Here is a 135,949-nt window from a genome sequence, read left to right as displayed (position 1 = left end):
CCGGCGTGTCTGGCACGTGCTTCCGGCACGTCTGAGAGGTGGTTCCGTCATGCGCGGCAGGTGATTCCGGAGTGTCCTCCAGGTGGTTCTGGCGTACCCAGCAGGTGATTTTGGCGTGTCCGGCAGGTGTTTCTGGCGAGTCGAGCAGGTGGCTCCGGCATGCTCGGCAGGTGCTTCCGGCGTCTCCGGCACTTGGTTCTGGTGTGTCTGAGAGCTCGTTCCGGCATGTCCGGCAGATGATTTCGGAGTGTCCGCCAAGTGGTTCTGGCATACCCAGCAGGTGATTTTGGCGTGTCAGGGAGGTGGTACCGGTGAGTCGAGCAGGTGGTTCCGGCGTGCTCAGCAGGTGGTTCAGGCGGTTCTGGCAGGTGGTATCCGTCTGTTCGGGGTGTGGTTCCAGCATCTCATGAACACGTTTCTGGCAAGTCTGAGATTTGGTTCCAGCCGGCCCGACAGGTGTTTCCGCAGTGTCCGCCAAGCGGTTCTGGCGTAGTTGGCAGGTGATTTTGGCATGACTGGCAGGTGGTTCCAGCAAGCCTGGCAGGTGATTCCAAAGTGTTCACCAACTGGTTGTGGCGTAGCCGGCAGGTGATTTTTGCGTGATCGGCAGGTGGTTCTGGCGAGTCGAGCAGGTGGTTCCGGCGTGCTCGGCTGGTGCTTCCGGGGTCATTGGCACGGGGTTCTGGCATGTCTGAGAGGTGGTTCCTGCATGCCCGGCAAGTGATTCCGGAGTGTTCGCCAAGTGGTTCTGGCATAGTCGGCAGGTGATTTTGGCATGTCCGGCAGGTGGTTCAGGCGAGGTCAGCAGGTGGTTCCAACATGCCCGGCAGGTCATTTCGGAGAGTCGTCCAAGTGGTTCTGGCGTAGCCCGCAGGTGATTTTGGCGTGTCCGGCAGGTGGTTCCGCCGTGCTCGGCAGGTGGTTCAGGCATGGCCGTCACGTGGTTCCAGTCTGTCCAGGACGTGTTTCCAGCTTCTCCGGCAGGTGGTTCTGGTACGTCTGAGAGGTGGTTCCGCCATGGCTGGCAGGTGATCCCGGACTGTCCCCCAGGTGGTTCTGGCATAGCCAGCAGTTGATATTGGCCTGTCCGGCAGGTGGTTCCAGCGAGTCGAACAGGTGGCTCCGGCGTTCTTGGCAGGTGGTTCCGGTCTGTCCGGTAGGTGTTTCCGGCGTGTCTGGCACGTGCTTCCGGCACGTCTGAGAGGTGGTTCCGTCATGCGCGGCAGGTGATTCCGGAGTGTCCGCCAGGTGGTTCTGGCGTACCCAGCAGGTGATTTTGGCGTGTCCGGCAGGTGTTTCTGGCGAGTCGAGCAGGTGGCTCCGGCATGCTCGGCAGGTGCTTCCGGCGTCTCCGGCACTTGGTTCTGGTGTGTCTGAGAGCTGGTTCCGGCATGTCCGGCAGATGATTCCGGAGTGTCCGCCAAGTGGTTCTGGCATACCCAGCAGGTGATTTTGGCGTGTCAGGGAGGTGGTACCGGTGAGTCGAGCAGGTGGTTCCGGCGTGCTCAGCAGGTGGTTCAGGCGGTTCTGGCAGGTGGTATCCGTCTGTTCGGGGTGTGGTTCCAGCATCTCATGAACACGTTTCTGGCAAGTCTGAGATGTGGTTCCAGCCGGCCCGACAGGTGTTTCCGCAGTGTCCGCCAAGCGGTTCTGGCGTAGTTGGCAGGTGATTTTGGCATGACTGGCAGGTGGTTCCAGCAAGCCTGGCAGGTGATTCCAAAGTGTTCACCAACTGGTTGTGGCGTAGCCGGCAGGTGATTTTTGCGTGATCGGCAGGTGGTTCTGGCGAGTCGAGCAGGTGGTTCCGGCGTGCTCGGCTGGTGCTTCCGGGGTCATTGGCACGGGGTTCTGGCATGTCTGAGAGGTGGTTCCTGCATGCCCGGCAAGTGATTCCGGAGTGTTCGCCAAGTGGTTCTGGCATAGTCGGCAGGTGATTTTGGCATGTCCGGCAGGTGGTTCAGGCGAGTTGAGCAGGTGGTTCCAACGTGCTTGGCAGGTGCTTCCGGCGTCTCCGGCACGTGTTTCTGGCACATCTGACAGGTGGTTCCGACATGCCCGAAAGGTGATTCCGGTCTGTCCGGTAGGTGGTTCCAGCCAGCACGGCATGTGGTTCTGGTACGTCTCAGAGGTGGTTGCGCATGCCCAACAGGTGATTCCAGACTGTCCGCCACATGGTTCTGGCACGTCTGAGAGGTGGTTCCGGCATGCCCGGCAGGTCATCCCAGAGAGTCCTCCAAGTGGTTCTGGCATAACACGCAGGTGATTTTGGCGTGTCAGGCAGGTTGTTCCGTTGTGCTTGGAAGGTGGTTCAGGCTTGGCCGGCAGGTGGTTCCAGACTGTCCAGGACGTGTTTCCAGCTTCTCCGGCAGGTGGTTCTGGTACGTCTGAGAGGTGGTTCCGCCATGGCTGGCAGGTGATTGCGGACCGTCCCCCAGGTGGTTCTGGCATAGCCAGCAGTTGATATTGGCCTGTCCGGCAGGTGGTTCCAGCGAGTCGAACAGGTGGCTCCGGCGTACTCGGCAGGTGGTTGCGGTGTGTCCGGTAGGTCATTCCGGCGTGTCCGGCACGTGCTTCCTGCACGTCTGAGAGGTGGTTCCGGCATGCGCGACAGGTGGTTTCGGAGTGTCCGCCAGGTGGTTCTGGCGTACCCGGCAGGTGATTTTGGCGTGTCCGGCAGGTGTTTCTGGCGAGTCGAGCAGGTGGCTCCGGCATGCTCGGCAGGTGCTTCCGGCGTCTCCGGCACATGGTTCTGGTGTGTCTGAGAGCTGGTTCCGGCAAGTCCGGCAGATGATTCCGGAGTTTTCCGCCAAGTGGTTCTGGCATACCCGGCTGGTGATTTGGGCATGTCAGGTAGGTGGCTCCGGCGTGCTCGGCAGGTTGTTCAGACGGGTCTGGCAGGTGCTTTCCGTCTGTTCGGGGTGTGGTTCCAGCATCTCATGCACATGGTTCTGGCACGTCTGAGATGTGGTTCCGGCCGGCCCGACAGGTGTTTCCACAGTGTCCGCCAAGTGGTACTGGCGTAGTTGGCAGGTGATTTTGGCATGACCGGCAGGTGGTTCCAGCAAGCCCGGCAGGTGATTCCGAAGTGTTCCCCAACTGGTTGTGGCGTAGCCGGCAGGTGATTTTTGCGTGTCCGGCAGGTGGTTCTGGCGAGTCGAGCAGGTGGTTCCGGCGTGCTCGGCAGGTGCTTCCGGGGTCATTGGCACGTGGTTCTGGCATATCTGAGAGGTGGTTCCGGCATGCCCGGCAGGTGATTCCGGAGTGTTCGCCAAGTGTTTCCGGCGTAGCCGGCAGGTGATTTTGCATGTCCAGCGGTCGTTCCGGCGGGTCGAGCCGGTGGTTCCGGCGTGTCCGGCAGGTGGTTCCGGTCTGTCCGGCAGGTGGTTCTGTGGTGTCCGGCACGAGGTTCAGTCTGAGAGGCTGTGCCGGCATGCCCCTCACGTGATTCCGGCTTGTCCCCGAAGTGGTGCTGGTGTAGCGGGCAGGTGATTTTGGCGTGTCCGGCAGGTGGTTCAGGCGAGTTGAGCAGGTGGTTGCGACGTGCTCGGCAGGTGCTTCCGGCGTCTCCGGCACATGTTTCTGGCACATCTGACTGGTGGTTCCGGCATGCCCAAAAGTTGATTCCGGTCTGTCCGGTAGGTGGTTCCGGCGTGCACGGCACGTGGTTCTGGTACGTGTCAGAGGTGGTTGCGTATGCCCAACAGGTGATTCCGGACTGTCCGCCACGTGCTTCTGGCACGTCTGAGAGGTGGTTCCAACATGCCCGGCAGGTCATTTCGGAGAGTCGTCCAAGTGGTTCTGGCGTAGCCCGCAGGTGATTTTGGCGTGTCCGGCAGGTGGTTCCGGCACGTCTGAGAGGTGGTTCCGGCATGCGCGACAGGTGGTTTCGGAGTGTCCGCCAGGTGGTTCTGGCGTACCCGGCTGGTGATTTTGGCGTGTCCGGCAGTTGTTTCTGGCGAGTCGAGCAGGTGGATCCGGCATGCTCGGCAGGTGCTTCCGGCGTCTCCGGCACGTGGTTCTGGTGTGTCTGAGAGCTGGTTCTGGCATGTCCGGCAGATGATTCCGGAGTGTCCGCCAAGTGGTTCTGGCATACCCGGTTGGTGATTTGGGCCTGTCAGGTAGGTGGCTCCGGCGAGTAGAGCAGGTGGCTCCGGCGTGCTCGGCAGGTTGTTCAGACGGGTCTGGCAGGTGTTTTCCGTCTGTTCGGGGTGTGGTTCCAGCATCTCATGCACATGGTTCTGGCACGTCTGAGATGTGGTTCTGGCCGGCCCGACAGGTGTTTCCACAGTGTCCGCCAAGTGGTACTGGCGTAGTTGGCAGGTGATTTTTGCATGACTGGCTGGTGGTTCCAGCAAGCCCGGCAGGTGATTCCGAAGTGTTCCCCAACTGGTTGTGGCGTAGCCGGCAGGTGATTTTTCCGTGATCGGCAGGTGGTTCTGGCGAGTCGAGCAGGTGGTTCCGGCGTGCTCGGCAGGTGCTTCCGGGGTCATTGGCACGTGGTTCTGGCATATCTGAGAGGTGGTTCCGGCATGCCCGGCAGGTGATTCCGGAGTGTTCGCCAAGTGTTTCCGGCGTAGCCGGCAGGTGATTTTGCATGTCCAGCGGTCGTTCCGGCGGGTCGAGCCGGTGGTTCCGGCGTGTCCGGCAGGTGGTTCCGGTCTGTCCGGCAGGTGGTTCTGTGGTGTCCGGCACGAGGTTCAGTCTGAGAGGCTGTGCCGGCATGCCCCTCACGTGATTCCGGCTTGTCCCCGAAGTGGTGCTGGTGTAGCGGGCAGGTGATTTTGGCGTGTCCGGCAGGTGGTTCAGGCGAGTTGAGCAGGTGGTTGCGACGTGCTCGGCAGGTGCTTCCGGCGTCTCCGGCACGTGTTTCTGGCACATCTGACTGGTGGTTCCAGCATGCCCAAAAGTTGATTGCGGTCTGTCAGGTAGGTGGTTCCGGCGTGCACGGCACGTGGTTCTGGTACGTGTCAGAGGTGGTTGCGTATGCCCAACAGGTGATTCCGGACTGTCCGCCACGTGCTTCTGGCACGTCTGAGAGGTGGTTCCAACATGCCCGGCAGGACATTTCGGAGAGTCATCCAAGTGGTTATGGCGTAGCCCGCAGGTGATTTTGGCATGTCCGGCAGGTGCTTCAGGCGAGTTGAGCAGGTGGTTCCAACGTGCTTGGCAGGTGCTTCCGGCGTCTCCGGCACGTGTTTCTGGCACATCTGACAGGTGGTTCCGGCATGCCCGAAAGGTGATTCCGGTCTGTCCGGTAGGTGGTTCCAGCCGGGACGGCATGTGGTTCTGGTACGTCTCAGAGGTGGTTGCGCATGCCCAACAGGTGATTCCGGACTGTCCGCCACATGGTTCTGGCACGTCTGAGAGGTGGTTCCAGCATGCCCGGCAGGTCATCCCAGAGAGTCCTCCAAGTGGTTCTGGCATATCACGCAGGTGATTTTGGCGTGTCAGGTAGGTTGTTCCGTTGTGCTTGGCAGGTGGTTCAGGCTTGGCCGGCAGGTGGTTCCAGACTGTCCAGGACGTGTTTCCAGCTTCTCCGGCAGGTGGTTCTGGTGCGTCTGAGAGGTGGTTCCGCCATGGCTGGCAGGTGATTCCGGACCGTCCCCCAGGTGGTTCTGGCATAGCCAGCAGTTGATATTGGCCTGTCCGGCAGGTGGTTCCAGCGAGCCGAACAGGTGGCTCCGTCGTGCTCGGCAGGTGGTTCCGGTCTGTCCGGTAGGTGTTTCCGGCGTGTCTGGCACGTGCTTCCGGCACGTGTGAGAGGTGGTTCCGTCATGCGCGGCAGGTGATTCCGGAGTGTCCGCCAGGTGGTTCTGGCGTACCCAGCAGGTGATTTTGGGGTGTCCGGCAGGTGTTTCTGGCGAGTCGAGCAGGTGGCTCCGGCATGCTCGGCAGGTGCTTCCGGCGTCTCCGGCACTTGGTTCTGGTGTGTCTGAGAGCTGGTTCCGGCATGTCCGGCAGATGATTCCGGAGTGTCCGCCAAGTGGTTCTGGCATACCCAGCAGGTGATTTTGGCGTGTCAGGGAGGTGGTACCGGTGAGTCGAGCAGGTGGTTCCGGCGTGCTCAGCAGGTGGTTCAGGCGGTTCTGGCAGGTGGTATCCGTCTGTTCGGGGTGTGGTTCCAGCATCTCATGAACACGTTTCTGGCAAGTCTGAGATTTGGTTCCAGCCGGCCCGACAGGTGTTTCCGCAGTGTCCGCCAAGCGGTTCTGGCGTAGTTGGCAGGTGATTTTGGCATGACTGGCAGGTGGTTCCAGCAAGCCTGGCAGGTGATTCCAAAGTGTTCACCAACTGGTTGTGGCGTAGCCGGCACGTGATTTTTGCGTGATCGGCAGGTGGCTCTGGCGAGTCGAGCAGGTGGTTCCGGCGTGCTCGGCTGGTGCTTCCGGGGTCATTGGCACGGGGTTCTGGCATGTCTGAGAGGTGGTTCCTGCATGCCCGGCAAGTGATTCCGGAGTGTTCGCCAAGTGGTTCTGGCATAGTCGGCAGGTGATTTTGGCATGTCCGGCAGGTGGTTCAGGCGAGTTGAGCAGGTGGTTCCAACGTGCTTGGCAGGTGCTTCCGGCGTCTCCGGCACGTGTTTCTGGCACATCTGACAGGTGGTTCCGGCATGCCCGAAAGGTGATTCCGGTCTGTCCGGTAGGTGGTTCCAGCCGGCACGGCATGTGGTTCTGGTACGTCTCAGAGGTGGTTGCGCATGCCCAACAGGTGATTCCGGACTGTCCGCCACATGGTTCTGGCACGTCTGAGAGGTGGTTCCGGCATGCCCGGCAGGTCATCCCAGAGACTCCTCCAAGTGGTTCTGGCATAACACGCAGGTGATTTTGGCGTGTCAGGCAGGTTGTTCCGTTGTGCTTGGCAGGTGGTTCAGGCATGGCCGGCAGGTGGTTCCAGACTGTCCAGGACGTGTTTCCAGCTTCTCCGGCAGGTGGTTCTGGTACGTCTGAGAGGTGGTTCCGCCATGGCTGGCAGGTGATTCCGGACCGTCCCCCAGGTGGTTCTGGCATAGCCAGGAGTTGATATTGGCCTGTCCGGCAGGTGGTTCCAGCGAGTCGAACAGGTGGCTCCGGCGTACTCGGCAGGTGGTTCCGGTCTGTCCGGTAGGTCATTCCGGCGTGTCCGGCACGTGCTTCCTGCACGTCTGAGAGGTGGTTCCGGCATGCGCGACAGGTGGTTTCGGAGTGTCCGCCAGGTGGTTCTGGCGTACCCGGCAGGTGATTTTGGCGTGTCCGGAAGGTGTTTCTGGCGAGTCGAGCAGGTGGCTCCGGCATGCTCGGCAGGTGCTTCCGGCGTCTCCGGCACGTGGTTCTGGTGTGTCTGAGAGCTGGTTCTGGCATGTCCGGCAGATGATTCCGGAGTGTCCGCCAAGTGGTTCTGGCATACCCGGCTGGTGATTTGGGCATGTCAGGTAGGTGGCTCCGGCGTGCTCGGCAGGTTGTTCAGACGGGTCTGGCAGGTGTTTTCCGTCTGTTCTGTGTGTGGTTCCAGCATCTCATGCACATGGTTCTGGCACGTCTGAGATGTGGTTCTGGCCGGCCCGACAGGTGTTTCCACAGTGTCCCCCAAGTGGTACTGGCGTAGTTGGCAGGTGATTTTGGCGTGACCGGCAGGTGGTTCCAGCAAGCCCGGCAGGTGATTCCGAAGTGTTCCCCAACTGGTTGTGGTGTAGCCGGCAGGTGATTTCTGCGTGTCCGGAAGGTGGTCTGGCGAGTCGAGCAGGTGGTTCCGGCGTGCTCGGCAGGTGCTTCCGGGGTCATTGGCACGTGGTTCTGGCATATCTGAGAGGTGGTTCCGGCATGCCCGGCATGTGATTCCGGAGTGTTCGCCAAGTGTTTCCGGCGTAGCCGGCAGGTGATTTTGCATGTCCAGCGGTCGTTCCGGCGGGTCGAGCCGGTGGTTCCGGCGTGTCCGGCAGGTGGTTCCGGTCTGTCCGGCAGGTGGTTCTGTGGTGTCCGGCACGAGGTTCAGTCTGAGAGGCTGTGCCGGCCTGCCCCTCACGTGATTCCGGCTTGACCCAAACTGGTGCTGGTTTAGCGGGCAGGTGATTTTGGCGTGTCCGGCAGGTGGTTCAGGCGAGTTGAGCAGGTGGTTGCGACGTGCTCGGCAGGTGCTTCCGGCGTCTCCGGCACGTGTTTCTGGCACATCTGACTGGTGGTTCCGGCATGCCCAAAAGTTGATTCCGGTCTGTCCGGTAGGTGGTTCCGGCGTGCACGGCACGTGGTTCTGGTACGTGTCAGAGGTGGTTGCGTATGCCCAGCAGGTGATTCCGGACTGTCCGCCACGTGCTTCTGGCACGTCTGAGAGGTGGTTCCAACATGCCCGGCAGGTCATTTCGTAGAGTCGTCCAAGTGGTTCTGGCGTGTCCGGCAGGTGGTTCCGCCGTGCTCGGCAGGTGGTTCAGGCATGGCCGTCACGAGGTTCCAGTCTGTCCAGGACGTGTTTCCAGCTTCTCCGGCAGGTGGCTCTGGTACGTCTGAGAGGTGGTTCCGCCATGGCTGGCAGGTGATCCCGGACTGTCCCCCAGGTGGTTCTGGCATAGCCAGCAGTTGATATTGGCCTGTCCAGCAGGTGGTTCCAGCGAGTCGAACAGGTGGCTCCGGCGTGCTCAGCAGGTGGTTCCGGACTGTCCGGTAGGTGTTTCCGGCATGTCTGGCACGTGCTTCCGGCACGTCTGAGAGGTTGTCCCGGCATGCGCGGCAGGTGATTCTGTAGTGTCCGCCAGGTGGTTCTGGCGTACCCAGCAGGTGATTTTGGCGTGTCCGGCAGGTGTCTCTGGCGAGTCGAGCAGGTGGCTCCGGCATGCTCGGCAGGTGCTTCCGGCGTCTCCGGCACTTGGTTCTGGTGTGTCTGAGAGCTGGTTCCGGCATGTCCGGCAGATGATTCCGGAGTGTCCGCCTAGTGGTTCTGGCATACCCAGCAGGTGATTTTGGCGTGTCAGGGAGGTGGTATCGGTGAGTCGAGCAGGTGGTTCCGGCGTGCTCAGCAGGTGGTTCAGGCGGTTCTGGCAGGTGGTATCCGTCTGTTCGGGGTGTGGTTCCAGCATCTCATGAACACGTTTCTGGCAAGTCTGAGATGTGGTTCCAGCCGGCCCGACAGGTGTTTCCGCAGTGTCCGCCAAGCGGTTCTGGCGTAGTTGGCAGGTGATTTTGGCGTGACTGGCAGGTGGTTCCAGCAAGCCTGGCAGGTGATTCCAAACTGTTCACCAACTGGTTGTGGCGTAGCCGGCAGGTGATTTTTGCGTGATCGGCAGGTGGTTCTGGCGAGTCGAGCAGGTGGTTCCGGCGTGCTCGGCTGGTGCTTCCGGGGTCATTGGCACGGGGTTCTGGCATGTCTGAGAGGTGGTTCCTGCATGCCCGGCACGTGATTCCGGAGTGTTCGCCAAGTGGCTCTGGGATAGTCGGCAGGTGATTTCGGCATGTCTGGCAGGTGGTTCAGGCGAGTTGAGCAGGTGGTTCCAACGTGCTTGGCAGGTGCTTCCGGCGTCTCCGGCACGTGTTTCTGGCACATCTGACAGGTGGTTCCGGCATGCCCGAAAGGTGATTCCGGTCTGTCCGGTAGGTGGTTCCAGCCGGCACGGCATGTGGTTCTGGTACGTCTCAGAGGTGGTTGCGCATGCCCAACAGGTGATTCCGGACTGTCCGCCACATGGTTCTGGCACGTCTGAGAGGTGGTTCCGGCATGCCCGGCAGGTCATCCCAGAGAGTCCTCCAAGTGGTTCTGGCATAACACGCAGGTGATTTTGGCGTGTCAGGCAGGTTGTTCCGTTGTGCTTGGCAGGTGGTTCAGGCTTGGCCGGCAGGTGGTTCCAGACTGTCCAGGACGTGTTTCCAGCTTCTCCGGCAGGTGGTTCTGGTACGTCTGAGAGGTGGTTCCGCCATGGCTGGCAGGCGATTCCGGACCGTCCCCCAGGTGGTTCTGGCATAGCCAGCAGTTGATATTGGCCTGTCCGGCAGGTGGTTCCAGCGAGTCGAACAGGTGGCTCCGGCGTGCTCGGCAGGTGGTTCCGGTCTGTCCGGTAGGTGATTCCGGCGTGTCCGGCACGTGCTTCCGGCAAGTCTGAGAGGTGGTTCCGGCATGCGCGACAGGTGATTTCGGAGTGTCCGCCAGGTGGTTCTGGCGTACCTGGCAGGTGATATTGGCGTGTCCGGCAGGTGTTTATGGCGAGTCGAGCAGGTGGCTCCGGCATGCTCGGCAGGTGCTTCCGGCGTCTCCGGCACGTGGTTCTGGTGTGTCTGAGAGCTGGTTCCGGCATGTCCGGCAGATGATTCCGGAGTGTCCGCCAAGTGGTTCTGGCATACCCGGCTGGTGATTTGGGCCTGTCAGGTAGGTGGTTCCGGCGAGTCGAGCAGGTGGCTCCGGCGTGCTCGGCAGGTTGTTCAGACGGGTATGGCAGGTGTTTTCCGTCTGTTCATGGTGTGGTTCCAGCATCTCATGCACATGGTTCTGGCACGTCTGAGATGTGGTTCCGGCCGGCCCGACAGGTGTTTCCACAGTGTCCGCCAAGTGGTACTGGCGTAGTTGGCAGGTGATTTTGGCATGACTGGCAGGTGGTTCCGAAGTGTTCACCAACTTGTTGTAGCGTAGCCGGCAGGTGATTATTGCGTGATCGGCAGGTGGTTCTGGCGAGTCGACCAGGTGGTTCCGGCGTGCTTGGCAGGTGGTTCCGGTCTGTCCGGTAGGTGTTTCCGGCGTGTCTGGCACGTGCTTCCGGCACATCTGAGAGGTGGTTCCGGCATGCGCGGCAGGTGATTCCGGAGTGTCCGCCAGGTGGTTCTGGCGTAGCCGGCAGGTGAGTTTTGCATTTCCGGCAGGTGTTTCTGGCGAGTCGAGCAGGTGGCTCCCGCATGCTCGGCAGGTGCTTCCGGCGTCTCTGGCACTTGGTTCTGGTGTGTCTGAGAGCTGGTTCCGGCATGTCCGGCAGATGATTCCGGAGTGTCCGCCAAGTGGTTCTGGCATACCCAGCAGGTGATTTTGGCGTGTCAGGGAGGTGGTACCGGTGAGTCGAGCAGGTGGTTCCGGCGTGCTCAGCAGGTGGTTCAGGCGGTTCTGGCAGGTGGTATCCGTCTGTTCGGGGTGTGGTTCCAGCATCTCATGAACACGTTTCTGGCAAGTCTGAGATTTGGTTCCAGCCGGCCCGACAGGTGTTTCCGCAGTGTCCGCCAAGCGGTTCTGGCGTAGTTGGCAGGTGATTTTGGCATGACTGGCAGGTGGTTCCAGCAAGCCTGGCAGGTGATTCCAAAGTGTTCACCAACTGGTTGTGGCGTAGCCGGCACGTGATTTTTGCGTGATCGGCAGGTGGCTCTGGCGAGTCGAGCAGGTGGTTCCGGCGTGCTCGGCTGGTGCTTCCGGGGTCATTGGCACGGGGTTCTGGCATGTCTGAGAGGTGGTTCCTGCATGCCCGGCAAGTGATTCCGGAGTGTTCGCCAAGTGGTTCTGGCATAGTCGGCAGGTGATTTTGGCATGTCCGGCAGGTGGTTCAGGCGAGTTGAGCAGGTGGTTCCAACGTGCTTGGCAGGTGCTTCCGGCGTCTCCGGCACGTGTTTCTGGCACATCTGACAGGTGGTTCCGGCATGCCCGAAAGGTGATTCCGGTCTGTCCGGTAGGTGGTTCCAGCCGGCACGGCATGTGGTTCTGGTACGTCTCAGAGGTGGTTGCGCATGCCCAACAGGTGATTCCGGACTGTCCGCCACATGGTTCTGGCACGTCTGAGAGGTGGTTCCGGCATGCCCGGCAGGTCATCCCAGAGACTCCTCCAAGTGGTTCTGGCATAACACGCAGGTGATTTTGGCGTGTCAGGCAGGTTGTTCCGTTGTGCTTGGCAGGTGGTTCAGGCATGGCCGGCAGGTGGTTCCAGACTGTCCAGGACGTGTTTCCAGCTTCTCCGGCAGGTGGTTCTGGTACGTCTGTGAGGTGGTTCCGCCATGGCTGGCAGGTGATTCCGGACCGTCCCCCAGGTGGTTCTGGCATAGCCAGGAGTTGATATTGGCCTGTCCGGCAGGTGGTTCCAGCGAGTCGAACAGGTGGCTCCGGCGTGCTCGGCAGGTGGTTCCGGTCTGTCCGGTAGGTCATTCCGGCGTGTCCGGCACGTGCTTCCTTCACGTCTGAGAGGTGGTTCCGGCATGCGCGACAGGTGGTTTCGGAGTGTCCGCCAGGTGGTTCTGGCGTACCCGGCAGGTGATTTTGGCGTGTCCGGCAGGTGTTTCTGGCGAGTCGAGCAGGTGGCTCCGGCATGCTCGGCAGGTGCTTCCGGCGTCTCCGGCACGTGGTTCTGGTGTGTCTGAGAGCTGGTTCCGGCATGTCCGGCAGATGATTCCGGAGTGTCCGCCAAGTGGTTCTGGCATACCCGGCTGGTGATTTGGGCATGTCAGGTAGGTGGCTCCGGCGTGCTCGGCAGGTTGTTCAGACGGGTCTGGCAGGTGTTTTCCGTCTGTTCTGGGTGTGGTTCCAGCATCTCATGCACATGGTTCTGGCACGTCTGAGATGTGGTTCCGGCCGGCCCGACAGGTGTTTCCACAGTGTCCGCCAAGTGGTACTGGCGTAGTTGGCAGGTGATTTTGGCATGACCGGCAGGTGGTTCCAGCAAGCCCGGCAGGTGATTCCGAAGTGTTCCCCAACTGGTTGTGGCGTAGCCGGCAGGTGATTTTTGCGTGTCCGGCAGGTGGTTCTGGCGAGTCGAGCAGGTGGTTCCGGCGTGCTCGGCAGGTGCTTCCGGGGTCATTGGCACGTGGTTCTGGCATATCTGAGAGGTGGTTCCGGCATGCCCGGCAGGTGATTCCGGAGTGTTCGCCAAGTGTTTCCGGCGTAGCCGGCAGGTGATTTTGCATGTCCAGCGGTCGTTCCGGCGGGTCGAGCCGGTGGTTCCGGCGTGTCCGGCAGGTGGTTCCGGTCTGTCCGGCAGGTGGTTCTGTGGTGTCCGGCACGAGGTTCAGTCTGAGAGGCTGTGCCGGCCTGCCCCTCACGTGATTCCGGCTTGTCCCCGAAGTGGTGCTGGTGTAGCGGGCAGGTGATTTTCGCGTGTCCGGCAGGTGGTTCAGGCGAGTTGAGCAGGTGGTTGCGACGTGCTCGGCAGGTGCTTCCGGCGTCTCCGGCACGTGTTTCTGGCACATCTGACTGGTGGTTCCGGCATGCCCAAAAGTTGATTCCGGTCTGTCCGGTAGGTGGTTCCGGCGTGCACGGCACGTGGTTCTGGTACGTGTCAGAGGTGGTTGCGTATGCCCAACAGGTGATTCCGGACTGTCCGCCACGTGCTTCTGGCACGTCTGAGAGGTGGTTCCAACATTCCCGGCAGGTCATTTCGGAGAGTCGTCCAAGTGTTTCTGGCGTAGCCCGCAGGTGATTTTGGCGTGTCCGGCAGGTGGTTCCGCCGTGCTCGGCAGGTGGTTCAGGCATGGCCGTCACGTGGTTCCAGTCTGTCCAGGACGTATTTCCAGCTTCTCCGGCAGGTGGTTCTGGTACGTCTGAGAGGTGGTTCCGCCATGGCTGGCAGGTGATGCCGGACTGTCCCCCAGGTGGTTCTGGCATAGCCAGCAGTTGATATTGGCCTGTCCGGCAGGTGGTTCCAGCGAGTCGAACAGGTGGCTCCGGCGTTCTTGGCAGGTGGTTCCGGTCTGTCCGGTAGGTGTTTCCGACGTGTCTGGCACGTGCTTCCGGCACGTCTGAGAGGTGGTTCCGTCATGCGCGGCAGGTGATTCCGGAGTGTCCGCCAGGTGGTTCTGGCGTACCCAGCAGGTGATTTTGGCGTGTCCGGCAGGTGTTTCTGGCGAGTCGAGCAGGTGGCTCCGGCATGCTCGGCAGGTGCTTCCGGCGTCTCCGGCACTTGGTTCTGGTGTGTCTGAGAGCTGGTTCCGGCATGTCCGGCAGATGATTCCGGAGTGTCCGCCAAGTGGTTCTGGCATACCCAGCAGGTGATTTTGGCGTGTCAGGGAGGTGGTACCGGTGAGTCGAGCAGGTGGTTCCGGCGTGCTCAGCAGGTGGTTCAGGCGGTTTTCGCAGGTCGTATCCGTCTGTTCGGGGTGTGGTTCCAGCATCTCATGAACACGTTTCTGGCAAGTCTGAGATGTGGTTCCAGCCGGCCCGACAGGTGTTTCCGCAGTGTCCGCCAAGCGGTTCTGGCGTAGTTGGCAGGTGATTTTGGCATGACTGGCAGGTGGTTCCAGCAAGCCTGGCAGGTAATTCCAAAGTGTTCCCCAACTGGTTGTGGCGTAGCCGGCAGGTGATTTTTGCGTGATCGGCAGGTGGTTCTGGCGAGTCGAGCAGGTGGTTCCGGCGTGCTCGGCTGGTGCTTCCGGGGTCATTGGCACGGGGTTCTGGCATGTCTGAGAGGTGGTTCCTGCATGCCCGGCAAGTGATTCCGGAGTGTTCGCCAAGTGGTTCTGGGATAGTCGGCAGGTGATTTTGGCATGTCTGGCAGGTGGTTCAGGCGAGTTGAGCAGGTGGTTCCAACGTGCTTGGCAGGTGCTTCCGGCGTCTCCGGCACGTGTTTCTGGCACATCTGACAGGTGGTTTCGGCATGCCCGAAAGGTGATTCCGGTCTGTCCGGTAGGTGGTTCCAGCCTGCACGGCATGTGGTTCTGGTACGTCTCAGAGGTGGTTGCGCATGCCCAACAGGTGATTCCGGACTGTCCGCCACATGGTTCTGGCACGTCTGAGAGGTGGTTCCGGCATGCCCGGCAGGTCCTCCCAGAGAGTCCTCCAAGTGGTTCTGGCATAACACGCAGGTGATTTTGGCGTGTCAGGCAGGTTGTTCCGTTGTGCTTGGCAGGTGGTTCAGGCTTGGCCGGCAGGTGGTTCCAGACTGTCCAGGACGTGATTCCAGCTTCTCCGGCAGGTGGTTCTGGTACGTCTGAGAGGTGGTTCCGCCATGGCTGGCAGGTGATTCCGGACCGTCCCCCAGGTGGTTCTGACATAGCCAGCAGTTGATATTGGCCTGTCCGGCAGGTGGTTCCAGCGAGTCGGACAGGTGGCTCCGGCGTGCTCGGCAGGTGGTTCCGGTCTGTCCGGTAGGTGATTCCGGCGTGTCCGGCACGTGCTTCCGGCACGTCTTAGAGGTGTGTCCGGCATGCGCGACAGGTGATTTCAGAATGTCCGCCAGGTGGTTCTGGCGTACCCGGAAGGTGATATTGGCGTGTCCGGCAGGTGTTTCTGGCGAGTCGAGCAGGTGGCTCCGGCATGCTCGGCAGGTGCTTCCGGCGTCTCCGGCACGTGGTTCTGGTGTGTCTGAGAGCTGGTTCCGGCATGTCCGGCAGATGATTCCGGAGTGTCCGCCAAGTGGTTCTGGCATACCCAGCAGGTGATTTTGGCGTGTCAGGGAGGTGGTACCGGTGAGTCGAGCAGGTGGTTCCGGCGTGCTCAGCAGGTGGTTCAGGCGGTTCTGGCAGGTGATATCCGTCTGTTCTGGGTGTGGTTCCAGCATCTCATGAACACGTTTCTGGCACGTCTGAGATGTGGTTCCAGCCGGCCCGACAGGTGTTTCCGCAGTGTCCGCCAAGCGGTTCTGGCGTAGTTGGCAGGTGATTTTGGCATGACTGGCAGGTGGTTCCAGCAAGCCTGGCAGGTGATTCCAAAGTGTTCACCAACTGGTTGTGGCGTAGCCGGCAGGTGATTTTTGCGTGATCGGCAGGTGGTTCTGGCGAGTCGAGCAGGTGGTTCCGGCGTGCTCGGCTGGTGCTTCCGGGGTCATTGGCACGGGGTTCTGGCATGTCTGAGAGGTGGTTCCTGCATGCCCGGCAAGTGATTCCGGAGTGTTCGCCAAGTGGTTCTGGCATAGTCGGCAGGTGATTTTGGCATGTCCGGCAGGTGGTTCAGGCGAGTTGAGCAGGTGGTTCCAACGTGCTTGGCAGGTGCTTCCGGCGTCTCCGGCACGTGTTTCTGGCACATCTGACAGGTGGTTCCGGCATGCCCGAAAGGTGATTCCGGTCTGTCCGGTAGGTGGTTCCAGCCGGGACGGCATGTGGTTCTGGTACGTCTCAGAGGTGGTTGCGCATGCCCAACAGGTGATTCCGGACTGTCCGCCACATGGTTCTGGCACGTCTGAGAGGTGGTTCCGGCATGCCCGGCAGGTCATCCCAGAGAGTCCTCCAAGTGGTTCTGGCATAACACGCAGGTGATTTTGGCGTGTCTGGCAGGTTGTTCCGTTGTGCTTGGCAGGTGGTTCAGGCTTGGCCGGCAGGTGGTTCCAGACTGTCCAGGACGTGTTTCCAGGTTCTCCGGCAGGTGGTTCTGGTACGTCTGAGAGGTGGTTCCGCCATGGCTGGCAGGTGATTCCGGACCGTCCCCCAGGTGGTTCTGGCATAGCCAGCAGTTAATATTGGCCTGTCTGGCAGGTGGTTCCAGCGAGTCGAACAGGTGGCTCCGGCGTGCTCGGCAGGTGGTTCCGGTCTGTCCGGTAGGTCATTCCGGCGTGTCCGGCACGTGCTTCCGGCACGTCTGAGAGGTGGTTCCGGCATGTGCAACAGGTGGTTTCGGAGTGTCCGCCAGGTGGTTCTGGCGTACCCGGCAGGTGATTTTGGCGTGTCCGGCAGGTGTTTCTGGCGAGTCGAGCAGGTGGCTCCGGCATGCTCGGCAGGTGCTTCCGGCGTCTCCGGCACGTGGTTCTGGTGTGTCTGAGAGCTGGTTCCGGCATGTCCGGCAGATGATTCCGGAGTGTCCGCCAAGTGGTTCTGGCATACCCGGCTGGTGATTTGGGCATGTCAGGTAGGTGGTTCCAGCAAGTCAAGCAGGTGGCTCCGGCGTGCTCTGCAGGTTGTTCAGACGGGTCTGGCAGGTGTTTTCCGTCTGTTCGGGGTGTGGTTCCAGCATCTCATGCACATGGTTCTGGCACGTCTGAGATGTGGTTCCGGCCGGCCCGACAGGTGTTTCCACAGTGTCCGCCAAGTGGTACTGGCGTAGTTGGCAGGTGATTTTGGCATGACCGGCAGGTGGTTCCAGCAAGCCCGGCAGGTGATTCCGAAGTGTTCCCCAACTGGTTGTGGCGTAGCCGGCAGGTGATTTTTGCGTGTCCGGCAGGTGGTTCTGGCGAGTCGACCAGGTGGTTCCGGCGTGCTCGGCAGGTGCTTCCGGGGTCATTGGCACGTGGTTCTGGCATATCTGAGAGGTGGTTCCGGCATGCCCGGCAGGTGATTCCGGAGTGTTCGCCAAGTGTTTCCGGCGTAGCCGGCCGGTGATTTTGCATGTCCAGCGGTCGTTCCGGCGGGTCGAGCCGGTGGTTCCGGCGTGTCCGGCAGGTGGTTCCGGTCTGTCCGGCAGGTGGTTCTGTGGTGTCCGGCACGAGGTTCAGTCTGAGAGGCTGTGCCGGCATGCCCCTCACGTGATTCCGGCTTGTCCCCGAAGTGGTGCTGGTGTAGCGGGCAGGTGATTTTGGCGTGTCGGGCAGGTGGTTCAGGCGATTTGAGCAGGTGCTTGCGACGTGCTCGGCAGGTGCTTCCGGCGTCTCCGGCACGTGTTTCTGGCACATCTGACTGGTGGTTCCGGCATGCCCAAAAGTTGATTCCGGTCTGTCCGGTAGGTGGTTCCGGCGTGCACGGCACGTGGTTCTGGTACGTGTCAGAGGTGGTTGCGTATGCCCAGCAGGTGATTCCGGACTGTCCGCCATGTGCTTCTGGCACGTCTGAGAGGTGGTTCCAACATGCCCGGCAGGTCATTTCGGAGAGTCGTCCAAGTGGTTCTGGCGTAGCCCGCAGGTGATTTTGGCGTGTCCGGCAGGTGGTTCCGCCGTGCTCGGCAGGTGGTTCAGGCATGGCCGTCACGTGGTTCCAGTCTGTCCAGGACGTGTTTCCAGCTTCTCCGGCAGGTGGTTCTGGTACGTCTGAGACGTGGTTCCGCCATGGCTGGCAGGTGATCCCGGACTGTCCCCCAGGTGGTTCTGGCATAGCCAGCAGTTGATATTGGCCTGTCCGGCAGGTGGTTCCAGCGAGTCGAACAGGTGGCTCCGGCGTTCTTGGCAGGTGGTTCCGGTCTGTCCGGTCGGTGTTTCCGGCGTGTCTGGCACGTGCTTCCGGCACGTCTGAGAGGTGGTTCCGTCATGCGCGGCAGGTGATTCCGGAGTGTCCGCCAGGTGGTTCTGGCGTACCCAGCAGGTGATTTTGGCGTGTCCGGCAGGTGTTTCTGGCGAGTCGAGCAGGTGGCTCCGGCATGCTCGGCAGGTGCTTCCGGCATCTCCGGCACTTGGTTCTGGTGTGTCTGAGAGCTGGTTCCGGCATGTCCGGCAGATGATTCCGGAGTGTCCGCCAAGTGGTTCTGGCATACCCAGCAGGTGATTTTGGCGTGTCAGGGAGGTGGTACCGGTGAGTCGAGCAGGTGGTTCCGGCGTGCTCAGCAGGTGGTTCAGGCGGTTCTGGCAGGTGGTATCCGTCTTTTCGGGGTGTGGTTCCAGCATCTCATGAACACGTTTCTGGCACGTCTGAGATGTGGTTCCAGCCGGCCCGACAGGTGTTTCCGCAGTGTCCGCCAAGCGGTTCTGGCGTAGTTGGCAGGTGATTTTGGCATGACCGGCAGGTGGTTCCAGCAAGCCTGGCAGGTGATTCCAAAGTGTTCACCAACTGGTTGTGGCGTAGCCGGCACGTGATTTTTGCGTGATCGGCAGGTGGTTCTGGCGAGTCGAGCAGGTGGTTCCGGCGTGCTCGGCTGGTGCTTCCGGGGTCATTGGCACGGGGTTCTGGCATGTCTGAGAGGTGGTTCCTGCATGCCCGGCAAGTGATTCCGGAGTGTTCGCCAAGTGGTTCTGGCATAGTCGGCAGGTGATTTTGGCATGTCCGGCAGGTGGTTCAGGCGAGTTGAGCAGGTGGTTCCAACGTGCTTGGCAGGTGCTTCCGGCGTCTCCGGCACGTGTTTCTGGCACATCTGACAGGTGGTTTCGGCATGCCCGAAAGGTGATTCCGGTCTGTCCGGTAGCTGGCTCCAGCCGGCACGGCATGTGGTTCTGGTACGTCTCAGAGGTGGTTGCGCATGCCCAACAGGTGATTCCAGACTGTCAGCCACATGGTTCTGGCACGTCTGAGAGGTGGTTCCGGCATGCCCGGCAGGTCATCCCAGAGAGTCCTCCAAGTGGTTCTGGCATAACACGCAGGTGATTTTGGCGTGTCAGGCACGTTGTTCCGTTGTGCTTGGCAGGTGGTTCAGGCTTGGACGGCAGGTGGTTCCAGACTGTCCAGGACGTGTTTCCAGCTTCTCCGGCAGGTGGTTCTGGTACGTCTGAGAGGTGGTTCCGCCATGGCTGGCAGGCGATTCCGGACCGTCCCCCAGGTGGTTCTGGCATAGCCAGCAGTTGATATTGGCCTGTCCGGCAGGTGGTTCCAGCGAGTCGAACAGGTGACTCCGGCGTGCTCGGCTGGTGGTTCCGGTCTGTCCGGTAGGTCATTCCGGTGTGTCCGGCACGTGCTTCCTGCACGTCTGAGAGGTGGTTCCGGCATGCGCGACCGGTGGTTTCGGAGTGTCCGCCAGGTGGTTCTGGCGTACCCGGCAGGTGATTTTGGCGTGTCCGGAAGGTGTTTCTGGCGAGTCGAGCAGGTGGCTCCGGCATGCTCGGCAGGTGCTTCCGGCGTCTCCGGCACGTGGTTCTGGTGTGTCTGAGAGCTGGTTCCGGCATGTCCGGCAGATGATTCCGGAGTGTCCGCCAAGTGGTTCTGGCATACCCGGCTGGTGATTTGGGCATGTCAGGTAGGTGGCTCCGGCGTGCTCGGCAGGTTGTTCAGACGGGTCTGGCAGGTGGTTTCCGTCTGTTCGGGGTGTGGTTCCAGCATCTCATGCACATGGTTCTGGCACGTCTGAGATGTGGTTCCGGCCGGCCCGACAGGTGTTTCCACAGTGTCCGCCAAGTGGTACTGGCGTAGTTGGCAGGTGATTTTGGCATGACCGGCAGGTGGTTCCAGCAAGCCCGGCAGGTGATTCCGAAGTGTTCCCCAACTGGTTGTGGCGTAGCCGGCAGGTGATTTTTGCGTGTCCGGCAGGTGGTTCTGGCGAGTCGAGCAGGTGGTTCCGGCGTGCTCGGCAGGTGCTTCCGGGGTCATTGGCACGTGGTTCTGGCATATCTGAGAGGTGGTTCCGGCATGCCCGGCAGGTGATTCCGGAGTGTTCGCCAAGTGTTTCCGGCGTAGCCGGCAGGTGATTTTGCATGTCCAGCGGTCGTTCCGGCGGGTCGAGCCGGTGGTTCCGGCGTGTCCGGCAGGTGGTTCCGGTCTGTCCGGCAGGTGGTTCTGTGGTGTCCGGCACGAGGTTCAGTCTGAGAGGCTGTGCCGGCATGCCCCTCACGTGATTCCGGCTTGTCCCCGAAGTGGTGCTGGTGTAGCGGGCAGGTGATTTTGGCGTGTCGGGCAGGTGGTTCAGGCGAGTTGAGCCGGTGGTTGCGACGTGCTCGGCAGGTGCTTCCGGCGTCTCCGGCACGTGTTTCTGGCACATCTGACTGGTGGTTCCGGCATGCCCAAAAGTTGATTCCGGTCTGTCCGGTAGGTGGTTCCGGCGTGCACGGCACGTGGTTCTGGTACGTGTCAGAGGTGGTTGCGTATGCCCAACAGGTGATTCCGGACTGTCCGCCACGTGCTTCTGGCACGTCTGAGAGGTGGTTCCAACATGCCCGGCAGGTCATTTCGGAGAGTCGTCCAAGTGGTTCTGGCGTAGCCCGCAGGTGATTTTGGCGTGTCCGGCAGGTGGTTCCGCCGTGCTCGGCAGGTGGTTCAGGCATGGCCGTCACGTGGTTCCAGTCTGTCCAGGACGTGTTTCCAGCTTCTCCGGCAGGTGGTTCTGGTACGTCTGAGAGGTGGTTCCGCCATGGCTGGCAGGTGATCCCGGACTGTCCCCCAGGTGGTTCTGGCATAGCCAGCAGTTGATATTGGCCTGTCCGGCAGGTGGTTCCAGCGAGTCGAACAGGTGGCTCCGGCGTTCTTGGCAGGTGGTTCCGGTCTGTCCGGTAGGTGTTTCCGGCGTGTCTGGCACGTGCTTCCGGCACGTCTGAGAGGTGGTTCCGCCATGGCTGGCAGGTGATTCCGGACCGTCCCCCAGGTTGTTCTGGCATAGCCAGCAGTTGATATTGGCCTGTCCGGCAGGTGGTTCCAGCGAGTCGAACAGGTGGCTCCGGCGTGCTCGGCAGGTGGTTCCGGTCTGTCCGGTAGGTCATTCCGGCGTGTCCGGCACGTGCTTCCTGCACGTCTGAGAGGTGGTTCCGGCATGCGCGACAGGTGGTTTCGGAGTGTCCGCCAGGTGGTTCTGGCGTACCCGGCAGGTGATTTTGGCGTGTCCGGCAGGTGTTTCTGGCGAGTCGAGCAGGTGGCTCCGGCATGCTCGGCAGGTGCTTCCGGCGTCTCCTTCACGTGGTTCCGGTGTGTCTGAGAGCTGGTTCCGGCATGTCCGGCAGATGATTCCGGAGTGTCCGCCAAGTGGTTCTGGCATACCCGGCTGGTGATTTGGGCATGTCAGGTAGGTGGCTCCGGCGTGCTCTGCAGGTTGTTCAGACGGGTCTGGCAGGTGTTTTCCGTCTGTTCTGGGTGTGGTTCCAGCATCTCATGCACATGGTTCTGGCACGTCTGAGATGTGGTTCCGGCCAGCCCGACAGGTGTTTCCACAGTGTCCGCCAAGTGGTACTGGCGTAGTTGGCAGGTGATTTTGGCATGACCGGCAGGTGGTTCCAGCAAGCCCGGCAGGTGATTCCGAAGTGTTCCCCAACTGGTTGTGGCGTAGCCGGCAGGTGATTTTTGCGTGTCCGGCAGGTGGTTCTGGCGAGTCGAGCAGGTGGTTCCGGCGCGCTCGGCAGGTGCTTCCGGGGTCATTGGCACGTGGTTCTGGCATATCTGAGAGGTGGTTCCGGCATGCCCGGCAGGTGATTCCGGAGTGTTCGCCAAGTGTTTCCGGCGTAGCCGGCAGGTGATTTTGCATGTCCAGCGGTCGTTCCGGCGGGTCGAGCCGGTGGTTCCGGCGTGTCCGGCAGGTGGTTCCGGTCTGTCCGGCAGGTGGTTCTGTGGTGTCCGGCACGAGGTTCAGTCTGAGAGGCTGTGCCGGCATGCCCCTCACGTGATTCCGGCTTGTCCCTGAAGTGGTGCTGGTGTAGCGGGCAGGTGATTTTGGCGTGTCGGGCAGGTGGTTCAGGCGAGTTGAGCCGGTGGTTGCGACGTGCTCGGCAGGTGCTTCCGGCGTCTCCGGCACGTGTTTCTGGCACATCTGACTGGTGGTTCCGGCATGCCCAAAAGTTGATTCCGGTCTGTCCGGTAGGTGGTTCCGGCGTGCACGGCACGTGGTTCTGGTACGTGTCAGAGGTGGTTGCGTATGCCCAACAGGTGATTCCGGACTGTGCGCCACGTGCTTCTGGCACGTCTGAGAGGTGGTTCCAACATGCCCGGCAGGTCATTTCGGAGAGTCGTCCAAGTGGTTCTGGCGTAGCCCGCAGGTGATTTTGGCGTGTCCGGCAGGTGGTTCCGCCGTGCTCGGCAGGTGGTTCAGGCATGGCCGTCACGTGGTTCCAGTCTGTCCAGGACGTGTTTCCAGCTTCTCCGGCAGGTGGTTCTGGTACGTCTGAGAGGTGGTTCCGCCATGGCTGGCAGGTGATCCCGGACTGTCCCCCAGGTGGTTCTGGCATAGCCAGCAGTTGATATTGGCCTGTCCGGCAGGTGGTTCCAGCGAGTCGAACAGGTGGCTCCGGCGTTCTTGGCAGGTGGTTCCGGTCTGTCCGGTAGGTGTTTCCGGCGTGTCTGGCACGTGCTTCCGGCATGTCTGAGAGGTGGTTCCGTCATGCGCGGCAGGTGATTCCGGAGTGTCCGCCAGGTGGTTCTGGCGTACCCAGCAGGTGATTTTGGCGTGTCCGGCAGGTGTCTCTGGCGAGTCGAGCAGGTGGCTCCGGCATGCTCGGCAGGTGCTTCCGGCGTCTCCGGCACTTGGTTCTGGTGTGTCTGAGAGCTGGTTCCGGCATGTCCGGCAGATGATTCCGGAGTGTCCGCCAAGTGGTTCTGGCATACCCAGCAGGTGATTTTGGCGTGTCAGGGAGGTGGTACCGGTGAGTCGAGCAGTTGGTTCCGGTGTGCTCAACAGGTGGTTCAGGCGGTTCTGGCAGGTGGTATCCGTCTGTTCGGGGTGTGGTTCCAGCATCTCATGAACACGTTTCTGGCAAGTCTGAGATGTGGTTCCAGCCGGCCCGACAGGTGTTTCCGCAGTGTCCGCCAAGCGGTTCTGGCGTAGTTGGCAGGTGATTTTGGCATGACTGGCAGGTGGTTCCAGCAAGCCTGGCAGGTGATTCCAAAGTGTTCACCAACTGGTTGTGGCGTAGCCGGCAGGTGATTTTTGCGTGATCGGCAGGTGGTTCTGGCGAGTCGAGCAGGTGGTTCCGGCGTGCTCGGCTGGTGCTTCCGGGGTCATTGGCACGGGGTTCTGGCATGTCTGAGAGGTGGTTCCTGCATGCCCGGCAAGTGATTCCAGAGTGTTCGCCAAGTGGTTCTGGCATAGTCGGCAGGTGATTTTGGCATGTCCGGCAGGTGGCTCAGGCGAGTTGAGCAGGTGGTTCCAACGTGCTTGGCAGGTGCTTCCGGCGTCTCCGGCACGTGTTTCTGGCACATCTGACAGGTGGTTCCGGCATGCCCGAAAGGTGATTCCGGTCTGTCCGGTAGGTGGTTCCAGCCGGCACGGCATGTGGTTCTGGTACGTCTCAGAGGTGGTTGCGCATGCCCAACAGGTGATTCCGGACTGTCCGCCACATGGTTCTGGCACGTCTGAGAGGTGGTTCCGGCATGCCCGGCAGGTCATCCCAGAGAGTCCTCCAAGTGGTTCTGGCATAACACGCAGGTGATTTTGGCGTGTCAGGCAGGTTGTTCCGTTGTGCTTGGCAGGTGGTTCAGGCTTGGCCGGCAGGTGGTTCCAGACTGTCCAGGACGTGATTCCAGCTTCTCCGGCAGGTGGTTCTGGTACGTCTGAGAGGTGGTTCCGCCATGGATGGCAGGTGATTACGGACCGTCCCCCAGGTGGTTCTGGCATAGCCAGCAGTTGATATTGGCCTGTCCGGCAGGTGGTTCCAGCGAGTCGGACAGGTGGCTCCGGCGTGCTCGGCAGGTGGTTCCGGTCTGTCCGGTAGGTGATTCCGGCGTGTCCGGCACGTGCTTCCGGCACGTCTTAGAGGTGGTTCCGGCATGCGCGACAGGTGATTTCAGAATGTCCGCCAGGTGGTTCTGGCGTACCCGGCTGGTGATTTGGGCATGTCAGGTAGGTGGCTCCGGCGTGCTCGGCAGGTTGTTCAGACGGGTCTGGCAGGTGTTTTCCGTCTGTTCTGGGTGTGGTTCCAGCATCTCATGCACATGGTTCTGGCACGTCTGAGATGTGGTTCCGGCCGGCCCGACAGGTGTTTCCACAGTGTCCGCCAAGTGGTACTGGCGTAGTTGGCAGGTGATTTTGGCATGACCGGCAGGTGGTTCCAGCAAGCCCGGCAGGTGATTCCGAAGTGTTCCCCAACTGGTTGTGGCGTAGCCGGCAGGTGATTTTTGCGTGTCCGGCAGGTGGTTCTGGCGAGTCGAGCAGGTGGTTCCGGCGTGCTCGGCACGTGCTTCCGGGGTCATTGGCACGTGGTTCTGGCATATCTGAGAGGTGGTTCCGGCATGCCCGGCAGGTGATTCCGGAGTGTTCGCCAAGTGTTTCCGGCGTAGCCGGCAGGTGATTCTGCATGTCCAGCGGTCGTTCCGGCGGGTCGAGCCGGTGGTTCCGGCGTGTCCGGCAGGTGGTTCCGGTCTGTCCGGCAGGTGGTTCTGTGGTGTCCGGCACGAGGTTCAGTCTGAGAGGCTGTGCCGGCATGCCCCTCACGTGATTCCGGCTTTTCCCCGAAGTGGTGCTGGTGTAGCGGGCAGGTGATTTTGGCGTGTCGGGCAGGTGGTTCAGGCGAGTTGACCAGGTGGTTGCGACGTGCTCGGCAGGTGCTTCCGGCGTCTCCGGCACGTGTTTCTGGCACATCTGACTGGTGGTTCCGGCATGCCCAAAAGTTGATTCCGGTCTGTCCGGTAGGTGGTTCGGGCGTGAACGGCACGTGGTTCTGGTACGTGTCAGAGGTGGTTGCGTATGCCCAACAGGTGATTCCGGACTGTGCGCCACGTGCTTCTGGCACGTCTGATAGGTGGTTCCAACATGCCCGGCAGGTCATTTCGGAGAGTCGTCCAAGTGGTTCTGGCGTAGCCCGCAGGTGGTTGCGCCGTGCTCGGCAGGTGGTTCAGGCATGGCCGTCACGTGGTTCCAGTCTGTCCAGGACGTGTTTCCATCTTCTCCGGCAGGTGGTTCTGGTACGTCTGAGAGGTGGTTCCGCCATGGCTGGCAGGTGATCCCGGACTGTCCCCCAGGTGGTTCTGGCATAGCCAGCAGTTGATATTGGCCTGTCCGGCAGGTGGTTCCAGCGAGTCGAACAGGTGGCTCCGGCGTTCTTGGCAGGTGGTTCCAGTCTGTCTGGTAGGTGTTTCCGGCGTGTCTGGCACGTGCTTCCGGCACGTCTGAGAGGTGGTTCCGTCATGCGCGGCAGGTGATTCCGGAGTGTCCGCCAGGTGGTCCTGGCGTACCCAGCAGGTGATTTTGGCGTGTCCGGCAGGTGTTTCTGGCGAGTCGAGCAGGTGGCTCCGGCATGCTCGGCAGGTGCTTCCGGCGTCTCCGGCACTTGGTTCTGGTGTGTCTGAGAGCTGGTTCCGGCATGTCCGGCAGATGATTCCGGAGTGTCCGCCAAGTGGTTCTGGCATACCCAGCAGGTGATTTTGGCATGTCAGGGAAGTGGTACCGGTGAGTCGAGCAGGTGGTTCCGGCGTGCTCAGCAGGTGGTTCAGGCGGTTCTGGCAGGTGGTATCCGTCTGTTCGGGGTGTGGTTCCAGCATCTCATGAACACGTTTCTGGCAAGTCTGAGATGTGGTTCCAGCCGGCCCGACAGGTGTTTCCGCAGTGTCCGCCAAGCGGTTCTGGCGTAGTTGGCAGGTGATTTTGGCATGACTGGCAGGTGGTTCCAGCAAGCCTGGCAGGTGATTCCAAAGTGTTCCCCAACTGGTTGTGGCGTAGCCGGCAGGTGATTTTTGCGTGATCGGCAGGTGGTTCTGGCGAGTCGAGCAGGTGGTTCCGGCGTGCTCGGCTGGCGCTTCCGGGGTCATTGGCACGGGGTTCTGGCATGTCTGAGAGGTGGTTCCTGCATGCCCGGCAAGTGATTCCGGAGTGTTCACCAAGTGGTTCTGGCATAGTCGGCAGGTGATTTTGGCATGTCCGGCGGGTGGTTCAGGCGAGTTGAGCAGGTGGTTCCAACGTGCTTGGCAGGTGCTTCCGGCGTCTCCGGCACGTGTTTCTGGCACATCTGACAGGTGGTTCCGGCATGCCCGAAAGGTGATTCCGGTCTGTCCGGTAGGTGGTTCCAGCCGGCACGGCATGTGGTTCTGGTACGTCTCAGAGGTGGTTGCGCATGCCCAACAGGTGATTCCGGACTGTCCGCCACATGGTTCTGGCACGTCTGAGAGGTGGTTCCGGCATGCCCGGCAGGTCATCCCAGAGAGTCCTCCAAGTGGTTCTGGCATAACACGCAGGTGATTTTGGCGTGTCAGGCACGTTGTTCCGTTGTGCTTGGCAGGTGGTTCAGGCTTGGCCGGCAGGTGGTTCCAGACTGTCCAGGACGTGTTTCCAGCTTCTCCGGCAGGTGGTTCTGGTACGTCTGAGAGGTGGTTCCGCCATGGCTGGCAGGTGATTCCGGACCGCCCCCCAGGTGGTTCTGGCATAGCCAGCAGTTGATATTGGCCTGTCCGGCAGGTGGTTCCAGAGAGTCGAACAGGTGGCTCCGGCGTGCTCGGCAGGTGGTTCCGGTCTGTCCGGTAGGTCATTCCGGCGTGTCCGGCACGTGCTTCCTGCACGTCTGAGAGGTGGTTCCGGCATGCGCGACAGGTGGTTTCGGAGTGTCCGCCAGGTGGTTCTGGCGTACCCGGCAGGTGATTTTGGCGTGTCCGGCAGGTGTTTCTGGCGAGTCGAGCAGGTGGCTCCGGCATGCTCGGCAGGTGCTTCCGGCGTCTCCGGCACGTGGTTCTGGTGTGTCTGAGAGCTGGTTCCGGCATGTCCGGCAGATGATTCCGGAGTTTTCCGCCAAGTGGTTCTGGCATACCCGGCTGGTGATTTGGGCATGTCAGGTAGGTGGCTCCGGCGTGCTCGGCAGGTTGTTCAGACGGGTCTGGCAGGTGTTTTCCGTCTGTTTTGGGTGTGGTTCCAGCATCTCATGCACATGGTTCTGGCACGTCTGAGATGTGGTTCCGGCCGGCCCGACAGGTGTTTCCACAGTGTCCGCCAAGTGGTACTGGCGTAGTTGGCAGGTGATTTTGGCATGACCGGCAGGTGGTTCCAGCAAGCCCGGCAGGTGATTCCGAAGTGTTCCCCAACTGGTTGTGGCGTAGCCGGCAGGTGATTTTTGGGTGTCCGGCAGGTGGTTCTGGCGAGTCGAGCAGGTGGTTCCGGCGTGCTCGGCACGTGCTTCCGGGGTCATTGGCACGTGGTTCTGGCATATCTGAGAGGTGGTTCCGGCATGCCCGGCAGGTGATTCCGGAGTGTTCGCCAAGTGTTTCCGGCGTAGCCGGCAGGTGATTTTGCATGTCCAGCGGTCGTTCCGGCGGGTCGAGCCGGTGGTTCCGGCGTGTCCGGCAGGTGGTTCCGGTCTGTCCGACAGGTGGTTCTGTGGTGTCCGGCATGAGGTTCAGTCTGAGAGGCTGTGCCGGCATGCCCCTCACGTGATTCCGGCTTGTCCCCGAAGTGGTGCTGGTGTAGCGGGCAGGTGATTTTGGCGTGTCCGGCAGGTGGTTCAGGCGAGTTGAGCAGGTGGTTGCGACGTGCTCGGCAGGTGCTTCCGGCGTCTCCGGCACATGTTTCTGGCACATCTGACTGGTGGTTCCGGCATGCCCAAAAGTTGATTCCGGTCTGTCCGGTAGGTGGTTCCGGCGTGCACGGCACGTGGTTCTGGTACGTGTCAGAGGTGGTTGCGTATGCCCAACAGGTGATTCCGGACTGTGCGCCACGTGCTTCTGGCACGTCTGAGAGGTGGTTCCAACATGCCCGGCAGGTCATTTCGGAGAGTCGTCCAAGTGGTTCTGGCGTAGCCCGCAGGTGATTTTGGCGTGTCCGGCAGGTGGTTCCGCCGTGCTCGGCAGGTGGCTCAGGCGTGGCCGTCACGTGGTTCCAGTCTGTCCAGGACGTGTTTCCAGCTTCTCCGGCAGGTGGTTCTGGTACGTCTGAGACGTGGTTCCGCCATGGCTGGCAGGTGATCCCGGACTGTCCCCCAGGTGGTTCTGGCATAGCCAGCAGTTGATATTGGCCTGTCCGGCAGGTGGTTCCAGCGAGTCGAACAGGTGGCTCCGGCGTTCTTGGCAGGTGGTTCCGGTCTGTCCGGTAGGTGTTTCCGGCGTGTCTGGCACGTGCTACCGGCACGTCTGAGAGGTGGTTCCGTCATGCGCGGCAGGTGGTTCAGGCATGGCCGTCACGTGGTTCCAGTCTGTCCAGGACGTGTTTCCATCTTCTCCGGCAGGTGGTTCTGGTACGTCTGAGAGGTGGTTCCGCCATGGCTGGCAGGTGATCCCGGAGTGTCCGCCAGGTGGTTCTGGCGTACCCAGCATGTGATTTTGGCGTGTCCGGCAGGTGTCTCTGGCGAGTCGAGCAGGTGGCTCCGGCATGCTCGGCAGGTGCTTCCGGCGTCTCCGGCACTTGGTTCTGGTGTGTCTGAGAGCTGGTTCCGGCATGTCCGGCAGATGATTCCGGAGTGTCCGCCAAGTGGTTCTGGCATACCCAGCAGGTGATTTTGGCGTGTCAGAGAGGTGGTACCGGTGAGTGGAGCAGTTGGTTCCGGTGTGCTCAACAGGTGGTTCAGGCGGTTCTGGCAGGTGGTATCCGTCTGTTCGGGGTGTGGTTCCAGCATCTCATGAACACGTTTCTGGCACGTCTGAGATGTGGTTCCAGCCGGCCCGACAGGTGTTTCCGCAGTGTCCGCCAAGCGGTTCTGGCGTAGTTGGCAGGTGATTTTGGCATGACTGGCAGGTGGTTCCAGCAAGCCTGGCAGGTGATTCCAAAGTGTTCACCAACTGGTTGTGGCGTAGCCGGCAGGTGATTTTTGCGTGATCGGCAGGTGGTTCTGGCGAGTCGAGCAGGTGGTTCCGGCGTGCTCGGCTGGTGCTTCCGGGGTCATTGGCACGGGGTTCTGGCATGTCTGAGAGGTGGTTCCTGCATGCCCGGCAAGTGATTCCAGAGTGTTCGCCAAGTGGTTCTGGCATAGTCGGCAGGTGATTTTGGCATGTCCGGCAGGTGGCTCAGCGAGTTGAGCAGGTGGTTCCAACGTGCTTGGCAGGTGCTTCCGGCGTCTCCGGCACGTGTTTCTGGCACATCTGACAGGTGGTTCCGGCATGCCCGAAAGGTGATTCCGGTCTGTCCGGTAGGTGGTTCCAGCCGGCACGGCATGTGGTTCTGGTACGTCTCAGAGGTGGTTGCGCATGCCCAACAGGTGATTCCGGACTGTCCGCCACATGGTTCTGGCACGTCTGAGAGGTGGTTCCGGCATGCCCGGCAGGTCATCCCAGAGAGTCCTCCAAGTGGTTCTGGCATAACACGCAGGTGATTTTGGCGTGTCAGGCAGGTTGTTCCGTTGTGCTTGGCAGGTGGTTCAGGCTTGGCCGGCAGGTGGTTCCAGACTGTCCAGGACGTGTTTCCAGCTTCTCCGGCAGGTGGTTCTGGTACGTCTGAGAGGTGGTTCCGCCATGGCTGGCAGGTGATTCCGGACCGCCCCCCAGGTGGTTCTGGCATAGCCAGCAGTTGATATTGGCCTGTCCGGCAGGTGGTTCCAGCGAGTCGGACAGGTGGCTCCGGCGTGCTCGGCAGGTGGTTCCGGTCTGTCCGGTAGGTGATTCCGGCGTGTCCGGCACGTGCTTCCGGCACGTCTTAGAGGTGGTTCCGGCATGTGCGACAGGTGATTTCAGAATGTCCGCCAGGTGGTTCTGGCGTACCCGGAATGTGATATTGGCGTGTCCGGCAGGTGTTTCTGGCGAGTCGAGCAGGTGGCTCCGGCATGCTCGGCAGGTGCTTCCGGCGTCTCCGGCACGTGGTTCTGGTGTGTCTGAGAGCTGGTTCCGGCATGTCCGGCAGATGATTCCGGAGTGTCCGCCAAGTGGTTCTGGCATACCCAGCAGGTGATTTTGGCGTGTCAGGGAGGTGGTACCGGTGAGTCGAGCAGGTGGTTCCCGCGTGCTCAGCAGGTGGTTCAGGCGGTTCTGGCAGGTGGTATCCGTCTGTTCTGGGTGTGGTTCCAGCATCTCATGAACACGTTTCTGGCACGTCTGAGATGTGGTTCCAGCCGGCCCGACAGGTGTTTCCGCAGTGTCCGCCAAGCGGTTCTGGCGTAGTTGGCAGGTGATTTTGGCATGACCGGCAGGTGGTTCCAGCAAGCCTGGCAGGTGATTCCAAAGTGTTCACCAACTGGTTGTGGCGTAGCCGGCACGTGATTTTTGCGTGATCGGCAGGTGGTTCTGGCGAGTCGAGCAGGTGGTTCCGGCGTGCTCGGCTGGTGCTTCCGGGGTCATTGGCACGGGGTTCTGGCATGTCTGAGAGGTGGTTCCTGCATGCCCGGCAAGTGATTCCGGAGTGTTCGCCAAGTGGTTCTGGCATAGTCGGCAGGTGATTTTGGCATGTCCGGCAGGTGGTTCAGGCGAGTTGAGCAGGTGGTTCCAACGTGCTTGGCAGGTGCTTCCGGCGTCTCCGGCACGTGTTTCTGGCACATGTGACAGGTGGTTTCGGCATGCCCGAAAGGTGATTCCGGTCTGTCCGGTAGCTGGCTCCAGCCGGGACGGCATGTGGTTCTGGTACGTCTCAGAGCTGGTTGCGCATGCCCAACGGGTGATTCCAGACTGTCCGCCACATGGTTCTGGCACGTCTGAGAGGTGGTTCCGGCATGCCCGGCAGGTCATCCCAGAGAGTCCTCCAAGTGGTTCTGGCATAACACGCAGGTGATTTTGGCGTGTCTGGCAGGTTGTTCCGTTGTGCTTGGCAGGTGGTTCAGGCTTGGACGGCAGGTGGTTACAGACTGTCCAGGACGTGTTTCCAGCTTCTCCGGCAGGTGGTTCTGGTACGTCTGAGAGGTGGTTCCGCCATGGCTGGCAGGTGATTCCGGACCGTCCCCCAGGTGGTTCTGGCATAGCCAGCAGTTGATATTGGCCTGTCCGGCAGGTGGTTCCAGCGAGTCGAACAGGTGACTCCGGCGTGCTCGGCTGGTGGTTCCGGTCTGTCCGGTAGGTCATTCCGGTGTGTCCGGCACGTGCTTCCTGCACGTCTGAGAGGTGGTTCCGGCATGCGCGACAGGTGGTTTCGGAGTGTCCGCCAGGTGGTTCTGGCGTACCCGGCAGGTGATTTTGGCGTGTCCGGAAGGTGTTTCTGGCGAGTCGAGCAGGTGGCTCCGGCATGCTCGGCAGGTGCTTCCGGCGTCTCCGGCACGTGGTTCTGGTGTGTCTGAGAGCTGGTTCCGGCATGTCCGGCAGATGATTCCGGAGTGTCCGCCAAGTGGTTCTGGCATACCCGGCTGGTGATTTGGGCATGTCAGGTAGGTGGCTCCGGCGTGCTCGGCAGGTTGTTCAGACGGGTCTGGCAGGTGTTTTCCGTCTGTTCTGGGTGTGGTTCCAGCATCTCATGCACATGGTTCTGGCACGTCTGAGATGTGGTTCCGGCCGGCCCGACAGGTGTTTCCACAGTGTCCGCCAAGTGGTACTGGCGTAGTTGGCAGGTGATTTTGGCATGACCGGCAGGTGGTTCCAGCAAGCCCGGCAGGTGATTCCGAAGTGTTCCCCAACTGGTTGTGGCGTAGCCGGCAGGTGATTTTTGGGTGTCCGGCAGGTGGTTCTGGCGAGTCGAGCAGGTGGTTCCGGCGTGCTCGGCAGGTGCTTCCGGGGTCATTGGCACGTTGTTCTGGCATATCTGAGAGGTGGTTCCGGCATGCCCGGCAGGTGATTCCGGAGTGTTCGCCAAGTGTTTCCGGCGTAGCCGGCAGGTGATTTTGCATGTCCAGCGGTCGTTCCGGCGGGTCGAGCCGGTGGTTCCGGCGTGTCCGGCAGGTGGTTCCGGTCTGTCCGGCAGGTGGTTCTGTGGTGTCCGGCACGAGGTTCAGTCTGAGAGGCTGTGCCGGCATGCCCCTCACGTGATTCCGGCTTGTCCCCGAAGTGGTGCTGGTGTAGCGGGCAGGTGATTTTGGCGTGTCGGGCAGGTGGTTCAGGCGAGTTGAGCCGGTGGTTGCGACGTGCTCGGCAGGTGCTTCCGGCGTCTCCGGCACGTGTTTCTGGCACATCTGACTGGTGGTTCCGGCATGCCCAAAAGTTGATTCCGGTCTGTCCGGTAGGTGGTTCCGGCGTGCACGGCACGTGGTTCTGGTACGTGTCAGAGGTGGTTGCGTATGCCCAACAGGTGATTCCGGACTGTCCGCCATGTGCTTCTGGCACGTCTGAGAGGTGGTTCCAACATGCCCGGCAGGTCATTTCGGAGAGTCGTCCAAGTGGTTCTGGCGTAGCCCGCAGGTGATTTTGGCGTGTCCGGCAGGTGGTTCCGCCGTGCTCGGCAGGTGGTTCAGGCATGGCCGTCACGTGGTTCCAGTCTGTCCAGGACGTGTTTCCAGCTTCTCCGGCAGGTGGTTCTGGTACGTCTGAGAGGTGGTTCCGCCATGGCTGGCAGGTGATTCCGGACCGTCCCCCAGGTGGTTCTGGCATAGCCAGCAGTTGATATTGGCCTGTCCGGCAGGTGGTTCCAGCGAGTCGAACAGGTGGCTCCGGCGTGCTCGGCAGGTGGTTCCGGTCTGTCCGGTAGGTGATTCCGGCGTGTCCGGCACGTGCTTCCTGCACGTCTGAGAGGTGGTTCCGGCATGCGCGACAGGTGGTTTCGGAGTGTCCGCCAGGTGGTTCTGGCGTACCCAGCAGGTGATTTTGGCGTGTCCGGCAGGTGTCTCTGGCGAGTCGAGCAGGTGGCTCCGGCATGCTCGGCAGGTGCTTCCGGCGTCTCCGGCACTTGGTTCTGGTGTGTCTGAGAGCTGGTTCCGGCATGTCCGGCAGATGATTCCGGAGTGTCCGCCAAGTGGTTCTGGCATACCCAGCAGGTGATTTTGGCGTGTCAGGGAGGTGGTACCGGTGAGTCGAGCAGGTGGTTCCGGCGTGCTCAGCAGGTGGTTCAGGCGGTTCTGGCAGGTGGTATCCGTCTGTTCGGGGTGTGGTTCCAGCATCTCATGAACACGTTTCTGGCAAGTCTGAGATTTGGTTCCAGCCGGCCCGACAGGTGTTTCCGCAGTGTCCGCCAAGCGGTTCTGGCGTAGTTGGCAGGTGATTTTGGCATGACTGGCAGGTGGTTCCAGCAAGCCTGGCAGGTGATTCCAAAGTGTTCCCCAACTGGTTGTGGCGTAGCCGGCAGGTGATTTTTGCGTGATCGGCAGGTGGTTCTGGCGAGTCGAGCAGGTGGTTCCGGCGTGCTCGGCTGGTGCTTCCGGGGTCATTGGCACGGGGTTCTGGCATGTCTGAGAGGTGGTTCCTGCATGCCCGGCAAGTGATTCCGGAGTGTTCGCCAAGTGGTTCTGGCATAGTCGGCAGGTGATTTTGGCATGTCCGGCAGGTGGTTCAGGCGAGTTGAGCAGGTGGTTCCAACGTGCTTGGCAGGTGCTTCCGGCGTCTCCGGCACGTGTTTCTGGCACATCTGACAGGTGGTTCCGGCATGCCCGAAAGGTGATTCCGGTCTGTCCGGTAGGTGGTTCCAGCCGGCACGGCATGTGGTTCTGGTACGTCTCAGAGGTGGTTGCGCATGCCCAACAGGTGATTCCGGACTGTCCGCCACATGGTTCTGGCACGTCTGAGAGGTGGTTCTGGCATGCCCGGCAGGTCATCCCAGAGAGTCCTCCAAGTGGTTCTGGCATAACAAGCAGGTGATTTTGGCGTGTCAGGCAGGTTGTTCCGTTGTGCTTGGCAGGTGGTTCAGGCTTGGCCGGCAGGTAGTTCCAGACTGTCCAGGACGTGTTTCCAGCTTCTCCGGCAGGTGGTTCTGGTACGTCTGAGAGGTGGTTCCGCCATGGCTGGCAGGTGATTCCGGACCGTCCCCCAGGTGGTTCTGGCATAGCCAGCAGTTGATATTGGCCTGTCTGGCAGGTGGTTCCAGAGAGACGAACAGGTGGCTCCGGCGTGCTCGGCAGGTGGTTCCGGTCTGTCCGGTAGGTGATTCCGGCGTGTCCGGCACGTGCTTCCTGCACGTCTGAGAGGTGGTTCCGGCATGCGCGACAGGTGGTTTCGGAGTGTCCGCCAGGTGGTTCTGGCGTACCCGGCAGGTGATTTTGGCGTGTCCGGCAGGTGTTTCTGGCGAGTCGAGCAGGTGGCTCCGGCATGCTCGGCAGGTGCTTCCGGCGTCTCCGGCACGTGGTTCTGGTGTGTCTGAGAGCTGGTTCCGGCATGTCCGGCAGATGATTCCGGAGTTTTCCGCCAAGTGGTTCTGGCATACCCGGCTGGTGATTTGGGCATGTCAGGTAGGTGGCTCTGGCGTGCTCGGCAGGTTGTTCAGACGGGTCTGGCAGGTGTTTTCCGTCTGTTCTGGGTGTGGTTCCAGCATCTCATGCACATGGTTCTGGCACGTCTGAGATGTGGTTCCGGCCGGCCCGACAGGTGTTTCCACAGTGTCCGCCAAGTGGTACTGGCGTAGTTGGCAGGTGATTTTGGCATGACCGGCAGGTGGTTCCAGCAAGCCCGGCAGGTGATTCCGAAGTGTTCCCCAACTGGTTGTGGCGTAGCCGGCAGGTGATTTTTGGGTGTCCGGCAGGTGGTTCTGGCGAGTCGAGCAGGTGGTTCCGGCGTGCTCGGCACGTGCTTCCGGGGTCATTGGCACGTGGTTCTGGCATATCTGAGAGGTGGTTCCGGCATGCCCGGCAGGTGATTCCGGAGTGTTCGCCAAGTGTTTCCGGCGTAGCCGGCAGGTGATTTTGCATGTCCAGCGGTCGTTCCGGCGGGTCGAGCCGGTGGTTCCGGCGTGTCCGGCAGGTGGTTCCGGTCTGTCCGACAGGTGGTTCTGTGGTGTCCGGCATGAGGTTCAGTCTGAGAGGCTGTGCCGGCATGCCCCTCACGTGATTCCGGCTTGTCCCCGAAGTGGTGCTGGTGTAGCGGGCAGGTGATTTTGGCGTGTCCGGCAGGTGGTTCAGGCGAGTTGAGCAGGTGGTTGCGACGTGCTCGGCAGGTGCTTCCGGCGTCTCCGGCACATGTTTCTGGCACATCTGACTGGTGGTTCCGGCATGCCCAAAAGTTGATTCCGGTCTGTCCGGTAGGTGGTTCCGGCGTGCACGGCACGTGGTTCTGGTACGTGTCAGAGGTGGTTGCGTATGCCCAACAGGTGATTCCGGACTGTGCGCCACGTGCTTCTGGCACGTCTGAGAGGTGGTTCCAACATGCCCGGCAGGTCATTTCGGAGAGTCGTCCAAGTGGTTCTGGCGTAGCCCGCAGGTGATTTTGGCGTGTCGGGCAGGTGGTTCCGCCGTGCTCGGCAGGTGGTTCAGGCGTGGCCGTCACGTGGTTCCAGTCTGTCCAGGACGTGTTTCCAGCTTCTCCGGCAGGTGGTTCTGATACGTCTGAGACGTGGTTCCGCCATGGCTGGCAGGTGATCCCGGACTGTCCCCCAGGTGGTTCTGGCATAGCCAGCAGTTGATATTGGCCTGTCCGGCAGGTGGTTCCAGCGAGTCGAACAGGTGGCTCCGGCGTTCTTGGCAGGTGGTTCCGGTCTGTCCGGTAGGTGTTTCCGGCGTGTCTGGCACGTGCTTCCGGCACGTCTGAGAGGTGGTTCCGTCATGCGCGGCAGGTGGTTCAGGCATGGCCGTCACGTGGTTCCAGTCTGTCCAGGACGTGTTTCCAGCTTCTCCGGCAGGTGGATCTGGTACGTCTGAGAGGTGGTTCCGCCATGGCTGGCAGGTGATCCCGGAGTGTCCGCCAGGTGGTTCTGGCGTACCCAGCAGGTGATTTTGGCGTGTCCGGCAGGTGTTTGTGGCGAGTCGAGCAGGTGGCTCCGGCATGCTCGGCAGGTGCTTCCGGCGTCTCCGGCACTTGGTTCTGGTGTGTCTGAGAGCTGGTTCCGGCATGTCCGGCAGATGATTCCGGAGTGTCCGCCAAGTGGTTCTGGCATACCCAGCAGGTGATTTTGGCGTGTCAGGCAGGTGGTACCGGTGAGTCGAGCAGGTGGTTCCGGCGTGCTCAGCAGGTGGTTCAGGCGGTTCTGGCAGGTGGTATCCGTCTGTTCGGGGTGTGGTTCCAGCATCTCATGAACACGTTTCTGGCAAGTCTGAGATGTGGTTCCAGCCGGCCCGACAGGTGTTTCCGCAGTGTCCGCCAAGCGGTTCTGGCGTAGTTGGCAGGTGATTTTGGCATGACTGGCAGGTGGTTCCAGCAAGCCTGGCAGGTGATTCCAAAGTGTTCCCCAACTGGTTGTGGCGTAGCCGGCAGGTGATTTTTGCGTGATCGGCAGGTGGTTCTGGCGAGTCGAGCAGGTGGTTCCGGCGTGCTCGGCTGGTGCTTCCGGGGTCATTGGCACGGGGTTCTGGCATGTCTGAGAGGTGGTTCCTGCATGCCCGGCAAGTGATTCCGGAGTGTTCGCCAAGTGGTTCTGGCATAGTCGGCAGGTGATTTTGGCATGTCCGGCAGGTGGTTCAGGCGAGTTGAGCAGGTGGTTCCAACGTGCTTGGCAGGTGCTTCCGGCGTCTCCGGCACGTGTTTCTGGCACATCTGACAGGTGGTTCCGGCATGCCCGAAAGGTGATTCCGGTCTGTCCGGTAGGTGGTTCCAGCCGGCACGGCATGTGGTTCTGGTACGTCTCAGAGGTGGTTGCGCATGCCCAACAGGTGATTCCGGACTGTCCGCCACATGGTTCTGGCACGTCTGAGAGGTGGTTCCGGCATGCCCGGCAGGTCATCCCAGAGAGTCCTCCAAGTGGTTCTGGCATAACACGCAGGTGATTTTGGCGTGTCAGGCAGGTTGTTCCGTTGTGCTTGGCAGGTGGTTCAGGCTTGGCCGGCAGGTGGTTCCAGACTGTCCAGGACGTGTTTCCAGCTTCTCCGGCAGGTGGTTCTGGTACGTCTGAGAGGTGGTTCCGCCATGGCTGGCAGGTGATTCCGGACCGTCCCCCAGGTGGTTCTGGCATAGCCAGCAGTTGATATTGGCCTGTCTGGCAGGTGGTTCCAGAGAGACGAACAGGTGGCTCCGGCGTGCTCGGCAGGTGGTTCCGGTCTGTCCGGTAGGTCATTCCGGCGTGTCCGGCACGTGCTTCCTGCACGTCTGAGAGGTGGTTCCGGCATGCGCGACAGGTGGTTTCGGAGTGTCCGCCAGGTGGTTCTGGCGTACCCGGCAGGTGATTTTGGCGTGTCCGGCAGGTGTTTCTGGCGAGTCGAGCAGGTGGCTCCGGCATGCTCGGCAGGTGCTTCCGGCGTCTCCGGCACGTGGTTCTGGTGTGTCTGAGAGCTGGTTCCGGCATGTCCGGCAGATGATTCCGGAGTTTTCCGCCAAGAGGTTCTGGCATACCCGGCTGGTGATTTGGGCATGTCAGGTAGGTGGCTCCGGCGTGCTCGGCAGGTTGTTCAGACGGGTCTGGCAGGTGTTTTCCGTCTGTTCTGGGTGTGGTTCCAGCATCTCATGCACATGGTTCTGGCACGTCTGAGATGTGGTTCCGGCCGGCCCGACAGGTGTTTCCACAGTGTCCGCCAAGTGGTACTGGCGTAGTTGGCAGGTGATTTTGGCATGACCGGCAGGTGGTTCCAGCAAGCCCGGCAGGTGATTCCGAAGTGTTCCCCAACTGGTTGTGGCGTAGCCGGCAGGTGATTTTTGCGTGTCCGGCAGGTGGTTCTGGCGAGTCGAGCAGGTGGTTCCGGCGTGCTCGGCAGGTGCTTCCGGGGTCATTGGCACGTGGTTCTGGCATATCTGAGAGGTGGCTCCGGCATGCCCGGCAGGTGATTCCGGAGTGTTCGCCAAGTGTTTCCGGCGTAGCCGGCAGGTGATTTTGCATGTCCAGCGGTCGTTGCGGCGGGTCGAGCCGGTGGTTCCAGCGTGTCCGGCAGGTGGTTCCGGTCTGTCCGGCAGGTGGTTCTGTGGTGTCCGGCACGAAGTTCAGTCTGAGAGGCTGTGCCGGCATGCCCCTCACGTGATTCCGGCTTGTTCCCGAAGTGGTGCTGGTGTAGCAGGCAGGTGATTTTGGCGTGTCAGGGAGGTGGTACCGGTGAGTCGAGCAGGTGGTTCCGGCGTGCTCAGCAGGTGGTTCAGGCGGTTCTGGCAGGTGGTATCCGTCTGTTCGGGGTGTGGTTCCAGCATCTCATGAACACGTTTCTGGCAAGTCTGAGATGTGGTTCCAGCCGGCCCGACAGGTGTTTCCGCAGTGTCCGCCAAGCGGTTCTGGCGTAGTTGGCAGGTGATTTTGGCATGACTGGCAGGTGGTTCCAGCAAGCCTGGCAGGTGATTCCAAAGTGTTCACCAACTGGTTGTGGCGTAGCCGGCAGGTGATTTTTGCGTGATCGGCAGGTGGTTCTGGCGAGTCGAGCAGGTGGTTCCGGCGTGCTCGGCTGGCGCTTCCGGGGTCATTGGCACGGGGTTCTGGCATGTCTGAGAGGTGGTTCCTGCATGCCCGGCAAGTGATTCCGGAGTGTTCACCAAGTGGTTCTGGCATAGTCGGCAGGTGATTTTGGCATGTCCGGCAGGTGGTTCAGGCGAGTTGAGCAGGTGGTTCCAACGTGCTTGGCAGGTGCTTCCGGCGTCTCCGGCACGTGTTTCTGGCACATCTGACAGGTGGTTCCGGCATGCCCGAAAGGTGATTCCGGTCTGTCCGGTAGGTGGTTCCAGCCGGCACGGCATGTGGTTCTGGTACGTCTCAGAGGTGGTTGCGCATGCCCAACAGGTGATTCCGGACTGTCCGCCACATGGTTCTGGCACGTCTGAGAGGTGGTTCCGGCATGCCCGGCAGGTCATCCCAGAGAGTCCTCCAAGTGGTTCTGGCATAACACGCAGGTGATTTTGGCGTGTCAGGCAGGTTGTTCCGTTGTGCTTGGCAGGTGGTTCAGGCTTGGCCGGCAGGTGGTTCCAGACTGTCCAGGACGTGTTTCCAGCTTCTCCGGCAGGTGGTTCTGGTACGTCTGAGAGGTGGTTCCGCCATGGATGGCAGGTGATTCCGGACCGTCCCCCAGGTGGTTCTGGCATAGCCAGCAGTTGATATTGGCCTGTCCGGCAGGTGGTTCCAGAGAGTCGAACAGGTGGCTCCGGCGTGCTCGGCAGGTGGTTCCGGTCTGTCCGGTAGGTCATTCCGGCGTGTCCGGCACGTGCTTCCTGCACGTCTGAGAGGTGGTTCCGGCATGCGCGACAGGTGGTTTCGGAGTGTCCGCCAGGTGGTTCTGGCGTACCCGGCAGGTGATTTTGGCGTGTCCGGCAGGTGTTTCTGGCGAGTCGAGCAGGTGGCTCCGGCATGCTCGGCAGGTGCTTCCGGCGTCTCCGGCACGTGGTTCTGGTGTGTCTGAGAGCTGGTTCCGGCATGTCCGGCAGATGATTCTGGAGTTTTCTGCCAAGTGGTTCTGGCATACCCGGCTGGTGATTTGGGCATGTCAGGTAGGTGGCTCCGGCGTGCTCGGCAGGTTGTTCAGACGGGTCTGGCAGGTGTTTTCCGTCTGTTCTGGGTGTGGTTCCAGCATCTCATGCACATGGTTCTGGCACGTCTGAGATGTGGTTCCGGCCGGCCCGACAGGTGTTTCCACAGTGTCCGCCAAGTGGTACTGGCGTAGTTGGCAGGTGATTTTGGCATGACCGGCAGGTGGTTCCAGCAAGCCCGGCAGGTGATTCCGAAGTGTTCCCCAACTGGTTGTGGCGTAGCCGGCAGGTGATTTTTGGGTGTCCGGCAGGTGGTTCTGGCGAGTCGAGCAGGTGGTTCCGGCGTGCTCGGCACGTGCTTCCGGGGTCATTGGCACGTGGTTCTGGCATATCTGAGAGGTGGTTCCGGCATGCCCGGCAGGTGATTCCGGAGTGTTCGCCAAGTGTTTCCGGCGTAGCCGGCAGGTGATTTTGCATGTGCAGCGGTCGTTCCGGCGGGTCGAGCCGGTGGTTCCGGCGTGTCCGGCAGGTGGTTCCGGTCTGTCCGACAGGTGGTTCTGTGGTGTCCGGCATGAGGTTCAGTCTGAGAGGCTGTGCCGGCATGCCCCTCACGTGATTCCGGCTTGTCCCCGAAGTGGTGCTGGTGTAGCGGGCAGGTGATTTTGGCGTGTCCGGCAGGTGGTTCAGGCGATTTGAGCAGGTGGTTGCGACGTGCTCGGCAGGTGCTTCCGGCGTCTCCGGCACATGTTTCTGGCACATCTGACTGGTGGTTCCGGCATGCCCAAAAGTTGATTCCGGTCTGTCCGGTAGGTGGTTCCGGCGTGCACGGCACGTGGTTCTGGTACGTGTCAGAGGTGGTTGCGTATGCCCAACAGGTGATTCCGGACTGTGCGCCACGTGCTTCTGGCACGTCTGAGAGGTGGTTCCAACATGCCCGGCAGGTCATTTCGGAGAGTCGTCCAAGTGGTTCTGGCGTAGCCCGCAGGTGATTTTGGCGTGTCCGGCAGGTGGTTCCGCCGTGCTCGGCAGGTGGTTCAGGCATGGCCGTCACGTGGTTCCAGTCTGTCCAGGACGTGTTTCCAGCTTCTCCGGCAGGTGGTTCTGGTACGTCTGAGACGTGGTTCCGCCATGGCTGGCAGGTGATCCCGGACTGTCCCCCAGGTGGTTCTGGCATAGCCAGCAGTTGATATTGGCCTGTCCGGCAGGTGGTTCCAGCGAGTCGAACAGGTGGCTCCGGCGTTCTTGGCAGGTAGTTCCGGTCTGTCCGGTAGGTGTTTCCGGCGTGTCTGGCACGTGCTTCCGGCACGTCTGAGAGGTGGTTCCGTCATGCGCGGCAGGTGATTCCGGAGTGTCCGCCAGGTGGTTCTGGCGTACCCAGCAGGTGATTTTGGCGTGTGCGGCAGGTGTTTCTGGCGAGTCGAGCAGGTGGCTCCGGCATGCTCGGCAGGTGCTTCCGGCGTCTCCGGCACTTGGTTCTGGTGTGTCTGAGAGCTGGTTCCGGCATGTCCGGCAGATGATTCCGGAGTGTCCGCCAAGTGGTTCTGGCATACCCAGCAGGTGATTTTGGCGTGTCAGGCAGGTGGTACCGGTGAGTCGAGCAGGTGGTTCCGGCGTGCTCAGCAGGTGGTTCAGGCTGTTCTGGCAGGTGGTATCCGTCTGTTCGGGGTGTGGTTCCAGCATCTCATGAACACGTTTCTGGCAAGTCTGAGATGTGGTTCCAGCCGGCCCGACAGGTGTTTCCGCAGTGTCCGCCAAGCGGTTCTGGCGTAGTTGGCAGGTGATTTTGGCATGACTGGCAGGTGGTTCCAGCAAGCCTGGCAGGTGATTCCAAAGTGTTCACCAACTGGTTGTGGCGTAGCCGGCAGGTGATTTTTGCGTGATCGGCAGGTGGTTCTGGCGAGTCGAGCAGGTGGTTCCGGCGTGCTCGGCTGGTGCTTCCGGGGTCATTGGCACGGGGTTCTGGCATGTCTGAGAGGTGGTTCCTGCATGCCCGGCAAGTGATTCCGGAGTGTTCGCCAAGTGGTTCTGGCATAGTCGGCAGGTGATTTTGGCATGTCCGGCAGGTGGTTCAGGCGAGTTGAGCAGGTGGTTCCAACGTGCTTGGCAGGTGCTTCCGGCATCTCCGGCACGTGTTTCTGGCACATCTGACAGGTGGTTCCGGCATGCCCGAAAGGTGATTCCGGTCTGTCCGGTAGGTGGTTCCAGCCGGCACGGCATGTGGTTCTGGTACGTCTCAGAGGTGGTTGCGCATGCCCAACAGGTGATTCCGGACTGTCCGCCACATGGTTCTGGCACGTCTGAGAGGTGGTTCCGGCATGCCCGGCAGGTCATCCCAGAGAGTCCTCCAAGTGGTTCTGGCATAACACGCAGGTGATTCTGGCGTGTCAGGCAGGTTCTTCCGTTGTGCTTGGAAGGTGGTTCAGGCTTGGCCGGCAGGTGGTTCAAGACTGTCCAGGACGTGTTTCCAGCTTCTCCGGCAGGTGGTTCTGGTACGTCTGAGAGGTGGTTCCGCCATGGCTGGCAGGTGATTCCGGACCGCCCCCCAGGTGGTTCTGGCATAGCCAGCAGTTGATATTGGCCTGTCTGGCAGGTGGTTCCAGAGAGTCGAACAGGTGGCTCCGGCGTGCTCGGCAGGTGGTTCCGGTCTGTCCGGTAGGTCATTCTGGCGTGTCCGGCACGTGCTTCCTGCACGTCTGAGAGGTGGTTCCAGCATGCGCGACAGGTGGTTTCGGAGTGTCCGCCAGGTGGTTCTGGCGTACCCGGCAGGTGATTTTGGCGTGTCCGGCAGGTGTTTCTGGCGAGTCGAGCAGGTGGCTCCGGCATGCTCGGCAGGTGCTTCCGGCGTCTCCGGCACGTGGTTCTGGTGTGTCTGAGAGCTGGTTCCGGCATGTCCGGCAGATGATTCCGGAGTTTTCCGCCAAGTGGTTCTGGCATACCCGGCTGGTGATTTGGGCATGTCAGGTAGGTGGCTCCGGCGTGCTCGGCAGGTTGTTCAGACGGGTCTGGCAGGTGTTTTCCGTCTGTTCTGGGTGTGGTTCCAGCATCTCATGCACATGGTTCTGGCAGGTCTGAGATGTGGCTCCGGCCGGCCCGACAGGTGTTTCCACAGTGTCCGCCAAGTGGTACTGGCGTAGTTGGCAGGTGATTTTGGCATGACCGGCAGGTGGTTCCAGCAAGCCCGGCAGGTGATTCCGAAGTGTTCCCCAACTGGTTGTGGCGTAGCCGGCAGGTGATTTTTGGGTGTCCGGCAGGTGGTTCTGGCGAGTCGAGCAGGTGGTTCCGGCGTGCTCGGCAGGTGCTTCCGGGGTCATTGGCACGTGGTTCTGGCATATCTGAGAGGTGGTTCCGGCATGCCCGGCAGGTGATTCCGGAGTGTTCGCCAAGTGTTTCCGGCGTAGCCGGCAGGTGATTTTGCATGTCCAGCGGTCGTTCCGGCGGGTCGAGCCGGTGGTTCCGGCGTGTCCGGCAGGTGGTTCCGGTCTGTCCGGCAGGTGGTTCTGTGGTGTCCGGCACGAGGTTCAGTCTGAGAGGCTGTGCCGGCATGCCCCTCACGTGATTCCGGCTTGTCCCCGAAGTGGTGCTGGTGTAGCGGGCAGGTGATTTTGGCGTGTCCAGCAGGTGGTTCAGGCGAGTTGAGCAGGTGGTTGCGACGTGCTCGGCAGGTGCTTCCGGCGTCTCCGGCACGTGTTTCTGGCACATCTGACTGGTGGTTCCGGCATGCCCAAAAGTTGATTCCGGTCTGTCCGGTAGGTGGTTCCGGCGTGCACGGCACGTGGTTCTGGTACGTGTCAGAGGTGGTTGCGTATGCCCAACAGGTGATTCCGGACTGTCCGCCACGTGCTTCTGGCACGTCTGAGAGGTGGTTCCAACATGCCCGGCAGGTCATTTCGGAGAGTCGTCCAAGTGGTTCTGGCGTAGCCCGCAGGTGATTTTGGCATGTCCGGCAGGTGGTTCCGCCGTGCTCGGCAGGTGGTTCAGGCATGGCCGTCACGTGGTTCCAGTCTGTCCAGGACGTGTTTCCAGCTTCTCCGGCAGGTGGTTCTGGTACGTCTGAGAGGTGGTTCCGCCATGGCTGGCAGGTGATCCCGGACTGTCCCCCAGGTGGTTCTGGCATAGCCAGCAGTTGATATTGGCCTGTCCGGCAGGTGGTTCCAGCGAGTCGAACAGGTGGCTCCGGCGTTCTTGGCAGGTAGTTCCGGTCTGTCCGGTAGGTGTTTCCGGCGTGTCTGGCACGTGCTTCCGGCACGTCTGAGAGGTGGTTCCGTCATGCGCGGCAGGTGATTCCGGAGTGTCCGCCAGGTGGTTCTGGCGTACCCAGCAGGTGATTTTGGCGTGTGCGGCAGGTGTTTCTGGCGAGTCGAGCAGGTGGCTCCGGCATGCTCGGCAGGTGCTTCCGGCGTCTCCGGCACTTGGTTCTGGTGTGTCTGAGAGCTGGTTCCGGCATGTCCGGCAGATGATTCCGGAGTGTCCGCCAAGTGGTTCTGGCATACCCAGCAGGTGATTTTGGCGTGTCAGGCAGGTGGTACCGGTGAGTCGAGCAGGTGGTTCCGGCGTGCTCAGCAGGTGGTTCAGGCTGTTCTGGCAGGTGGTATCCGTCTGTTCGGGGTGTGGTTCCAGCATCTCATGAACACGTTTCTGGCAAGTCTGAGATGTGGTTCCAGCCGGCCCGACAGGTGTTTCCGCAGTGTCCGCCAAGCGGTTCTGGCGTAGTTGGCAGGTGATTTTGGCATGACTGGCAGGTGGTTCCAGCAAGCCTGGCAGGTGATTCCAAAGTGTTCACCAACTGGTTGTGGCGTAGCCGGCAGGTGATTTTTGCGTGATCGGCAGGTGGTTCTGGCGAGTCGAGCAGGTGGTTCCGGCGTGCTCGGCTGGTGCTTCCGGGGTCATTGGCACGGGGTTCTGGCATGTCTGAGAGGTGGTTCCTGCATGCCCGGCAAGTGATTCCGGAGTGTTCGCCAAGTGGTTCTGGCATAGTCGGCAGGTGATTTTGGCATGTCCGGCAGGTGGTTCAGGCGAGTTGAGCAGGTGGTTCCAACGTGCTTGGCAGGTGCTTCCGGCGTCTCCGGCACGTGTTTCTGGCACATCTGACAGGTGGTTCCGGCATGCCCGAAAGGTGATTCCGGTCTGTCCGGTAGGTGGTTCCAGCCGGCACGGCATGTGGTTCTGGTACGTCTCAGAGGTGGTTGCGCATGCCCAACAGGTGATTCCGGACTGTCCGCCACATGGTTCTGGCACGTCTGAGAGGTGGTTCCGGCATGCCCGGCAGGTCATCCCAGAGAGTCCTCCAAGTGGTTCTGGCATAACACGCAGGTGATTCTGGCGTGTCAGGCAGGTTCTTCCGTTGTGCTTGGAAGGTGGTTCAGGCTTGGCCGGCAGGTGGTTCAAGACTGTCCAGGACGTGTTTCCAGCTTCTCCGGCAGGTGGTTCTGGTACGTCTGAGAGGTGGTTCCGCCATGGCTGGCAGGTGATTCCGGACCGCCCCCCAGGTGGTTCTGGCATAGCCAGCAGTTGATATTGGCCTGTCTGGCAGGTGGTTCCAGAGAGTCGAACAGGTGGCTCCGGCGTGCTCGGCAGGTGGTTCCGGTCTGTCCGGTAGGTCATTCTGGCGTGTCCGGCACGTGCTTCCTGCACGTCTGAGAGGTGGTTCCAGCATGCGCGACAGGTGGTTTCGGAGTGTCCGCCAGGTGGTTCTGGCGTACCCGGCAGGTGATTTTGGCGTGTCCGGCAGGTGTTTCTGGCGAGTCGAGCAGGTGGCTCCGGCATGCTCGGCAGGTGCTTCCGGCGTCTCCGGCACGTGGTTCTGGTGTGTCTGAGAGCTGGTTCCGGCATGTCCGGCAGATGATTCCGGAGTTTTCCGCCAAGTGGTTCTGGCATACCCGGCTGGTGATTTGGGCATGTCAGGTAGGTGGCTCCGGCGTGCTCGGCAGGTTGTTCAGACGGGTCTGGCAGGTGTTTTCCGTCTGTTCTGGGTGTGGTTCCAGCATCTCATGCACATGGTTCTGGCAGGTCTGAGATGTGGCTCCGGCCGGCCCGACAGGTGTTTCCACAGTGTCCGCCAAGTGGTACTGGCGTAGTTGGCAGGTGATTTTGGCATGACCGGCAGGTGGTTCCAGCAAGCCCGGCAGGTGATTCCGAAGTGTTCCCCAACTGGTTGTGGCGTAGCCGGCAGGTGATTTTTGGGTGTCCGGCAGGTGGTTCTGGCGAGTCGAGCAGGTGGTTCCGGCGTGCTCGGCAGGTGCTTCCGGGGTCATTGGCACGTGGTTCTGGCATATCTGAGAGGTGGTTCCGGCATGCCCGGCAGGTGATTCCGGAGTGTTCGCCAAGTGTTTCCGGCGTAGCCGGCAGGTGATTTTGCATGTCCAGCGGTCGTTCCGGCGGGTCGAGCCGGTGGTTCCGGCGTGTCCGGCAGGTGGTTCCGGTCTGTCCGGCAGGTGGTTCTGTGGTGTCCGGCACGAGGTTCAGTCTGAGATGCTGTGCCGGCATGCCCCTCACGTGATTCCGGCTTGTCCCCGAAGTGGTGCTGGTGTAGCGGGCAGGTGATTTTGGCGTGTCCAGCAGGTGGTTCAGGCGAGTTGAGCAGGTGGTTGCGACGTGCTCGGCAGGTGCTTCCGGCGTCTCCGGCACGTGTTTCTGGCACATCTGACTGGTGGTTCCGGCATGCCCAAAAGTTGATTCCGGTCTGTCCGGTAGGTGGTTCCGGCGTGCACGGCACGTGGTTCTGGTACGTGTCAGAGGTGGTTGCGTATGCCCAACAGGTGATTCCGGACTGTCCGCCACGTGCTTCTGGCACGTCTGAGAGGTGGTTCCAACATGCCCGGCAGGTCATTTCGGAGAGTCGTCCAAGTGGTTCTGGCGTAGCCCGCAGGTGATTTTGGCATGTCCGGCAGGTGGTTCCGCCGTGCTCGGCAGGTGGTTCAGGCATGGCCGTCACGTGGTTCCAGTCTGTCCAGGACGTGTTTCCATCTTCTCCGGCAGGTGGTTCTGGTACGTCTGAGAGGTGGTTCCGCCATGGCTGGCAGGTGATCCCGGACTGTCCCCCAGGTGGTTCTGGCATAGCCAGCAGTTGATATTGGCCTGTCCGGCAGGTGGTTCCAGCGAGTCGAACAGGTGGCTCCGGCGTTCTTGGCAGGTGGTTCCGGTCTGTCCGGTAGGTGTTTCCGGCGTGTCTGGCACGTGCTTCCGGCACGTCTGAGAGGTGGTTCCGTCATGCGCGGAAGGTGATTCCGGAGTGTCCGCCAGGTGGTTCTGGCGTACCCAGCAGGTGATTTTGGCGTGTCCAGCAGGTGTCTCTGGCGAGTCGAGCAGGTGGCTCCGGCGTGCTCGGCAGGTGCTTCCGGCGTCTCCGGCACTTGGTTCTGGTGTGTCTGAGAGCTGGTTCCGGCATGTCCGGCAGATGATTCCGGAGTGTCCGCCAAGTGGTTCTGGCATACCCAGCAGGTGATTTTGGCGTGTCAGGGAAGTGGTACCGGTGAGTCGAGCAGGTGGTTCCGGCGTGCTCAGCAGGTGGTTCAGGCGGTTCTGGCAGGTGGTATCCGTCTGTTCGGGGTGTGGTTCCAGCATCTCATGAACACGTTTCTGGCAAGTCTGAGATGTGGTTCCAGCCGGCCCGACAGGTGTTTCCGCAGTGTCCGCCAAGCGGTTCTGGCGTAGTTGGCAGGTGATTTTGGCATGACTGGCAGGTGGTTCCAGCAAGCCTGGCAGGTGATTCCAAAGTGTTCACCAACTGGTTGTGGCGTAGCCGGCAGGTGATTTTTGCGTGATTGGCAGGTGGTTCTGGCGAGTCGAGCAGGTGGTTCCGGCGTGCTCGGCTGGCGCTTCCGGGGTCATTGGCACGGGGTTCTGGCATGTCTGAGAGGTGGTTCCTGCATGCCCGGCAAGTGATTCCGGAGTGTTCACCAAGTGGTTCTGGCATAGTCGGCAGGTGATTTTGGCATGTCCGGCAGGTGGTTCAGGCGAGTTGAGCAGGTGGTTCCAACGTGCTTGGCAGGTGCTTCCGGCGTCTCCGGCACGTGTTTCTGGCACATCTGACAGGTGGTTCCGGCATGCCCGAAAGGTGATTCCGGTCTGTCCGGTAGGTGGTTCCAGCCGGCACGGCATGTGGTTCTGGTACGTCTCAGAGGTGGTTGCGCATGCCCAACAGGTGATTCCGGACTGTCCGCCACATGGTTCTGGCACGTCTGAGAGGTGGTTCCGGCATGCCCGGCAGGTCATCCCAGAGAGTCCTCCAAGTGGTTCTGGCATAACACGCAGGTGATTTTGGCGTGTCAGGCAGGTTGTTCCGTTGTGCTTGGCAGGTGGTTCAGGCTTGGCCGGCAGGTGGTTCCAGACTGTCCAGGACGTGTTTCCAGCTTCTCCGGCAGGTGGTTCTGGTACGTCTGAGAGGTGGTTCCGCCATGGCTGGCAGGTGATTCCGGACCGCCCCCCAGGTGGTTCTGGCATAGCCAGCAGTTGATATTGGCCTGTCCGGCAGGTGGTTCCAGAGAGTCGAACAGGTGGCTCCGGCGTGCTCGGCAGGTGGTTCCGGTCTGTCCGGTAGGTCATTCCGGCGTGTCCGGCACGTGCTTCCTGCACGTCTGAGAGGTGGTTCCGGCATGCGCGACAGGTGGTTTCGGAGTGTCCGCCAGGTGGTTCTGGCGTACCCGGCAGGTGATTTTGGCGTGTCCGGCAGGTGTTTCTGGCGAGTCGAGCAGGTGGCTCCGGCATGCTCGGCAGGTGCTTCCGGCGTCTCCGGCACGTGGTTCTGGTGTGTCTGAGAGCTGGTTCCGGCATGTCCGGCAGATGATTCCGGAGTTTTCTGCCAAGTGGTTCTGGCATACCCGGCTGGTGATTTGGGCATGTCAGGTAGGTGGCTCCGGCGTGCTCGGCAGGTTGTTCAGACGGGTCTGGCAGGTGTTTTCCGTCTGTTCTGGGTGTGGTTCCAGCATCTCATGCACATGGTTCTGGCACGTCTGAGATGTGGTTCCGGCCGGCCCGACAGGTGTTTCCACAGTGTCCGCCAAGTGGTACTGGCGTAGTTGGCAGGTGATTTTGGCATGACCGGCAGGTGGTTCCAGCAAGCCCGGCAGGTGATTCCGAAGTGTTCCCCAACTGGTTGTGGCGTAGCCGGCAGGTGATTTTTGGGTGTCCGGCAGGTGGTTCTGGCGAGTCGAGCAGGTGGTTCCGGCGTGCTCGGCACGTGCTTCCGGGGTCATTGGCACGTGGTTCTGGCATATCTGAGAGGTGGTTCCGGCATGCCCGGCAGGTGATTCCGGAGTGTTCGCCAAGTGTTTCCGGCGTAGCCGGCAGGTGATTTTGCATGTCCAGCGGTCGTTGCGGCGGGTCGAGCCGGTGGTTCCAGCGTGTCCGGCAGGTGGTTCCGGTCTGTCCGGCAGGTGGTTCTGTGGTGTCCGGCACGAGGTTCAGTCTGAGAGGCTGTGCCGGCATGCCCCTCACGTGATTCCGGCTTGTTCCCGAAGTGGTGCTGGTGTAGCGGGCAGGTGATTTTGGCGTGTCAGGGAGGTGGTACCGGTGAGTCGAGCAGGTGGTTCCGGCGTGCTCAGCAGGTGGTTCAGGCGGTTCTGGCAGGTGGTATCCGTCTGTTCGGGGTGTGGTTCCAGCATCTCATGAACACGTTTCTGGCAAGTCTGAGATTTGGTTCCAGCCGGCCCGACAGGTGTTTCCGCAGTGTCCGCCAAGCGGTTCTGGCGTAGTTGGCAGGTGATTTTGGCATGACTGGCAGGTGGTTCCAGCAAGCCTGGCAGGTGATTCCAAAGTGTTCCCCAACTGGTTGTGGCGTAGCCGGCAGGTGATTTTTGCGTGATCGGCAGGTGGTTCTGGCGAGTCGAGCAGGTGGTTCCGGCGTGCTCGGCTGGTGCTTCTGGGGTCATTGGCACGGGGTTCTGGCATGTCTGAGAGGTGGTTCCTGCATGCCCGGCAAGTGATTCCGGAGTGTTCGCCAAGTGGTTCTGGCATAGTCGGCAGGTGATTTTGGCATGTCCGGCAGGTGGTTCAGGCGAGTTGAGCAGGTGGTTCCAACGTGCTTGGCAGGTGCTTCCGGCGTCTCCGGCACGTGTTTCTGGCACATCTGACAGGTGGTTCCGGCATGCCCGAAAGGTGATTCCGGTCTGTCCGGTAGGTGGTTCCAGCCGGCACGGCATGTGGTTCTGGTACGTCTCAGAGGTGGTTGCGCATGCCCAACAGGTGATTCCGGACTGTCCGCCACATGGTTCTGGCACGTCTGAGAGGTGGTTCCGGCATGCCCGGCAGGTCATCCCAGAGAGTCCTCCAAGTGGTTCTGGCATAACACGCAGGTGATTTTGGCGTGTCAGGCACGTTGTTCCGTTGTGCTTGGCAGGTGGTTCAGGCTTGGCCGGCAGGTGGTTCCAGACTGTCCAGGACGTGTTTCCAGCTTCTCCGGCAGGTGGTTCTGGTACGTCTGAGAGGTGGTTCCGCCATGGCTGGCAGGTGATTCCGGACCGTCCCCCAGGTGGTTCTGGCATAGCCAGCAGTTGATATTGGCCTGTCTGGCAGGTGGTTCCAGAGAGTCGAACAGGTGGCTCCGGCGTGCTCGGCAGGTGGTTCCGGTCTGTCCGGTAGGTCATTCCGGCGTGTCCGGCACGTGCTTCCTGCACGTCTGAGAGGTGGTTCCGGCATGCGCGACAGGTGGTTTCGGAGTGTCCGCCAGGTGGTTCTGGCGTACCCGGCAGGTGATTTTGGCGTGTCCGGCAGGTGTTTCTGGCGAGTCGAGCAGGTGGCTCCGGCATGCTCGGCAGGTGCTTCCGGCGTCTCCGGCACTTGGTTCTGGTGTGTCTGAGAGCTGGTTCCGGCATGTCCGGCAGATGATTCCGGAGTTTTCCGCCAAGTGGTTCTGGCATACCCAGCTGGTGATTTGGGCATGTCAGGTAGGTGGCTCCGGCGTGCTCGGCAGGTTGTTCAGACGGGTCTGGCAGGTGTTTTCCGTCTGTTCTGGGTGTGGTTCCAGCATCTCATGCACATGGTTCTGGCACGTCTGAGATGTGGTTCCGGCCGGCCCGACAGGTGTTTCCACAGTGTCCGCCAAGTGGTACTGGCGTAGTTGGCAGGTGATTTTGGCATGACCGGCAGGTGGTTCCAGCAAGCCCGGCAGGTGATTCCGAAGTGTTCCCCAACTGGTTGTGGCGTAGCCGGCAGGTGATTTTTGCGTGTCCGGCAGGTGGTTCTGGCGAGTCGAGCAGGTGGTTCCGGCGTGCTCGGCAGGTGCTTCCGGGGTCATTGGCACGTGGTTCTGGCATATCTGAGAGGTGGTTCCGGCATGCCCGGCAGGTGATTCCGGAGTGTTCGCCAAGTGTTTCCGGCGTAGCCGGCAGGTGATTTTGCATGTCCAGCGGTCGTTCCGGCGGGTCGAGCCGGTGGTTCCGGCGTGTCCGGCAGGTGGTTCCGGTCTGTCCGGCAGGTGGTTCTGTGGTGTCCGGCACGAGGTTCAGTCTGAGAGGCTGTGCCGGCATGCCCCTCACGTGATTCCGGCTTGTCCCCGAAGTGGTGCTGGTGTAGCGGGCAGGTGATTTTGGCGTGTCGGGCAGGTGGTTCAGGCGAGTTGAGCAGGTGGTTGCGACGTGCTCGTCAGGTGCTTCCAGCGTCTCCGGCACGTGTTTCTGGCACATCTGACTGGTGGTTCCGGCATGCCCAAAAGTTGATTCCGGTCTGTCCGGTAGGTGGTTCCGGCGTGCACGGCACGTGGTTCTGGTACGTGTCAGAGGTGGTTGCGTATGCCCAACAGGTGATTCCGGACTGTGCGCCACGTGCTTCTGGCACGTCTGAGAGGTGGTTCCAACATGCCCGGCAGGTCATTTCGGAGAGTCGTCCAAGTGGTTCTGGCGTAGCCCGCAGGTGATTTTGGCGTGTCCGGCAGGTGGTTCCGCCGTGCTCGGCAGGTGGTTCAGGCATGGCCGTCACGTGGTTCCAGTCTGTCCAGGACGTGTTTCCAGCTTCTCCGGCAGGTGGTTCTGGTACGTCTGAGAGGTGGTTCCGCCATGGCTGGCAGGTGATCCCGGACTGTCCCCCAGGTGGTTCTGGCATAGCCAGCAGTTGATATTGGCCTGTCCGGCAGGTGGTTCCAGCGAGTCGAACAGGTGGCTCCGGCGTTCTTGGCAGGTGGTTCCGGTCTGTCCGGTAGGTGTTTCCGGCGTGTCTGGCACGTGCTTCCGGCACGTCTGAGAGGTGGTTCCGTCATGCGCGGCAGGTGATTCCGGAGTGTCCGCCAGGTGGTTCTGGCGTACCCAGCAGGTGATTTTGGCGTGTGCGGCAGGTGTTTCTGGCGAGTCGAGCAGGTGGCTCCGGCATGCTCGGCAGGTGCTTCCGGCGTCTCCGGCACTTGGTTCTGGTGTGTCTGAGAGCTGGTTCCGGCATGTCCGGCAGATGATTCCGGAGTGTCCGCCAAGTGGTTCTGGCATACCCAGCAGGTGATTTTGGCGTGTCAGGGAGGTGGTACCGGTGAGTCGAGCAGGTGGTTCCGGCATGCTCAGCAGGTGGTTCAGGCGGTTCTGGCAGGTGGTATCCGTCTGTTCGGGGTGTGGTTCCAGCATCTCATGAACACGTTTCTGGCAAGTCTGAGATGTGGTTCCAGCCGGCCCGACAGGTGTTTCCGCAGTGTCCGCCAAGCGGTTCTGGCGTAGTTGGCAGGTGATTTTGGCATGACTGGCAGGTGGTTCCAGCAAGCCTGGCAGGTGATTCCAAAGTGTTCACCAACTGGTTGTGGCGTAGCCGGCAGGTGATTTTTGCGTGATCGGCAGGTGGTTCTGGCGAGTCGAGCAGGTGGTTCCGGCGTGCTCGGCTGGTGCTTCCGGGGTCATTGGCACGGGGTTCTGGCATGTCTGAGAGGTGGTTCCTGCATGCCCGGCAAGTGATTCCGGAGTGTTCGCCAAGTGGTTCTGGCATAGTCGGCAGGTGATTTTGGCATGTCCGGCAGGTGGTTCAGGCGAGTTGAGCAGGTGGTTCCAACGTGCTTGGCAGGTGCTTCCGGCGTCTCCGGCACGTGTTTCTGGCACATCTGACAGGTGGTTCCGGCATGCCCGAAAGGTGATTCCGGTCTGTCCGGTAGGTGGTTCCAGCCGGCACGGCATGTGGTTCTGGTACGTCTCAGAGGTGGTTGCGCATGCCCAACAGGTGATTCCGGACTGTCCGCCACATGGTTCTGGCACGTCTGAGAGGTGGTTCCGGCATGCCCGGCAGGTCATCCCAGAGAGTCCTCCAAGTGGTTCTGGCATAACACGCAGGTGATTCTGGCGTGTCAGGCAGGTTCTTCCGTTGTGCTTGGAAGGTGGTTCAGGCTTGGCCGGCAGGTGGTTCAAGACTGTCCAGGACGTGTTTCCAGCTTCTCCGGCAGGTGGTTCTGGTACGTCTGAGAGGTGGTTCCGCCATGGCTGGCAGGTGATTCCGGACCGCCCCCCAGGTGGTTCTGGCATAGCCAGCAGTTGATATTGGCCTGTCTGGCAGGTGGTTCCAGAGAGTCGAACAGGTGGCTCCGGCGTGCTCGGCAGGTGGTTCCGGTCTGTCCGGTAGGTCATTCTGGCGTGTCCGGCACGTGCTTCCTGCACGTCTGAGAGGTGGTTCCAGCATGCGCGACAGGTGGTTTCGGAGTGTCCGCCAGGTGGTTCTGGCGTACCCGGCAGGTGATTTTGGCGTGTCCGGCAGGTGTTTCTGGCGAGTCGAGCAGGTGGCTCCGGCATGCTCGGCAGGTGCTTCCGGCGTCTCCGGCACGTGGTTCTGGTGTGTCTGAGAGCTGGTTCCGGCATGTCCGGCAGATGATTCCGGAGTTTTCCGCCAAGTGGTTCTGGCATACCCGGCTGGTGATTTGGGCATGTCAGGTAGGTGGCTCCGGCGTGCTCGGCAGGTTGTTCAGACGGGTCTGGCAGGTGTTTTCCGTCTGTTCTGGGTGTGGTTCCAGCATCTCATGCACATGGTTCTGGCAGGTCTGAGATGTGGCTCCGGCCGGCCCGACAGGTGTTTCCACAGTGTCCGCCAAGTGGTACTGGCGTAGTTGGCAGGTGATTTTGGCATGACCGGCAGGTGGTTCCAGCAAGCCCGGCAGGTGATTCCGAAGTGTTCCCCAACTGGTTGTGGCGTAGCCGGCAGGTGATTTTTGCGTGTCCGGCAGGTGGTTCTGGCGAGTCGAGCAGGTGGTTCCGGCGTGCTCGGCAGGTGCTTCCGGGGTCATTGGCACGTGGTTCTGGCATATCTGAGAGGTGGTTCCGGCATGCCCGGCAGGTGATTCCGGAGTGTTCGCCAAGTGTTTCCGGCGTAGCCGGCAGGTGATTTTGCATGTCCAGCGGTCGTTCCGGCGGGTCGAGCCGGTGGTTCCGGCGTGTCCGGCAGGTGGTTCCGGTCTGTCCGGCAGGTGGTTCTGTGGTGTCCGGCACGAGGTTCAGTCTGAGAGGCTGTGCCGGCATGCCCCTCACGTGATTCCGGCTTGTCCCCGAAGTGGTGCTGGTGTAGCGGGCAGGTGATTTTGGCGTGTCGGGCAGGTGGTTCAGGCGAGTTGAGCAGGTGGTTGCGACGTGCTCGGCAGGTGCTTCCGGCGTCTCCGGCACGTGTTTCTGGCACATCTGACTGGTGGTTCCGGCATGCCCAAAAGTTGATTCCGGTCTGTCCGGTAGGTGGTTCCGGCGTGCACGGCACGTGGTTCTGGTACGTGTCAGAGGTGGTTGCGTATGCCCAACAGGTGATTCCGGACTGTGCGCCACGTGCTTCTGGCACGTCTGAGAGGTGGTTCCAACATGCCCGGCAGGTCATTTCGGAGAGTCGTCCAAGTGGTTCGGGCGTAGCCCGCAGGTGATTTTGGCATGTCCGGCAGGTGGTTCCGCCGTGCTCGGCAGGTGGTTCAGGCATGGCCGTCACGTGGTTCCAGTCTGTCCAGGACGTGTTTCCAGCTTCTCCGGCAGGTGGTTCTGGTACGTCTGAGAGGTGGTTCCGCCATGGCTGGCATGTGATCCCGGAGTGTCCGCCAGGTGGTTCTGGCGTACCCAGCAGGTGATTTTGGCGTGTCCGGCAGGTGTTTCTGGCGAGTCGAGCAGGTGGCTCCGGCATGCTCGGCAGGTGCTTCCGGCGTCTCCGGCACTTGGTTCTGGTGTGTCTGAGAGCTGGTTCCGGCATGTCCGGCAGATGATTCCGGAGTGTCCGCCAAGTGGTTCTGGCATACCCAGCAGGTGATTTTGGCGTGTCAGGGAGGTGGTACCGGTGAGTCGAGCAGGTGGTTCCGGCGTGCTCAGCAGGTGGTTCAGGCGGTTCTGGCAGGTGGTATCCGTCTGTTCGGGGTGTGGTTCCAGCATCTCATGAACACGTTTCTGGCAAGTCTGAGATGTGGTTCCAGCCGGCCCGACAGGTGTTTCCGCAGTGTCCGCCAAGCGGTTCTGGCGTAGTTGGCAGGTGATTTTGGCATGACTGGCAGGTGGTTCCAGCAAGCCTGGCAGGTGATTCCAAAGTGTTCCCCAACTGGTTGTGGCGTAGCCGGCAGGTGATTTTTGCGTGATCGGCAGGTGGTTCTGGCGAGTCGAGCAGGTGGTTCCGGCGTGCTCGGCTGGTGCTTCTGGGGTCATTGGCACGGGGTTCTGGCATGTCTGAGAGGTGGTTCCTGCATGCCCGGCAAGTGATTCCGGAGTGTTCGCCAAGTGGTTCTGGCATAGTCGGCAGGTGATTTTGGCATGTCCGGCAGGTGGTTCAGGCGAGTTGAGCAGGTGGTTCCAACGTGCTTGGCAGGTGCTTCCGGCGTCTCCGGCACGTGTTTCTGGCACATCTGACAGGTGGTTCCGGCATGCCCGAAAGGTGATTCCGGTCTGTCCGGTAGGTGGTTCCAGCCGGCACGGCATGTGGTTCTGGTACGTCTCAGAGGTGGTTGCGCATGCCCAACAGGTGATTCCGGACTGTCCGCCACATGGTTCTGGCACGTCTGAGAGGTGGTTCCGGCATGCCCGGCAGGTCATCCCAGAGAGTCCTCCAAGTGGTTCTGGCATAACACGCAGGTGATTTTGGCGTGTCAGGCAGGTTGTTCCGTTGTGCTTGGCAGGTGGTTCAGGCTTGGCCGGCAGGTGGTTCCAGACTGTCCAGGACGTGTTTCCAGCTTCTCCGGCAGGTGGTTCTGGTACGTCTGAGAGGTGGTTCCGCCATGGCTGGCAGGTGATTCCGGACCGTCCCCCAGGTGGTTCTGGCATAGCCAGCAGTTGATATTGGCCTGTCTGGCAGGTGGTTCCAGAGAGACGAACAGGTGGCTCCGGCGTGCTCGGCAGGTGGTTCCGGTCTGTCCGGTAGGTCATTCCGGCGTGTCCGGCACGTGCTTCCTGCACGTCTGAGAGGTGTTTCCGGCATGCGCGACAGGTGGTTTCGGAGTGTCCGCCAGGTGGTTCTGGCGTACCCGGCAGGTGATTTTGGCGTGTCCGGCAGGTGTTTCTGGCGAGTCGAGCAGGTGGCTCCGGCATGCTCGGCAGGTGCTTCCGGCGTCTCCGGCACGTGGTTCTGGTGTGTCTGAGAGCTGGTTCCGGCATGTCCGGCAGATGATTCCGGAGTTTTCCGCCAAGAGGTTCTGGCATACCCGGCTGGTGATTTGGGCATGTCAGGTAGGTGGCTCCGGCGTGCTCGGCAGGTTGTTCAGACGGGTCTGGCAGGTGTTTTCCGTCTGTTCGGGGTGTGGTTCCAGCATCTCATGCACATGGTTCTGGCACGTCTGAGATGTGGTTCCGGCCGGCCCGACAGGTGTTTCCACAGTGTCCGCCAAGTGGTACTGGCGTAGTTGGCAGGTGATTTTGGCATGACCGGCAGGTGGTTCCAGCAAGCCCGGCAGGTGATTCCGAAGTGTTCCCCAACTGGTTGTGGCGTAGCCGGCAGGTGATTTTTGCGTGTCCGGCAGGTGGTTCTGGCGAGTCGAGCAGGTGGTTCCGGCGTGCTCGGCAGGTGCTTCCGGGGTCATTGGCACGTGGTTCTGGCATATCTGAGAGGTGGTTCCGGCATGCCCGGCAGGTGATTCCGGAGTGTTCGCCAAGTGTTTCCGGCGTAGCCGGCAGGTGATTTTGCATGTCCAGCGGTCGTTGCGGCGGGTCGAGCCGGTGGTTCCAGCGTGTCCGGCAGGTGGTTCCGGTCTGTCCGGCAGGTGGTTCTGTGGTGTCCGGCACGAGGTTCAGTCTGAGAGGCTGTGCCGGAATGCCCCTCACGTGATTCCGGCTTGTTCCCGAAGTGGTGCTGGTGTAGCGGGCAGGTGATTTTGGCGTGTCAGGGAGGTGGTACCGGTGAGTCGAGCAGGTGGTTCCGGCGTGCTCAGCAGGTGGTTCAGGCGGTTCTGGCAGGTGGTATCCGTCTGTTCGGGGTGTGGTTCCAGCATCTCATGAACACGTTTCTGGCAAGTCTGAGATTTGGTTCCAGCCGGCCCGACAGGTGTTTCCGCAGTGTCCGCCAAGCGGTTCTGGCGTAGTTGGCAGGTGATTTTGGCATGACTGGCAGGTGGTTCCAGCAAGCCTGGCAGGTGATTCCAAAGTGTTCCCCAACTGGTTGTGGCGTAGCCGGCAGGTGATTTTTGCGTGATCGGCAGGTGGTTCTGGCGAGTCGAGCAGGTGGTTCCGGCGTGCTCGGCTGGTGCTTCTGGGGTCATTGGCACGGGGTTCTGGCATGTCTGAGAGGTGGTTCCTGCATGCCCGGCAAGTGATTCCGGAGTGTTCGCCAAGTGGTTCTGGCATAGTCGGCAGGTGATTTTGGCATGTCCGGCAGGTGGTTCAGGCGAGTTGAGCAGGTGGTTCCAACGTGCTTGGCAGGTGCTTCCGGCGTCTCCGGCACGTGTTTCTGGCACATCTGACAGGTGGTTCCGGCATGCCCGAAAGGTGATTCCGGTCTGTCCGGTAGGTGGTTCCAGCCGGCACGGCATGTGGTTCTGGTACGTCTCAGAGGTGGTTGCGCATGCCCAACAGGTGATTCCGGACTGTCCGCCACATGGTTCTGGCACGTCTGAGAGGTGGTTCCGGCATGCCCGGCAGGTCATCCCAGAGAGTCCTCCAAGTGGTTCTGGCATAACACGCAGGTGATTTTGGCGTGTCAGGCAGGTTGTTCCGTTGTGCTTGGCAGGTGGTTCAGGCTTGGCCGGCAGGTGGTTCCAGACTGTCCAGGACGTGTTTCCAGCTTCTCCGGCAGGTGGTTCTGGTACGTCTGAGAGGTGGTTCCGCCATGGCTGGCAGGTGATTCCGGACCGTCCCCCAGGTGGTTCTGGCATAGCCAGCAGTTGATATTGGCCTGTCTGGCAGGTGGTTCCAGAGAGACGAACAGGTGGCTCCGGCGTGCTCGGCAGGTGGTTCCGGTCTGTCTGGTAGGTCATTCCGGCGTGTCCGGCACGTGCTTCCTGCACGTCTGAGAGGTGGTTCCGGCATGCGCGACAGGTGGTTTCGGAGTGTCCGCCAGGTGGTTCTGGCGTACCCGGCAGGTGATTTTGGCGTGTCCGGCAGGTGTTTCTGGCGAGTCGAGCAGGTGGCTCCGGCATGCTCGGCAGGTGCTTCCGGCGTCTCCGGCACGTGGTTCTGGTGTGTCTGAGAGCTGGTTCCGGCATGTCCGGCAGATGATTCCGGAGTTTTCCGCCAAGAGGTTCTGGCATACCCGGCTGGTGATTTGGGCATGTCAGGTAGGTGGCTCCGGCGTGCTCGGCAGGTTGTTCAGACGGGTCTGGCAGGTGTTTTCCGTCTGTTCGGGGTGTGGTTCCAGCATCTCATGCACATGGTTCTGGCACGTCTGAGATGTGGTTCCGGCCGGCCCGACAGGTGTTTCCACAGTGTCCGCCAAGTGGTACTGGCGTAGTTGGCAGGTGATTTTGGCATGACCGGCAGGTGGTTCCAGCAAGCCCGGCAGGTGATTCCGAAGTGTTCCCCAACTGGTTGTGGCGTAGCCGGCAGGTGATTTTTGCGTGTCCGGCAGGTGGTTCTGGCGAGTCGAGCAGGTGGTTCCGGCGTGCTCGGCAGGTGCTTCCGGGGTCATTGGCACGTGGTTCTGGCATATCTGAGAGGTGGTTCCGGCATGCCCGGCAGGTGATTCCGGAGTGTTCGCCAAGTGTTTCCGGCGTAGCCGGCAGGTGATTTTGCATGTCCAGCGGTCGTTCCGGCGGGTCGAGCCGGTGGTTCCGGCGTGTCCGGCAGGTGGTTCCGGTCTGTCCGGCAGGTGGTTCTGTGGTGTCCGGCACGAGGTTCAGTCTGAGAGGCTGTGCCGGCATGCCCCTCACGTGATTCCGGCTTGTCCCCGAAGTGGTGCTGGTGTAGCGGGCAGGTGATTTTGGCGTGTCGGGCAGGTGGTTCAGGCGAGTTGAGCAGGTGGTTGCGACGTGCTCGTCAGGTGCTTCTGGCGTCTCCGGCACGTGTTTCTGGCACATCTGACTGGTGGTTCCGGCATGCCCAAAAGTTGATTCCGGTCTGTCCGGTAGGTGGTTCCGGCGTGCACGGCACGTGGTTCTGGTACGTGTCAGAGGTGGTTGCGTATGCCCAACAGGTGATTCCGGACTGTCCGCCACGTGCTTCTGGCACGTCTGAGAGGTGGTTCCAACATGCCCGGCAGGTCATTTCGGAGAGTCGTCCAAGTGGTTCTGGCGTAGCCCGCAGGTGATTTTGGCGTGTCCGGCAGGTGGTTCCGCCGTGCTCGGCAGGTGGTTCAGGCATGGCCGTCACGTGGTTCCAGTCTGTCCAGGACGTGTTTCCAGCTTCTCCGGCAGGTGGTTCTGGTACGTCTGAGAGGTGGTTCCGCCATGGCTGGCAGGTGATCCCGGACTGTCCCCCAGGTGGTTCTGGCATAGCCAGCAGTTGATATTGGCCTGTCCGGCAGGTGGTTCCAGCGAGTCGAACAGGTGGCTCCGGCGTTCTTGGCAGGTGGTTCCGGTCTGTCCGGTAGGTGTTTCCGGCGTGTCTGGCACGTGCTTCCGGCACGTCTGAGAGGTGGTTCCGTCATGCGCGGCAGGTGATTCCGGAGTGTCCGCCAGGTGGTTCTGGCGTACCCAGCAGGTGATTTTGGCGTGTGCGGCAGGTGTTTCTGGCGAGTCGAGCAGGTGGCTCCGGCATGCTCGGCAGGTGCTTCCGGCGTCTCCGGCACTTGGTTCTGGTGTGTCTGAGAGCTGGTTCCGGCATGTCCGGCAGATGATTCCGGAGTGTCCGCCAAGTGGTTCTGGCATACCCAGCAGGTGATTTTGGCGTGTCAGGGAGGTGGTACCGGTGAGTCGAGCAGGTGGTTCCGGCATGCTCAGCAGGTGGTTCAGGCGGTTCTGGCAGGTGGTATCCGTCTGTTCGGGGTGTGGTTCCAGCATCTCATGAACACGTTTCTGGCAAGTCTGAGATGTGGTTCCAGCCGGCCCGACAGGTGTTTCCGCAGTGTCCGCCAAGCGGTTCTGGCGGGGCCGGCAGGTGATTTTTGCGTGATCGGCAGGTGGTTCTGGCGAGTCGAGCAGGTGGTTCCGGCGTGCTCGGCTGGTGCTTCCGGGGTCATTGGCACGGGGTTCTGGCATGTCTGAGAGGTGGTTCCTGCATGCCCGGCAAGTGATTCCGGAGTGTTCGCCAAGTGGTTCTGGCATAGTCGGCAGGTGATTTTGGCATGTCCGGCAGGTGGTTCAGGCGAGTTGAGCAGGTGGTTCCAACGTGCTTGGCAGGTGCTTCCGGCGTCTCCGGCACGTGTTTCTGGCACATCTGACAGGTGGTTCCGGCATGCCCGAAAGGTGATTCCGGTCTGTCCGGTAGGTGGTTCCAGCCGGCACGGCATGTGGTTCTGGTACGTCTCAGAGGTGGTTGCGCATGCCCAACAGGTGATTCCGGACTGTCCGCCACATGGTTCTGGCACGTCTGAGAGGTGGTTCCGGCATGCCCGGCAGGTCATCCCAGAGAGTCCTCCAAGTGGTTCTGGCATAACACGCAGGTGATTCTGGCGTGTCAGGCAGGTTCTTCCGTTGTGCTTGGAAGGTGGTTCAGGCTTGGCCGGCAGGTGGTTCAAGACTGTCCAGGACGTGTTTCCAGCTTCTCCGGCAGGTGGTTCTGGTACGTCTGAGAGGTGGTTCCGCCATGGCTGGCAGGTGATTCCGGACCGCCCCCCAGGTGGTTCTGGCATAGCCAGCAGTTGATATTGGCCTGTCCGGCAGGTGGTTCCAGAGAGTCGAACAGGTGGCTCCGGCGTGCTCGGCAGGTGGTTCCGGTCTGTCCGGTAGGTCATTCTGGCGTGTCCGGCACGTGCTTCCTGCACGTCTGAGAGGTGGTTCCGGCATGCGCGACAGGTGGTTTCGGAGTGTCCGCCAGGTGGTTCTGGCGTACCCGGCAGGTGATTTTGGCGTGTCCGGCAGGTGTTTCTGGCGAGTCGAGCAGGTGGCTCCGGCATGCTCGGCAGGTGCTTCCGGCGTCTCCGGCACGTGGTTCTGGTGTGTCTGAGAGCTGGTTCCGGCATGTCCGGCAGATGATTCCGGAGTTTTCCGCCAAGTGGTTCTGGCATACCCGGCTGGTGATTTGGGCATGTCAGGTAGGTGGCTCCGGCGTGCTCGGCAGGTTGTTCAGACGGGTCTGGCAGGTGTTTTCCGTCTGTTCTGGGTGTGGTTCCAGCATCTCATGCACATGGTTCTGGCAGGTCTGAGATGTGGCTCCGGCCGGCCCGACAGGTGTTTCCACAGTGTCCGCCAAGTGGTACTGGCGTAGTTGGCAGGTGATTTTGGCATGACCGGCAGGTGGTTCCAGCAAGCCCGGCAGGTGATTCCGAAGTGTTCCCCAACTGGTTGTGGCGTAGCCGGCAGGTGATTTTTGCGTGTCCGGCAGGTGGTTCTGGCGAGTCGAGCAGGTGGTTCCGGCGTGCTCGGCAGGTGCTTCCAGGGTCATTGGCACGTGGTTCTGGCATATCTGAGAGGTGGTTCCGGCATGCCCGGCAGGTGATTCTGGAGTGTTCGCCAAGTGTTTCCGGCGTAGCCGGCAGGTGATTTTGCATGTCCAGCGGTCGTTCCGGCGGGTCGAGCCGGTGGTTCCGGCGTGTCCGGCAGGTGGTTCCGGTCTGTCCGGCAGGTGGTTCTGTGGTGTCCGGCACGAGGTTCAGTCTGAGAGGCTGTGCCGGCATGCCCCTCACGTGATTCCGGCTTGTCCCCGAAGTGGTGCTGGTGTAGCGGGCAGGTGATTTTGGCGTATCCGGCAGGTGGTTCAGGCGAGTTGAGCAGGTGGTTGCGACGTGCTCGGCAGGTGCTTCCGGCGTCTCCGGCACGTGTTTCTGGCACATCTGACTGGTGGTTCCGGCATGCCCAAAAGTTGATTCCGGTCTGTCCGGTAGGTGGTTCCGGCGTGCACGGCACGTGGTTCTGGTACGTGTCAGAGGTGGTTGCGTATGCCCAACAGGTGATTCCGGACTGTCCGCCACGTGCATCTGGCACGTCTGAGAGGTGGTTCCAACATGCCCGGCAGGTCATTTCGGAGAGTCGTCCAAGTGGTTCTGGCGTAGCCCGCAGGTGATTTTGGCATGTCCGGCAGGTGGTTCCGCCGTGCTCGGCAGGTGGTTCAGGCATGGCCGTCACGTGGTTCCAGTCTGTCCAGGACGTGTTTCCATCTTCTCCGGCAGGTGGTTCTGGTACGTCTGAGAGGTGGTTCCGCCATGGCTGGCAGGTGATCCCGGACTGTCCCCCAGGTGGTTCTGGCATAGCCAGCAGTTGATATTGGCCTGTCCGGCAGGTGGTCCCAGCGAGTCGAACAGGTGGCTCCGGCGTTCTTGGCAGGTGGTTCCGGTCTGTCCGGTAGGTGTTTCCGGCGTGTCTGGCACGTGCTTCTGGCACGTCTGAGAGGTGGTTCCGTCATGCGCGGCAGGTGATTCCGGAGTGTCCGCCAGGTGGTTCTGGCGTACCCAGCAGGTGATTTTGGCGTGTGCGGCAGGTGTTTCTGGCGAGTCGAGCAGGTGGCTCCGGCATGCTCGGCAGGTGCTTCCGGCGTCTCCGGCACTTGGTTCTGGTGTGTCTGAGAGCTGGTTCCGGCATGTCCGGCAGATGATTCCGGAGTGTCCGCCAAGTGGTTCTGGCATACCCAGCAGGTGATTTTGGCGTGTCAGGGAGGTGGTACCGGTGAGTCGAGCAGGTGGTTCCGGCATGCTCAGCAGGTGGTTCAGGCGGTTCTGGCAGGTGGTATCCGTCTGTTCGGGGTGTGGTTCCAGCATCTCATGAACACGTTTCTGGCAAGTCTGAGATGTGGTTCCAGCCGGCCCGACAGGTGTTTCCGCAGTGTCCGCCAAGCGGTTCTGGCGTAGTTGGCAGGTGATTTTGGCATGACTGGCAGGTGGTTCCAGCAAGCCTGGCAGGTGATTCCAAAGTGTTCACCAACTGGTTGTGGCGTAGCCGGCAGGTGATTTTTGCGTGATCGGCAGGTGGTTCTGGCGAGTCGAGCAGGTGGTTCCGGCGTGCTCGGCTGGCGCTTCCGGGGTCATTGGCACGGGGTTCTGGCATGTCTGAGAGGTGGTTCCTGCATGCCCGGCAAGTGATTCCGGAGTGTTCACCAAGTGGTTCTGGCATAGTCGGCAGGTGATTTTGGCATGTCCGGCAGGTGGTTCAGGCGAGTTGAGCAGGTGGTTCCAACGTGCTTGGCAGGTGCTTCCGGCGTCTCCGGCACGTGTTTCTGGCACATCTGACAGGTGGTTCCGGCATGCCCGAAAGGTGATTCCGGTCTGTCCGGTAGGTGGTTCCAGCCGGCACGGCATGTGGTTCTGGTACGTCTCAGAGGTGGTTGCGCATGCCCAACAGGTGATTCCGGACTGTCCGCCACATGGTTCTGGCACGTCTGAGAGGTGGTTCCGGCATGCCCGGCAGGTCATCCCAGAGAGTCCTCCAAGTGGTTCTGGCATAACACGCAGGTGATTTTGGCGTGTCAGGCAGGTTGTTCCGTTGTGCTTGGCAGGTGGTTCAGGCTTGGCCGGCAGGTGGTTCCAGACTGTCCAGGACGTGTTTCCAGCTTCTCCGGCAGGTGGTTCTGGTACGTCTGAGAGGTGGTTCCGCCATGGCTGGCAGGTGATTCCGGACCGCCCCCCAGGTGCTTCTGGCATAGCCAGCAGTTGATATTGGCCTGTCCGGCAGGTGGTTCCAGAGAGTCGAACAGGTGGCTCCGGCGTGCTCGGCAGGTGGTTCCGGTCTGTCCGGTAGGTCATTCCGGCGTGTCCGGCACGTGCTTCCTGCACGTCTGAGAGGTGGTTCCGGCATGCGCGACAGGTGGTTTCGGAGTGTCCGCCAGGTGGTTCTGGCGTACCCGGCAGGTGATTTTGGCGTGTCCGGCAGGTGTTTCTGGCGAGTCGAGCAGGTGGCTCCGGCATGCTCGGCAGGTGCTTCCGGCGTCTCCGGCACGTGGTTCTGGTGTGTCTGAGAGCTGGTTCCGGCATGTCCGGCAGATGATTCCGGAGTTTTCTGCCAAGTGGTTCTGGCATACCCGGCTGGTGATTTGGGCATGTCAGGTAGGTGGCTCCGGCGTGCTCGGCAGGTTGTTCAGACGGGTCTGGCAGGTGTTTTCCGTCTGTTCTGGGTGTGGTTCCAGCATCTCATGCACATGGTTCTGGCACGTCTGAGATGTGGTTCCGGCCGGCCCGACAGGTGTTTCCACAGTGTCCGCCAAGTGGTACTGGCGTAGTTGGCAGGTGATTTTGGCATGACCGGCAGGTGGTTCCAGCAAGCCCGGCAGGTGATTCCGAAGTGTTCCCCAACTGGTTGTGGCGTAGCCGGCAGGTGATTTTTGGGTGTCCGGCAGGTGGTTCTGGCGAGTCGAGCAGGTGGTTCCGGCGTGCTCGGCACGTGCTTCCGGGGTCATTGGCACGTGGTTCTGGCATATCTGAGAGGTGGTTCCGGCATGCCCGGCAGGTGATTCCGGAGTGTTCGCCAAGTGTTTCCGGCGTAGCCGGCAGGTGATTTTGCATGTCCAGCGGTCGTTCCGGCGGGTCGAGCCGGTGGTTCCGGCGTGTCCGGCAGGTGGTTCCGGTCTGTCCGACAGGTGGTTCTGTGGTGTCCGGCATGAGGTTCAGTCTGAGAGGCTGTGCCGGCATGCCCCTCACGTGATTCCGGCTTGTCCCCGAAGTGGTGCTGGTGTAGCGGGCAGGTGATTTTGGCGTGTCCGGCAGGTGGTTCAGGCGAGTTGAGCAGGTGGTTGCGACGTGCTCGGCAGGTGCTTCCGGCGTCTCCGGCACATGTTTCTGGCACATCTGACTGGTGGTTCCGGCATGCCCAAAAGTTGATTCCGGTCTGTCCGGTAGGTGGTTCCGGCGTGCACGGCACGTGGTTCTGGTACGTGTCAGAGGTGGTTGCGTATGCCCAACAGGTGATTCCGGACTGTGCGCCACGTGCTTCTGGCACGTCTGAGAGGTGGTTCCAACATGCCCGGCAGGTCATTTCGGAGAGTCGTCCAAGTGGTTCTGGCGTAGCCCGCAGGTGATTTTGGCGTGTCCGGCAGGTGGTTCCGCCGTGCTCGACAGGTGGTTCAGGCATGGCCGTCACGTGGTTCCAGTCTGTCCAGGACGTGTTTCCAGCTTCTCCGGCAGGTGGTTCTGGTACGTCTGAGAGGTGGTTCCGCCATGGCTGGCATGTGATCCCGGAGTGTCCGCCAGGTGGTTCTGGCGTACCCAGCAGGTGATTTTGGCGTGTCCGGCAGGTGTTTCTGGCGAGTCGAGCAGGTGGCTCCGGCATGCTCGGCAGGTGCTTCCGGCGTCTCCGGCACTTGGTTCTGGTGTGTCTGAGAGCTGGTTCCGGCATGTCCGGCAGATGATTCCGGAGTGTCCGCCAAGTGGTTCTGGCATACCCAGCAGGTGATTTTGGCGTGTCAGGGAGGTGGTACCGGTGAGTCGAGCAGGTGGTTCCGGCGTGCTCAGCAGGTGGTTCAGGCGGTTCTGGCAGGTGGTATCCGTCTGTTCGGGGTGTGGTTCCAGCATCTCATGAACACGTTTCTGGCAAGTCTGAGATGTGGTTCCAGCCGGCCCGACAGGTGTTTCCGCAGTGTCCGCCAAGCGGTTCTGGCGTAGTTGGCAGGTGATTTTGGCATGACTGGCAGGTGGTTCCAGCAAGCCTGGCAGGTGATTCCAAAGTGTTCCCCAACTGGTTGTGGCGTAGCCGGCAGGTGATTTTTGCGTGATCGGCAGGTGGTTCTGGCGAGTCGAGCAGGTGGTTCCGGCGTGCTCGGCTGGTGCTTCTGGGGTCATTGGCACGGGGTTCTGGCATGTCTGAGAGGTGGTTCCTGCATGCCCGGCAAGTGATTCCGGAGTGTTCGCCAAGTGGTTCTGGCATAGTCGGCAGGTGATTTTGGCATGTCCGGCAGGTGGTTCAGGCGAGTTGAGCAGGTGGTTCCAACGTGCTTGGCAGGTGCTTCCGGCGTCTCCGGCACGTGTTTCTGGCACATCTGACAGGTGGTTCCGGCATGCCCGAAAGGTGATTCCGGTCTGTCCGGTAGGTGGTTCCAGCCGGCACGGCATGTGGTTCTGGTACGTCTCAGAGGTGGTTGCGCATGCCCAACAGGTGATTCCGGACTGTCCGCCACATGGTTCTGGCACGTCTGAGAGGTGGTTCCGGCATGCCCGGCAGGTCATCCCAGAGAGTCCTCCAAGTGGTTCTGGCATAACACGCAGGTGATTTTGGCGTGTCAGGCAGGTTGTTCCGTTGTGCTTGGCAGGTGGTTCAGGCTTGGCCGGCAGGTGGTTCCAGACTGTCCAGGACGTGTTTCCAGCTTCTCCGGCAGGTGGTTCTGGTACGTCTGAGAGGTGGTTCCGCCATGGCTGGCAGGTGATTCCGGACCGTCCCCCAGGTGGTTCTGGCATAGCCAGCAGTTGATATTGGCCTGTCTGGCAGGTGGTTCCAGAGAGTCGAACAGGTGGCTCCGGCGTGCTCGGCAGGTGGTTCCGGTCTGTCCGGTAGGTCATTCCGGCGTGTCCGGCACGTGCTTCCTGCACGTCTGAGAGGTGGTTCCGGCATGCGCGACAGGTGGTTTCGGAGTGTCCGCCAGGTGGTTCTGGCGTACCCGGCAGGTGATTTTGGCGTGTCCGGCAGGTGTTTCTGGCGAGTCGAGCAGGTGGCTCCGGCATGCTCGGCAGGTGCTTCCGGCGTCTCCGGCACTTGGTTCTGGTGTGTCTGAGAGCTGGTTCCGGCATGTCCGGCAGATGATTCCGGAGTTTTCCGCCAAGTGGTTCTGGCATACCCAGCTGGTGATTTGGGCATGTCAGGTAGGTGGCTCCGGCGTGCTCGGCAGGTTGTTCAGACGGGTCTGGCAGGTGTTTTCCGTCTGTTCTGGGTGTGGTTCCAGCATCTCATGCACATGGTTCTGGCACGTCTGAGATGTGGTTCCGGCCGGCCCGACAGGTGTTTCCACAGTGTCCGCCAAGTGGTACTGGCGTAGTTGGCAGGTGATTTTGGCATGACCGGCAGGTGGTTCCAGCAAGCCCGGCAGGTGATTCCGAAGTGTTCCCCAACTGGTTGTGGCGTAGCCGGCAGGTGATTTTTGCGTGTCCGGCAGGTGGTTCTGGCGAGTCGAGCAGGTGGTTCCGGCGTGCTCGGCAGGTGCTTCCGGGGTCATTGGCACGTGGTTCTGGCATATCTGAGAGGTGGTTCCGGCATGCCCGGCAGGTGATTCCGGAGTGTTCGCCAAGTGTTTCCGGCGTAGCCGGCAGGTGATTTTGCATGTCCAGCGGTCGTTCCGGCGGGTCGAGCCGGTGGTTCCGGCGTGTCCGGCAGGTGGTTCCGGTCTGTCCGGCAGGTGGTTCTGTGGTGTCCGGCACGAGGTTCAGTCTGAGAGGCTGTGCCGGCATGCCCCTCACGTGATTCCGGCTTGTCCCCGAAGTGGTGCTGGTGTAGCGGGCAGGTGATTTTGGCGTGTCGGGCAGGTGGTTCAGGCGAGTTGAGCAGGTGGTTGCGACGTGCTCGTCAGGTGCTTCCAGCGTCTCCGGCACGTGTTTCTGGCACATCTGACTGGTGGTTCCGGCATGCCCAAAAGTTGATTCCGGTCTGTCCGGTAGGTGGTTCCGGCGTGCACGGCACGTGGTTCTGGTACGTGTCAGAGGTGGTTGCGTATGCCCAACAGGTGATTCCGGACTGTGCGCCACGTGCTTCTGGCACGTCTGAGAGGTGGTTCCAACATGCCCGGCAGGTCATTTCGGAGAGTCGTCCAAGTGGTTCTGGCGTAGCCCGCAGGTGATTTTGGCGTGTCCGGCAGGTGGTTCCGCCGTGCTCGGCAGGTGGTTCAGGCATGGCCGTCACGTGGTTCCAGTCTGTCCAGGACGTGTTTCCAGCTTCTCCGGCAGGTGGTTCTGGTACGTCTGAGACGTGGTTCCGCCATGGCTGGCAGGTGATCCCGGACTGTCCCCCAGGTGGTTCTGGCATAGCCAGCAGTTGATATTGGCCTGTCCGGCAGGTGGTTCCAGCGAGTCGAACAGGTGGCTCCGGCGTTCTTGGCAGGTGGTTCCGGTCTGTCCGGTAGGTGTTTCCGGCGTGTCTGGCACGTGCTTCCGGCACGTCTGAGAGGTGGTTCCGTCATGCGCGGCAGGTGATTCCGGAGTGTCCGCCAGGTGGTTCTGGCGTACCCAGCAGGTGATTTTGGCGTGTGCGGCAGGTGTTTCTGGCGAGTCGAGCAGGTGGCTCCGGCATGCTCGGCAGGTGCTTCCGGCGTCTCCGGCACTTGGTTCTGGTGTGTCTGAGAGCTGGTTCCGGCATGTCCGGCAGATGATTCCGGAGTGTCCGCCAAGTGGTTCTGGCATACCCAGCAGGTGATTTTGGCGTGTCAGGGAGGTGGTACCGGTGAGTCGAGCAGGTGGTTCCGGCATGCTCAGCAGGTGGTTCAGGCGGTTCTGGCAGGTGGTATCCGTCTGTTCGGGGTGTGGTTCCAGCATCTCATGAACACGTTTCTGGCAAGTCTGAGATGTGGTTCCAGCCGGCCCGACAGGTGTTTCCGCAGTGTCCGCCAAGCGGTTCTGGCGTAGTTGGCAGGTGATTTTGGCATGACTGGCAGGTGGTTCCAGCAAGCCTGGCAGGTGATTCCAAAGTGTTCACCAACTGGTTGTGGCGTAGCCGGCAGGTGATTTTTGCGTGATCGGCAGGTGGTTCTGGCGAGTCGAGCAGGTGGTTCCGGCGTGCTCGGCTGGTGCTTCCGGGGTCATTGGCACGGGGTTCTGGCATGTCTGAGAGGTGGTTCCTGCATGCCCGGCAAGTGATTCCGGAGTGTTCGCCAAGTGGTTCTGGCATAGTCGGCAGGTGATTTTGGCATGTCCGGCAGGTGGTTCAGGCGAGTTGAGCAGGTGGTTCCAACGTGCTTGGCAGGTGCTTCCGGCGTCTCCGGCACGTGTTTCTGGCACATCTGACAGGTGGTTCCGGCATGCCCGAAAGGTGATTCCGGTCTGTCCGGTAGGTGGTTCCAGCCGGCACGGCATGTGGTTCTGGTACGTCTCAGAGGTGGTTGCGCATGCCCAACAGGTGATTCCGGACTGTCCGCCACATGGTTCTGGCACGTCTGAGAGGTGGTTCCGGCATGCCCGGCAGGTCATCCCAGAGAGTCCTCCAAGTGGTTCTGGCATAACACGCAGGTGATTCTGGCGTGTCAGGCAGGTTGTTCCGTTGTGCTTGGCAGGTGGTTCAGGCTTGGCCGGCAGGTGGTTCCAGACTGTCCAGGACGTGTTTCCAGCTTCTCCGGCAGGTGGTTCTGGTACGTCTGAGAGGTGGTTCCGCCATGGCTGGCAGGTGATTCCGGACCGCCCCCCAGGTGGTTCTGGCATAGCCAGCAGTTGATATTGGCCTGTCTGGCAGGTGGTTCCAGAGAGTCGAACAGGTGGCTCCGGCGTGCTCGGCAGGTGGTTCCGGTCTGTCCGGTAGGTCATTCTGGCGTGTCCGGCACGTGCTTCCTGCACGTCTGAGAGGTGGTTCCAGCATGCGCGACAGGTGGTTTCGGAGTGTCCGCCAGGTGGTTCTGGCGTACCCGGCAGGTGATTTTGGCGTGTCCGGCAGGTGTTTCTGGCGAGTCGAGCAGGTGGCTCCGGCATGCTCGGCAGGTGCTTCCGGCGTCTCCGGCACGTGGTTCTGGTGTGTCTGAGAGCTGGTTCCGGCATGTCCGGCAGATGATTCCGGAGTTTTCCGCCAAGTGGTTCTGGCATACCCGGCTGGTGATTTGGGCATGTCAGGTAGGTGGCTCCGGCGTGCTCGGCAGGTTGTTCAGACGGGTCTGGCAGGTGTTTTCCGTCTGTTCTGGGTGTGGTTCCAGCATCTCATGCACATGGTTCTGGCAGGTCTGAGATGTGGCTCCGGCCGGCCCGACAGGTGTTTCCACAGTGTCCGCCAAGTGGTACTGGCGTAGTTGGCAGGTGATTTTGGCATGACCGGCAGGTGGTTCCAGCAAGCCCAGCAGGTGATTCCGAAGTGTTCCCCAACTGGTTGTGGCGTAGCCGGCAGGTGATTTTTGCGTGTCCGGCAGGTGGTTCTGGCGAGTCGAGCAGGTGGTTCCGGCGTGCTCGGCAGGTGCTTCCGGGGTCATTGGCACGTGGTTCTGGCATATCTGAGAGGTGGTTCCGGCATGCCCGGCAGGTGATTCCGGAGTGTTCGCCAAGTGTTTCCGGCGTAGCCGGCAGGTGATTTTGCATGTCCAGCGGTCGTTCCGGCGGGTCGAGCCGGTGGTTCCGGCGTGTCCGGCAGGTGGTTCCGGTCTGTCCGGCAGGTGGTTCTGTGGTGTCCGGCACGAGGTTCAGTCTGAGAGGCTGTGCCGGCATGCCCCTCACGTGATTCCGGCTTGTCCCCGAAGTGGTGCTGGTGTAGCGGGCAGGTGATTTTGGCGTGTCCGGCAGGTGGTTCAGGCGAGTTGAGCAGGTGGTTGCGACGTGCTCGGCAGGTGCTTCCGGCGTCTCCGGCACGTGTTTCTGGCACATCTGACTGGTGGTTCCGGCATGCCCAAAAGTTGATTCCGGTCTGTCCGGTAGGTGGTTCCGGCGTGCACGGCACGTGGTTCTGGTACGTGTCAGAGGTGGTTGCGTATGCCCAACAGGTGATTCCGGACTGTGCGCCACGTGCTTCTGGCACGTCTGAGAGGTGGTTCCAACATGCCCGGCAGGTCATTTCGGAGAGTCGTCCAAGTGGTTCTGGCGTAGCCCGCAGGTGATTTTGGCATGTCCGGCAGGTGGTTCCGCCGTGCTCGGCAGGTGGTTCAGGCATGGCCGTCACGTGGTTCCAGTCTGTCCAGGACGTGTTTCCAGCTTCTCCGGCAGGTGGTTCTGGTACGTCTGAGAGGTGGTTCCGCCATGGCTGGCATGTGATCCCGGAGTGTCCGCCAGGTGGTTCTGGCGTACCCAGCAGGTGATTTTGGCGTGTCCGGCAGGTGTTTCTGGCGAGTCGAGCAGGTGGCTCCGGCATGCTCGGCAGGTGCTTCCGGCGTCTCCGGCACTTGGTTCTGGTGTGTCTGAGAGCTGGTTCCGGCATGTCCGGCAGATGATTCCGGAGTGTCCGCCAAGTGGTTCTGGCATACCCAGCAGGTGATTTTGGCGTGTCAGGGAGGTGGTACCGGTGAGTCGAGCAGGTGGTTCCGGCGTGCTCAGCAGGTGGTTCAGGCGGTTCTGGCAGGTGGTATCCGTCTGTTCGGGGTGTGGTTCCAGCATCTCATGAACACGTTTCTGGCAAGTCTGAGATGTGGTTCCAGCCGGCCCGACAGGTGTTTCCGCAGTGTCCGCCAAGCGGTTCTGGCGTAGTTGGCAGGTGATTTTGGCATGACTGGCAGGTGGTTCCAGCAAGCCTGGCAGGTGATTCCAAAGTGTTCCCCAACTGGTTGTGGCGTAGCCGGCAGGTGATTTTTGCGTGATCGGCAGGTGGTTCTGGCGAGTCGAGCAGGTGGTTCCGGCGTGCTCGGCTGGTGCTTCTGGGGTCATTGGCACGGGGTTCTGGCATGTCTGAGAGGTGGTTCCTGCATGCCCGGCAAGTGATTCCGGAGTGTTCGCCAAGTGGTTCTGGCATAGTCGGCAGGTGATTTTGGCATGTCCGGCAGGTGGTTCAGGCGAGTTGAGCAGGTGGTTCCAACGTGCTTGGCAGGTGCTTCCGGCGTCTCCGGCACGTGTTTCTGGCACATCTGACAGGTGGTTCCGGCATGCCCGAAAGGTGATTCCGGTCTGTCCGGTAGGTGGTTCCAGCCGGCACGGCATGTGGTTCTGGTACGTCTCAGAGGTGGTTGCGCATGCCCAACAGGTGATTCCGGACTGTCCGCCACATGGTTCTGGCACGTCTGAGAGGTGGTTCCGGCATGCCCGGCAGGTCATCCCAGAGAGTCCTCCAAGTGGTTCTGGCATAACACGCAGGTGATTTTGGCGTGTCAGGCAGGTTGTTCCGTTGTGCTTGGCAGGTGGTTCAGGCTTGGCCGGCAGGTGGTTCCAGACTGTCCAGGACGTGTTTCCAGCTTCTCCGGCAGGTGGTTCTGGTACGTCTGAGAGGTGGTTCCGCCATGGCTGGCAGGTGATTCCGGACCGTCCCCCAGGTGGTTCTGGCATAGCCAGCAGTTGATATTGGCCTGTCTGGCAGGTGGTTCCAGAGAGACGAACAGGTGGCTCCGGCGTGCTCGGCAGGTGGTTCCGGTCTGTCCGGTAGGTCATTCCGGCGTGTCCGGCACGTGCTTCCTGCACGTCTGAGAGGTGTTTCCGGCATGCGCGACAGGTGGTTTCGGAGTGTCCGCCAGGTGGTTCTGGCGTACCCGGCAGGTGATTTTGGCGTGTCCGGCAGGTGTTTCTGGCGAGTCGAGCAGGTGGCTCCGGCATGCTCGGCAGGTGCTTCCGGCGTCTCCGGCACGTGGTTCTGGTGTGTCTGAGAGCTGGTTCCGGCATGTCCGGCAGATGATTCCGGAGTTTTCCGCCAAGAGGTTCTGGCATACCCGGCTGGTGATTTGGGCATGTCAGGTAGGTGGCTCCGGCGTGCTCGGCAGGTTGTTCAGACGGGTCTGGCAGGTGTTTTCCGTCTGTTCGGGGTGTGGTTCCAGCATCTCATGCACATGGTTCTGGCACGTCTGAGATGTGGTTCCGGCCGGCCCGACAGGTGTTTCCACAGTGTCCGCCAAGTGGTACTGGCGTAGTTGGCAGGTGATTTTGGCATGACCGGCAGGTGGTTCCAGCAAGCCCGGCAGGTGATTCCGAAGTGTTCCCCAACTGGTTGTGGCGTAGCCGGCAGGTGATTTTTGCGTGTCCGGCAGGTGGTTCTGGCGAGTCGAGCAGGTGGTTCCGGCGTGCTCGGCAGGTGCTTCCGGGGTCATTGGCACGTGGTTCTGGCATATCTGAGAGGTGGTTCCGGCATGCCCGGCAGGTGATTCCGGAGTGTTCGCCAAGTGTTTCCGGCGTAGCCGGCAGGTGATTTTGCATGTCCAGCGGTCGTTGCGGCGGGTCGAGCCGGTGGTTCCAGTGTGTCCGGCAGGTGGTTCCGGTCTGTCCGGCAGGTGGTTCTGTGGTGTCCGGCACGAGGTTCAGTCTGAGAGGCTGTGCCGGCATGCCCCTCACGTGATTCCGGCTTGTTCCCGAAGTGGTGCTGGTGTAGCGGGCAGGTGATTTTGGCGTGTCAGGGAGGTGGTACCGGTGAGTCGAGCAGGTGGTTCCGGCGTGCTCAGCAGGTGGTTCAGGCGGTTCTGGCAGGTGGTATCCGTCTGTTCGGGGTGTGGTTCCAGCATCTCATGAACACGTTTCTGGCAAGTCTGAGATGTGGTTCCAGCCGGCCCGACAGGTGTTTCCGCAGTGTCCGCCAAGCGGTTCTGGCGTAGTTGGCAGGTGATTTTGGCATGACTGGCAGGTGGTTCCAGCAAGCCTGGCAGGTGATTCCAAAGTGTTCCCCAACTGGTTGTGGCGTAGCCGGCAGGTGATTTTTGCGTGATCGGCAGGTGGTTCTGGCGAGTCGAGCAGGTGGTTCCGGCGTGCTCGGCTGGTGCTTCTGGGGTCATTGGCACGGGGTTCTGGCATGTCTGAGAGGTGGTTCCTGCATGCCCGGCAAGTGATTCCGGAGTGTTCGCCAAGTGGTTCTGGCATAGTCGGCAGGTGATTTTGGCATGTCCGGCAGGTGGTTCAGGCGAGTTGAGCAGGTGGTTCCAACGTGCTTGGCAGGTGCTTCCGGCGTCTCCGGCACGTGTTTCTGGCACATCTGACAGGTGGTTCCGGCATGCCCGAAAGGTGATTCCGGTCTGTCCGGTAGGTGGTTCCAGCCGGCACGGCATGTGGTTCTGGTACGTCTCAGAGGTGGTTGCGCATGCCCAACAGGTGATTCCGGACTGTCCGCCACATGGTTCTGGCACGTCTGAGAGGTGGTTCCGGCATGCCCGGCAGGTCATCCCAGAGAGTCCTCCAAGTGGTTCTGGCATAACACGCAGGTGATTTTGGCGTGTCAGGCAGGTTGTTCCGTTGTGCTTGGCAGGTGGTTCAGGCTTGGCCGGCAGGTGGTTCCAGACTGTCCAGGACGTGTTTCCAGCTTCTCCGGCAGGTGGTTCTGGTACGTCTGAGAGGTGGTTCCGCCATGGCTGGCAGGTGATTCCGGACCGTCCCCCAGGTGGTTCTGGCATAGCCAGCAGTTGATATTGGCCTGTCTGGCAGGTGGTTCCAGAGAGACGAACAGGTGGCTCCGGCGTGCTCGGCAGGTGGTTCCGGTCTGTCCGGTAGGTCATTCCGGCGTGTCCGGCACGTGCTTCCTGCACGTCTGAGAGGTGGTTCCGGCATGCGCGACAGGTGGTTTCGGAGTGTCCGCCAGGTGGTTCTGGCGTACCCGGCAGGTGATTTTGGCGTGTCCGGCAGGTGTTTCTGGCGAGTCGAGCAGGTGGCTCCGGCATGCTCGGCAGGTGCTTCCGGCGTCTCCGGCACGTGGTTCTGGTGTGTCTGAGAGCTGGTTCCGGCATGTCCGGCAGATGATTCCGGAGTTTTCCGCCAAGAGGTTCTGGCATACCCGGCTGGTGATTTGGGCATGTCAGGTAGGTGGCTCCGGCGTGCTCGGCAGGTTGTTCAGACGGGTCTGGCAGGTGTTTTCCGTCTGTTCGGGGTGTGGTTCCAGCATCTCATGCACATGGTTCTGGCACGTCTGAGATGTGGTTCCGGCCGGCCCGACAGGTGTTTCCACAGTGTCCGCCAAGTGGTACTGGCGTAGTTGGCAGGTGATTTTGGCATGACCGGCAGGTGGTTCCAGCAAGCCCGGCAGGTGATTCCGAAGTGTTCCCCAACTGGTTGTGGCGTAGCCGGCAGGTGATTTTTGCGTGTCCGGCAGGTGGTTCTGGCGAGTCGAGCAGGTGGTTCCGGCGTGCTCGGCAGGTGCTTCCGGGGTCATTGGCACGTGGTTCTGGCATATCTGAGAGGTGGTTCCGGCATGCCCGGCAGGTGATTCCGGAGTGTTCGCCAAGTGTTTCCGGCGTAGCCGGCAGGTGATTTTGCATGTCCAGCGGTCGTTCCGGCGGGTCGAGCCGGTGGTTCCGGCGTGTCCGGCAGGTGGTTCCGGTCTGTCCGGCAGGTGGTTCTGTGGTGTCCGGCACGAGGTTCAGTCTGAGAGGCTGTGCCGGCATGCCCCTCACGTGATTCCGGCTTGTCCCCGAAGTGGTGCTGGTGTAGCGGGCAGGTGATTTTGGCGTGTCGGGCAGGTGGTTCAGGCGAGTTGAGCAGGTGGTTGCGACGTGCTCGTCAGGTGCTTCTGGCGTCTCCGGCACGTGTTTCTGGCACATCTGACTGGTGGTTCCGGCATGCCCAAAAGTTGATTCCGGTCTGTCCGGTAGGTGGTTCCGGCGTGCACGGCACGTGGTTCTGGTACGTGTCAGAGGTGGTTGCGTATGCCCAACAGGTGATTCCGGACTGTCCGCCACGTGCTTCTGGCACGTCTGAGAGGTGGTTCCAACATGCCCGGCAGGTCATTTCGGAGAGTCGTCCAAGTGGTTCTGGCGTAGCCCGCAGGTGATTTTGGCGTGTCCGGCAGGTGGTTCCGCCGTGCTCGGCAGGTGGTTCAGGCATGGCCGTCACGTGGTTCCAGTCTGTCCAGGACGTGTTTCCAGCTTCTCCGGCAGGTGGTTCTGGTACGTCTGAGAGGTGGTTCCGCCATGGCTGGCAGGTGATCCCGGACTGTCCCCCAGGTGGTTCTGGCATAGCCAGCAGTTGATATTGGCCTGTCCGGCAGGTGGTTCCAGCGAGTCGAACAGGTGGCTCCGGCGTTCTTGGCAGGTGGTTCCGGTCTGTCCGGTAGGTGTTTCCGGCGTGTCTGGCACGTGCTTCCGGCACGTCTGAGAGGTGGTTCCGTCATGCGCGGCAGGTGATTCCGGAGTGTCCGCCAGGTGGTTCTGGCGTACCCAGCAGGTGATTTTGGCGTGTGCGGCAGGTGTTTCTGGCGAGTCGAGCAGGTGGCTCCGGCATGCTCGGCAGGTGCTTCCGGCGTCTCCGGCACTTGGTTCTGGTGTGTCTGAGAGCTGGTTCCGGCATGTCCGGCAGATGATTCCGGAGTGTCCGCCAAGTGGTTCTGGCATACCCAGCAGGTGATTTTGGCGTGTCAGGGAGGTGGTACCGGTGAGTCGAGCAGGTGGTTCCGGCATGCTCAGCAGGTGGTTCAGGCGGTTCTGGCAGGTGGTATCCGTCTGTTCGGGGTGTGGTTCCAGCATCTCATGAACACGTTTCTGGCAAGTCTGAGATGTGGTTCCAGCCGGCCCGACAGGTGTTTCCGCAGTGTCCGCCAAGCGGTTCTGGCGGGGCCGGCAGGTGATTTTTGCGTGATCGGCAGGTGGTTCTGGCGAGTCGAGCAGGTGGTTCCGGCGTGCTCGGCTGGTGCTTCCGGGGTCATTGGCACGGGGTTCTGGCATGTCTGAGAGGTGGTTCCTGCATGCCCGGCAAGTGATTCCGGAGTGTTCGCCAAGTGGTTCTGGCATAGTCGGCAGGTGATTTTGGCATGTCCGGCAGGTGGTTCAGGCGAGTTGAGCAGGTGGTTCCAACGTGCTTGGCAGGTGCTTCCGGCGTCTCCGGCACGTGTTTCTGGCACATCTGACAGGTGGTTCCGGCATGCCCGAAAGGTGATTCCGGTCTGTCCGGTAGGTGGTTCCAGCCGGCACGGCATGTGGTTCTGGTACGTCTCAGAGGTGGTTGCGCATGCCCAACAGGTGATTCCGGACTGTCCGCCACATGGTTCTGGCACGTCTGAGAGGTGGTTCCGGCATGCCCGGCAGGTCATCCCAGAGAGTCCTCCAAGTGGTTCTGGCATAACACGCAGGTGATTCTGGCGTGTCAGGCAGGTTCTTCCGTTGTGCTTGGAAGGTGGTTCAGGCTTGGCCGGCAGGTGGTTCAAGACTGTCCAGGACGTGTTTCCAGCTTCTCCGGCAGGTGGTTCTGGTACGTCTGAGAGGTGGTTCCGCCATGGCTGGCAGGTGATTCCGGACCGCCCCCCAGGTGGTTCTGGCATAGCCAGCAGTTGATATTGGCCTGTCTGGCAGGTGGTTCCAGAGAGTCGAACAGGTGGCTCCGGCGTGCTCGGCAGGTGGTTCCGGTCTGTCCGGTAGGTCATTCTGGCGTGTCCGGCACGTGCTTCCTGCACGTCTGAGAGGTGGTTCCAGCATGCGCGACAGGTGGTTTCGGAGTGTCCGCCAGGTGGTTCTGGCGTACCCGGCAGGTGATTTTGGCGTGTCCGGCAGGTGTTTCTGGCGAGTCGAGCAGGTGGCTCCGGCATGCTCGGCAGGTGCTTCCGGCGTCTCCGGCACGTGGTTCTGGTGTGTCTGAGAGCTGGTTCCGGCATGTCCGGCAGATGATTCCGGAGTTTTCCGCCAAGTGGTTCTGGCATACCCGGCTGGTGATTTGGGCATGTCAGGTAGGTGGCTCCGGCGTGCTCGGCAGGTTGTTCAGACGGGTCTGGCAGGTGTTTTCCGTCTGTTCGGGGTGTGGTTCCAGCATCTCATGCACATGGTTCTGGCAGGTCTGAGATGTGGCTCCGGCCGGCCCGACAGGTGTTTCCACAGTGTCCGCCAAGTGGTACTGGCGTAGTTGGCAGGTGATTTTGGCATGACCGGCAGGTGGTTCCAGCAAGCCCGGCAGGTGATTCCGAAGTGTTCCCCAACTGGTTGTGGCGTAGCCGGCAGGTGATTTTTGCGTGTCCGGCAGGTGGTTCTGGCGAGTCGAGCAGGTGGTTCCGGCGTGCTCGGCAGGTGCTTCCAGGGTCATTGGCACGTGGTTCTGGCATATCTGAGAGGTGGTTCCGGCATGCCCGGCAGGTGATTCTGGAGTGTTCGCCAAGTGTTTCCGGCGTAGCCGGCAGGTGATTTTGCATGTCCAGCGGTCGTTCCGGCGGGTCGAGCCGGTGGTTCCGGCGTGTCCGGCAGGTGGTTCCGGTCTGTCCGGCAGGTGGTTCTGTGGTGTCCGGCACGAGGTTCAGTCTGAGAGGCTGTGCCGGCATGCCCCTCACGTGATTCCGGCTTGTCCCCGAAGTGGTGCTGGTGTAGCGGGCAGGTGATTTTGGCGTGTCCGGCAGGTGGTTCAGGCGAGTTGAGCAGGTGGTTGCGACGTGCTCGGCAGGTGCTTCCGGCGTCTCCGGCACGTGTTTCTGGCACATCTGACTGGTGGTTCCGGCATGCCCAAAAGTTGATTCCGGTCTGTCCGGTAGGTGGTTCCGGCGTGCACGGCACGTGGTTCTGGTACGTGTCAGAGGTGGTTGCGTATGCCCAACAGGTGATTCCGGACTGTCCGCCACGTGCTTCTGGCACGTCTGAGAGGTGGTTCCAACATGCCCGGCAGGTCATTTCGGAGAGTCGTCCAAGTGGTTCTGGCGTAGCCCGCAGGTGATTTTGGCATGTCCGGCAGGTGGTTCCGCCGTGCTCGGCAGGTGGTTCAGGCATGGCCGTCACGTGGTTCCAGTCTGTCCAGGACGTGTTTCCAGCTTCTCCGGCAGGTGGTTCTGGTACGTCTGAGAGGTGGTTCCGCCATGGCTGGCAGGTGATCCCGGACTGTCCCCCAGGTGGTTCTGGCATAGCCAGCAGTTGATATTGGCCTGTCCGGCAGGTGGTTCCAGCGAGTCGAACAGGTGGCTCCGGCGTTCTTGGCAGGTGGTTCCGGTCTGTCCGGTAGGTGTTTCCGGCGTGTCTGGCACGTGCTTCCGGCACGTCTGAGAGGTGGTTCCGTCATGCGCGGCAGGTGATTCCGGAGTGTCCGCCAGGTGGTTCTGGCGTACCCAGCAGGTGATTTTGGCGTGTGCGGCAGGTGTTTCTGGCGAGTCGAGCAGGTGGCTCCGGCATGCTCGGCAGGTGCTTCCGGCGTCTCCGGCACTTGGTTCTGGTGTGTCTGAGAGCTGGTTCCGGCATGTCCGGCAGATGATTCCGGAGTGTCCGCCAAGTGGTTCTGGCATACCCAGCAGGTGATTTTGGCGTGTCAGGGAGGTGGTACCGGTGAGTCGAGCAGGTGGTTCCGGCATGCTCAGCAGGTGGTTCAGGCGGTTCTGGCAGGTGGTATCCGTCTGTTCGGGGTGTGGTTCCAGCATCTCATGAACACGTTTCTGGCAAGTCTGAGATGTGGTTCCAGCCGGCCCGACAGGTGTTTCCGCAGTGTCCGCCAAGCGGTTCTGGCGTAGTTGGCAGGTGATTTTGGCATGACTGGCAGGTGGTTCCAGCAAGCCTGGCAGGTGATTCCAAAGTGTTCACCAACTGGTTGTGGCGTAGCCGGCAGGTGATTTTTGCGTGATCGGCAGGTGGTTCTGGCGAGTCGAGCAGGTGGTTCCGGCGTGCTCGGCTGGTGCTTCCGGGGTCATTGGCACGGGGTTCTGGCATGTCTGAGAGGTGGTTCCTGCATGCCCGGCAAGTGATTCCGGAGTGTTCGCCAAGTGGTTCTGGCATAGTCGGCAGGTGATTTTGGCATGTCCGGCAGGTGGTTCAGGCGAGTTGAGCAGGTGGTTCCAACGTGCTTGGCAGGTGCTTCCGGCGTCTCCGGCACGTGTTTCTGGCACATCTGACAGGTGGTTCCGGCATGCCCGAAAGGTGATTCCGGTCTGTCCGGTAGGTGGTTCCAGCCGGCACGGCATGTGGTTCTGGTACGTCTCAGAGGTGGTTGCGCATGCCCAACAGGTGATTCCGGACTGTCCGCCACATGGTTCTGGCACGTCTGAGAGGTGGTTCCGGCATGCCCGGCAGGTCATCCCAGAGAGTCCTCCAAGTGGTTCTGGCATAACACGCAGGTGATTCTGGCGTGTCAGGCAGGTTCTTCCGTTGTGCTTGGAAGGTGGTTCAGGCTTGGCCGGCAGGTGGTTCAAGACTGTCCAGGACGTGTTTCCAGCTTCTCCGGCAGGTGGTTCTGGTACGTCTGAGAGGTGGTTCCGCCATGGCTGGCAGGTGATTCCGGACCGCCCCCCAGGTGGTTCTGGCATAGCCAGCAGTTGATATTGGCCTGTCTGGCAGGTGGTTCCAGCGAGTCGAACAGGTGGCTCCGGCGTGCTCGGCAGGTGGTTCCGGTCTGTCCGGTAGGTCATTCTGGCGTGTCCGGCACGTGCTTCCTGCACGTCTGAGAGGTGGTTCCAGCATGCGCGACAGGTGGTTTCGGAGTGTCCGCCAGGTGGTTCTGGCGTACCCGGCAGGTGATTTTGGCGTGTCCGGCAGGTGTTTCTGGCGAGTCGAGCAGGTGGCTCCGGCATGCTCGGCAGGTGCTTCCGGCGTCTCCGGCACGTGGTTCTGGTGTGTCTGAGAGCTGGTTCCGGCATGTCCGGCAGATGATTCCGGAGTTTTCCGCCAAGTGGTTCTGGCATACCCGGCTGGTGATTTGGGCATGTCAGGTAGGTGGCTCCGGCGTGCTCGGCAGGTTGTTCAGACGGGTCTGGCAGGTGTTTTCCGTCTGTTCTGGGTGTGGTTCCAGCATCTCATGCACATGGTTCTGGCAGGTCTGAGATGTGGCTCCGGCCGGCCCGACAGGTGTTTCCACAGTGTCCGCCAAGTGGTACTGGCGTAGTTGGCAGGTGATTTTGGCATGACCGGCAGGTGGTTCCAGCAAGCCCGGCAGGTGATTCCGAAGTGTTCCCCAACTGGTTGTGGCGTAGCCGGCAGGTGATTTTTGCGTGTCCGGCAGGTGGTTCTGGCGAGTCGAGCAGGTGGTTCCGGCGTGCTCGGCAGGTGCTTCCGGGGTCATTGGCACGTGGTTCTGGCATATCTGAGAGGTGGTTCCGGCATGCCCGGCAGGTGATTCCGGAGTGTTCGCCAAGTGTTTCCGGCGTAGCCGGCAGGTGATTTTGCATGTCCAGCGGTCGTTCCGGCGGGTCGAGCCGGTGGTTCCGGCGTGTCCGGCAGGTGGTTCCGGTCTGTCCGGCAGGTGGTTCTGTGGTGTCCGGCACGAGGTTCAGTCTGAGAGGCTGTGCTGGCATGCCCCTCACGTGATTCCGGCTTGTCCCCGAAGTGGTGCTGGTGTAGCGGGCAGGTGATTTTGGCGTGTCCGGCAGGTGGTTCAGGCGAGTTGAGCAGGTGGTTGCGACGTGCTCGGCAGGTGGTTCCGGCGTCTCCGGCACGTGTTTCTGGCACATCTGACTGGTGGTTCCGGCATGCCCAAAAGTTGATTCCGGTCTGTCCGGTAGGTGGTTCCGGCGTGCACGGCACGTGGTTCTGGTACGTGTCAGAGGTGGTTGCGTATGCCCAACAGGTGATTCCGGACTGTCCGCCACGTGCTTCTGGCACGTCTGAGAGGTGGTTCCAACATGCCCGGCAGGTCATTTCGGAGAGTCGTCCAAGTGGTTCTGGCGTAGCCCGCAGGTGATTTTGGCATGTCCGGCAGGTGGTTCCGCCGTGCTCGGCAGGTGGTTCAGGCATGGCCGTCACGTGGTTCCAGTCTGTCCAGGACGTGTTTCCAGCTTCTCCGGCAGGTGGTTCTGGTACGTCTGAGAGGTGGTTCCGCCATGGCTGGCATGTGATCCCGGAGTGTCCGCCAGGTGGTTCTGGCGTACCCAGCAGGTGATTTTGGCGTGTCCGGCAGGTGTTTCTGGCGAGTCGAGCAGGTGGCTCCGGCATGCTCGGCAGGTGCTTCCGGCGTCTCCGGCACTTGGTTCTGGTGTGTCTGAGAGCTGGTTCCGGCATGTCCGGCAGATGATTCCGGAGTGTCCGCCAAGTGGTTCTGGCATACCCAGCAGGTGATTTTGGCGTGTCAGGGAGGTGGTACCGGTGAGTCGAGCAGGTGGTTCCGGCGTGCTCAGCAGGTGGTTCAGGCGGTTCTGGCAGGTGGTATCCGTCTGTTCGGGGTGTGGTTCCAGCATCTCATGAACACGTTTCTGGCAAGTCTGAGATGTGGTTCCAGCCGGCCCGACAGGTGTTTCCGCAGTGTCCGCCAAGCGGTTCTGGCGTAGTTGGCAGGTGATTTTGGCATGACTGGCAGGTGGTTCCAGCAAGCCTGGCAGGTGATTCCAAAGTGTTCCCCAACTGGTTGTGGCGTAGCCGGCAGGTGATTTTTGCGTGATCGGCAGGTGGTTCTGGCGAGTCGAGCAGGTGGTTCCGGCGTGCTCGGCTGGTGCTTCTGGGGTCATTGGCACGGGGTTCTGGCATGTCTGAGAGGTGGTTCCTGCATGCCCGGCAAGTGATTCCGGAGTGTTCGCCAAGTGGTTCTGGCATAGTCGGCAGGTGATTTTGGCATGTCCGGCAGGTGGTTCAGGCGAGTTGAGCAGGTGGTTCCAACGTGCTTGGCAGGTGCTTCCGGCGTCTCCGGCACGTGTTTCTGGCACATCTGACAGGTGGTTCCGGCATGCCCGAAAGGTGATTCCGGTCTGTCCGGTAGGTGGTTCCAGCCGGCACGGCATGTGGTTCTGGTACGTCTCAGAGGTGGTTGCGCATGCCCAACAGGTGATTCCGGACTGTCCGCCACATGGTTCTGGCACGTCTGAGAGGTGGTTCCGGCATGCCCGGCAGGTCATCCCAGAGAGTCCTCCAAGTGGTTCTGGCATAACACGCAGGTGATTTTGGCGTGTCAGGCAGGTTGTTCCGTTGTGCTTGGCAGGTGGTTCAGGCTTGGCCGGCAGGTGGTTCCAGACTGTCCAGGACGTGTTTCCAGCTTCTCCGGCAGGTGGTTCTGGTACGTCTGAGAGGTGGTTCCGCCATGGCTGGCAGGTGATTCCGGACCGTCCCCCAGGTGGTTCTGGCATAGCCAGCAGTTGATATTGGCCTGTCTGGCAGGTGGTTCCAGAGAGACGAACAGGTGGCTCCGGCGTGCTCGGCAGGTGGTTCCGGTCTGTCCGGTAGGTCATTCCGGCGTGTCCGGCACGTGCTTCCTGCACGTCTGAGAGGTGGTTCCGGCATGCGCGACAGGTGGTTTCGGAGTGTCCGCCAGGTGGTTCTGGCGTACCCGGCAGGTGATTTTGGCGTGTCCGGCAGGTGTTTCTGGCGAGTCGAGCAGGTGGCTCCGGCATGCTCGGCAGGTGCTTCCGGCGTCTCCGGCACGTGGTTCTGGTGTGTCTGAGAGCTGGTTCCGGCATGTCCGGCAGATGATTCCGGAGTTTTCCGCCAAGAGGTTCTGGCATACCCGGCTGGTGATTTGGGCATGTCAGGTAGGTGGCTCCGGCGTGCTCGGCAGGTTGTTCAGACGGGTCTGGCAGGTGTTTTCCGTCTGTTCGGGGTGTGGTTCCAGCATCTCATGCACATGGTTCTGGCACGTCTGAGATGTGGTTCCGGCCGGCCCGACAGGTGTTTCCACAGTGTCCGCCAAGTGGTACTGGCGTAGTTGGCAGGTGATTTTGGCATGACCGGCAGGTGGTTCCAGCAAGCCCGGCAGGTGATTCCGAAGTGTTCCCCAACTGGTTGTGGCGTAGCCGGCAGGTGATTTTTGCGTGTCCGGCAGGTGGTTCTGGCGAGTCGAGCAGGTGGTTCCGGCGTGCTCGGCAGGTGCTTCCGGGGTCATTGGCACGTGGTTCTGGCATATCTGAGAGGTGGTTCCGGCATGCCCGGCAGGTGATTCCGGAGTGTTCGCCAAGTGTTTCCGGCGTAGCCGGCAGGTGATTTTGCATGTCCAGCGGTCGTTGCGGCGGGTCGAGCCGGTGGTTCCAGCGTGTCCGGCAGGTGGTTCCGGTCTGTCCGGCAGGTGGTTCTGTGGTGTCCGGCACGAGGTTCAGTCTGAGAGGCTGTGCCGGCATGCCCCTCACGTGATTCCGGCTTGTTCCCGAAGTGGTGCTGGTGTAGCGGGCAGGTGATTTTGGCGTGTCAGGGAGGTGGTACCGGTGAGTCGAGCAGGTGGTTCCGGCGTGCTCAGCAGGTGGTTCAGGCGGTTCTGGCAGGTGGTATCCGTCTGTTCGGGGTGTGGTTCCAGCATCTCATGAACACGTTTCTGGCAAGTCTGAGATTTGGTTCCAGCCGGCCCGACAGGTGTTTCCGCAGTGTCCGCCAAGCGGTTCTGGCGTAGTTGGCAGGTGATTTTGGCATGACTGGCAGGTGGTTCCAGCAAGCCTGGCAGGTGATTCCAAAGTGTTCCCCAACTGGTTGTGGCGTAGCCGGCAGGTGATTTTTGCGTGATCGGCAGGTGGTTCTGGCGAGTCGAGCAGGTGGTTCCGGCGTGCTCGGCTGGTGCTTCTGGGGTCATTGGCACGGGGTTCTGGCATGTCTGAGAGGTGGTTCCTGCATGCCCGGCAAGTGATTCCGGAGTGTTCGCCAAGTGGTTCTGGCATAGTCGGCAGGTGATTTTGGCATGTCCGGCAGGTGGTTCAGGCGAGTTGAGCAGGTGGTTCCAACGTGCTTGGCAGGTGCTTCCGGCGTCTCCGGCACGTGTTTCTGGCACATCTGACAGGTGGTTCCGGCATGCCCGAAAGGTGATTCCGGTCTGTCCGGTAGGTGGTTCCAGCCGGCACGGCATGTGGTTCTGGTACGTCTCAGAGGTGGTTGCGCATGCCCAACAGGTGATTCCGGACTGTCCGCCACATGGTTCTGGCACGTCTGAGAGGTGGTTCCGGCATGCCCGGCAGGTCATCCCAGAGAGTCCTCCAAGTGGTTCTGGCATAACACGCAGGTGATTTTGGCGTGTCAGGCAGGTTGTTCCGTTGTGCTTGGCAGGTGGTTCAGGCTTGGCCGGCAGGTGGTTCCAGACTGTCCAGGACGTGTTTCCAGCTTCTCCGGCAGGTGGTTCTGGTACGTCTGAGAGGTGGTTCCGCCATGGCTGGCAGGTGATTCCGGACCGTCCCCCAGGTGGTTCTGGCATAGCCAGCAGTTGATATTGGCCTGTCTGGCAGGTGGTTCCAGAGAGACGAACAGGTGGCTCCGGCGTGCTCGGCAGGTGGTTCCGGTCTGTCCGGTAGGTCATTCCGGCGTGTCCGGCACGTGCTTCCTGCACGTCTGAGAGGTGGTTCCGGCATGCGCGACAGGTGGTTTCGGAGTGTCCGCCAGGTGGTTCTGGCGTACCCGGCAGGTGATTTTGGCGTGTCCGGCAGGTGTTTCTGGCGAGTCGAGCAGGTGGCTCCGGCATGCTCGGCAGGTGCTTCCGGCGTCTCCGGCACGTGGTTCTGGTGTGTCTGAGAGCTGGTTCCGGCATGTCCGGCAGATGATTCCGGAGTTTTCCGCCAAGAGGTTCTGGCATACCCGGCTGGTGATTTGGGCATGTCAGGTAGGTGGCTCCGGCGTGCTCGGCAGGTTGTTCAGACGGGTCTGGCAGGTGTTTTCCGTCTGTTCTGGGTGTGGTTCCAGCATCTCATGCACATGGTTCTGGCAGGTCTGAGATGTGGCTCCGGCCGGCCCGACAGGTGTTTCCACAGTGTCCGCCAAGTGGTACTGGCGTAGTTGGCAGGTGATTTTGGCATGACCGGCAGGTGGTTCCAGCAAGCCCGGCAGGTGATTCCGAAGTGTTCCCCAACTGGTTGTGGCGTAGCCGGCAGGTGATTTTTGCGTGTCCGGCAGGTGGTTCTGGCGAGTCGAGCAGGTGGTTCCGGCGTGCTCGGCAGGTGCTTCCGGGGTCATTGGCACGTGGTTCTGGCATATCTGAGAGGTGGTTCCGGCATGCCCGGCAGGTGATTCCGGAGTGTTCGCCAAGTGTTTCCGGCGTAGCCGGCAGGTGATTTTGCATGTCCAGCGGTCGTTCCGGCGGGTCGAGCCGGTGGTTCCGGCGTGTCCGGCAGGTGGTTCCGGTCTGTCCGGCAGGTGGTTCTGTGGTGTCCGGCACGAGGTTCAGTCTGAGAGGCTGTGCCGGCATGCCCCTCACGTGATTCCGGCTTGTCCCCGAAGTGGTGCTGGTGTAGCGGGCAGGTGATTTTGGCGTGTCCGGCAGGTGGTTCAGGCGAGTTGAGCAGGTGGTTGCGACGTGCTCGGCAGGTGCTTCCGGCGTCTCCGGCACGTGTTTCTGGCACATCTGACTGGTGGTTCCGGCATGCCCAAAAGTTGATTCCGGTCTGTCCGGTAGGTGGTTCCGGCGTGCACGGCACGTGGTTCTGGTACGTGTCAGAGGTGGTTGCGTATGCCCAACAGGTGATTCCGGACTGTCCGCCACGTGCTTCTGGCACGTCTGAGAGGTGGTTCCAACATGCCCGGCAGGTCATTTCGGAGAGTCGTCCAAGTGGTTCTGGCGTAGCCCGCAGGTGATTTTGGCATGTCCGGCAGGTGGTTCCGCCGTGCTCGGCAGGTGGTTCAGGCATGGCCGTCACGTGGTTCCAGTCTGTCCAGGACGTGTTTCCAGCTTCTCCGGCAGGTGGTTCTGGTACGTCTGAGAGGTGGTTCCGCCATGGCTGGCATGTGATCCCGGAGTGTCCGCCAGGTGGTTCTGGCGTACCCAGCAGGTGATTTTGGCGTGTCCGGCAGGTGTTTCTGGCGAGTCGAGCAGGTGGCTCCGGCATGCTCGGCAGGTGCTTCCGGCGTCTCCGGCACTTGGTTCTGGTGTGTCTGAGAGCTGGTTCCGGCATGTCCGGCAGATGATTCCGGAGTGTCCGCCAAGTGGTTCTGGCATACCCAGCAGGTGATTTTGGCGTGTCAGGGAGGTGGTACCGGTGAGTCGAGCAGGTGGTTCCGGCGTGCTCAGCAGGTGGTTCAGGCGGTTCTGGCAGGTGGTATCCGTCTGTTCGGGGTGTGGTTCCAGCATCTCATGAACACGTTTCTGGCAAGTCTGAGATGTGGTTCCAGCCGGCCCGACAGGTGTTTCCGCAGTGTCCGCCAAGCGGTTCTGGCGTAGTTGGCAGGTGATTTTGGCATGACTGGCAGGTGGTTCCAGCAAGCCTGGCAGGTGATTCCAAAGTGTTCCCCAACTGGTTGTGGCGTAGCCGGCAGGTGATTTTTGCGTGATCGGCAGGTGGTTCTGGCGAGTCGAGCAGGTGGTTCCGGCGTGCTCGGCTGGTGCTTCCGGGGTCATTGGCACGGGGTTCTGGCATGTCTGAGAGGTGGTTCCTGCATGCCCGGCAAGTGATTCCGGAGTGTTCGCCAAGTGGTTCTGGCATAGTCGGCAGGTGATTTTGGCATGTCCGGCAGGTGGTTCAGGCGAGTTGAGCAGGTGGTTCCAACGTGCTTGGCAGGTGCTTCCGGCGTCTCCGGCACGTGTTTCTGGCACATCTGACAGGTGGTTCCGGCATGCCTGAAAGGTGATTCCGGTCTGTCCGGTAGGTGGTTCCAGCCGGCACGGCATGTGGTTCTGGTACGTCTCAGAGGTGGTTGCGCATGCCCAACAGGTGATTCCGGACTGTCCGCCACATGGTTCTGGCACGTCTGAGAGGTGGTTCCGGCATGCCCGGCAGGTCATCCCAGAGAGTCCTCCAAGTGGTTCTGGCATAACACGCAGGTGATTCTGGCGTGTCAGGCAGGTTCTTCCGTTGTGCTTGGAAGGTGGTTCAGGCTTGGCCGGCAGGTGGTTCAAGACTGTCCAGGACGTGTTTCCAGCTTCTCCGGCAGGTGGTTCTGGTACGTCTGAGAGGTGGTTCCGCCATGGCTGGCAGGTGATTCCGGACCGCCCCCCAGGTGGTTCTGGCATAGCCAGCAGTTGATATTGGCCTGTCTGGCAGGTGGTTCCAGAGAGTCGAACAGGTGGCTCCGGCGTGCTCGGCAGGTGGTTCCGGTCTGTCCGGTAGGTCATTCTGGCGTGTCCGGCACGTGCTTCCTGCACGTCTGAGAGGTGGTTCCAGCATGCGCGACAGGTGGTTTCGGAGTGTCCGCCAGGTGGTTCTGGCGTACCCGGCAGGTGATTTTGGCGTGTCCGGCAGGTGTTTCTGGCGAGTCGAGCAGGTGGCTCCGGCATGCTCGGCAGGTGCTTCCGGCGTCTCCGGCACGTGGTTCTGGTGTGTCTGAGAGCTGGTTCCGGCATGTCCGGCAGATGATTCCGGAGTTTTCCGCCAAGTGGTTCTGGCATACCCGGCTGGTGATTTGGGCATGTCAGGTAGGTGGCTCCGGCGTGCTCGGCAGGTTGTTCAGACGGGTCTGGCAGGTGTTTTCCGTCTGTTCTGGGTGTGGTTCCAGCATCTCATGCACATGGTTCTGGCAGGTCTGAGATGTGGCTCCGGCCGGCCCGACAGGTGTTTCCACAGTGTCCGCCAAGTGGTACTGGCGTAGTTGGCAGGTGATTTTGGCATGACCGGCAGGTGGTTCCAGCAAGCCCGGCAGGTGATTCCGAAGTGTTCCCCAACTGGTTGTGGCGTAGCCGGCAGGTGATTTTTGCGTGTCCGGCAGGTGGTTCTGGCGAGTCGAGCAGGTGGTTCCGGCGTGCTCGGCAGGTGCTTCCGGGGTCATTGGCACGTGGTTCTGGCATATCTGAGAGGTGGTTCCGGCATGCCCGGCAGGTGATTCCGGAGTGTTCGCCAAGTGTTTCCGGCGTAGCCGGCAGGTGATTTTGCATGTCCAGCGGTCGTTCCGGCGGGTCGAGCCGGTGGTTCCGGCGTGTCCGGCAGGTGGTTCCGGTCTGTCCGGCAGGTGGTTCTGTGGTGTCCGGCACGAGGTTCAGTCTGAGAGGCTGTGCCGGCATGCCCCTCACGTGATTCCGGCTTGTCCCCGAAGTGGTGCTGGTGTAGCGGGCAGGTGATTTTGGCGTGTCCGGCAGGTGGTTCAGGCGAGTTGAGCAGGTGGTTGCGACGTGCTCGGCAGGTGCTTCCGGCGTCTCCGGCACGTGTTTCTGGCACATCTGACTGGTGGTTCCGGCATGCCCAAAAGTTGATTCCGGTCTGTCCGGTAGGTGGTTCCGGCGTGCACGGCACGTGGTTCTGGTACGTGTCAGAGGTGGTTGCGTATGCCCAACAGGTGATTCCGGACTGTGCGCCACGTGCTTCTGGCACGTCTGAGAGGTGGTTCCAACATGCCCGGCAGGTCATTTCGGAGAGTCGTCCAAGTGGTTCTGGCGTAGCCCGCAGGTGATTTTGGCATGTCCGGCAGGTGGTTCCGCCGTGCTCGGCAGGTGGTTCAGGCATGGCCGTCACGTGGTTCCAGTCTGTCCAGGACGTGTTTCCAGCTTCTCCGGCAGGTGGTTCTGGTACGTCTGAGAGGTGGTTCCGCCATGGCTGGCATGTGATCCCGGAGTGTCCGCCAGGTGGTTCTGGCGTACCCAGCAGGTGATTTTGGCGTGTCCGGCAGGTGTTTCTGGCGAGTCGAGCAGGTGGCTCCGGCATGCTCGGCAGGTGCTTCCGGCGTCTCCGGCACTTGGTTCTGGTGTGTCTGAGAGCTGGTTCCGGCATGTCCGGCAGATGATTCCGGAGTGTCCGCCAAGTGGTTCTGGCATACCCAGCAGGTGATTTTGGCGTGTCAGGGAGGTGGTACCGGTGAGTCGAGCAGGTGGTTCCGGCGTGCTCAGCAGGTGGTTCAGGCGGTTCTGGCAGGTGGTATCCGTCTGTTCGGGGTGTGGTTCCAGCATCTCATGAACACGTTTCTGGCAAGTCTGAGATGTGGTTCCAGCCGGCCCGACAGGTGTTTCCGCAGTGTCCGCCAAGCGGTTCTGGCGTAGTTGGCAGGTGATTTTGGCATGACTGGCAGGTGGTTCCAGCAAGCCTGGCAGGTGATTCCAAAGTGTTCCCCAACTGGTTGTGGCGTAGCCGGCAGGTGATTTTTGCGTGATCGGCAGGTGGTTCTGGCGAGTCGAGCAGGTGGTTCCGGCGTGCTCGGCTGGTGCTTCTGGGGTCATTGGCACGGGGTTCTGGCATGTCTGAGAGGTGGTTCCTGCATGCCCGGCAAGTGATTCCGGAGTGTTCGCCAAGTGGTTCTGGCATAGTCGGCAGGTGATTTTGGCATGTCCGGCAGGTGGTTCAGGCGAGTTGAGCAGGTGGTTCCAACGTGCTTGGCAGGTGCTTCCGGCGTCTCCGGCACGTGTTTCTGGCACATCTGACAGGTGGTTCCGGCATGCCCGAAAGGTGATTCCGGTCTGTCCGGTAGGTGGTTCCAGCCGGCACGGCATGTGGTTCTGGTACGTCTCAGAGGTGGTTGCGCATGCCCAACAGGTGATTCCGGACTGTCCGCCACATGGTTCTGGCACGTCTGAGAGGTGGTTCCGGCATGCCCGGCAGGTCATCCCAGAGAGTCCTCCAAGTGGTTCTGGCATAACACGCAGGTGATTTTGGCGTGTCAGGCAGGTTGTTCCGTTGTGCTTGGCAGGTGGTTCAGGCTTGGCCGGCAGGTGGTTCCAGACTGTCCAGGACGTGTTTCCAGCTTCTCCGGCAGGTGGTTCTGGTACGTCTGAGAGGTGGTTCCGCCATGGCTGGCAGGTGATTCCGGACCGTCCCCCAGGTGGTTCTGGCATAGCCAGCAGTTGATATTGGCCTGTCTGGCAGGTGGTTCCAGAGAGACGAACAGGTGGCTCCGGCGTGCTCGGCAGGTGGTTCCGGTCTGTCCGGTAGGTCATTCCGGCGTGTCCGGCACGTGCTTCCTGCACGTCTGAGAGGTGGTTCCGGCATGCGCGACAGGTGGTTTCGGAGTGTCCGCCAGGTGGTTCTGGCGTACCCGGCAGGTGATTTTGGCGTGTCCGGCAGGTGTTTCTGGCGAGTCGAGCAGGTGGCTCCGGCATGCTCGGCAGGTGCTTCCGGCGTCTCCGGCACGTGGTTCTGGTGTGTCTGAGAGCTGGTTCCGGCATGTCCGGCAGATGATTCCGGAGTTTTCCGCCAAGAGGTTCTGGCATACCCGGCTGGTGATTTGGGCATGTCAGGTAGGTGGCTCCGGCGTGCTCGGCAGGTTGTTCAGACGGGTCTGGCAGGTGTTTTCCGTCTGTTCGGGGTGTGGTTCCAGCATCTCATGCACATGGTTCTGGCACGTCTGAGATGTGGTTCCGGCCGGCCCGACAGGTGTTTCCACAGTGTCCGCCAAGTGGTACTGGCGTAGTTGGCAGGTGATTTTGGCATGACCGGCAGGTGGTTCCAGCAAGCCCGGCAGGTGATTCCGAAGTGTTCCCCAACTGGTTGTGGCGTAGCCGGCAGGTGATTTTTGCGTGTCCGGCAGGTGGTTCTGGCGAGTCGAGCAGGTGGTTCCGGCGTGCTCGGCAGGTGCTTCCGGGGTCATTGGCACGGGGTTCTGGCATATCTGAGAGGTGGTTCCGGCATGCCCGGCAGGTGATTCCGGAGTGTTCGCCAAGTGTTTCCGGCGTAGCCGGCAGGTGATTTTGCATGTCCAGCGGTCGTTCCGGCGGGTCGAGCCGGTGGTTCCGGCGTGTCCGGCAGGTGGTTCCGGTCTGTCCGGCAGGTGGTTCTGTGGTGTCCGGCACGAGGTTCAGTCTGAGAGGCTGTGCCGGCATGCCCCTCACGTGATTCCGGCTTGTCCCCGAAGTGGTGCTGGTGTAGCGGGCAGGTGATTTTGGCGTGTCCGGCAGGTGGTTCAGGCGAGTTGAGCAGGTGGTTGCGACGTGCTCGGCAGGTGCTTCCGGCGTCTCCGGCACGTGTTTCTGGCACATCTGACTGGTGGTTCCGGCATGCCCAAAAGTTGATTCCGGTCTGTCCGGTAGGTGGTTCCGGCGTGCACGGCACGTGGTTCTGGTACGTGTCAGAGGTGGTTGCGTATGCCCAACAGGTGATTCCGGACTGTGCGCCACGTGCTTCTGGCACGTCTGAGAGGTGGTTCCAACATGCCCGGCAGGTCATTTCGGAGAGTCGTCCAAGTGGTTCTGGCGTAGCCCGCAGGTGATTTTGGCATGTCCGGCAGGTGGTTCCGCCGTGCTCGGCAGGTGGTTCAGGCATGGCCGTCACGTGGTTCCAGTCTGTCCAGGACGTGTTTCCAGCTTCTCCGGCAGGTGGTTCTGGTACGTCTGAGAGGTGGTTCCGCCATGGCTGGCATGTGATCCCGGAGTGTCCGCCAGGTGGTTCTGGCGTACCCAGCAGGTGATTTTGGCGTGTCCGGCAGGTGTTTCTGGCGAGTCGAGCAGGTGGCTCCGGCATGCTCGGCAGGTGCTTCCGGCGTCTCCGGCACTTGGTTCTGGTGTGTCTGAGAGCTGGTTCCGGCATGTCCGGCAGATGATTCCGGAGTGTCCGCCAAGTGGTTCTGGCATACCCAGCAGGTGATTTTGGCGTGTCAGGGAGGTGGTACCGGTGAGTCGAGCAGGTGGTTCCGGCGTGCTCAGCAGGTGGTTCAGGCGGTTCTGGCAGGTGGTATCCGTCTGTTCGGGGTGTGGTTCCAGCATCTCATGAACACGTTTCTGGCAAGTCTGAGATGTGGTTCCAGCCGGCCCGACAGGTGTTTCCGCAGTGTCCGCCAAGCGGTTCTGGCGTAGTTGGCAGGTGATTTTGGCATGACTGGCAGGTGGTTCCAGCAAGCCTGGCAGGTGATTCCAAAGTGTTCCCCAACTGGTTGTGGCGTAGCCGGCAGGTGATTTTTGCGTGATCGGCAGGTGGTTCTGGCGAGTCGAGCAGGTGGTTCCGGCGTGCTCGGCTGGTGCTTCTGGGGTCATTGGCACGGGGTTCTGGCATGTCTGAGAGGTGGTTCCTGCATGCCCGGCAAGTGATTCCGGAGTGTTCGCCAAGTGGTTCTGGCATAGTCGGCAGGTGATTTTGGCATGTCCGGCAGGTGGTTCAGGCGAGTTGAGCAGGTGGTTCCAACGTGCTTGGCAGGTGCTTCCGGCGTCTCCGGCACGTGTTTCTGGCACATCTGACAGGTGGTTCCGGCATGCCCGAAAGGTGATTCCGGTCTGTCCGGTAGGTGGTTCCAGCCGGCACGGCATGTGGTTCTGGTACGTCTCAGAGGTGGTTGCGCATGCCCAACAGGTGATTCCGGACTGTCCGCCACATGGTTCTGGCACGTCTGAGAGGTGGTTCCGGCATGCCCGGCAGGTCATCCCAGAGAGTCCTCCAAGTGGTTCTGGCATAACACGCAGGTGATTTTGGCGTGTCAGGCAGGTTGTTCCGTTGTGCTTGGCAGGTGGTTCAGGCTTGGCCGGCAGGTGGTTCCAGACTGTCCAGGACGTGTTTCCAGCTTCTCCGGCAGGTGGTTCTGGTACGTCTGAGAGGTGGTTCCGCCATGGCTGGCAGGTGATTCCGGACCGTCCCCCAGGTGGTTCTGGCATAGCCAGCAGTTGATATTGGCCTGTCTGGCAGGTGGTTCCAGAGAGTCGAACAGGTGGCTCCGGCGTGCTCGGCAGGTGGTTCCGGTCTGTCCGGTAGGTGATTCCGGCGTGTCCGGCACGTGCTTCCGGCACGTCTGAGAGGTGGTTCCGGCATGCGCGACAGGTGGTTTCGGAGTGTCCGCCAGGTGGTTCTGGCGTACCCGGCAGGTGATTTTGGCGTGTCCGGCAGGTGTTTCTGGCGAGTCGAGCAGGTGGCTCCGGCATGCTCGGCAGGTGCTTCCGGCGTCTCCGGCACTTGGTTCTGGTGTGTCTGAGAGCTGGTTCCGGCATGTCCGGCAGATGATTCCGGAGTGTCCGCCAAGTGGTTCTGGCATACCCGGCTGGTGATTTGGGCATGTCAGGTAGGTGGCTCCGGCGTGCTCGGCAGGTTGTTCAGACGGGTCTGGCAGGTGTTTTCCGTCTGTTCTGGGTGTGGTTCCAGCATCTCATGCACATGGTTCTGGCACGTCTGAGATGTGGTTCCGGCCGGCCCGACAGGTGTTTCCACAGTGTCCGCCAAGTGGTACTGGCGTAGTTGGCAGGTGATTTTGGCATGACCGGCAGGTGGTTCCAGCAAGCCCGGCAGGTGATTCCGAAGTGTTCCCCAACTGGTTGTGGCGTAGCCGGCAGGTGATTTTTGCGTGTCCGGCAGGTGGTTCTGGCGAGTCGAGCAGGTGGTTCCGGCGTGCTCGGCAGGTGCTTCCGGGGTCATTGGCACGTGGTTCTGGCATATCTGAGAGGTGGTTCCGGCATGCCCGGCAGGTGATTCCGGAGTGTTCGCCAAGTGTTTCCGGCGTAGCCGGCAGGTGATTTTGCATGTCCAGCGGTCGTTCCGGCGGGTCGAGCCGGTGGTTCCGGCGTGTCCGGCAGGTGGTTCCGGTCTGTCCGGCAGGTGGTTCTGTGGTGTCCGGCACGAGGTTCAGTCTGAGAGGCTGTGCCGGCATGCCCCTCACGTGATTCCGGCTTGTCCCTGAAGTGGTGCTGGTGTAGCGGGCAGGTGATTTTGGCGTGTCCGGCAGGTGGTTCAGGCGAGTTGAGCAGGTGGTTGCGACGTGCTCGTCAGGTGCTTCCGGCGTCTCCGGCACGTGTTTCTGGCACATCTGACTGGTGGTTCCGGCATGCCCAAAAGTTGATTCCGGTCTGTCCGGTAGGTGGTTCCGGCGTGCACGGCACGTGGTTCTGGTACGTGTCAGAGGTGGTTGCGTATGCCCAACAGGTGATTCCGGACTGTCCGCCACGTGCTTCTGGCACGTCTGAGAGGTGGTTCCAACATGCCCCGCAGGTCATTTCGGAGAGTCGTCCAAGTGGTTCTGGCGTAGCCCGCAGGTGATTTTGGCGTGTCCGGCAGGTGGTTCCGCCGTGCTCGGCAGGTGGTTCAGGCATGGCCGTCACGTGGTTCCAGTCTGTCCAGGACGTGTTTCCAGCTTCTCCGGCAGGTGGTTCTGGTACGTCTGAGAGGTGGTTCCGCCATGGCTGGCATGTGATCCCGGAGTGTCCGCCAGGTGGTTCTGGCGTACCCAGCAGGTGATTTTGGCGTGTCCGGCAGGTGTTTCTGGCGAGTCGAGCAGGTGGCTCCGGCATGCTCGGCAGGTGCTTCCGGCGTCTCCGGCACTTGGTTCTGGTGTGTCTGAGAGCTGGTTCCGGCATGTCCGGCAGATGATTCCGGAGTGTCCGCCAAGTGGTTCTGGCATACCCAGCAGGTGATTTTGGCGTGTCAGGGAGGTGGTACCGGTGAGTCGAGCAGGTGGTTCCGGCGTGCTCAGCAGGTGGTTCAGGCGGTTCTGGCAGGTGGTATCCGTCTGTTCGGGGTGTGGTTCCAGCATCTCATGAACACGTTTCTGGCAAGTCTGAGATGTGGTTCCAGCCGGCCCGACAGGTGTTTCCGCAGTGTCCGCCAAGCGGTTCTGGCGTAGTTGGCAGGTGATTTTGGCATGACTGGCAGGTGGTTCCAGCAAGCCTGGCAGGTGATTCCAAAGTGTTCCCCAACTGGTTGTGGCGTAGCCGGCAGGTGATTTTTGCGTGATCGGCAGGTGGTTCTGGCGAGTCGAGCAGGTGGTTCCGGCGTGCTCGGCTGGTGCTTCTGGGGTCATTGGCACGGGGTTCTGGCATGTCTGAGAGGTGGTTCCTGCATGCCCGGCAAGTGATTCCGGAGTGTTCGCCAAGTGGTTCTGGCATAGTCGGCAGGTGATTTTGGCATGTCCGGCAGGTGGTTCAGGCGAGTTGAGCAGGTGGTTCCAACGTGCTTGGCAGGTGCTTCCGGCGTCTCCGGCACGTGTTTCTGGCACATCTGACAGGTGGTTCCGGCATGCCCGAAAGGTGATTCCGGTCTGTCCGGTAGGTGGTTCCAGCCGGCACGGCATGTGGTTCTGGTACGTCTCAGAGGTGGTTGCGCATGCCCAACAGGTGATTCCGGACTGTCCGCCACATGGTTCTGGCACGTCTGAGAGGTGGTTCCGGCATGCCCGGCAGGTCATCCCAGAGAGTCCTCCAAGTGGTTCTGGCATAACACGCAGGTGATTTTGGCGTGTCAGGCAGGTTGTTCCGTTGTGCTTGGCAGGTGGTTCAGGCTTGGCCGGCAGGTGGTTCCAGACTGTCCAGGACGTGTTTCCAGCTTCTCCGGCAGGTGGTTCTGGTACGTCTGAGAGGTGGTTCCGCCATGGCTGGCAGGTGATTCCGGACCGTCCCCCAGGTGGTTCTGGCATAGCCAGCAGTTGATATTGGCCTGTCTGGCAGGTGGTTCCAGAGAGACGAACAGGTGGCTCCGGCGTGCTCGGCAGGTGGTTCCGGTCTGTCCGGTAGGTCATTCCGGCGTGTCCGGCACGTGCTTCCTGCACGTCTGAGAGGTGGTTCCGGCATGCGCGACAGGTGGTTTCGGAGTGTCCGCCAGGTGGTTCTGGCGTACCCGGCAGGTGATTTTGGCGTGTCCGGCAGGTGTTTCTGGCGAGTCGAGCAGGTGGCTCCGGCATGCTCGGCAGGTGCTTCCGGCGTCTCCGGCACGTGGTTCTGGTGTGTCTGAGAGCTGGTTCCGGCATGTCCGGCAGATGATTCCGGAGTTTTCCGCCAAGAGGTTCTGGCATACCCGGCTGGTGATTTGGGCATGTCAGGTAGGTGGCTCCGGCGTGCTCGGCAGGTTGTTCAGACGGGTCTGGCAGGTGTTTTCCGTCTGTTCGGGGTGTGGTTCCAGCATCTCATGCACATGGTTCTGGCACGTCTGAGATGTGGTTCCGGCCGGCCCGACAGGTGTTTCCACAGTGTCCGCCAAGTGGTACTGGCGTAGTTGGCAGGTGATTTTGGCATGACCGGCAGGTGGTTCCAGCAAGCCCGGCAGGTGATTCCGAAGTGTTCCCCAACTGGTTGTGGCGTAGCTGGCAGGTGATTTTTGCGTGTCCGGCAGGTGGTTCTGGCGAGTCGAGCAGGTGGTTCCGGCGTGCTCGGCAGGTGCTTCCGGGGTCATTGGCACGTGGTTCTGGCATATCTGAGAGGTGGTTCCGGCATGCCCGGCAGGTGATTCCGGAGTGTTCGCCAAGTGTTTCCGGCGTAGCCGGCGGGTGATTTTGCATGTCCAGCGGTCGTTGCGGCGGGTCGAGCCGGTGGTTCCAGCGTGTCCGGCAGGTGGTTCCGGTCTGTCCGGCAGGTGGTTCTGTGGTGTCCGGCACGAGGTTCAGTCTGAGAGGCTGTGCCGGCATGCCCCTCACGTGATTCCGGCTTGTTCCCGAAGTGGTGCTGGTGTAGCGGGCAGGTGATTTTGGCGTGTCAGGGAGGTGGTACCGGTGAGTCGAGCAGGTGGTTCCGGCGTGCTCAGCAGGTGGTTCAGGCGGTTCTGGCAGGTGGTATCCGTCTGTTCGGGGTGTGGTTCCAGCATCTCATGAACACGTTTCTGGCAAGTCTGAGATTTGGTTCCAGCCGGCCCGACAGGTGTTTCCGCAGTGTCCGCCAAGCGGTTCTGGCTTAGTTGGCAGGTGATTTTGGCATGACTGGCAGGTGGTTCCAGCAAGCCTGGCAGGTGATTCCAAAGTGTTCCCCAACTGGTTGTGGCGTAGCCGGCAGGTGATTTTTGCGTGATCGGCAGGTGGTTCTGGCGAGTCGAGCAGGTGGTTCCGGCGTGCTCGGCTGGTGCTTCTGGGGTCATTGGCACGGGGTTCTTGCATGTCTGAGAGGTGGTTCCTGCATGCCCGGCAAGTGATTCCGGAGTGTTCGCCAAGTGGTTCTGGCATAGTCGGCAGGTGATTTTGGCATGTCCGGCAGGTGGTTCAGGCGAGTTGAGCAGGTGGTTCCAACGTGCTTGGCAGGTGCTTCCGGCGTCTCCGGCACGTGTTTCTGGCACATCTGACAGGTGGTTCCGGCATGCCCGAAAGGTGATTCCGGTCTGTCCGGTAGGTGGTTCCAGCCGGCACGGCATGTGGTTCTGGTACGTCTCAGAGGTGGTTGCGCATGCCCAACAGGTGATTCCGGACTGTCCGCCACATGGTTCTGGCACGTCTGAGAGGTGGTTCCGGCATGCCCGGCAGGTCATCCCAGAGAGTCCTCCAAGTGGTTCTGGCATAACACGCAGGTGATTTTGGCGTGTCAGGCAGGTTGTTCCGTTGTGCTTGGCAGGTGGTTCAGGCTTGGCCGGCAGGTGGTTCCAGACTGTCCAGGACGTGTTTCCAGCTTCTCCGGCAGGTGGTTCTGGTACGTCTGAGAGGTGGTTCCGCCATGGCTGGCAGGTGATTCCGGACCGTCCCCCAGGTGGTTCTGGCATAGCCAGCAGTTGATATTGGCCTGTCTGGCAGGTGGTTCCAGAGAGACGAACAGGTGGCTCCGGCGTGCTCGGCAGGTGGTTCCGGTCTGTCCGGTAGGTCATTCCGGCGTGTCCGGCACGTGCTTCCTGCACGTCTGAGAGGTGGTTCCGGCATGCGCGACAGGTGGTTTCGGAGTGTCCGCCAGGTGGTTCTGGCGTACCCGGCAGGTGATTTTGGCGTGTCCGGCAGGTGTTTCTGGCGAGTCGAGCAGGTGGCTCCGGCATGCTCGGCAGGTGCTTCCGGCGTCTCCGGCACGTGGTTCTGGTGTGTCTGAGAGCTGGTTCCGGCATGTCCGGCAGATGATTCCGGAGTTTTCCGCCAAGAGGTTCTGGCATACCCGGCTGGTGATTTGGGCATGTCAGGTAGGTGGCTCCGGCGTGCTCGGCAGGTTGTTCAGACGGGTCTGGCAGGTGTTTTCCGTCTGTTCGGGGTGTGGTTCCAGCATCTCATGCACATGGTTCTGGCACGTCTGAGATGTGGTTCCGGCCGGCCCGACAGGTGTTTCCACAGTGTCCGCCAAGTGGTACTGGCGTAGTTGGCAGGTGATTTTGGCATGACCGGCAGGTGGTTCCAGCAAGCCCGGCAGGTGATTCCGAAGTGTTCCCCAACTGGTTGTGGCGTAGCCGGCAGGTGATTTTTGCGTGTCCGGCAGGTGGTTCTGGCGAGTCGAGCAGGTGGTTCCGGCGTGCTCGGCAGGTGCTTCCGGGGTCATTGGCACGTGGTTCTGGCATATCTGAGAGGTGGTTCCGGCATGCCCGGCAGGTGATTCCGGAGTGTTCGCCAAGTGTTTCCGGCGTAGCCGGCAGGTGATTTTGCATGTCCAGCGGTCGTTCCGGCGGGTCGAGCCGGTGGTTCCGGCGTGTCCGGCAGGTGGTTCCGGTCTGTCCGGCAGGTGGTTCTGTGGTGTCCGGCACGAGGTTCAGTCTGAGAGGCTGTGCCGGCATGCCCCTCACGTGATTCCGGCTTGTCCCCGAAGTGGTGCTGGTGTAGCGGGCAGGTGATTTTGGCGTGTCCGGCAGGTGGTTCAGGCGAGTTGAGCAGGTGGTTGCGACGTGCTCGTCAGGTGCTTCTGGCGTCTCCGGCACGTGTTTCTGGCACATCTGACTGGTGGTTCCGGCATGCCCAAAAGTTGATTCCGGTCTGTCCGGTAGGTGGTTCCGGCGTGCACGGCACGTGGTTCTGGTACGTGTCAGAGGTGGTTGCGTATGCCCAACAGGTGATTCCGGACTGTCCGCCACGTGCTTCTGGCACGTCTGAGAGGTGGTTCCAACATGCCCGGCAGGTCATTTTGGAGAGTCGTCCAAGTGGTTCTGGCGTAGCCCGCAGGTGATTTTGGCGTGTCCGGCAGGTGGTTCCGCCGTGCTCGGCAGGTGGTTCAGGCATGGCCGTCACGTGGTTCCAGTCTGTCCAGGACGTGTTTCCAGCTTCTCCGGCAGGTGGTTCTGGTACGTCTGAGAGGTGGTTCCGCCATGGCTGGCAGGTGATGCCGGACTGTCCCCCAGGTGGTTCTGGCATAGCCAGCAGTTGATATTGGCCTGTCCGGCAGGTGGTTCCAGCGAGTCGAACAGGTGGCTCCGGCGTTCTTGGCAGGTGGTTCCGGTCTGTCCGGTAGGTGTTTCCGGCGTGTCTGGCACGTGCTTCCGGCACGTCTGAGAGGTGGTTCCGTCATGCGCGGCAGGTGATTCCGGAGTGTCCGCCAGGTGGTTCTGGCGTACCCAGCAGGTGATTTTGGCGTGTGCGGCAGGTGTTTCTGGCGAGTCGAGCAGGTGGCTCCGGCATGCTCGGCAGGTGCTTCCGGCGTCTCCGGCACTTGGTTCTGGTGTGTCTGAGAGCTGGTTCCGGCATGTCCGGCAGATGATTCCGGAGTGTCCGCCAAGTGGTTCTGGCATACCCAGCAGGTGATTTTGGCGTGTCAGGGAGGTGGTACCGGTGAGTCGAGCAGGTGGTTCCGGCATGCTCAGCAGGTGGTTCAGGCGGTTCTGGCAGGTGGTATCCGTCTGTTCGGGGTGTGGTTCCAGCATCTCATGAACACGTTTCTGGCAAGTCTGAGATGTGATTCCAGCCGGCCCGACAGGTGTTTCCGCAGTGTCCGCCAAGCGGTTCTGGCGTAGTTGGCAGGTGATTTTGGCATGACTGGCAGGTGGTTCCAGCAAGCCTGGCAGGTGATTCCAAAGTGTTCCCCAACTGGTTGTGGCGTAGCCGGCAGGTGATTTTTGCGTGATCGGCAGGTGGTTCTGGCGAGTCGAGCAGGTGGTTCCGGCGTGCTCGGCTGGTGCTTCCGGGGTCATTGGCACGGGGTTCTGGCATGTCTGAGAGGTGGTTCCTGCATGCCCGGCAAGTGATTCCGGAGTGTTTGCCAAGTGGTTCTGGCATAGTCGGCAGGTGATTTTGGCATGTCCGGCAGGTGGTTCAGGCGAGTTGAGCAGGTGGTTCCAACGTGCTTGGCAGGTGCTTCCGGCGTCTCCGGCACGTGTTTCTGGCACATCTGACAGGTGGTTCCGGCATGCCTGAAAGGTGATTCCGGTCTGTCCGGTAGGTGGTTCCAGCCGGCACGGCATGTGGTTCTGGTACGTCTCAGAGGTGGTTGCGCATGCCCAACAGGTGATTCCGGACTGTCCGCCACATGGTTCTGGCACGTCTGAGAGGTGGTTCCGGCATGCCCGGCAGGTCATCCCAGAGAGTCCTCCAAGTGGTTCTGGCATAACACGCAGGTGATTCTGGCGTGTCAGGCAGGTTCTTCCGTTGTGCTTGGAAGGTGGTTCAGGCTTGGCCGGCAGGTGGTTCAAGACTGTCCAGGACGTGTTTCCAGCTTCTCCGGCAGGTGGTTCTGGTACGTCTGAGAGGTGGTTCCGCCATGGCTGGCAGGTGATTCCGGACCGCCCCCCAGGTGGTTCTGGCATAGCCAGCAGTTGATATTGGCCTGTCTGGCAGGTGGTTCCAGAGAGTCGAACAGGTGGCTCCGGCGTGCTCGGCAGGTGGTTCCGGTCTGTCCGGTAGGTCATTCTGGCGTGTCCGGCACGTGCTTCCTGCACGTCTGAGAGGTGGTTCCAGCATGCGCGACAGGTGGTTTCGGAGTGTCCGCCAGGTGGTTCTGGCGTACCCGGCAGGTGATTTTGGCGTGTCCGGCAGGTGTTTCTGGCGAGTCGAGCAGGTGGCTCCGGCATGCTCGGCAGGTGCTTCCGGCGTCTCCGGCACGTGGTTCTGGTGTGTCTGAGAGCTGGTTCCGGCATGTCCGGCAGATGATTCCGGAGTTTTCCGCCAAGTGGTTCTGGCATACCCGGCTGGTGATTTGGGCATGTCAGGTAGGTGGCTCCGGCGTGCTCGGCAGGTTGTTCAGACGGGTCTGGCAGGTGTTTTCCGTCTGTTCTGGGTGTGGTTCCAGCATCTCATGCACATGGTTCTGGCAGGTCTGAGATGTGGCTCCGGCCGGCCCGACAGGTGTTTCCACAGTGTCCGCCAAGTGGTACTGGCGTAGTTGGCAGGTGATTTTGGCATGACCGGCAGGTGGTTCCAGCAAGCCCGGCAGGTGATTCCGAAGTGTTCCCCAACTGGTTGTGGCGTAGCCGGCAGGTGATTTTTGCGTGTCCGGCAGGTGGTTCTGGCGAGTCGAGCAGGTGGTTCCGGCGTGCTCGGCAGGTGCTTCCGGGGTCATTGGCACGTGGTTCTGGCATATCTGAGAGGTGGTTCCGGCATGCCCGGCAGGTGATTCCGGAGTGTTCGCCAAGTGTTTCCGGCGTAGCCGGCAGGTGATTTTGCATGTCCAGCGGTCGTTCCGGCGGGTCGAGCCGGTGGTTCCGGCGTGTCCGGCAGGTGGTTCCGGTCTGTCCGGCAGGTGGTTCTGTGGTGTCCGGCACGAGGTTCAGTCTGAGAGGCTGTGCCGGCATGCCCCTCACGTGATTCCGGCTTGTCCCCGAAGTGGTGCTGGTGTAGCGGGCAGGTGATTTTGGCGTGTCCGGCAGGTGGTTCAGGCGAGTTGAGCAGGTGGTTGCGACGTGCTCGGCAGGTGCTTCCGGCGTCTCCGGCACGTGTTTCTGGCACATCTGACTGGTGGTTCCGGCATGCCCAAAAGTTGATTCCGGTCTGTCCGGTAGGTGGTTCCGGCGTGCACGGCACGTGGTTCTGGTACGTGTCAGAGGTGGTTGCGTATGCCCAACAGGTGATTCCGGACTGTCCGCCACGTGCTTCTGGCACGTCTGAGAGGTGGTTCCAACATGCCCGGCAGGTCATTTCGGAGAGTCGTCCAAGTGGTTCTGGCGTAGCCCGCAGGTGATTTTGGCATGTCCGGCAGGTGGTTCCGCCGTGCTCGGCAGGTGGTTCAGGCATGGCCGTCACGTGGTTCCAGTCTGTCCAGGACGTGTTTCCAGCTTCTCCGGCAGGTGGTTCTGGTACGTCTGAGAGGTGGTTCCGCCATGGCTGGCATGTGATCCCGGAGTGTCCGCCAGGTGGTTCTGGCGTACCCAGCAGGTGATTTTGGCGTGTCCGGCAGGTGTTTCTGGCGAGTCGAGCAGGTGGCTCCGGCATGCTCGGCAGGTGCTTCCGGCGTCTCCGGCACTTGGTTCTGGTGTGTCTGAGAGCTGGTTCCGGCATGTCCGGCAGATGATTCCGGAGTGTCCGCCAAGTGGTTCTGGCATACCCAGCAGGTGATTTTGGCGTGTCAGGGAGGTGGTACCGGTGAGTCGAGCAGGTGGTTCCGGCGTGCTCAGCAGGTGGTTCAGGCGGTTCTGGCAGGTGGTATCCGTCTGTTCGGGGTGTGGTTCCAGCATCTCATGAACACATTTCTGGCAAGTCTGAGATGTGGTTCCAGCCGGCCCGACAGGTGTTTCCGCAGTGTCCGCCAAGCGGTTCTGGCGTAGTTGGCAGGTGATTTTGGCATGACTGGCAGGTGGTTCCAGCAAGCCTGGCAGGTGATTCCAAAGTGTTCCCCAACTGGTTGTGGCGTAGCCGGCAGGTGATTTTTGCGTGATCGGCAGGTGGTTCTGGCGAGTCGAGCAGGTGGTTCCGGCGTGCTCGGCTGGTGCTTCTGGGGTCATTGGCACGGGGTTCTGGCATGTCTGAGAGGTGGTTCCTGCATGCCCGGCAAGTGATTCCGGAGTGTTCGCCAAGTGGTTCTGGCATAGTCGGCAGGTGATTTTGGCATGTCCGGCAGGTGGTTCAGGCGAGTTGAGCAGGTGGTTCCAACGTGCTTGGCAGGTGCTTCCGGCGTCTCCGGCACGTGTTTCTGGCACATCTGACAGGTGGTTCCGGCATGCCCGAAAGGTGATTCCGGTCTGTCCGGTAGGTGGTTCCAGCCGGCACGGCATGTGGTTCTGGTACGTCTCAGAGGTGGTTGCGCATGCCCAACAGGTGATTCCGGACTGTCCGCCACATGGTTCTGGCACGTCTGAGAGGTGGTTCCGGCATGCCCGGCAGGTCATCCCAGAGAGTCCTCCAAGTGGTTCTGGCATAACACGCAGGTGATTTTGGCGTGTCAGGCAGGTTGTTCCGTTGTGCTTGGCAGGTGGTTCAGGCTTGGCCGGCAGGTGGTTCCAGACTGTCCAGGACGTGTTTCCAGCTTCTCCGGCAGGTGGTTCTGGTACGTCTGAGAGGTGGTTCCGCCATGGCTGGCAGGTGATTCCGGACCGTCCCCCAGGTGGTTCTGGCATAGCCAGCAGTTGATATTGGCCTGTCTGGCAGGTGGTTCCAGAGAGACGAACAGGTGGCTCCGGCGTGCTCGGCAGGTGGTTCCGGTCTGTCCGGTAGGTCATTCCGGCGTGTCCGGCACGTGCTTCCTGCACGTCTGAGAGGTGGTTCCGGCATGCGCGACAGGTGGTTTCGGAGTGTCCGCCAGGTGGTTCTGGCGTACCCGGCAGGTGATTTTGGCGTGTCCGGCAGGTGTTTCTGGCGAGTCGAGCAGGTGGCTCCGGCATGCTCGGCAGGTGCTTCCGGCGTCTCCGGCACGTGGTTCTGGTGTGTCTGAGAGCTGGTTCCGGCATGTCCGGCAGATGATTCCGGAGTTTTCCGCCAAGAGGTTCTGGCATACCCGGCTGGTGATTTGGGCATGTCAGGTAGGTGGCTCCGGCGTGCTCGGCAGGTTGTTCAGACGGGTCTGGCAGGTGTTTTCCGTCTGTTCTGGGTGTGGTTCCAGCATCTCATGCACATGGTTCTGGCACGTCTGAGATGTGGTTCCGGCCGGCCCGACAGGTGTTTCCACAGTGTCCGCCAAGTGGTACTGGCGTAGTTGGCAGGTGATTTTGGCATGACCGGCAGGTGGTTCCAGCAAGCCCGGCAGGTGATTCCGAAGTGTTCCCCAACTGGTTGTGGCGTAGCCGGCAGGTGATTTTTGCGTGTCCGGCAGGTGGTTCTGGCGAGTCGAGCAGGTGGTTCCGGCGTGCTCGGCAGGTGCTTCCGGGGTCATTGGCACGGGGTTCTGGCATATCTGAGAGGTGGTTCCGGCATGCCCGGCAGGTGATTCCGGAGTGTTCGCCAAGTGTTTCCGGCGTAGCCGGCAGGTGATTTTGCATGTCCAGCGGTCGTTCCGGCGGGTCGAGCCGGTGGTTCCGGCGTGTCCGGCAGGTGGTTCCGGTCTGTCCGGCAGGTGGTTCTGTGGTGTCCGGCACGAGGTTCAGTCTGAGAGGCTGTGCCGGCATGCCCCTCACGTGATTCCGGCTTGTCCCCGAAGTGGTGCTGGTGTAGCGGGCAGGTGATTTTGGCGTGTCCGGCAGGTGGTTCAGGCGAGTTGAGCAGGTGGTTGCGACGTGCTCGGCAGGTGCTTCCGGCGTCTCCGGCACGTGTTTCTGGCACATCTGACTGGTGGTTCCGGCATGCCCAAAAGTTGATTCCGGTCTGTCCGGTAGGTGGTTCCGGCGTGCACGGCACGTGGTTCTGGTACGTGTCAGAGGTGGTTGCGTATGCCCAACAGGTGATTCCGGACTGTGCGCCACGTGCTTCTGGCACGTCTGAGAGGTGGTTCCAACATGCCCGGCAGGTCATTTCGGAGAGTCGTCCAAGTGGTTCTGGCGTAGCCCGCAGGTGATTTTGGCATGTCCGGCAGGTGGTTCCGCCGTGCTCGGCAGGTGGTTCAGGCATGGCCGTCACGTGGTTCCAGTCTGTCCAGGACGTGTTTCCAGCTTCTCCGGCAGGTGGTTCTGGTACGTCTGAGAGGTGGTTCCGCCATGGCTGGCATGTGATCCCGGAGTGTCCGCCAGGTGGTTCTGGCGTACCCAGCAGGTGATTTTGGCGTGTCCGGCAGGTGTTTCTGGCGAGTCGAGCAGGTGGCTCCGGCATGCTCGGCAGGTGCTTCCGGCGTCTCCGGCACTTGGTTCTGGTGTGTCTGAGAGCTGGTTCCGGCATGTCCGGCAGATGATTCCGGAGTGTCCGCCAAGTGGTTCTGGCATACCCAGCAGGTGATTTTGGCGTGTCAGGGAGGTGGTACCGGTGAGTCGAGCAGGTGGTTCCGGCGTGCTCAGCAGGTGGTTCAGGCGGTTCTGGCAGGTGGTATCCGTCTGTTCGGGGTGTGGTTCCAGCATCTCATGAACACGTTTCTGGCAAGTCTGAGATTTGGTTCCAGCCGGCCCGACAGGTGTTTCCGCAGTGTCCGCCAAGCGGTTCTGGCGTAGTTGGCAGGTGATTTTGGCATGACTGGCAGGTGGTTCCAGCAAGCCTGGCAGGTGATTCCAAAGTGTTCCCCAACTGGTTGTGGCGTAGCCGGCAGGTGATTTTTGCGTGATCGGCAGGTGGTTCTGGCGAGTCGAGCAGGTGGTTCCGGCGTGCTCGGCTGGTGCTTCCGGGGTCATTGGCACGGGGTTCTGGCATGTCTGAGAGGTGGTTCCTGCATGCCCGGCAAGTGATTCCGGAGTGTTCGCCAAGTGGTTCTGGCATAGTCGGCAGGTGATTTTGGCATGTCCGGCAGGTGGTTCAGGCGAGTTGAGCAGGTGGTTCCAACGTGCTTGGCAGGTGCTTCCGGCGTCTCCGGCACGTGTTTCTGGCACATCTGACAGGTGGTTCCGGCATGCCCGAAAGGTGATTCCGGTCTGTCCGGTAGGTGGTTCCAGCCGGCACGGCATGTGGTTCTGGTACGTCTCAGAGGTGGTTGCGCATGCCCAACAGGTGATTCCGGACTGTCCGCCACATGGTTCTGGCACGTCTGAGAGGTGGTTCCGGCATGCCCGGCAGGTCATCCCAGAGAGTCCTCCAAGTTGTTCTGGCATAACACGTAGGTGATTTTGGCGTGTCAGGCAGGTTGTTCCATTGTGCTTGGCAGGTGGTTCAGGCTTGGCCGGCAGGTGGGTCCAGACTGTCCAGGACGTGTTTCCAGCTTCTCCGGCAGGTGGTTCTGGTACGTCTGAGAGGTGGTTCCGCCATGGCTGGCAGGTGATTCCGGACCGTCCCCCAGGTGGTCCTGACATAGCCAGCAGTTGATATTGGCCTGTCCGGCAGGTGGTTCCAGAGAGTCGAACAGGTGGCTCCGGCGTGCTCGGCAGGTGGTTCCGGTCTGTCCGGTAGGTCATTCCGGCGTGTCCGGCACGTGCTTCCTGCACGTCTGAGAGGTGGTTCCGGCATGCGCGACAGGTGGTTTCGGAGTGTCCGCCAGGTGGTTCTGGCGTACCCGGCAGGTGATTTTGGCGTGTCCGGCAGGTGTTTCTGGCGAGTCGAGCAGGTGGCTCCGGCATGCTCGGCAGGTGCTTCCGGCGTCTCCGGCACGTGGTTCTGGTGTGTCTGAGAGCTGGTTCCGGCATGTCCGGCAGATGATTCCGGAGTGTCCGCCAAGTGGTTCTGGCATACCCGGCTGGTGATTTGGGCATGTCAGGTAGGTGGCTCCGGCGTGCTCGGCAGGTTGTTCAGACGGGTCTGGCAGGTGTTTTCCGTCTGTTCTGGGTGTGGTTCCAGCATCTCATGCACATGGTTCTGGCACGTCTGAGATGTGGTTCCGGCCGGCCCGACAGGTGTTTCCACAGTGTCCGCCAAGTGGTACTGGCGTAGTTGGCAGGTGATTTTGGCATGACCGGCAGGTGGTTCCAGCAAGCCCGGCAGGTGATTCCGAAGTGTTCCCCAACTGGTTGTGGCGTAGCCGGCAGGTGATTTTTGCGTGTCCGGCAGGTGGTTCTTGCGAGTCGAGCAGGTGGTTCCGGCGTGCTCGGCAGGTGCTTCCGGGGTCATTGGCACGTGGTTCTGGCATATCTGAGAGGTGGTTCCGGCATGCCCGGCAGGTGATTCCGGAGTGTTCGCCAAGTGTTTCCGGCGTAGCCGGCAGGTGATTCTGCATGTCCAGCGGTCGTTCCGGCGGGTCGAGCCGGTGGTTCCGGCGTGTCCGGCAGGTGGTTCCGGTCTGTCCGGCAGGTGGTTCTGTGGTGTCCGGCACGAGGTTCAGTCTGAGAGGCTGTGCCGGCATGCCCCTCACGTGATTCCGGCTTGTCCCCGAAGTGGTGCTGGTGTAGCGGGCAGGTGATTTTGGCGTGTCGGGCAGGTGGTTCAGGCGAGTTGAGCAGGTGGTTGCGACGTGCTCGGCAGGTGCTTCCGGCGTCTCCGGCACGTGTTTCTGGCACATCTGACTGGTGGTTCCGGCATGCCCAAAAGTTGATTCCGGTCTGTCCGGTAGGTGGTTCCGGCGTGCACGGCACGTGGTTCTGGTACGTGTCAGAGGTGGTTGCATATGCCCAACAGGTGATTCCGGACTGTGCGCCACGTGCTTCTGGCACGTCTGAGAGGTGGTTCCAACATGCCCGGCAGGTCATTTCGGAGAGTCGTCCAAGTGGTTCTGGCGTAGCCCGCAGGTGGTTCCGCCGTGCTCGGCAGGTGGTTCAGGCATGGCCGTCACGTGGTTCCAGTCTGTCCAGGACGTGTTTCCAGCTTCTCCGGCAGGTGGTTCTGGTACGTCTGAGAGGTGGTTCCGCCATGGCTGGCAGGTGATCCCGGACTGTCCCCCAGGTGGTTCTGGCATAGCCAGCAGTTGATATTGGCCTGTCCGGCAGGTGGTTCCAGCGAGTCGAACAGGTGGCTCCGGCGTTCTTGGCAGGTGGTTCCGGTCTGTCCGGTAGGTGTTTCCGGCGTGTCTGGCACGTGCTTCCGGCACGTCTGAGAGGTGGTTCCGTCATGCGCGGCAGGTGATTCCGGAGTGTCCGCCAGGTGGTTCTGGCGTACCCAGCAGGTGATTTTGGCGTGTGCGGCAGGTGTTTCTGGCGAGTCGAGCAGGTGGCTCCGGCATGCTCGGCAGGTGCTTCCGGCGTCTCCGGCACTTGGTTCTGGTGTGTCTGAGAGCTGGTTCCGGCATGTCCGGCAGATGATTCCGGAGTGTCCGCCAAGTGGTTCTGGCATACCCAGCAGGTGATTTTGGCGTGTCAGGCAGGTGGTACCGGTGAGTCGAGCAGGTGGTTCCGGCGTGCTCAGCAGGTGGTTCAGGCGGTTCTGGCAGGTGGTATCCGTCTGTTCGGGGTGTGGTTCCAGCATCTCATGAACACGTTTCTGGCAAGTCTGAGATGTGGTTCCAGCCGGCCCGACAGGTGTTTCCGCAGTGTCCGCCAAGCGGTTCTGGCTTAGTTGGCAGGTGATTTTGGCATGACTGGCAGGTGGTTCCAGCAAGCCTGGCAGGTGATTCCAAAGTGTTCACCAACTGGTTGTGGCGTAGCCGGCAGGTGATTTTTGCGTGATCGGCAGGTGGTTCTGGCGAGTCGAGCAGGTGGTTCCGGCGTGCTCGGCTGGTGCTTCCGGGGTCATTGGCACGGGGTTCTGGCATGTCTGAGAGGTGGTTCCTGCATGCCCGGCAAGTGATTCCGGAGTGTTCGCCAAGTGGTTCTGGCATAGTCGGCAGGTGATTTTGGCATGTCCGGCAGGTGGTTCAGGCGAGTTGAGCAGGTGGTTCCAACGTGCTTGGCAGGTGCTTCCGGCGTCTCCGGCACGTGTTTCTGGCACATCTGACAGGTGGTTCCGGCATGCCCGAAAGGTGATTCCGGTCTGTCCGGTAGGTGGTTCCAGCCGGCACGGCATGTGGTTCTGGTACGTCTCAGAGGTGGTTGCGCATGCCCAACAGGTGATTCCGGACTGTCCGCCACATGGTTCTGGCACGTCTGAGAGGTGGTTCCGGCATGCCCGGCAGGTCATCCCAGAGAGTCCTCCAAGTTGTTCTGGCATAACACGTAGGTGATTTTGGCGTGTCAGGCAGGTTGTTCCGTTGTGCTTGGCAGGTGGTTCAGGCTTGGCCGGCAGGTGGGTCCAGACTGTCCAGGACGTGTTTCCAGCTTCTCCGGCAGGTGGTTCTGGTACGTCTGAGAGGTGGTTCCGCCATGGCTGGCAGGTGATTCCGGACCGTCCCCCAGGTGGTCCTGACATAGCCAGCAGTTGATATTGGCCTGTCCGGCAGGTGGTTCCAGAGAGTCGAACAGGTGGCTCGGGCGTGCTCGGCAGGTGGTTCCGGTCTGTCCGGTAGGTCATTCCGGCGTGTCCGGCACGTGCTTCCTGCACGTCTGAGAGGTGGTTCCGGCATGCGCGACAGGTGGTTTCGGAGTGTCCGCCAGGTGGTTCTGGCGTACCCGGCAGGTGATTTTGGCGTGTCCGGCAGGTGTTTCTGGCGAGTCGAGCAGGTGGCTCCGGCATGCTCGGCAGGTGCTTCCGGCGTCTCCGGCACGTGGTTCTGGTGTGTCTGAGAGCTGGTTCCGGCATGTCCGGCAGATGATTCCGGAGTGTCCGCCAAGTGGTTCTGGCATACCCGGCTGGTGATTTGGGCATGTCAGGTAGGTGGCTCCGGCGTGCTCGGCAGGTTGTTCAGACGGGTCTGGCAGGTGTTTTCCGTCTGTTCTGGGTGTGGTTCCAGCATCTCATGCACATGGTTCTGGCACGTCTGAGATGTGGTTCCGGCCGGCCCGACAGGTGTTTCCACAGTGTCCGCCAAGTGGTACTGGCGTAGTTGGCAGGTGATTTTGGCATGACCGGCAGGTGGTTCCAGCAAGCCCGGCAGGTGATTCCGAAGTGTTCCCCAACTGGTTGTGGCGTAGCCGGCAGGTGATTTTTGCGTGTCCGGCAGGTGGTTCTTGCGAGTCGAGCAGGTGGTTCCGGCGTGCTCGGCAGGTGCTTCCGGGGTCATTGGCACGTGGTTCTGGCATATCTGAGAGGTGGTTCCGGCATGCCCGGCAGGTGATTCCGGAGTGTTCGCCAAGTGTTTCCGGCGTAGCCGGCAGGTGATTCTGCATGTCCAGCGGTCGTTCCGGCGGGTCGAGCCGGTGGTTCCGGCGTGTCCGGCAGGTGGTTCCGGTCTGTCCGGCAGGTGGTTCTGTGGTGTCCGGCACGAGGTTCAGTCTGAGAGGCTGTGCCGGCATGCCCCTCACGTGATTCCGGCTTGTCCCCGAAGTGGTGCTGGTGTAGCGGGCAGGTGATTTTGGCGTGTCGGGCAGGTGGTTCAGGCGAGTTGAGCAGGTGGTTGCGACGTGCTCGGCAGGTGCTTCCGGCGTCTCCGGCACGTGTTTCTGGCACATCTGACTGGTGGTTCCGGCATGCCCAAAAGTTGATTCCGGTCTGTCCGGTAGGTGGTTCCGGCGTGCACGGCACGTGGTTCTGGTACGTGTCAGAGGTGGTTGCATATGCCCAACAGGTGATTCCGGACTGTGCGCCACGTGCTTCTGGCACGTCTGAGAGGTGGTTCCAACATGCCCGGCAGGTCATTTCGGAGAGTCGTCCAAGTGGTTCTGGCGTAGCCCGCAGGTGGTTCCGCCGTGCTCGGCAGGTGGTTCAGGCATGGCCGTCACGTGGTTCCAGTCTGTCCAGGACGTGTTTCCAGCTTCTCCGGCAGGTGGTTCTGGTACGTCTGAGAGGTGGTTCCGCCATGGCTGGCAGGTGATCCCGGACTGTCCCCCAGGTGGTTCTGGCATAGCCAGCAGTTGATATTGGCCTGTCCGGCAGGTGGTTCCAGCGAGTCGAACAGGTGGCTCCGGCGTTCTTGGCAGGTGGTTCCGGTCTGTCCGGTAGGTGTTTCCGGCGTGTCTGGCACGTGCTTCCGGCACGTCTGAGAGGTGGTTCCGTCATGCGCGGCAGGTGATTCCGGAGTGTCCGCCAGGTGGTTCTGGCGTACCCAGCAGGTGATTTTGGCGTGTGCGGCAGGTGTTTCTGGCGAGTCGAGCAGGTGGCTCCGGCATGCTCGGCAGGTGCTTCCGGCGTCTCCGGCACTTGGTTCTGGTGTGTCTGAGAGCTGGTTCCGGCATGTCCGGCAGATGATTCCGGAGTGTCCGCCAAGTGGTTCTGGCATACCCAGCAGGTGATTTTGGCGTGTCAGGCAGGTGGTACCGGTGAGTCGAGCAGGTGGTTCCGGCGTGCTCAGCAGGTGGTTCAGGCGGTTCTGGCAGGTGGTATCCGTCTGTTCGGGGTGTGGTTCCAGCATCTCATGAACACGTTTCTGGCAAGTCTGAGATGTGGTTCCAGCCGGCCCGACAGGTGTTTCCGCAGTGTCCGCCAAGCGGTTCTGGCATAGTTGGCAGGTGATTTTGGCATGACTGGCAGGTGGTTCCAGCAAGCCTGGCAGGTGATTCCAAAGTGTTCACCAACTGGTTGTGGCGTAGCCGGCAGGTGATTTTTGCGTGATCGGCAGGTGGTTCTGGCGAGTCGAGCAGGTGGTTCCGGCGTGCTCGGCTGGTGCTTCCGGGGTCATTGGCACGGGGTTCTGGCATGTCTGAGAGGTGGTTCCTGCATGCCCGGCAAGTGATTCCGGAGTGTTCGCCAAGTGGTTCTGGCATAGTCGGCAGGTGATTTTGGCATGTCCGGCAGGTGGTTCAGGCGAGTTGAGCAGGTGGTTCCAACGTGCTTGGCAGGTGCTTCCGGCGTCTCCGGCACGTGTTTCTGGCACATCTGACAGGTGGTTCCGGCATGCCCGAAAGGTGATTCCGGTCTGTCCGGTAGGTGGTTCCAGCCGGCACGGCATGTGGTTCTGGTACGTCTCAGAGGTGGTTGCGCATGCCCAACAGGTGATTCCGGACTGTCCGCCACATGGTTCTGGCACGTCTGAGAGGTGGTTCCGGCATGCCCGGCAGGTCATCCCAGAGAGTCCTCCAAGTTGTTCTGGCATAACACGTAGGTGATTTTGGCGTGTCAGGCAGGTTGTTCCATTGTGCTTGGCAGGTGGTTCAGGCTTGGCCGGCAGGTGGGTCCAGACTGTCCAGGACGTGTTTCCAGCTTCTCCGGCAGGTGGTTCTGGTACGTCTGAGAGGTGGTTCCGCCATGGCTGGCAGGTGATTCCGGACCGTCCCCCAGGTGGTCCTGACATAGCCAGCAGTTGATATTGGCCTGTCCGGCAGGTGGTTCCAGAGAGTCGAACAGGTGGCTCCGGCGTGCTCGGCAGGTGGTTCCGGTCTGTCCGGTAGGTCATTCCGGCGTGTCCGGCACGTGCTTCCTGCACGTCTGAGAGGTGGTTCCGGCATGCGCGACAGGTGGTTTCGGAGTGTCCGCCAGGTGGTTCTGGCGTACCCGGCAGGTGATTTTGGCGTGTCCGGCAGGTGTTTCTGGCGAGTCGAGCAGGTGGCTCCGGCATGCTCGGCAGGTGCTTCCGACGTCTCCGGCACGTGGTTCTGGTGTGTCTGAGAGCTGGTTCCGGCATGTCCGGCAGATGATTCCGGAGTGTCCGCCAAGTGGTTCTGGCATACCCGGCTGGTGATTTGGGCATGTCAGGTAGGTGGCTCCGGCGTGCTCGGCAGGTTGTTCAGACGGGTCTGGCAGGTGTTTTCCGTCTGTTCGGGGTGTGGTTCCAGCATCTCATGCACATGGTTCTGGCACGTCTGAGATGTGGTTCCGGCCGGCCCGACAGGTGTTTCCACAGTGTCCGCCAAGTGGTACTGGCGTAGTTGGCAGGTGATTTTGGCATGACCGGCAGGTGGTTCCAGCAAGCCCGGCAGGTGATTCCGAAGTGTTCCCCAACTGGTTGTGGCGTAGCCGGCAGGTGATTTTTGCGTGTCCGGCAGGTGGTTCTTGCGAGTCGAGCAGGTGGTTCCGGCGTGCTCGGCAGGTGCTTCCGGGGTCATTGGCACGTGGTTCTGGCATATCTGAGAGGTGGTTCCGGCATGCCCGGCAGGTGATTCCGGAGTGTTCGCCAAGTGTTTCCGGCGTAGCCGGCAGGTGATTTTGCATGTCCAGCGGTCGTTCCGGCGGGTCGAGCCGGTGGTTCCGGCGTGTCCGGCAGGTGGTTCCGGTCTGTCCGGCAGGTGGTTCTGTGGTGTCCGGCACGAGGTTCAGTCTGAGAGGCTGTGCCGGCATGCCCCTCACGTGATTCCGGCTTGTCCCCGAAGTGGTGCTGGTGTAGCGGGCAGGTGATTTTGGCGTGTCGGGCAGGTGGTTCAGGCGAGTTGAGCAGGTGGTTGCGACGTGCTCGGCAGGTGCTTCCGGCGTCTCCGGCACGTGTTTCTGGCACATCTGACTGGTGGTTCCGGCATGCCCAAAAGTTGATTCCGGTCTGTCCGGTAGGTGGTTCCGGCGTGCACGGCACGTGGTTCTGGTACGTGTCAGAGGTGGTTGCGTATGCCCAACAGGTGATTCCGGACTGTGCGCCACGTGCTTCTGGCACGTCTGAAAGGTGGTTCCAACATGCCCGGCAGGTCATTTCGGAGAGTCGTCCAAGTGGTTCTGGCGTAGCCCGCAGGTGATTTTGGCGTGTCCGACAGGTGGTTCCGCCGTGCTCGGCAGGTGGTTCAGGCATGGCCATCGCGTGGTTCCAGTCTGTCCAGGACGTGTTTCCAGCTTCTCCGGCAGGTGGTTCTGGTACGTCTGAGAGGTGGTTCCGCCATGGCTGGCAGGTGATCCCGGACTGTCCCCCAGGTGGTTCTGGCATAGCCAGCAGTTGATATTGGCCTGTCCGGCAGGTGGTTCCAGCGAGTCGAACAGGTGGCTCCGGCGTTCTTGGCAGGTGGTTCCGGTCTGTCCGGTAGGTGTTTCCGGCGTGTCTGGCACGTGCTTCCGGCACGTCTGAGAGGTGGTTCCGTCATGCGCGGCAGGTGATTCCGGAGTGTCCGCCAGGTGGTTCTGGCGTACCCAGCAGGTGATTTTGGCGTGTGCGGCAGGTGTTTCTGGCGAGTCGAGCAGGTGGCTCCGGCATGCTCGGCAGGTGCTTCCGGCGTCTCCGGCACTTGGTTCTGGTGTGTCTGAGAGCTGGTTCCGGCATGTCCGGCAGATGATTCCGGAGTGTCCGCCAAGTGGTTCTGGCATACCCAGCAGGTGATTTTGGCGTGTCAGGGAGGTGGTACCGGTGAGTCGAGCAGGTGGTTCCGGCGTGCTCAGCAGGTGGTTCAGGCGGTTCTGGCAGGTGGTATCCGTCTGTTCCGGGTGTGGTTCCAGCATCTCATGAACACGTTTCTGGCAAGTCTGAGATTTGGTTCCAGCCGGCCCGACAGGTGTTTCCGCAGTGTCCGCCAAGCGGTTCTGGCTTAGTTGGCAGGTGATTTTGGCATGACTGGCAGGTGGTTCCAGCAAGCCTGGCAGGTGATTCCAAAGTGTTCACCAACTGGTTGTGGCGTAGCCGGCAGGTGATTTTTGCGTGATCGGCAGGTGGTTCTGGCGAGTCGAGCAGGTGGTTCCGGCGTGCTCGGCTGGTGCTTCTGGGGTCATTGGCACGGGGTTCTGGCATGTCTGAGAGGTGGTTCCTGCATGCCCGGCAAGTGATTCCGGAGTGTTCGCCAAGTGGTTCTGGCATAGTCGGCAGGTGATTTTGGCATGTCCGGCAGGTGGTTCAGGCGAGTTGAGCAGGTGGTTCCAACGTGCTTGGCAGGTGCTTCCGGCGTCTCCGGCACGTGTTTCTGGCACATCTGACAGGTGGTTCCGGCATGCCCGAAAGGTGATTCCGGTCTGTCCGGTAGGTGGTTCCAGCCGGCACGGCATGTGGTTCTGGTACGTCTCAGAGGTGGTTGCGCATGCCCAACAGGTGATTCCGGACTGTCCGCCACATGGTTCTGGCACGTCTGAGAGTTGGTTCCGGCATGCCCGGCAGGTCATCCCAGAGAGTCCTCCAAGTGGTTCTGGCATAACACGCAGGTGATTTTGGCGTGTCAGGCAGGTTGTTCCGTTGTGCTTGGCAGGTGGTTCAGGCTTGGCCGGCAGGTGATTCCAGACTGTCCAGGACGTGTTTCCAGCTTCTCCGGCAGGTGGTTCTGGTACGTCTGAGAGGTGGTTCCGCCATGGCTGGCAGGTGATTCCGGACCGTCCCCCAGGTGGTTCTGGCATAGCCAGCAGTTGATATTGGCCTGTCTGGCAGGTGGTTCCAGAGAGACGAACAGGTGGCTCCGGCGTGCTCGGCAGGTGGTTCCGGTCTGTCCGGTAGGTCATTCCGGCGTGTCCGGCACGTGCTTCCTGCACGTCTGAGAGGTGGTTCCGGCATGCGCGACAGGTGGTTTCGGAGTGTCCGCCAGGTGGTTCTGGCGTACCCGACAGGTGATTTTGGCGTGTCCGGCAGGTGTTTCTGGCGAGTCGAGCAGGTGGCTCCGGCATGCTCGGCAGGTGCTTCCGGCGTCTCCGGCACGTGGTTCTGGTGTGTCTGAGAGCTGGTTCCGGCATGTCCGGCAGATGATTCCGGAGTTTTCCGCCAAGTGGTTCTGGCATACCCGGCTGGTGATTTGGGCATGTCAGGTAGGTGGCTCCGGCGTGCTCGGCAGGTTGTTCAGACGGGTCTGGCAGGTGTTTTCCGTCTGTTCTGGGTGTGGTTCCAGCATCTCATGCACATGGTTCTGGCACGTCTGAGATGTGGTTCCGGCCGGCCCCACAGGTGTTTCCACAGTGTCCGCCAAGTGGTACTGGCGTAGTTGGCAGGTGATTTTGGCATGACCGGCAGGTGGTTCCAGCAAGCCCGGCAGGTGATTCCGAAGTGTTCCCCAACTGGTTGTGGCGTAGCCGGCAGGTGATTTTTGCGTGTCCGGCAGGTGGTTCTGGCGAGTCGAGCAGGTGGTTCCGGCGTGCTCGGCAGGTGCTTCCGGGGTCATTGGCACGTGGTTCTGGCATATCTGAGAGGTGGTTCCGGCATGCCCGGCAGGTGATTCCGGAGTGTTCGCCAAGTGTTTCCGGCGTAGCCGGCAGGTGATTTTGCATGTCCAGCGGTCGTTCCGGCGGGTCGAGCCGGTGGTTCCGGCGTGTCCGGCAGGTGGTTCCGGTCTGTCCGGCAGGTGGTTCTGTGGTGTCCGGCACGAGGTTCAGTCTGAGAGGCTGTGCCGGCATGCCCCTCACGCGATTCCGGCTTGTCCCCGAAGTGGTGCTGGTGTAGCGGGCAGGTGATTTTGGCGTGTCCGGCAGGTTGTTCAGGCGAGTTGAGCAGGTGGTTGCGACGTGCTCGTCAGGTGCTTCCGGCGTCTCCGGCACGTGTTTCTGGCACATCTGACTGGTGGTTCCGGCATGCCCAAAAGTTGATTCCGGTCTGTCCGGTAGGTGGTTCCGGCGTGCACGGCACGTGGTTCTGGTACGTGTCAGAGGTGGTTGCGTATGCCCAACAGGTGATTCCGGACTGTCCGCCACGTGCTTCTGGCACGTCTGAGAGGTGGTTCCAACATGCCCGGCAGGTCATTTCGGAGAGTCGTCCAAGTGGTTCTGGCGTAGCCCGCAGGTGATTTTGGCGTGTCCGGCAGGTGGTTCCGCCGTGCTCGGCAGGTGGTTCAGGCATGGCCGTCACGTGGTTCCAGTCTGTCCAGGACGTGTTTCCAGCTTCTCCGGCAGGTGGTTCTGGTACGTCTGAGAGGTGGTTCCGCCATGGCTGGCAGGTGATCCCGGACTGTCCCCCAGGTGGTTCTGGCATAGCCAGCAGTTGATATTGGCCTGTCCGGCAGGTGGTTCCAGCGAGTCGAACAGGTGGCTCCGGCGTTCTTGGCAGGTGGTTCCGGTCTGTCCGGTAGGTGTTTCCGGCGTGTCTGGCACGTGCTTCCGGCACGTCTGAGAGGTGGTTCCGTCATGCGCGGCAGGTGATTCCGGAGTGTCCGCCAGGTGGTTCTGGCGTACCCAGCAGGTGATTTTGGCGTGTGCGGCAGGTGTTTCTGGCGAGTCGAGCAGGTGGCTCCGGCATGCTCGGCAGGTGCTTCCGGCGTCTCCGGCACTTGGTTCTGGTGTGTCTGAGAGCTGGTTCCGGCATGTCCGGCAGATGATTCCGGAGTGTCCGCCAAGTGGTTCTGGCATACCCAGCAGGTGATTTTGGCATGTCAGGGAGGTGGTACCGGTGAGTCGAGCAGGTGGTTCCGGCGTCCTCAGCAGGTGGTTCAGGCGGTTCTGGCAGGTGGTATCCGTCTGTTCGGGGTGTGGTTCCAGCATCTCATGAACACGTTTCTGGCAAGTCTGAGATTTGGTTCCAGCCGGCCCGACAGGTGTTTCCGCAGTGTCCGCCAAGCGGTTCTGGCGTAGTTGGCAGGTGATTTTGGCATGACCGGCAGGTGGTTCCAGCAAGCCTGGCAGGTGATTCCAAAGTGTTCCCCAACTGGTTGTGGCGTAGCCGGCAGGTGATTTTTGCGTGATCGGCAGGTGGTTCTGGCGAGTCGAGCAGGTGGTTCCGGCGTGCTCGGCTGGTGCTTCTGGGGTCATTGGCACGGGGTTCTGGCATGTCTGAGAGGTGGTTCCTGCATGCCCGGCAAGTGATTCCGGAGTGTTCGCCAAGTGGTTCTGGCATAGTCGGCAGGTGATTTTGGCATGTCCGGCAGGTGGTTCAGGCGAGTTGAGCAGGTGGTTCCAACGTGCTTGGCAGGTGCTTCCAGCGTCTCCGGCACGTGTTTCTGGCACATCTGACAGGTGGTTCCGGCATGCCCGAAAGGTGATTCCGGTCTGTCCGGTAGGTGGTTCCAGCCGGCACGGCATGTGGTTCTGGTACGTCTCAGAGGTGGTTGCGCATGCCCAACAGGTGATTCCGGACTGTCCGCCACATGGTTCTGGCACGTCTGAGAGGTGGTTCCGGCATGCCCGGCAGGTCATCCCAGAGAGTCCTCCAAGTGGTTCTGGCATAACACGCAGGTGATTTTGGCGTGTCAGGCAGGTTGTTCCGTTGTGCTTGGCAGGTGGTTCAGGCTTGGCCGGCAGGTGGTTCCAGACTGTCCAGGACGTGTTTCCAGCTTCTCCGGCAGGTGGTTCTGGTACGTCTGAGAGGTGGTTCCGCCATGGCTGGCAGGTGATTCCGGACCGTCCCCCAGGTGGTTCTGGCATAGCCAGCAGTTGATATTGGCCTGTCTGGCAGGTGGTTCCAGAGAGACGAACAGGTGGCTCCGGCGTGCTCGGCAGGTGGTTCCGGTCTGTCCGGTAGGTCATTCCGGCGTGTCCGGAACGTGCTTCCTGAACGTCTGTGAGGTGGTTCCGGCATGCGCGACAGGTGGTTTCGGAGTGTCCGCCAGGTGGTTCTGGCGTACCCGGCAGTTGATTTTGGCATGTCCGGCAGGTGTTTCTGGCGAGTCGAGCAGGTGGCTCCGGCATGCTCGGCAGGTGCTTCCGGCGTCTCCGGCACGTGGTTCTGGTGTGTCTGAGAGCTGGTTCCAGCATGTCCGGCAGATGATTCCGGAGTGTCCGCCAAGTGGTTCTGGCATACCCGGCTGGTGATTTGGGCATGTCAGGTAGCTGGCTCCGGCGTGCTCGGCAGGTTGTTCAGACGGGTCTGGCAGGTGTTTTCCGTCTGTTCTGGGTGTGGTTCCAGCATCTCATGCACATGGTTCTGGCACGTCTGAGATGTGGTTCCGGCCGGCCCCACAGGTGTTTCCACAGTGTCCGCCAAGTGGTACTGGCGTAGTTGGCAGGTGATTTTGGCATGACCGGCAGGTGGTTCCAGCAAGCCCGGCAGGTGATTCCGAAGTGTTCCCCAACTGGTTGTGGCGTAGCCGGCAGGTGATTTTTGCGTGTCCGGCAGGTGGTTCTGGCGAGTCGAGCAGGTGGTTCCGGCGTGCTCGGCAGGTGCTTCCGGGGTCATTGGCACGTGGTTCTGGCATATCTGAGAGGTGGTTCCGGCATGCCCGGCAGGTGATTCCGGAGTGTTCGCCAAGTGTTTCCGGCGTAGCCGGCAGGTGATTTTGCATGTCCAGCGGTCGTTCCGGCGGGTCGAGCCGGTGGTTCCGGCGTGTCCGGCAGGTGGTTCCGGTCTGTCCGACAGGTGGTTCTGTGGTGTCCGGCATGAGGTTCAGTCTGAGAGGCTGTGCCGGCATGCCCCTCACGCGATTCCGGCTTGTCCCCGAAGTGGTGCTGGTGTAGCGGGCAGGTGATTTTGGCGTGTCCGGCAGGTTGTTCAGGCGAGTTGAGCAGGTGGTTGCGACGTGCTCGTCAGGTGCTTCCGGCGTCTCCGGCACGTGTTTCTGGCACATCTGACTGGTGGTTCCGGCATGCCCAAAAGTTGATTCCGGTCTGTCCGGTAGGTGGTTCCGGCGTGCACGGCACGTGGTTCTGGTACGTGTCAGAGGTGGTTGCGTATGCCCAACAGGTGATTCCGGACTGTCCGCCACGTGCTTCTGGCACGTCTGAGAGGTGGTTCCAACATGCCCGGCAGGTCATTTCGGAGAGTCGTCCAAGTGGTTCTGGCGTAGCCCGCAGGTGATTTTGGCGTGTCCGGCAGGTGGTTCCGCCGTGCTCGGCAGGTGGTTCAGGCATGGCCGTCACGTGGTTCCAGTCTGTCCAGGACGTGTTTCCAGCTTCTCCGGCAGGTGGTTCTGGTACGTCTGAGAGGTGGTTCCGCCATGGCTGGCAGGTGATCCCGGACTGTCCCCCAGGTGGTTCTGGCATAGCCAGCAGTTGATATTGGCCTGTCCGGCAGGTGGTTCCAGCGAGTCGAACAGGTGGCTCCGGCGTTCTTGGCAGGTGGTTCCGGTATGTCCGGTAGGTGTTTCCGGCGTGTCTGGCACGTGCTTCCGGCACGTCTGAGAGGTGGTTCCGTCATGCGCGGCAGGTGATTCCGGAGTGTCCGCCAGGTGGTTCTGGCGTACCCAGCAGGTGATTTTGGCGTGTGCGGCAGGTGTTTCTGGCGAGTCGAGCAGGTGGCTCCGGCATGCTCGGCAGGTGCTTCCGGCGTCTCCGGCACTTGGTTCTGGTGTGTCTGAGAGCTGGTTCCGGCATGTCCGGCAGATGATTCCGGAGTGTCCGCCAAGTGGTTCTGGCATACCCAGCAGGAGATTTTGGCATGTCAGGGAGGTGGTACCGGTGAGTCGAGCAGGTGGTTCCGGCGTGCTCAGCAGGTGGTTCAGGCGGTTCTGGCAGGTGGTATCCGTCTGTTCGGGGTGTGGTTCCAGCATCTCATGAACACGTTTCTGGCAAGTCTGAGATTTGGTTCCAGCCGGCCCGACAGGTGTTTCCGCAGTGTCCGCCAAGCGGTTCTGGCGTAGTTGGCAGGTGATTTTGGCATGACTGGCAGGTGGTTCCAGCAAGCCTGGCAGGTGATTCCAAAGTGTTCCCCAACTGGTTGTGGCGTAGCCGGCAGGTGATTTTTGCGTGATCGGCAGGTGGTTCTGGCGAGTCGAGCAGGTGGTTCCGGCGTGCTCGGCTGGTGCTTCTGGGGTCATTGGCACGGGGTTCTGGCATGTCTGAGAGGTGGTTCCTGCATGCCCGGCAAGTGATTCCGGAGTGTTCGCCAAGTGGTTCTGGCATAGTCGGCAGGTGATTTTGGCATGTCCGGCAGGTGGTTCAGGCGAGTTGAGCAGGTGGTTCCAACGTGCTTGGCAGGTGCTTCCAGCGTCTCCGGCACGTGTTTCTGGCACATCTGACAGGTGGTTCCGGCATGCCCGAAAGGTGATTCCGGTCTGTCCGGTAGGTGGTTCCAGCCGGCACGGCATGTGGTTCTGGTACGTCTCAGAGGTGGTTGCGCATGCCCAACAGGTGATTCCGGACTGTCCGCCACATGGTTCTGGCACGTCTGAGAGGTGGTTCCGGCATGCCCGGCAGGTCATCCCAGAGAGTCCTCCAAGTGGTTCTGGCATAACACGCAGGTGATTTTGGCGTGTCAGGCAGGTTGTTCCGTTGTGCTTGGCAGGTGGTTCAGGCTTGGCCGGCAGGTGGTTCCAGACTGTCCAGGACGTGTTTCCAGCTTCTCCGGCAGGTGGTTCTGGTACGTCTGAGAGGTGGTTCCGCCATGGCTGGCAGGTGATTCCGGACCGTCCCCCAGGTGGTTCTGGCATAGCCAGCAGTTGATATTGGCCTGTCTGGCAGGTGGTTCCAGAGAGACGAACAGGTGGCTCCGGCGTGCTCGGCAGGTGGTTCCGGTCTGTCCGGTAGGTCATTCCGGCGTGTCCGGAACGTGCTTCCTGAACGTCTGTGAGGTGGTTCCGGCATGCGCGACAGGTGGTTTCGGAGTGTCCGCCAGGTGGTTCTGGCGTACCCGGCAGTTGATTTTGGCATGTCCGGCAGGTGTTTCTGGCGAGTCGAGCAGGTGGCTCCGGCATGCTCGGCAGGTGCTTCCGGCGTCTCCGGCACGTGGTTCTGGTGTGTCTGAGAGCTGGTTCCAGCATGTCCGGCAGATGATTCCGGAGTGTCCGCCAAGTGGTTCTGGCATACCCGGCTGGTGATTTGGGCATGTCAGGTAGCTGGCTCCGGCGTGCTCGGCAGGTTGTTCAGACGGGTCTGGCAGGTGTTTTCCGTCTGTTCTGGGTGTGGTTCCAGCATCTCATGCACATGGTTCTGGCACGTCTGAGATGTGGTTCCGGCCGGCCCCACAGGTGTTTCCACAGTGTCCGCCAAGTGGTACTGGCGTAGTTGGCAGGTGATTTTGGCATGACCGGCAGGTGGTTCCAGCAAGCCCGGCAGGTGATTCCGAAGTGTTCCCCAACTGGTTGTGGCGTAGCCGGCAGGTGATTTTTGCGTGTCCGGCAGGTGGTTCTGGCGAGTCGAGCAGGTGGTTCCGGCGTGCTCGGCAGGTGCTTCCGGGGTCATTGGCACGTGGTTCTGGCATATCTGAGAGGTGGTTCCGGCATGCCCGGCAGGTGATTCCGGAGTGTTCGCCAAGTGTTTCCGGCGTAGCCGGCAGGTGATTTTGCATGTCCAGCGGTCGTTCCGGCGGGTCGAGCCGGTGGTTCCGGCGTGTCCGGCAGGTGGTTCCGGTCTGTCCGACAGGTGGTTCTGTGGTGTCCGGCATGAGGTTCAGTCTGAGAGGCTGTGCCGGCATGCCCCTCACGCGATTCCGGCTTGTCCCCGAAGTGGTGCTGGTGTAGCGGGCAGGTGATTTTGGCGTGTCCGGCAGGTTGTTCAGGCGAGTTGAGCAGGTGGTTGCGACGTGCTCGTCAGGTGCTTCCGGCGTCTCCGGCACGTGTTTCTGGCACATCTGACTGGTGGTTCCGGCATGCCCAAAAGTTGATTCCGGTCTGTCCGGTAGGTGGTTCCGGCGTGCACGGCACGTGGTTCTGGTACGTGTCAGAGGTGGTTGCGTATGCCCAACAGGTGATTCCGGACTGTCCGCCACGTGCTTCTGGCACGTCTGAGAGGTGGTTCCAACATGCCCGGCAGGTCATTTCGGAGAGTCGTCCAAGTGGTTCTGGCGTAGCCCGCAGGTGATTTTGGCGTGTCCGGCAGGTGGTTCCGCCGTGCTCGGCAGGTGGTTCAGGCATGGCCGTCACGTGGTTCCAGTCTGTCCAGGACGTGTTTCCAGCTTCTCCGGCAGGTGGTTCTGGTACGTCTGAGAGGTGGTTCCGCCATGGCTGGCAGGTGATCCCGGACTGTCCCCCAGGTGGTTCTGGCATAGCCAGCAGTTGATATTGGCCTGTCCGGCAGGTGGTTCCAGCGAGTCGAACAGGTGGCTCCGGCGTTCTTGGCAGGTGGTTCCGGTATGTCCGGTAGGTGTTTCCGGCGTGTCTGGCACGTGCTTCCGGCACGTCTGAGAGGTGGTTCCGTCATGCGCGGCAGGTGATTCCGGAGTGTCCGCCAGGTGGTTCTGGCGTACCCAGCAGGTGATTTTGGCGTGTGCGGCAGGTGTTTCTGGCGAGTCGAGCAGGTGGCTCCGGCATGCTCGGCAGGTGCTTCCGGCGTCTCCGGCACTTGGTTCTGGTGTGTCTGAGAGCTGGTTCCGGCATGTCCGGCAGATGATTCCGGAGTGTCCGCCAAGTGGTTCTGGCATACCCAGCAGGAGATTTTGGCATGTCAGGGAGGTGGTACCGGTGAGTCGAGCAGGTGGTTCCGGCGTGCTCAGCAGGTGGTTCAGGCGGTTCTGGCAGGTGGTATCCGTCTGTTCGGGGTGTGGTTCCAGCATCTCATGAACACGTTTCTGGCAAGTCTGAGATTTGGTTCCAGCCGGCCCGACAGGTGTTTCCGCAGTGTCCGCCAAGCGGTTCTGGCGTAGTTGGCAGGTGATTTTGGCATGACTGGCAGGTGGTTCCAGCAAGCCTGGCAGGTGATTCCAAAGTGTTCCCCAACTGGTTGTGGCGTAGCCGGCAGGTGATTTTTGCGTGATCGGCAGGTGGTTCTGGCGAGTCGAGCAGGTGGTTCCGGCGTGCTCGGCTGGTGCTTCTGGGGTCATTGGCACGGGGTTCTGGCATGTCTGAGAGGTGGTTCCTGCATGCCCGGCAAGTGATTCCGGAGTGTTCGCCAAGTGGTTCTGGCATAGTCGGCAGGTGATTTTGGCATGTCCGGCAGGTGGTTCAGGCGAGTTGAGCAGGTGGTTCCAACGTGCTTGGCAGGTGCTTCCAGCGTCTCCGGCACGTGTTTCTGGCACATCTGACAGGTGGTTCCGGCATGCCCGAAAGGTGATTCCGGTCTGTCCGGTAGGTGGTTCCAGCCGGCACGGCATGTGGTTCTGGTACGTCTCAGAGGTGGTTGCGCATGCCCAACAGGTGATTCCGGACTGTCCGCCACATGGTTCTGGCACGTCTGAGAGGTGGTTCCGGCATGCCCGGCAGGTCATCCCAGAGAGTCCTCCAAGTGGTTCTGGCATAACACGCAGGTGATTTTGGCGTGTCAGGCAGGTTGTTCCGTTGTGCTTGGCAGGTGGTTCAGGCTTGGCCGGCAGGTGGTTCCAGACTGTCCAGGACGTGTTTCCAGCTTCTCCGGCAGGTGGTTCTGGTACGTCTGAGAGGTGGTTCCGCCATGGCTGGCAGGTGATTCCGGACCGTCCCCCAGGTGGTTCTGGCATAGCCAGCAGTTGATATTGGCCTGTCTGGCAGGTGGTTCCAGAGAGACGAACAGGTGGCTCCGGCGTGCTCGGCAGGTGGTTCCGGTCTGTCCGGTAGGTCATTCCGGCGTGTCCGGAACGTGCTTCCTGAACGTCTGTGAGGTGGTTCCGGCATGCGCGACAGGTGGTTTCGGAGTGTCCGCCAGGTGGTTCTGGCGTACCCGGCAGGTGATTTTGGCGTGTCCGGCAGGTGTTTCTGGCGAGTCGAGCAGGTGGCTCCGGCATGCTCGGCAGGTGCTTCCGGCGTCTCCGGCACGTGGTTCTGGTGTGTCTGAGAGCTGGTTCCGGCATGTCCGGCAGATGATTCCGGAGTGTCCGCCAAGTGGTTCTGGCATACCCAGATGGTGATTTGGGCATGTCAGGTAGGTGGCTCCGGCGTGCTCGGCAGGTTGTTCAGACGGGTCTGGCAGGTGTTTTCCGTCTGTTCTGGGTGTGGTTCCAGCATCTCATGCACATGGTTCTGGCACGTCTGAGATGTGGTTCCGGCCGGCCCGACAGGTGTTTCCACAGTGTCCGCCAAGTGGTACTGGCGTAGTTGGCAGGTGATTTTGGCATGACCGGCAGGTGGTTCCAGCAAGCCCGGCAGGTGATTCCGAAGTGTTCCCCAACTGGTTGTGGCGTAGCCGGCAGGTGATTTTTGCGTGTCCGGCAGGTGGTTCTGGCGAGTCGAGCAGGTGGTTCCGGCGTGCTCGGCAGGTGCTTCCGGGGTCATTGGCACGTGGTTCTGGCATATCTGAGAGGTGGTTCCGGCATGCCCGGCAGGTGATTCCGGAGTGTTCGCCAAGTGTTTCCGGCGTAGCCGGCAGGTGATTTTGCATGTCCAGCGGTCGTTCCGGCGGGTCGAGCCGGTGGTTCCGGCGTGTCCGGCAGGTGGTTCCGGTCTGTCCGGCAGGTGGTTCTGTGGTGTCCGGCACGAGGTTCAGTCTGAGAGGCTGTGCCGGCATGCCCCTCACGTGATTCCGGCTTGTCCCCGAAGTGGTGCTGGTGTAGCGGGCAGGTGATTTTGGCGTGTCCAGCAGGTGTTTCTGGCAAGTCGAGCAGGTGGCTCCGGCGTGCTCGGCAGGTGGTTCCGGTCTGTCCGGTAGGTGATTCCGGCGTGACCGGCACGAGGTTCTGGCACATATGAGAGGTGGTTCCGGCATGCCCGACAGGTGATTCTGGAGTGTCCGCCACGTGGTTCTGGCGTACCCGGCAGGTGATTTTGGCGTGTCTGGCAGGTGTTTCTTGCAAGTCGAGCATTTGGCTCAGGCATGCTCAGCAGGTGCTTCCAGCGTGTCTGGCACGTGGTTCTGGTGTGTCTGAGAGGTGGTTCTGGCATGTCAGGCAGATGATTCCGGAGTGTCCACCAAGTGGTTGTGGCATACCCGGCAGGTGATTTTAGCGTGTCAGGTAGGTGGTTCCAGCGAGTCGAGTAGGTGGTTCCGGCGTGCTCAGCAGGTGGTTCAGGCGGGTCTGGCAGGTGATTTCGGTCTGTTCGGGGTGTGGTTCTGGCATCTCAGACACATGGTTCTGGCACGTCTGATACGTGGTTCCGGCCGGCCCCACAGGTGTATCCATGGTGTCCGCCAAGTGGTTCTGGCATAGCTGGCAGGTGATGATGGCGTGACCGGCAGGTGGTTCCAGCCAGCCCGGCAGGTGATTCCGAAGAGTTCACCAAATGGTTGTGGCGTAGCCGGCATGTGATTTTGGCGTGTCCAGCAGGTGGTTTTGGCGAGTCGAGCAGGTGGTTCTGGCGTGCTCGGCAGGTGCTTCCGGTGTCATTGTTATGTGGTTCCGGCATGTCTGAGAGGTGGTTCCGCCATGCCCGGCAGGTGATTCCGGAGTGTTCGCCAAGCGGTTCTGGGGTAGCCGGCAGGTGATTTTGCATGTCCGGCAATGGTTCCGGCGAGTCGAGCCGGTGGTTCCGGCATGTCCAGCAGGTGGTTCCGGCATGCCCGGCAGGTGATTCTGGAGTGTCCGGAATGTGGTTCTGGCACCTCTGAGAGGTGGTTCCGGCATGCCCGGCAGGTAATACCGGAGTGTTCCCCAAGTGGTTCTGGCGTAGCCGGCAGGTGATTTTGCATGTCCGGCAATGGTTCCGGCGAGTCGAGCCGGTGGTTCCGGCATGTCCGGCAGGTTGTTCTGGCATGTCCAGCACTTGGTTCCAGCATGCCCGGCAGGTGATTCCGGAGTGTGCGGCATGTGGTTCTGGCACCTCTGAGAGGTGGTTCCGGCATCCCGGCAGGAGATACCGGAGTCTCTGGCATTTGGTTCTGGCACCTCTGAGAGGTGGTTCCGGAATGCCTGGCATGTGATTCCGGAGTGTCTGCCGAGTGGTTCTGGCGTAGCCGGCAGTTGATTTTGGCATGTCCACTAGGTGGTTCTGGGGAGTGGATCAGGTGGTTCTGGCATACTCGGCAGGTGGTTCCGGAGTGTCTGCCGAGTGGTTCTGGAGCCAGCCCGGCAGGTGATATCGAAGAGTTCACCAAATGGTTGTGGCGTAGCCGGCAGGTGATTTTGGCGTGTCCAGCAGGTGGTTCCGGCGAGCTCGGCAGGTGGTACCGGCGTGTCCGGAACATGGTTCTGGCACGTCTGAGAGATGGTTCTGGCATGCCCGGCAGGTGATTCCGGAGTGTCCGGCATGTGGTTCTGGCACCTCTGAGAGGTGGTTCCGGCATGCCCGGCAGGTGGTTCCGGAGTGTCTGCCGAGAAGTTCTGGCGTAGCCGGCAGGTGATTCTGGCGTGTCCAGCAGGTGGTTCTGGGGAGTGGATCAGGTGGTTCCGGCATACTCGGCAGGTGGTACCGGCGTGTCCGGAACATGGTTCTGGCAAGTCTGAGAGGTGGTTCCGGCATGCCCGACAGGTGATTCCGGAGTGTTCGCCAAGGGGTCTGGCGTAGCCGGCAGGTCATTTTGCATGTCCGGCGTTGTTTCCGGCGACTCGAGCCGGTGGTTCCGGCATGTCCGGCAGGTGATTCCGGCATGTCCAGCAGGTGGTTCCGGCATGCCCGGCTGGTGATTCCAGAGTGTCCGGCATGTGGTTCTGGCACCTCTGAGACGTGGTTCCGGCATGCCCGGCAGGTGATACCGGAGTGTCTGGCATTTGGTTCTGGCACCTCTGAGAGGTGGTTCCGGAATGCCTGGCATGTGATTCCGGAGTGTCTGCCGAGTGGTTCTGGCATAGCCGGCAGTTGATTTTGGCGTGTCCACTAGGTGGTTCTGGGGAGTCGATCAGCTGGGTCTGGCATACTCGGCAGGTGGTACCGGCGTGTCCAGAACATGGTTCTGGCAAGTCTGAGAGTTGGTTCCGGCATGCCTGCCAGGTGATTCCGGTGTGTCCACCACGTGGTTCTGGCGTAACCGGCAGGTGATTTTGGCGTGTCCAGCAGGTGGTTCCGGCGAGCTCGGCAGGTGGTACCGGTGTGTCCGGAACATGGTTCTGGCACGTCTGAGAGATGGTTCCGGCATGCCCGGCAGGTGATTCCTGAGTGTCCGGCATGTGGTTCTGGCACCTCTGAGAGGTGGTTCCGGCATGCCCGGCAGTTGGTTACGGAGTGTCTGCCGAGTGGTTCTGGAGTAGCCGGCAGGTGATTCTGGCGTATCCAGCAGGTGGTTCTGGGGAGTGGATCAGGTGGTTCCGGCATACTCGGCAGGTGGTACCGGCGTGTCCGGAACTTGGTTCTGGCAAGTCTGAGAGGTGGTTCCGGCATGCCCGCCAGGTGATTCTGGAGTGTCCGGCACGTGGTTCTGGCACCTATGAGAGGTGGTTCTGGCATGCCCGGCAGTTGGTTACGGAGTGTCTGCCGAGTGGTTCTGGAGTAGCCGGCAGGTGATTCTGGCGTATCCAGCAGGTGGTTCTGGGGAGTGGATCAGGTGGTTCCGGCATACTCGGCAGGTGGTACCAGCGTGTCCGGAACATGGTTCTGGCAAGTCTGAGAGGTGGTTCCGGCATGCCCGACAGGTGATTCCGGAGTGTTCGCCAAGTGGTTCTGGCGTAGCCGGCAGTTGATTTTGGCGTGTCCACTAGGTGGTTCTGGGGAGTGGATCAGCTGGTTCCGGCATACTCGGCAGATGGTACCGGCGTGTCCAGAACATGGTTCTGGCAAGTCTGAGAGGTGGTTCCGGCAGGCCCGACAGGTGATTCCGGAGCGTCCGCCAAGTGTTTCTGGCGTACCCGGCAGGTGATTTTGGCATGTCCGACAGGTGTTTCTGGCAAGTCGAGCAGGTGGCTCCGGCATGCTCAGCTGGTCCTTCCGGCGTTTCTGGCAGGTGGTTCTGGTGTGTCTGAGAGCTGGTTCTGGCATGTCCGGCAGATGATTCCGGAGTGTCCACCAAGTGGTTGTGGCATAGCTGGCAGGTGATGTTGGCGTGACCGACAGGTGGTACCAGCCAGCCCGGCAGGTGATTCCGGAGTGTCTGCCGAGTGGTTCTGGCGTAGCCGGCAGGTGATTTTGGCGTGTCCAGCAGGTGGTTCCGGCGAGCTCGGCAGGTGGTACCGGCGTGTCCGGAACATGGTTCTGGCATGTCTGAGAGATGGTTCCGTCATGCCCGGCAGGTGATTCCGGAGTGTCCGGCATGTGGTTCTGGCACCTCTGAGAGGTGGTTCCGGCATGCCCGGCCGGTGGTTCCGGAGTGTCTGCCGAGTGGTTCTGGTGTAGCCGGCAGGTGATTTTGCATGTCCGGCAATGGTTCCGGCGAGTCGAGCCGCTGGTTCCGGCATGTCCAGCAGGTGGTTCCGGCATGCCTGGCAGGTGATACCGGAGTGTCCGGCATGTGGTTCTGGCACCTCTGAGAGGTGGTTCCGGAATGCCTGGCATGTGATTCCGGAGTGTCTGCCGAGTGGTTCTGGCGTAGCCGGCAGGTGATTTTGGCGTGTCCAACAGGTGGTTCCGGCGAGCTCGGCAGGTGGTTCCGGCATGTCCGGAACATGGTTCTGGCACGTCTGAGAGATGGTTCCGGCATGCCCGGCAGGTGATTTCGGACTGTCCGGCATGTGGTTCTGGCACCTCTGAGAGGTGGTTCCGGCATGCCCGGCAGTTGGTTACGGAGTGTCTGCCGAGTGTTTCTGGCGTACCCGGCAGGTGATTTTGGCATGTCCGACAGGTGTTTCTGGCAAGTCGAGCAGGTGGCTCCGGCATGCTCGGCAGGTGCTTCCGGCGTCTCCGGCACTTGGTTCTGGTGTGTCTGAGAGCTGGTTCCAGCATGTCCGGCAGATGATTCCGGAGTGTCCGCCAAGTGGTTCTGGCATACCCAGCAGGTGATTTTGGCGTGTCAGGGAGGTGGTACCGGTGAGTCGAGCAGGTGGTTCCGGCGTGCTCAGCAGGTGGTTCAGGCGGTTCTGGCAGGTGGTATCCGTCTGTTCGGGGTGTGGTTCCAGCATCTCATGAACACGTTCCTGGCACGTCTGAGATGTGGTTCCAGCCGGCCCGACTGGTGTTTCCGCAGTGTCTGCCAAGCGGTTCTGGCGTAGTTGGCAGGTGATTTTGGCATGACTGGCAGGTGGTTCCAGCAATCCTGGCAGGTGATTCCAAAGTGTTCCCCAACTGGTTGTGGCGTAGCCGGCAGGTGATTTTTGCGTGATCGGCAGGTGGTTCTGGCGAGTCGAGCAGGTGGTTCCGGCGTGCTCGGCTGGTGCTTCCGGGGTCATTGGCACGGGGTTCTGGCATGTCTGAGAGGTGGTTCCTGCATGCCCGGCAAGTGATTCCGGAGTGTTCGCCAAGTGGTTCTGGCATAGTCGGCAGGTGATTTTGGCATGTCCGGCAGGTGGTTCAGGCGAGTTGAGCAGGTGGTTCCAACGTGCTTGGCAGGTGCTTCCGGCGTCTCCGGCACGTGTTTCTGGCACATCTGACAGGTGGTTCCGGCATGCCCGAAAGGTGATTCCGGTCTGTCCGGTAGGTGGTTCCAGCCTGCATGGCATGTGGTTCTGGTACGTCTCAGAGGTGGTTGCGCATGCCCAACAGGTGATTCCGGCCTGTCCGCCACATGGTTCTGGCACGTCTGAGAGGTGGTTCCGGCATGCCCGGCAGGTCATCCCAGAGAGTCCTCCAAGTGGTTCTGGCATAACACGCAGGTGATTTTGGCGTGTCTGGCAGGTTGTTCCGTTGTGCTTGGCAGGTGGTTCAGGCTTGGCCGGCAGGTGGTTCCAGACTGTCCAGGACGTGTTTCCAGCTTCTCCGGCAGGTGGTTCTGGTACGTCTGAGAGGTGGTTCCGCCATGGCTGGCAGTTGATTCCGGACCGTCCCCCAGGTGGTTCTGGCATAGCCAGCAGTTGATATTGGCCTGTCCGGCAGGTGGTTCCAGCGAGTCGAACAGGTGGCTCCGGCGTGCTCGGCAGGTGGTTCCGGTCTGTCCGGTAGGTGATTCCGGCGTGACCGGCACGAGGTTCTGGCACATATGAGAGGTGGTTCCGGCATGCCCGACAGGTGATTCTGGAGTGTCCGCCACGTGGTTCTGGCGTACCCGGCAGGTGATTTTGGCGTGTCTGGCAGGTGTTTCTTGCAAGTCGAGCATTTGGCTCAGGCATGCTCAGCAGGTGCTTCCAGCGTGTCTGGCACGTGGTTCTGGTGTGTCTGAGAGGTGGTTCTGGCATGTCAGGCAGATGATTCCGGAGTGTCCACCAAGTGGTTGTGGCATACCCGGCAGGTGATTTTAGCGTGTCAGGTAGGTGGTTCCAGCGAGTCGAGTAGGTGGTTCCGGCGTGCTCAGCAGGTGGTTCAGGCGGGTCTGGCAGGTGATTTCGGTCTGTTCGGGGTGTGGTTCTGGCATCTCAGACACATGGTTCTGGCACGTCTGATACGTGGTTCCGGCCGGCCCCACAGGTGTATCCATGGTGTCCGCCAAGTGGTTCTGGCATAGCTGGCAGGTGATGATGGCGTGACCGGCAGGTGGTTCCAGCCAGCCCGGCAGGTGATTCCGAAGAGTTCACCAAATGGTTGTGGCGTAGCCGGCATGTGATTTTGGCGTGTCCAGCAGGTGGTTTTGGCGAGTCGAGCAGGTGGTTCTGGCGTGCTCGGCAGGTGCTTCCGGTGTCATTGGTATGTGGTTCCGGCATGTCTGAGAGGTGGTTCCGCCATGCCCGGCAGGTGATTCCGGAGTGTTCGCCAAGCGGTTCTGGGGTAGCCGGCAGGTGATTTTGCATGTCCGGCAATGGTTCCGGCGAGTCGAGCCGGTGGTTCCGGCATGTCCTGCAGGTGGTTCCGGCATGCCCGGCAGGTGATTCTGGAGTGTCCGGAATGTGGTTCTGGCACCTCTGAGAGGTGGTTCCGGCATGCCCGGCAGGTAATACCGGAGTGTTCCCCAAGTGGTTCTGGCGTAGCCGGCAGGTGATTTTGCATGTCCGGCAATGGTTCCGGCGAGTCGAGCCGGTGGTTCCGGCATGTCCGGCAGGTTGTTCTGGCATGTCCAGCACTTGGTTCCAGCATGCCCGGCAGGTGATTCCGGAGTGTGCGGCATGTGGTTCTGGCACCTCTGAGAGGTGGTTCCGGCATCCCGGCAGGAGATACCGGAGTCTCTGGCATTTGGTTCTGGCACCTCTGAGAGGTGGTTCCGGAATGCCTGGCATGTGATTCCGGAGTGTCTGCCGAGTGGTTCTGGCGTAGCCGGCAGTTGATTTTGGCATGTCCACTAGGTGGTACTGGGGAGTGGATCAGGTGGTTCTGGCATACTCGGCAGGTGGTTCCGGAGTGTCTGCCGAGTGGTTCTGGAGCCAGCCCGGCAGGTGATATCGAAGAGTTCACCAAATGGTTGTGGCGTAGCCGGCAGGTCATTTTGGCGTGTCCAGCAGGTGGTTCCGGCGAGCTCGGCAGGTGGTACCGGCGTGTCCGGAACATGGTTCTGGCACGTCTGAGAGATGGTTCTGGCATGCCCGGCAGGTGATTCCGGAGTGTCCGGCATGTGGTTCTGGCACCTCTGAGAGGTGGTTCCGGCATGCCCGGCAGGTGGTTCCGGAGTGTCTGCCGAGAAGTTCTGGCGTAGCCGGCAGGTGATTCTGGCGTGTCCAGCAGGTGGTTCTGGGGAGTGGATCAGGTGGTTCCGGCATACTCGGCAGGTGGTACCAGCGTGTCCGGAACATGGTTCTGGCAAGTCTGAGAGGTGGTTCCGGCATGCCCGACAGGTGATTCCGGAGTGTTCGCCAAGGGGTCTGGCGTAGCCGGCAGGTCATTTTGCATGTCCGGCGTTGTTTCCGGCGACTCGAGCCGGTGGTTCCGGCATGTCCGGCAGGTGATTCCGGCATGTCCAGCAGGTGGTTCCGTCATGCACGGCTGGTGATTCCAGAGTGTCCGGCATGTGGTTCTGGCACCTCTGAGACGTGGTTCCGGCATGCCCGGCAGGTGATACCGGAGTGTCTGGCATTTGGTTCTGGCACCTCTGAGAGGTGGTTCCGGAATGCCTGGCATGTGATTCCGGAGTGTCTGCCGAGTGGTTCTGGCATAGCCGGCAGTTGATTTTGGCGTGTCCACTAGGTGGTTCTGGGGAGTCGATCAGCTGGGTCTGGCATACTCGGCAGGTGGTACCGGCGTGTCCAGAACATGGTTCTGGCAAGTCTGAGAGTTGGTTCCGGCATGCCCGCCAGGTGATTCCGGTGTGTCCACCACGTGGTTCTGGCGTAACCGGCAGGTGATTTTGGCGTGTCCAGCAGGTGGTTCCGGCGAGCTCGGCAGGAGGTTCCGGAATGTCCGGAACATGGTTCTGGCACGTCTGAGAGATGGTTCCGGCATGCCCGGCAGGTGATTCCTGAGTGTCCGGCATGTGGTTCTGGCACCTCTGAGAGGTGGTTCCGGCATGCCCGGCAGTTGGTTACGGAGTGTCTGCCGAGTGGTTCTGGAGTAGCCGGCAGGTGATTCTGGCGTATCCAGCAGGTGGTTCTGGGGAGTGGATCAGGTGGTTCCGGCATACTCGGCAGGTGGTACCGGCGTGTCCGGAACTTGGTTCTGGCAAGTCTGAGAGGTGGTTCCGGCATGCCCGCCAGGTGATTCTGGAGTGTCCGGCACGTGGTTCTGGCACCTATGAGAGGTGGTTCTGGCATGCCCGGCAGTTGGTTACGGAGTGTCTGCCGAGTGGTTCTGGAGTAGCCGGCAGGTGATTCTGGCGTATCCAGCAGGTGGTTCTGGGGAGTGGATCAGGTGGTTCCGGCATACTCGGCAGGTGGTACCGGCGTGTCCGGAACATGGTTCTGGCAAGTCTGAGAGGTGGTTCCGGCATGCCCGACAGGTGATTCCGGAGTGTTCGCCAAGTGGTTCTGGCGTAGCCGGCAGTTGATTTTGGCGTGTCCACTAGGTGGTTCTGGGGAGTGGATCAGCTGCTTCCGGCATACTCGGCAGATGGTACCGGCGTGTCCAGAACATGGTTCTGGCAAGTCTGAGAGGTGGTTCCGGCAGGCCCGACAGGTGATTCCGGAGCGTCCGCCAAGTGTTTCTGGCGTACCCGGCAGGTGATTTTGGCATGTCCGACAGGTGTTTCTGGCAAGTCGAGCAGGTGGCTCCGGCATGCTCAGCTGGTGCTTCCGGCGTTTCTGGCACGTGGTTCTGGTGTGTCTGAGAGCTGGTTCTGGCATGTCCGGCAGATGATTCCGGAGTGTCCACCAAGTGGTTGTGGCATAGCTGGCAGGTGATGTTGGCGTGACCGACAGGTGGTACCAGCCAGCCCGGCAGGTGATTCCGGAGTGTCTGCCGAGTGGTTCTGGCGTAGCCGGCAGGTGATTTTGGCGTGTCCAGCAGGTGGTTCCGGTGAGCTCGGCAGGTGGTACCGGCGTGTCCGGAACATGGTTCTGGCATGTCTGAGAGATGGTTCCGTCATGCCCGGCAGGTGATTCCTGAGTGTCCGGCATGTGGTTCTGGCACCTCTGAGAGGTGGTTCCGGCATGCCCGGAAGTTGGTTACGGAGTGTCTGCCGAGTGGTTCTGGAGTAGCCGGCAGGTGATTCTGGCGTATCCAGCAGGTGGTTCTGGGGAGTGGATCAGGTGGTTCCGGCATACTCGGCAGGTGGTACCGGCGTGTCCGGAACTTGGTTCTGGCAAGTCTGAGAGGTGGTTCCGGCATGCCCGCCAGGTGATTCTGGAGTGTCCGGCACGTGGTTCTGGCACCTATGAGAGGTGGTTCTGGCATGCCCGGCAGTTGGTTACGGAGTGTCTGCCGAGTGGTTCTGGCGTAGCCGGCAGGTGATTTTGCATGTCCAGCAATGGTTCCGGCGAGTCGAGCCGCTGGTTCCGGCATGTCCAGCAGGTGGTTCCGGCATGCCTGGCAGGTGATACCGGAGTGTCCGGCATGTGGTTCTGGCACCTCTGAGAGGTGGTTCCGGAATGCCTGGCATGTGATTCCGGAGTGTCTGCCGAGTGGTTCTGGCGTAGCCGGCAGGTGATTTTGGCGTGTCCAACAGGTGGTTCCGGCGAGCTCGGCAGGTGGTTCCGGCATGTCCGGAACATGGTTCTGGCACGTCTGAGAGATGGTTCCGGCATGCCCGGCAGGTGATTTCGGACTGTCCGGCATGTGGTTCTGGCACCTCTGAGAGGTGGTTCCGGCATGCCCGGCAGTTGGTTACGGAGTGTCTGCCGAGTGGTTCTGGAGTAGCCGGCAGGTGATTCTGGCGTATCCAGCAGGTGGTTCTGGGGAGTGGATCAGGTGGTTCCGGCATACTCGGCAGGTGCTACCGGCGTGTCCGGAACTTGGTTCTGGCAAGTCTGAGAGGTGGTTCGGGCATGCCCGACAGGTGATTCCGGAGTGTCCGCCACGTGGTTCTGGCGTACCCGGCAGGTGATTTTGGCGTGTCTGGCAGGTGTTTCTTGCAAGTCGAGCATTTGGCTCAGGCATGCTCAGCAGGTGCTTCCGGCGTGTCTGGCACGTGGTTCTGGTGTGTCTGAGAGCTGGTTCTGGCATGTCCGGCAGATGATTCCGGAGTGTCCACCAAGTGGTTGTGGCATACCCGGCAGGTGATTTTAGCGTGTCAGGTAGGTGGTTCCGGCGAGTCGAGTAGGTGGTTCCGGCGTGCTCGGCAGGTGGTTCAGGCGAGTCTGGCAGGTGGTTTCGGTCTGTTCGGGGTGTGGTTCCGGCATCACAGGCACATGGTTCTGGCACGTCTGATAGGTGGTTCCGGCCAGCCCGACAGGTGTTTCCATGGTGTCCGCCAAGTGGTTCAGGCATAGCTGTCAGGTGATGTTGGCGTGACCGGCAGGTGGTTCCAGCCAACCCGGCAGGTGATTCCGAAGAGTTCACCAAATGGTTGTGGCCTAGCCGGCAGGTGATTTTGGGGTGTCCAGCAGGTGGTTTTGGCGAGTCGAGCAGGTGGTTCTGGCGTGCTCGGCAGGTGCTTCCGGTGTCATTGGTATGTGGTTCCGGCATGTCTGAGAGGTGGTTCCGCCATGCCCGGCAGGTGATTCCGGAGTGTTCGCCAAGCGGTTCTGGGGTAGCCGGCAGGTGATTTTGCATGTCCGGCAATAGTTCCGGCGAGTCGAGCCGGTGGTTCCGGCATGTCCGGCAGGTGGTTCCGGCATGCCCGGCAGGTGATTCTGGAGTGTCCGGAATGTGGTTCTGGCACCTCTGAGAGGTGGTTCCGGCATGCCCGGCAGGTAATACCGGAGTGTTCGTCAAGTGGTTCTGGCGTAGCCGGCAGGTGATTTTGCATGTCCGGCAATGGTTCCGGCGAGTCGAGCCGGTGGTTCCAGCATTTCCGGCAGGTGATTCCCCCATGTCCAGCAGGTGTTTCCGGCATGCCCGGCAGGTGATTCCGGAGTGTCTGCCGCGTGGTTGTGGCGTAGCCGGCAGGTGATTTTGGCGTGTCCAGCAGGTGCTTCCGGCGAGCTCGGCAGGTGGTACCGGCGTGTCCGGAACATGCTTCTGGCACGTCTGTGTGATGGTTCCGGCATGCCCGGCAGGTGATTCCGGAGTGTCCGGCATGTTGTTCTGGCACCTCTGAGATGTGGTTCCGGAATGCCTGGCATGTGATTCCGGAGTGTCTGCCGAGTGGTTCTGGCGTAGCCGGCAGTTGATTTTGGCGTGTCCACTAGGTGGTTCTGGGGAGTCGATCAGCTGGTTCCGGCATACTCGGCAGGTGGTACCGGCGTGTCCAGAACATGGTTCTGGCAAGTCTGAGAGGTGGTTCCGGCACGCCCGACAGGTATTTCTGGAGCTTCCGCCAAGTGGTTCTGGCGTACCCGGCAGGTGATTTTGGCATGTCCGACAGGTGTATCTTGCGAGTCCAGCTGGTGGCTCAGGCATGCTCAGCTGGTGCTTCCGGCGTCTCTGGCACGTGGTTCTGGTGTGTCTGAGAGCTGGTTCTGGCATGCTCGGCAGATGATTCCGGAGTGTCCACCAAGTGGTTCTGGTATACCTGGCAGGTGATTTTGGCGTGTCAGGAAGTTGGTTC

This window comes from Equus caballus, unplaced genomic scaffold (genome assembly GCF_041296265.1).
Source record: "Equus caballus isolate H_3958 breed thoroughbred unplaced genomic scaffold, TB-T2T haplotype1-0000016, whole genome shotgun sequence".
In the NCBI taxonomy this organism is placed as follows: Eukaryota; Metazoa; Chordata; class Mammalia; order Perissodactyla; family Equidae; genus Equus; species Equus caballus.
Note: the sequence above shows the minus strand (reverse complement) of the source record.